This window comes from Melanostigma gelatinosum (genome assembly GCF_949748355.1).
Source record: "Melanostigma gelatinosum genome assembly, chromosome: 16".
NCBI classification, from domain to species: Eukaryota; Metazoa; Chordata; class Actinopteri; order Perciformes; family Zoarcidae; genus Melanostigma; species Melanostigma gelatinosum.
In genome coordinates this window covers 7,064,595-7,208,773 of record NC_136649.1, presented here as the reverse complement: position 1 = coordinate 7,208,773, position 144,179 = coordinate 7,064,595, and the positions used below count along the sequence as shown (strand labels likewise).

Genomic DNA, 144,179 nt, shown 5'->3' with positions numbered 1-144,179 from the left:
ATGTGATAAAGTGCCTTATATGGTGCACATCCAGTGGAGAAAGCGTGATGAAAACAATATTACTCATCTCTCAAATTATATTCTTATCCTCATCATATCATACACAGCCATCACTGCTAAACCCGTGCATGTTCGCCCGGTCTGAAGCATGTGTGAGGTGTGCTCATTCTCACGGCACACTCTTCTTTCATAAATAATAATAATACATTTAATATGCACCATTTCTACATGTAGCCCCAGGAATTCATGAGACTGCAACCTTGTCATGTAGCATGTGTGTAGATTATATCTGTAGGAATTTATTTCCCCAGGAGATCGAGGTCTTCTGGAGCGAAGAGATGAATCCATTTGTCGGTAATCTTTCACACCGTGCGTCGTGTAACGCGCATCACTTGTTGCCGTAACTCTCTTCTGTTAAGCTTCACGTTAAACTGTCGAGAGTACTTCAAATGTGCTCACAGATGCTAGGTCACCTGCTGCGCTTTTGATTTTGAAGTGCCAAAACAAGAGAGTTATATGATATCATCTTATGCCTTCTAACAGCAGGCAAAAACAGCATCTAAAAGCACTGACTTGCATTCATGTCTGTCAAGTGTAATGTGCCTGAACGTTTGCAGCACACGCTTGATTGAAAACAAAGCACTAATATGTTAGTGTATTTATTACATTACATTAGTCATTTAGCAGACGCTTTTATCATCGGTATTCAAGAGAACTACTAGTCACCAGAAGTCATAAGTGCATCTCCTTTTTCAAACAAGCATCTAAGAGCATAAACCAGAGCAAAAGTACAGTGCAGAAACAAACTAGTACAAATACAATCAGTGCTGAGTAAGTGCTAAGTGGAAGGCTCAGGGTAGGCCTTCTTGAAGAGGTGAGTTTTCAGCCTGCGCCCGAAAGATGGGCAGCGACTCTGCTGTCCTGACGTCAGTGGGGAGTTCATTCCACCGCTGTTGGGCCAGGACAGAAAACAGCCGCGACCGGGTCGATCGGCCGCAGGGGCCTCTGAGCGACGGGGCAGCCAATCGCCCCGAGGTATAGACAATGCCTTGGCGGTGTAAGAGTGATTATAAAGTCGGCAAAAGCTTCTTCACGGGCGCAAAGTGAGACGGATAGACACTGAGCAGCTCAGGGTTCACTGGAGCAGCAGCAGTACATATTATGGAGACCTTCCCCTGCTAGTCTGTATTAGTTTATACAACAAGAGGCAAACTGACAGAGATGTTCTGCTTACGGTCTTGTCTTTCAGTGCGCGTGTGTGTGTGTCCCGCATTAACTCAGTGCAAATGCCAACAGCATCAGTCAAACTGAAGGTCAGACTTTTACACTGAACTTTAGACCCTCGTCAACATCTGTGTCTGCCTCCAGAACTCTGTTCCTCCTGACTTATTTTCTCTCACTCTTGTCTCAATCTCTGCTTTCCCTCTCTTTCACCCTTGCTCTTTTTATGTCTCATTTAGCGATTCTATTCAAATGATAGAAAAAAAAGGTTTCAAGCAAAAACGCATGCATAGATTTGTAGTTGAGGCAGATTAAAAGGAGAATATGCTGTGTTGTAAAAATCATTCAATTGGCATGAGCAATCCATTTACTCGTTTTCTTGCAGAGAGCTCATTGAGAAAACTAATTACACATCTGTACGATAAATGAGGGCACTTACCAGAGGCTAATTAGCTTAGCATAAAGACTTGAAACAGGGGGAAACAGCTAGCCTGGCTTTTTTGGATAGGTAACAAAATCCACCTCTGGCATCTCGAAAACTAAAATCTCTAAAAATGTCTGATTTTACCCAAAGGACTGTTCGTTAAGTGTTAGCAGTAACTTATTGAAGTATCTGCTGGTTGCCAGTGACAACCTTATTTTGTTTTTTACCTCCACAGAGACAGGCTCGCTGTTCCCCCCCCCCCCCCCCTCTTTCCAACCTTCATGCTAAGCTAAGCTACTTACCATAGCTTCATGTTTAGAGGTTGTATTGATCTCTTGACCAAAGTCTCGGCAAGAAAGTGAATAAGTGTACGTTCCAAAATGTCAAAGTATTCCTTCCAACAATCACTTCACACTTCTGAGTTTGCAAATTGCCCTCCAGCTTTGTACAATGATTCCACGTCTGCATCTGACTCGTCCCTCCCTTGTCATTGATTCAGACTGTTTGGTCTGACAGCTCCAGATAGACAGATAGTTGATATGGATGAGACGTGGATGTATTCCTCCCAGACAGAGCGGTCTATAAGGTCAAGTATTTCTTGGAAGAAGACCCAACAAAGAGCGGACAGGATGTCGGCAAATCCCATTTTACACAAACCTCATCGATCAGACGAACCAGCAGCTTAGGTTTCCACCTTTCTTTGCATGCTCTCTGTTTCACTTCATTGCTCTCTGCATACTTGCTCATCTTTCTTCAGTTTGCGTCTCCGTCTCTATTCTGTCTCGACTTCTCTCTGCGCCAAAGTGAATTTCATTACATTTAACTGAACTTGTGTAGAAATATACACATTTGCACACTGAATGTCATACATTGAAGTACTTTGAAACTGTACAAGTTATCTCATCTCTCTCTTTTGAAATGAAGCTTAACTTAATGTGCTGAATCAGCTTTGATTCTTTTTAATGGCATAAAGTCCAATATTTAAAGTGAAGCAAAAGCACCAAGACATTCAAAAGTTGAGACGGAACCCAACGTCATTTTAACATTTCATAAATTGAGTTACAAATTTAAAAAAATCACTAATGAATTCAGTCATAAAACCAAATCCCATTTTTTTACACTTTTGTTTGACATTGTTTCATCAATAGAAATACAATCTACGTCCTGTAATTACCTCTCTGTATGGTAGTTTTCATTGTTAGTGGCAGGGTCCGCCATTGCAGCAACTCCCTTCATCACCACCCCTCTATTATCCTACTTTAGGATGGAGTTCCAATCGCCAAAGATTTTGCACTATTGAAATGTTATGCATGTATAACAAAATATTGTTAAATTCTAATTAAGTCTTTCATGATTGAAATGTGCTTACTGCTGGTAACAGCAATTGTGATTCATAATAAGAGCTACCCTGGGTTTCACTCGTTGAATGCTTTTTGTTTGCGAAGCAGCAGCGGTAGAATGAAATGTAAATTAAACTCTGACACAGCATTAGCAGTGTTGCCAGTAAACAGTTAAGCTTCTATTAAATGTCAAATACATTTACAAAACTGTAATGCTTAGGTAGGTTATTTGCATCCTGCACAGGAGTGGCGGACCCCACCACGGACAATGAAAGCTGCCATGTGGAGAGATAATTACTGAATGTAAATACATTGAACTTTAAACTCACCATCTCTCACTCATATTTACAGAATACAGTATGTTTTCTATGTTGTCCTTTAATACAATGTCAAAAACAGCTACTTGCCGTACGACTGTTATGTAATTGACGACTGCAGAGCGAGAGAGCGAGAGCAATGGCAGAGATGATAAGGGTGGAAAGAAATGGAGGGGGAGAGAGAGACGCGTGGGAGAGAAGATGAGAGAAGATGTGCTGTATACTGTACTCCCTCAAGAATCCCTGTATTGAAATGAAGACTCCCTGAATTAGAAAATAGACAAGTCATATCCAGACCCGGGGAACACAGCCTGACAGGAACACAGCGCATTATGCAGACGAAAAAGAAGGGAAATAATTATGCAACAGGCAAAATGTCATATACTCAAGAGCTGACCTTTTCCCATATAAACAAGTGCAAGCAGAAATAGAGCAGACGTGCTGCAGCTCAGGCTGTAACCTGGTTCTGTGCATCGTCACTGGTAAGTAAACTATGTAAGATTTACCAGGTGCAAAGACAATCTCTCACCTCTCACCATAATATATATTGGTCACACTCTGCTGTTCTTTTACTGCCGAGGTGAACATGTAGATTTGGGGGCATCTCAGTGTTAATGAGGTCCCTCTCACTGATCTGTAACTTTCAATACTTTAACTTCTGCTCTTCTCCTCATTGACCCAATGACCCAACTGCAAGATCTATGCTGTACCGGGTGTAAAAACAGCTTATACATGCAACAACTCTGCTTTTTGTTTAACGGTACCTTGTGTAGCTCAGTGGTGGCGTTTCACGGGGAAATACGCAGGGTAATATTGCACTTTACCAGCTAATCCAACATCTCACTTCACAGTCAGACAGGACACAGCGGGCTCTCTTATGATGACTGAGCCGGTTGCTCTGGCAAAGTGATGTTTATCGTCCGGCGAACAGAAGGGTTTTTCCGTCCCGTGTTTCAGCTTGTCTGCTCTTTGGTGGCTCACAGGGAAGGTGTTTAATTGGGAGGTGAGGTGCAGTAGGGACTAGATCTGGGAGGACTTGTGTTTACATGACCAACAACATAAAAAATGTAATTATTACTGGTGATGATCGGTCAATGGATCATCATCAAGCTTCATCCTCTGGGCCCCATGGATGTCTCTACAGAATGGCATGTAAATCCATGTAATAGTTACATGAAAAAGTTTCTATTTGTGCATTTGAAAAAATGCAGATTGTTAATGTTCTTTCAAAGACTTATTGAAAAGCATTTGAGGCAGATGCTGATCGGTCCAGGTGAGCAAGTAATGTAACAAACAGCGACAACAATGAAAACACCGGCTCCAAGTCAACAATCGCGTTTAGTTCTCATTGTTTTATTTGGCTTAAGTATTGCCAATTGTGCGCCAATGTAGATCAGACGTAGTCACGTCGTGCTGTAGCAATTTCAAGTAGAATCTTTCTTCTTGGTACTTGTTCTATAACATTTATGATACCTGAGCCATGACTGACCTTAAACCTGAGATGACCTAAAATCTACAAAAGGACGTGAAGGAGCTCTCTGCTCGGGCCTCACCCTGGAGGCTCAATGTCCTCCAAACCCTGTGAAAGTTGCCCGACTGTGTATTTACAGTTTCACCTCTGCAAGTAGAGCTCCCCGAAGCTTTCATTGTTGTCTGATCGCTAAGGGTCACATGGGAGTAAAAGTTTCCCATCCTGCCTGGTCCCCATTTAATTCCTCCAGGTCCTGTCACTTTGTGCTGCCAGTCCTGCCTTGATCCTTTTCATTTCATTCCCACCACTGATCACTCTTGAGGATTTATGTCCCATGTAGAGAACCGTGGTACGTCATACATATCATCTTTGTACCTAATTTGTATTTCCAAGCTGTGGTTGCACATCCAAATAGGACCTCCATTTATGTTAAGTTATATGCATTTATGCTGAAAATAAACGTCATGATCCTGTAGTGTAACAGCTGCCGCATACAAAACCTTTGTTAGTTTTACCTCCTGTCCATCCATATTTGTTTTTCCGGGTTCCATTTAAAATCGGTACCGTAGGAAAGGAAATCTGAATCAGGAGCAGCATATGCTAAATGGTATGAATCTGATTTTTCATCGGAATGTTATAAAGCATTTTCCTCCTCATTTTTAGAAAAATATTGATATTCAGATAACTTTCGTTCAAGCAAAATCATTTCATTCCAGTTATGTGTTTACAGTTTGTTTCTCATGTGAGAAGATCGATATCACTCTCAGAGTTTGCCCAAGTTCAGAGTTTGGAGCTGGAGACAGGAAGTAGAAAGTTCATGTAGTTAGATAGAAATGTGTCAACAAACACCTCTAACGCTCAGTGACTGAACGTTATCGGTTTGGTTTAATCCACTCATGAGCGTTAGAGCGTCATTGGTGTAACTATTTCTTGTCAAACAACAGCCGGGTGCAGTAACTTCGGATACGGTGAGGTTGCCAGGTTTGGTACCATCGCTTATACCTGGACCAAAACCGATCGTTTGTGTTGGTTAAACTAACAAGACAAGAGATCCAGCCAGTCTAGCTGTTACCCCTTGTATTTCAGTCTTCATGCTAAGCTAGACTAACCATGCCCTGACACGTGCTTTTGCATTGACCATTTGTGGTGTGATGTGGGCGTGTAGAGGGTGGATATGACGCTAATCCACATGAGTGCACATTTCCAAGTTGATGTGAAATTGAGAAAGTTGATGAGGAAATGGTGTACTGGCTGGTACGCAAGGTTTTATGAATATGATTTATTTTGGCGTTCGTACATAACCTCATTTTGAACGTACTCAAACATTTAGTGTGGATACTACGCACTGTTTTATAAGTAAGACCCTTGGTAAGGAAACAGCCAATGTCCTTTTAAGATTTCTGTACAATCACAGCGCATTACTAACAAATACCTCGGCTCATATTACCGGACTGTTAATCAGACTCCTACAACGGACCAGTCAGATGAAAGAAATCCATCTCCTTTTTCTTTCTTCTTGCATTCAAAATGACTGAGTCAGTGCTGTGTCAGCCTCTGTGTATGAAGGTATTGTAATTCTGTTCTTTCTCTTGCAATCCCATCTCTCATGAATACACAACTGGCATAGCAAGGACACACTGATAATGTCCTCCATCCATTATGCATGCGTTTGTGAGTCTGCATCCACGACTGCTTGCTTTATGTTTAGTGTACATATTGAAACACATACAGGTTGGTGGTGTATCTTTCATGGTAATAGCTCTATTCCCTGCCTGTCAGACATTGAATATCTTATTAGACAGTTTCCCTCTGGAAAAATAAGTTACTTTTATAGACTTGTTTTCACATTCTAGCAGTAAGTTCCCCAGCCCTGCTGCATGGTCACTACTTGGAACTTAACATTCTATATGAGAAGGAGATGGTCAAATTAGCAGTTATATGTTAACCATGTTCGTCATCATAATTCCATGACTTAGCAAGATTTAATTCAGTCGGGGAGCAAAATCTTGCATTTACTCTATACTGGAAAAACAGAAAAATCAAGACATCACCAAAGCCCTCAGGATTCATCCCCTGGGGACCATGAATACATCTTCTAAAATGCATGTCCCTCCGTCCAATAGATATTTCAGGCTGGACCAAAGTGGTGGATTGTCTGACTGACCGACAGACATTCTCACTCCATAGAGACAAGTCGCTAGCGTGGCTAAAAACACAAGTGTAACGATTGGCTCCATCTCATTCAAGTGTCCTCGTAAACCATGACAGTGTGACAGTCAGACAGCATGCAGAATATCAGGACCCTCAGGCCTTAAAAAGGCCTTGCAGGCATAGTTGCAGTGATGTGAAGACAGGAATTTCTGTTTTTGGTTGCTGTCGCTCATCCTAAACACCTGTTTTACATATGTATGTGAAAACATCATCGCAAAAGACACTTCAATTATTTTGTACAAAATTGCATTGGAAGAAATTGCACGTCTTATTGCCACACACACACACATCTGAATTCTCACTTTCCATCCTGTCCTTTCCCTCTCATCCTCTTCCTCCACCTCCACCCCTCTCTGAGCTGCTTTCTTTCATTGGGATTCCTCTTGATTTATGACTAGTGGCCATGCTCATATGCTCATGTTGTCTTGAGGCGGAAAGAAGGAATAGTATTTCATCTGCAGGCTTGGAGGTTATTCACACACACACATTACTGAAGTACACCGACAAAATTGAACACACATATTGCTCACAAGCATCCTGCTGCTACAAATACACACATAAAGCATGCACATGAATGTTACTATCATAAAACCACAGACACATAAGATGCTTATATCTATATATCTATATCTATATCTATATCTATATATATATATATCTCCTTTGCCTGTCAATATGGTTTGTATGTATTTCATTGAGATTCTGAATTCTTATTGAGCAACATCAAATGAACGCTGCACACATAACCAGAGGTGGGTTCAATTATAAACGGCTGCCAAACAGGGCTATTTGTGACGGTATTTTGACACCGGAGCTGATCTCCGCTTTGCTTTGCTCCGAGTCTATTTCGACCAAGATGCTTCACAGTGTCTCCTCTGAAAACAGGCTACTTCTCTCTCCACCCCCTACTCTGTATTTTTTTAACGAGGAAAAACAATGTTCTCCTCCTTCTAACAGGGACTTTATGTGAAATCTAGATAGATCCATGTCGTTCATAGCTGGACTTCTTCTCTTACACACATAGGCTATTTGTAAATACCAGTACATTTTGTGAAACAAACTTTTTTTTATTTAAATATTTCACTGAGAGTTATAACATGTATTTTATTTATTTGTGTTAAATTCATGATTTCCGAGGATTCAAAATCATTATTTTATTTCATGGACTTGTTACCCTGGAATTTTGTGCCATCAAAAAATGACAACCTGAGTAACCAATGGCCTTGTCCCTAAAATTATGACATTCCAGGTCTGGCTCTGATTTTCAACTATTTCTTTCCCCAACAGAAACAGCCACGCATTCATTCCAATCAGTTGTATGATATATTCTTCCCTCTGGTTTGTATCCCACCTTTCCTGACATGTCTGCCCGTACAGCGCTACGCCTATTTGAACAGAAATAGCACATACCGGTACCTCCCCACTGATCTTACTCAGTGCTACCTACTGCAGCGCCTTGCATCGCTGAGATGCAACCAATGTTTCTACCTCGTCCTCCGTTTCGCACACTTTTTTTTTTGTCATTGAGCATTGCTGGATTTCCTCCCACAGAAATGAACTTTGTTATCATGCATGCGTGTGTGTGTGTGTGTGTGTGTGCACTGCAGGTGTACTGCGAGCCTGGGAGAGCAGATTGCTTGATTTGACATGTGACTGACGGATAAAATAGTTTTTAAACAACTGCTCTAAAAGTAGCAAGGAGGTCCGTGGTCCTTAGACGTGATCTGCCAGCGAGAGTGTGTCCCTCCTGCGCTGTGTGGGTGAAGTTCATCATAAAGTTTGTCTTTTTTTTTTTTTTTTTCTTTTTTTTTTACAAACAGCAGCACACATTAAGCTTCCTGCTGCAACACATCTGCAAATGTCATGTTGGGAAAATGCCAACAGGATTTGAAACAGCATGACAGCGTTCCAGGATGTGGCAACTTTATAACCATCACCAGTGGCGGCTGGTGGAACATGTTCTAGGTAGGGCCATCCTATCAATTTCAGCAAACATCCCAGTATGATTTAATGCAAACAAATGTAAGTATCAAACACGGATTATTACTTTGCAGTTAAATATTTCACATTTATTCCAACACGGAAAAAAGCAGTAAATAACACTTATATAATATAACATAACATGTTCATTTATTGAGATGCCCCTATGGACCTTGTTATAGGAGATAAAGATCAGGAGAACATATATTTTGCGCAGATATCATATTTTACACATATTACTGGGTACATTCCACAGTTCAAAAACACAAATATTGACAATTTGTATAATTTATGATTATTATAATTCTTTTATTTTTTTTTGTGTGGCTCAAGGTGGGGCCAGGCCCCATGGCCCTCTATTGACCAGCCGCCACTGACCATCACCCTGTTGAAGAGAACATCAGTGTGCTCTTTTCTTTTCACTGTGTGTTACGAGGAGTTATTTTGCGAGTTAGTGTGACAGAATGTCACACGTCCCACTATGACTTGCCTCTGCAAACTGTCCTAACTGTATCTAGGTGACTCTTTATTAACACACTGCTCCGTTAGACACGATTCGATATGGGAAGGGAAACAGAAGAGAATTGTGAATGCAAAATCCTCAAAATGCCGAAAAGACTTTCTGCGGTTAGACTGCTTCTGCGGTTAGACTGCAGCAAGAAACTTGATTACATTAAAAGACATTTAAGAGTAACCCATAGTTTGTTTAGTTTTATTTGTTCGAGAGGGACAATGTACATTGATGACTTTAAATTAAAATGTAAATGCACCCAATTACAGCTGCAAGGCTGATTTCCAGTCTGTGTCCTAAAGGAAAAGGTCATGCCAAAGTGCAATAGTAATGAACTAAAATCAATTACAGTCTGTAGCTGACAATACACAACAGTTCGATCATAAAAAGTTAACAATGGATAAAAAATGAATCGCATATATATATATAAAAGAAACTAGAAAAAATATCAGTGTAAGGAAGACATTTCATATTCATCATATTGCACACAGATATATTGCACATAAGGGCATTAATTAATTTGCACATTTAAGGTTTCATTCATTCATATAACATTAGTACATCACATATCCATTACACTAATACTGCTAACCCAGGTTAAACTATCTATGTGCACAAGTTTTAGTGACTGCAATCTTGAAAATATTCTCTTTTATGCAGCTTTTCATACAGTTTCCAATGTGCGTATGACATCAATAAGATGCAGAAAGGACAGTTTACAGTCACAAACCCAAAGAATGAAATTGTACAATTGATGTTTCTCAAATGTTGAGAGGTTTTCTAAACTCAACATGAAGGGTGCTTTTTGGCCAGTGTCCTGGAGCGTTTTATGGGATCGTCCATTTGGTTTGGTGAGGAAACCCTCATGGAAATATGGTCACATAGCACAGTAGCTTGTGGTCACAGACAAAAATTAGCGACAGAATGATGACAATGGGGTTCAGTTGCATTGATAATGAATGTTGTGTAAAAACAAAAAGGTGGTAGGCCCATTTGTTTCTCTCAGATATTCTGTCCAATAGACGAGCAGCCGTTTCAACGGTCGCCTGGTAAATGTTTGAGGCGCTTGACAAAGTCAACGCTATCTGAACCAAATGAAAAATGCAACAATGTTGCCACTTCCCCCCTTGATTCGCTTCAAGTCTACCAAACTATAGCGGTTAAAGTGCCAATAAGTCAGAATAATACCGCATATGATTATGTTAATAAAAAAGACCACAGATGGCATTAAGAGCAGTTTAGCAGCAGGTTTAGGGCCACATTAGGGCCCTGGTGGATCACCTGTTGGACTTAATTGATTTCTTTTTAACAAGCTGGTGTCAATTGTGTGGTTGGCAGGCAGCTCGTTAAACACCGGGCACAGCTGACAGCTTTCTGAGGGCGGAATCGTGTCACATGGGAGCAACTGTCACAACAACTTGACAGCTCAAAGCGACAAAGTCAAAGTGCTCAATACGGCGCTGTCATGGTGCCTTTTGGTGATCATTTTAGCTTGTTCCCAAACATACATTACGGTGGCACTGTTGAGTACAAAAGAAGATCAGGAAGTCGTTTTCATTTCACAATCACTTATGTGAAAAACCTGGTTTCAGTGGGAGTCTGTAACACCACGTTGTAGTAGGATGAACTACTTCAAATCGACATAAACAACAAGTTATCCTTGTTGTGTCCACTTAGAACTTAATCTTAACTGTCTTGTAGCAAGAAGCCGGCTGGTCCACTACCCAGCCGGCTTCCGGCCCGTCGCAGGAAAGTGGAACGGATGAAATAGGAGTTGGCGGTTCCAAAGGGGGAGTTGAGACGTGGCAGCTGCCACCTTTAAAAATGCCACGCCACCCCAGTTTAGCCTCTGTCTTCTGTCTTTTGTTATTATTTATCACGTGTGTGTTAAGACCCTTCCTATGTGGTCTTCATTTTAAAACATGAAATAGTCTGAGGTGGAGCTTTAAGACAGTAACTCAGAGTTGGTGTTAATTAGTTGGCTAAAGTTGATGAAATCTGCTCGTGATAGTTGTCATTCAAAAGGTATGAGAAGCCTGCTGTTTATTTCTGTCTGAAATAAAGGACATGGTTTGAAGAATTAACCAATTTGAAGGCATGAGAGAAACAATTATTTGTTATTTTATGTAATTATTCTCGTAATACAGCTTCCCCTGAATACTCTTTTACCAACTTTCTTCAGTGTGAGGGAGTTACGAAACACCAACAATTGTCACAAAGTTCTTTTTGTGAAAGGAAGACTCGTATTTATGAGTTTGCAGCCACAGTTAAAGAGCCGTGTGTTGTGTTTTTTTGTAGACTGACCTAGACTCAGGAGTTGATGACCGTAAAAGGGATTTATTGCGAGTGGGAATGGAGATAGAACGAGGAGGGGAGGTGGCTCACAAAGGCAGAGTGCAGGGAGCGACGAGCCGGTGGCTGGAGAAGCTGGGATGAGTGTGATCCTGGAGCACGAGATAAACCCAGAATGAAATACACTCCATCTTTTTGTTGTTGTTGTTTTAGCACACTGTCAAAGTGGCCTGAAACGTAGACCACCACTGTTGCTGACTGAACAACCTCGCGATGAGTGGATGAAGGATGGCAGATATTCTGCATTGTGATGAGCTTGATGGGAGGCAGGTGTGAGTAATCAGTAGCGACAGGGAACCTCGGGTGCATCCCCAAGTCTCCTAATAGCATCCAAGCTTCACTCACTTGCGTCTTGGTCAATCCCACCAGGGAAACCAGCTGGATCAGCTGTCAGTCGGCTTTGACAGCCCCAGAGACGTCTGATGGCGTTTGTTTCTGCCCACATACACTGGGCTAATACTAATGAAGTTATTCCCTGCCAGAGCACCGGGTGTTACCTGTTTCACAAACACCTGTACATGAATGACGACCTGCATTCTGTATTCATACTGTCCTGCTCAGAGGCAGGGGAACCATCTCGACTGGCAGAATGCGTTTGTTAGTTATTCATTATTTGCATCTGTATGTATTGATGTACTGATTGTGAAATCATTATTTAATAACCCAGAATATGATTGTGGTGTTTTTTGAAAACTGGAAATTAGGCTTTATGTCTCGGGGACAGATTATGAAACCCGATGCTCGGGTATCATCGGCCTCTTGTGTCTGAATGGAAATGTGGACAAGTGACTTTAATTGCAATCATAATAAAAGTTAATGAAAGAAATGAAATCAAGATTATCAAAAAATCTTTCTGATAAATGAAGAAAGTTGTTTGTGGACCTTTCGTTGTTCAGACCTGATGGTGAATCTGGAGAAAAAAATAGAATTTAAAACTCGAGAGTGATACACTTGAGATGATCAGTGACCTGTCCTCACTCTGCTGTGAAACTTCGGTGACGTTGTTGATGTATCAGATCAGCTTCAGCATCCAATCAAATAACAGATATCCAACATCAGCACATGTCGCCCGTTAAAAGACTTCGGTGACTGCTGCGCTCGTGTATCCTCGCTCATGGCTCCTTGGAGGTCCCTCCTCCTCCTTGGGACTGCCTTCAAGATGGCGGACGAGAACATCTACCGATTCGAGCGAGGAAATATCAAACGAGACTTGAGATGTGCCCATAGACACAGGAAGACAGACAGGAAGACACAAGAGATAACGAGGAGGGACTAAAAATGGCGCGATCATGACCTGCGCGTCGAAGCTCTGCAAAATTCGGAGGTGCTTGGTCTTGCATATTGGTATAAACTAGGCTTGATTCACAGCCGTGACTGTGACGTGTGGCAAGTACACAACTCTGTGATGAGATGTAGCCCTACTCTGTCTCAATGCAGTGGGAGCCGCTCGAATGTAAAACACTGGTGCTAACCGTTCCGACAGCACTTCCTCTACTCTATTGATCGCTCTCTTTCTCTGCATCGTTACACGAGCAGGAGAAGCCAAACACTGCCGTTTCTGCATAAGCATCAGGCCGTCTCATGCATGATCAAACATTTCATTAAAAACATTTTTGCTCCAAGCACATTTCGAAATTCTGCAGGAAATTCATTTCTCTGTGTGTGTGTGTGTGTGTGTACCCAGTTCAATGCAAAAAAGATCATTCCTGCATTTACACCAGTCTGTGGACGTGCTAATGTGACTAATTCCCAATGTGTCTGTGTGTGTATTTGTGTACACACTCGGAGCCTGATTATCTGATAGCGGCACCTCATTATTTCTACATGGTAACTGCTGCTGTGAAGCACAATTATCCACTAAATGAGAAGGAAATTAATGTATTTTTAAGTAGCTAACCGCCAACTAGAGACTGTGTGTGTGTGTGTGTGTGTCAATATTTATTCATAGTCTTTCAGCAGTGGTGGATCACTACGGCAACAACTCTATGACCATTGACAAGAGAGAAAATGGGAAAGTAACAAATCAGCATAATGTATACGAATGCCCTTCAGAACGCAAAGAAGCATCGTTCCCTCGGCTTCAGTGTTGAAATGCAGAGCAGGAATTAGTTGTATTCCTGCAGTCTGCTCTTCCTCCTAAACATAAAGCAATGGCAGGACAGGCCAAAGAAGCCCCTCGAGGCAGGGGGAGCGATTAAAAGCGTCTTCCATCACTGGACAGGTCTCATGGCTGGAGGTGGTGCTCAGCTCAGGAGATGTTATGTTACATTTGTAGTTGGAACATTATCGTGACCTACTTTAGTATTTTTTTCGAATGAAGTCTGACTTCTTCTAGTTGTGAGGGAAATTACCACCGAATGCAGTACTTGTCAGAGAGTGGAAGTGAAACCGGAACTTCTTCTACAAGTATTGCATGTTTTATAGCAACCTTAGTTCAGACAGAGGACTGAACGCTGTACAGCTGTTAGAGGGGGTCAGTTTCCACTCGTTTACATGCGTTGGGTCTTTTCAAATTAAAGTTACATCTTGACAGAATTTTAGGTTTCGACAACCAAACCACTTTGTTAGGTTGAGTAAAAGAGTGACGAGCTACCCACCTGACTAGCAAGTGAAGTGACAAATTGTCAATGTTTACTTAAGATTTCTTACGGGACACGAACATTGGTCTCCTGGACGTAACTCACGCCTTACCCGAGTGGGCTATCTCGCTCTTCATTATCATGTCAATTGCTCTGACCGTCTAGGTCTAGGGGCACCTACCAACCATGCATTTGGGAATATATAAAACATGCATGCACAAAACGACTCAATTGCAAACACCAGTACAAAATGTTCATCTGATGAGAAGCAATTATCTTCAAAAGCAACATATCATCACCATCTGTCAGACGGACGGATACCCACACCTCTTCTGATTAAAAGAGATTTCCTGCGGTGCAGATACTGCAGGTGCTTCAGGTGCTTGCTTCCCTGCCGTGTCAAACCCTGATATGCACTGTGTGTGTGTGTGTGTGTGTGTGTGAGAGAGAGAGAGAGAGAGAGAGAGAAGTGGTTCTTTACTATTTTTCTAGCTGAATGCTTCAATCAGACCAACTCCAGCTGGAAGCGCTGTTACTGACTTTCAGCTGGAAGCAAGACAGCTGGATGTGTGTGTCCGTGGCACAGAGAGCCTGCTGACGCATGTCGATCTGTAGGCGATTCCCACATGTGTGATTGAAGGAAGGCGGTATTAAATTTAGATTCCTCCGCTTCCTACCGATGAAACGGTGAGCGAAGAAAAGCATTGGGTTGCAAACGCTCACCTATGTAGACCTCACCACGAGCTGGTGTAATGAATGATGTATCATTATCCACACACAGCAAACACCAGGTTGAACAAGCAAGACACTGGCAGACTTAGTTTCACTGATGCAGGCGTATTTTCTATAGAATCTCAGGTTAGGTTTAGGTAACAAAGCCACTTGGTTAAGTTTAGGAAAAGAGCATAACATTATTTGTTCGGTTTAACCAACAAAACTACTTAAGTTTAGGAAAAGATCATTGTTTGGGTTGAAATACTGAAGGAACAGTTGTCTCCTGGCTGTAAGATCGCTGTTTGTTTGACCCATCAACCGCCCGTCCCTCCCACCTGGTGTGTGGTTAATGAAGCGCTCGTTATACTTCCTTGTTCATGGCTATGCAGGTAACATACAAAATCATTTTGTGGCATATCTACGATTTACAAATGATATTATTTTCCGTTGGTATGGCGCCGAATGCTGGATGAGACCAGCCTGCACAAGTAGCATTCTTTTTGAAGGTAGACTGATTCATTTTACACTTGCCACGCAAAGATGCTAATTTAAATTTAGGGTTTACTTCGTCACCCATTTTCAGGGCAAAACAAGAGAGGACAGAGAAACATCTACGCCGCTATGACGCTGACAAGGTTTTTATTGTCCCTGCAGGAAAGAAAAATTCTGTCTTAACTTTCAACAGATTCTTTTTCCTATGCTAACAATTACTAGTCTAAACATTTTCATCAGACCATCATCAGTGGTTTATTATCTCACATGAGAGGCATCACAGCCCCTCAGCATGCCGCCACGTCACACGCTGAGCTTCATCTCAACCAGATCGCAATCAGGGGCTATGTCCACATTTCATATCAGCACCTGTCGTGTTACAATGTCAAGAGACAAAAAACATCCGGAATCCCTCCTCTCAAGGCAAAGTTAAAGGCATTCTATTTTGCCTTTAGCTTTGGAAGTCTTCCTAGAGCCATCTCCTCATGTCACAAAGACTAAAGACCTGGGTGCCTTCTTACGGTCATTAGAAAGAAAACGTCACTCAGCACATGCCGTCACACCCCAGTGGGTTCTCTTTCATGCTGCAATCTCTGGGAATTCAAATGTCGAAATCGTTTTTGCTTAAATATCCCTGAAATGATTGTTTAACAGCCCAGTCGTTATTTCTGCAAGATACATTGAATGTGAACGTGTTTGCATTCGGCCAGAGCAAGTGTCGTAGTATATCGAGCCACCGTTATTGAAAGTTACGTGGAATTATAACGAGTATAACAAGCAAGAAGGCCCACCAAGGGAGACTGGGATAGACCGGTTAAACACAGGACTTTGTACCTTCACCAAATACTTTTTTTTACCCAGAACTAACCAATCGTTTCTCAAGGTTAACAACGTGGCATTGTACATTTCTTCAAGGCTGCTTTGTTCAGAAACACATCAGGAACGTTCATCTTTTCAGGTCTTGCACAATGATCATGAAAACCTTGGTCCTCACCTCAATGTGTTGACATAAGAGTCTTTTTGGACTCTTACAATAGCAATGTGAAGACATTTTGTTTTCATCTATTCCTGTTTGATAGATGCATCACAAGGATCTCCATACCGCATTGTGCCAAACGGAGCATGTGGGGAGGTCTATATATGTTTTACGTGTCCAGTGTTTCTCAATCCTCCTGTAAAATCAAATCCTTTAGCCCTCCCCTGTTCCACTGCAGAGTAGTACGGTTGGGCCGTACAGATAAACTCTAATGTTTCTCAACATGCTCTCATACCGCTGTGAGCACGAGTAGTTCAATCAGGAGAGACAAGTCAGGGAAAGAAAAGATAATTGTTTATTGTAAACAGATGATATGAGATGATAAAGTCTTCACAGTCTTTGACGCTTGGACTCTACAGGGAGATTTGTAATGGAGGGCCGTCTGCCCTGAGCAGCAGCAACATGAATCCCTCCGTGGAGTCCAGACACTGGTGGTGGTGGTGGTGGTGATGGCTGATGAGGTAGAATGATGAGTTGATGAAGATGATGAAGACTGGGCGGAGATGGGGAGGTGGAGGGGTGCGTAACAGCAGCATCAACGTACTGAAGGTAGAGAGACAATCATATTTAAGAGAGACAGCAGCAACATGATAGGCCAACGATGTCATTGTTTCATGTGCTATTGGATAGAAGAGACCAGCTGATCAGAACAGCTGATGGCATGATTGACAGCAAGGAAACAATGAGCGAGCATGCGGGCGGAGTGATTGGTGGATGTATGAGAAATAAACTATGGGTTTAGGCATGCAAGAGTATAGTCTTCCTGACTGAACTCACGCTGGAGCTTAATTTTGTGAAGATGCTTATGTTGGAATATGAGGAACTGTCTCTGGATCCAGCAGCTTCATCTCGAAAGCAACATTGATGCTGATACAAGGTGAAACCTCAGCCAGAGAGAACTGTGGAACATTTAACTCCAGTTGTATGAGCACAGAAAATTGAGTGTGTTTGAAGGAAGCAGTCGACAGTGACTGGATGATAAAGCATGGAGTGACTGGCCTAATTATATCAACATATAACATGTGGTGCAGTTCATGGGGCCATCCATCTCTGCATCTCGCTCACCGTGGTTAGCCCCTTCAGAGAGTTCTTCACTGGGCATAAATATTCAAGAGAGTGCCGGAGTCCTATTGGGAACCAGCTCATATAGGATGCCTGCAGCTGTCAGAAAACACAGCTTTACGATATATAAAAAATTACATCAAGAGCCTCTCGTACTTTCAGTCACAAACACTGAGGCAGGGTGTTGTTGGCGGAAGCGATCAACTCCTATCCTGTTTATGACACAGAAGGGTTGTTCAAATGTGTTGCTGACTGGCCGACATCACCATCTCCTTACAGACATCAAGAAGTACTTATTTTTTCCCTTTTAGAACCTCTGCAGAATGATGTAGCAACAGAATAACTCTGATGGTTTCAGGATTAAACAAGACTCGGCTACAATGAGAACAGAGGCTTGTTTCATTATCTCTCTATTATCCAGCCTGTGTGTGTGTGTGTGTGTGTGTGTGTGTGTGTGTGTGTGTGTGTGTGTGTGTGTGTGTGTGTGTGTGTGTGTGTGTGTGTGTGTGTGTGTGTGTGTGTGTATATGATTCTCCCCGGATGAAGTCGACACAGTGGAGAAATTGATGTGAAGATAATTGCTATTTCTGCTCAAATAGCTTGGCTCTTTGTTTATATTACAAAATGGGGTGGCACCAGTTTCTATACGAGTGTGTCACTGGGAGAGAAGAATAGATGGTGAATGAGTGCGTAGTTGAGTATGGCTACAGGGCCGGCACAGATCAATCTAACACATGGCAGGAAAAGGACTCTCTGTGGGACAGCTGATTGGCCCCATGATGGGTGATAAGGTCTGCCATCAAATCACATAAACACTTTCACATCAGAATCACTCCAATAGCAGCAACATCGAGACTGTAGAAACAAAGAAAAACAAACATGATAACAAAAAGTCAACAGATATCCTGTGATGTCTCATCAATTAATTACATATATATATATATATATATATATATATATATATATATATATATATATATATATATATATATATATATATATATATATATATATATATATATATATAGTAATGTATCTGTTGGACACCACTCAGCAATCACTGTTACCTTGGGGTTATTTTGAAATCATTACGAAAAGTCACATGTTTTCATTTTCACGAAATATTCTCCTTCAATCAATGTTTGTTGGCGTTTAGCCACCCCTAGTGGACTTTCTTAGGTGACGGTTCGCAACAAACAAAGTCAATGTTTCACAGGACAACAACAGAGGTTCCTTGGGTGAAAATCCGGTTTTTGTTTGAGCAATGGTCGCCCGATATACTACGGTCAGTTGCTCTTGACCGAATGCAAAAACTTCGACGTTCCACGTATCCGTGGTTTGCAGAAATGCCTAAATATTTTTCTTAGTATCTGGCGTGGAATATCTCCACAAGGAGGCATCCTCATCGGAGGCCCACACCACCTCAACTGGCCCCTTTCAACACAAAGGAGCCACAGCAACATCCTGCCAGATGCCTGAGTCCAATAACTCAACAACACCATGGCTGTGTTTGGTGTGCATTGTCCCTGCAAAATAAACAAATAAATAAATGTGATATCTCAGAACAATACACTATTTGTATTGTCCATATGTGTTTCCTTTATACTGTTTGGCTATATCGCCTACAACATGTTCCGACATGTTCACTGATCCCTCTTCGATATTAAATCGTTATTTCCTGTATATCCATGTTCGGTTGAACCTTTGAATAGATGTTGTTCAGCTCGATCCTTTGAGACATGGTGGTGACGATGAGCTCCGTATAATAAACACCTCCATATAGCAATCCCAGCTGATTGCGATACATGCAAGACAGCATCAGCGCCTGTGATTGCAGAACGTGTGTGTGTATGTATATATGTGTATATATATATATATATATATATATATATATATATATATATATATATATATATATATATTTAAAGAAAAAACAACTCTCACATTACGGATGAGATGACAGGAAGATGGCATGTTGCGACACGTCTATATCGGGAAAAAAAAACATTTTTTCAATTACTGTGGTTTCAGCACCTACCGTATTTATTTCCAACAACATCATACAGAGCTGTCATCATCCTGCATTATCTACTGGTCACATTTTAACCCAATTAATTAGCTGACTCGTTTGTGGACGGTAGAGGCGTCTGGTGTACAGGAGTATTCATTTGTCAAGCAATAAATCTTTGGCCTTTTTCATCTAATCTCTCTCAAACAGGCTTTGATCTGAAACTCGGGAGAGAAGAGAGCAATAGAGCTCCAGTGGAATCACAGGGTGCACTTGCATACCTAAGGGCTTCTTGTTAAATAATGGCATAAGAACTGAGTGAAATGTGTACTCGACACAGAATAGACTGTCCTTGCATGTAAACTGCCTGCAGTGGGTAGTAACTGCTTTTATGTACTTAAGTTACCCTCTTTGGTACTGATTGGAGTATAGTTTTAATGCTGCATACTCTGACTTGAGTGGATTACTTTTACTCATTTACATTTAGATATGTCCATTGCACTACTTTTATTCATGCATTTATGCACAAGGTTTCAAGAGACAGTTTGTCAGCTGATCCCAGGTCTGCTGGCGCTCTCTTAGGCTACTGCAGCTGTGGCCCTTCATGACTGTTTAAGCTACAGCAGGAGATCTTTGGCCTCACTTTTTTTCCTTTTAAGAGGAAGAGAAGAGAACCATGCCAACACTGAACTGACTGATGGGAGTAAGTGTGTCTGTTGTGTTAATGACACTAATAACTTTTTTTTTTTTTTAATGTTTAAATGTTTTTAGCGGCTTTTAACACCGTGCCCAGGGACAACGGTTGAAAATTAGCTTTTTTAGCTAACACTGTCACATTTACAGTCATGTTTTTATTAATGTGTGCTGTCGATTAATGTGAACTGTCCCTGTACAAATAAAATCTTAATAATAAAACTGTGCAGTATATCATGCTTCAACTGCTGCAAAGAGTGTGCGTCTTTGTGACTATATAAACCGTTAACTAGTGATGGACATTCATGCAGCGTGACGTACAGAGTCAGAAAAGTAGAGCAAATTCTGCACGTGAAACAAAAGACAGAGACTAGTTTTCACAATAAAAGGTGTTTTCATGTTGTCCCTTCATCCGTCCAACACATTTTCCTCACATACTGACGCTTGGTCAGTCCCCTTGGCATCACTTTCTAATGCTCTGGCGCTTCAAAATATGGCGCTCCACTACGGTCGCAAAAAACACGTGGTCAACGCCGTGTTAAAAAAACACTTGCTTAGGGTTACGCAAAAAAAGCGCTGAGTTAGGTTTATGAAAAACATCATGGTAACATAAACATGTAGCTTCAAAATAACTCTGGGGACATGAACACCGGTCTCCTTGTTGAAAGTTGTTTGTTTGACCCACCCGCCTTGTGCGGCTTTTTCCCCCTCTTTATACTGCGTTATAACAAGCCCTGAGCATTTTGAGTGTCGAATAATGACACGGCTGGGTTTACATAGTAACTTGAAACCCCGGTGCAGCTCATACAGCAGCTAAATGGTGGGCTTGTGCGTCGGTATCAGACTAAGCACCGGTGTTTGACGCACTGGCAGTGAGAGCGGGGTGGACAGTCTGTACCAGTCTCGTGAGCCAGATATCTCATGAACACCTGGAGGGAACTTCCTCAAATTTGGCACAAAGTCCACTTGGACTCAAGGCTGAACTGATCGTCAAAGGTCACTGTGACGGTTACAAAACATGTTTTGGGCCATAACTAAAGAATTCATTTCAATTTCACACAAATGTCTATAAAGTTGATATGGTAAAATGATGGGGAGACATGGATGTAAGCTGCACTACTAGCCAGCGGAGGCGGTAATTATAACTGTTATAACACCTTTATTTAATGGCCAAATTCATAATGAAATGTCCCACCATTATCTCCTCATTCGCCTGAATGAGTCATCTGTTGTTAAATATTTCAGTACGATTAGAGTCTGATTTGGCCGCTTCTCTGATCTTATTTTCTTCATTTGGTTTGAGATGTGTTAGGCTCTCTGCTGCTCTGTCTGTGATGTGAACTGGGACATCTACACTGAATTGAAGTTCAAGCACACTCTAACATGTTGATACTCTTTATATTTATTTCTTGACATCATACACATGGTCCATGGTTATTTTTCAAATCATAATACAATGTACGAGACAACTAGAAAATAATGATTTGAAAACAGTCTCTACCTACTGATGTACTTAGAGTATAATATGAAGGCATTACTTTGTGATGACACTTGAGAGATACAGGCTGGTGCATATGAGGCAGATGATCTAACAGGACACGGTGACGTGAGCAGAAACAGGCTTGTTCACTTCTTTACCTTTTGGGGGGGACCATCTGTGGTCTAAGTGGTGATATCCACATAAAACAAAATTCAGAGTTCAGAGTTTTTTTTATTAATATATTTCTTGGGCATTCCGGATTTCATTTTAGTACAGTATATAAAATATCAAATTTTCTAAAATAAAAAATTGCCAAGAATATAGTTATATTACCCGACTATTTAAATTGATGGGCAAAGCCTACGGTAGCTTCATCGTTTAATATTTGTAATATATTTTTTGTAGTGCACTGGTGGGACTCTGGACCTATGAAGATAAATTAGCTCCAGCAGAGCAGGAGCTAAAGGGTCGTTTGGGAGCTCACTGTAGACTCCTTGATCATTATTGAGCCCACACAGTTGGACTATGAAATCCAATTTTCACCTCCCATCTGAAGCACCAACTCTTGCAGCCAGGATTTCGGATACTTTAACTTTAGTTGGCACTTGTGTAAAGACTATTCATTTTGTTGATCTTACGTACTGTTGATGAGGTAGAAGGTTAGCACTCCTGGTGCTATCGATTATAACGCGTATCAGTTAGGTTGCTTTTCTATTTGACCTTTACTCATCAAGAGTGGGTTTGTTTTGCAGATGGAACAAACTGCGCTACAGACTCGCGTGTTTACACCAGTGCAAGCCTGGAGGCTCTCTCGTATAAAGCGAGCATCCTTTCAGATGTAATCTCTGGTGTTGTCTCCAATTCGGACTCATGATTGAATAAAGAAAAGCTCAAACCAAACTATAAAAAAGAACTAAAGACCAAATAGATAATTTTCATATTGTTCAAGAGACATGGAAAAAAATGATATCAGCACAACAGTTAATGGATCAAGGGTCTTCTTTTTAAATTGAACACAGCCACACAAAATCTGGCAGTTCTGTAAATACTGATCGACACGTCGTTCATTGCAAGAGACATTGAGAAGGCGGAGCAGACGGTCCGGCATTTTAATAAGCGTACAGTTGTGCCTTGCTTTGGAGAAGCACTTCCACTTATTGTGAGTGGCTTTGGACGAAAGCATCTGCCGAATGAATCGACTGCAATGCGAGCTATCGGCGCCAGTGATTCACAGCATCTCTTCAATCTTGTGCTCCACTGACCTTCAAGTCTGCGGGTTGTCAATCCAACAAAACGCTACAGCGGCTGATGTCACTGATTAGTTCCTCTTCTCTGACTCACGGTGTGCTAATCAGCTGTCGTTAACAGCTCGTTACTTGAATAACATATTCCGAGAGCGCAAGTTGGATTATGTGACAGTCCCGTGAATTTATGGCACGGTGAAATCACAGACCGACTGAGATGGACGTTCAAACTCGGCAGTGTTATCGTGAAGATACTAGGTTTATCTTGCATATTGCATAAATGCAATATTTCCGGCTGCTTGATTGGACTGAAAACCTTCCAGACCCTTGGATCGCTCTCACGCATGATTGAAAACCATGTTCTTGAAAAATTAATTTTGCCGTTTTCGAACAGGATTGATTTCCTGTCGGCATGGACCCTCCCGCACCAAGATCAGTGGGTCACACATCTCACCAGCAGCGTGGTAACATGGTTGTGATTGGCCCCACTGCAAATCTTTTTCCTTGCCCCCAAAATGAAGCGCTTTGTCCCCATCCAACTTCCATCCTGCAAATCAGCCTCGGCTCAGAAACCACGGACAGCATCCAAAGTGCCCGTTTGATCAACGCTAACCTTACCGCACTGGACTCCAACCACATTTATAGCTTTCAGCATCATTGTTTATTCGTTACCCAGAAGATTCTGCAAAACCGTTGATGCAGAAGAGAGCCCGGCCACATTAATAAAGCTGCAAGAAAATGTGTCGTCCTTAATGGGCCCCTGTGCAACTGCGCCGGATGAACCGCTGTTATTGACGCCGTCGCCATCTTGCCTACCAGCTACTAGTAGTGTCACACTGCGGACTGTCTTTGTGTCTTTGTATGCCCTTAGCTGCCATCCGGGGGCTATGGATCCCTTCAACACACCCACTGATTCTCTCCTGATCCCTGTTATTTCTTATGTATGCTGCTTGCTTGTGTTACAAACCGGGGAAATCTCAATTGAATTTAGGGGGCAAGGGGGTGACTGTTAAGTGGAGAGCAGTGCCGTCCTTCAATCAGAGGGTCGGCGGTTCGATCCCCGGCTCCGGCTCTGCTAGTCGCATGTCGATGTGACACTTGACCCCAAAATTGCTCCCGCAGTTGTGGAGAATCTAAATTGTAAGTTGCTTTGGATAAAAGTGTCTGCTAAATGACTGTAATGTAAAATGTAATGTAATGTAGATTGAATAAAAAAATACCAGGACTGATAAGAATGAAAGGGTGTCTGAGAAGGGAAAATACCTGATACCCTGCTACACTAAGAATGAAATGACATGACAGTGAAATATCTGAAATCAGATATATATTGTAAAGACACAATGAGAGGATCACCATCGGTGTTAATTCAAAGGCTGTGGGGCCCCGACAGGCTAAGTGGATTTGGGCCAGGCTAATGTCTCAAATAATAAGTGAGGAAAATATACATTTTCTATTTCAATATTTCAGTCATTTATGTCTGTGAGTCTTTTAAATATCTGCAGCAATACTGTCGCAGCAGAACCGATAAGGGCTCCTCCCTGTTAAGAGAGAGGTTTTTCACATTTACGCACGAGAAACGGCGTAACGTCATTGTTTGAATATTTCTTTATTCTTGTATTTTCATAACTGACATGTAGGGGAGCTTTATTCATTCATCCTGTCAAGACATTAATGAGTTTCAGCGCACACGCCTCTAAAAAACGAATGCACTTTGGTTCGCGCCAACTCTCTGATGTTAAAAATGTCACTAACTGCAGGTGGCTATTAGTGCTGAGAATTGGTTGTGAATTGGTTTATGCAGGACGATTTTGCACCAAATGTGTGCATATTACGTGGAAATATCAGGTACTTTGATAGAAGTTCCCTGATGTGTCTGCACATGCAAAATAAACACACCTTATAACACCTACTTGTTCGAATGTGTGTCTGGTGAGAGTCACTTTAAATCCAGAGGAAGACATCTTGAAAAAAGAGACATGTACCAGAGGAAGTGTGTGTGTGTGTGTGTGAGAGAGAGAGGTTTGTGACATTATGACCCTCACCTCATCATTGTGTGTGTGTGTGTGTGTGTGTGTGTGTGTGTGTGTGTGTGTGTGTGTGTGTGTGTGTGTGTGTGTGTGTGTGTGTGTGTGTGTGTGTGTGTGTGTGTGTGTGTGTCCCTCATCTCATCAGAGTGCTGATAGCTTTCTGATCCTCCTATTTCCTCCTGCAACGGTCTCCTCCCCCCCCCCCCCCACACACTCATACACATACACACACACTGCACAGGATGTACTGGCCATAACAATGCAAGACTGATTCATTCTTCAGTTCTAATCACATATTCATTCTCTACGGATATCAGGCTTAGAGGGAGGGAGAGCGAGGGAAATAAAGGAGGAACACATCACCGGTATGCACTGTGCATAAACTCCATGCGCTCGGATTGAAATAGAAGATATTACAAATTATCAGACATGTGATCCCTTGTCAAGGCTCTTGTTATGTTATGATGCTATCCTAATGGTTTCCTCATTACCGCTGCTGCAGGTGCCCTTTAGCAAGGCCCCTCACCCCCCATCACATTAAACTGTGGTCATACCAGGCTATGTGCAAACGTGTAGTCAGTGAACTGCATCACCGTGCATACAGTTAATCAGCGGTTATATCCGTGCACATTGTCATGCACCAGAGGAAATTGATAAATCTGAGTCTGTGTGTATTGAAATAAGAATTTGCACAGGGCGGTCCTCTGCCACTCCTTTTGTACCTGTGTAAATTGTATGTGTTATGGTTCTGTGTCCTGCTGTGAGTGTGTGTGCTTGGGTGTGTTCTGTGTCTTTTGAGTTCTAGGTGCAGCTCCCTGACGGGTGATTGAGGGCACCTGGATGAGGATGTGGGTTACCTACATAAGCGCCTCCTTGCTCCGCCCTCACTCTCTCTCATCTGCCTGGCACCAGACCCTGGTCTGCAGTGAGATTTGCACACTACAGTTTACTTGCGTGAAAATGTCAATCAAGAACTCTTCGGAACCATCAACCATTTATATATATATATATATATATATATATATATATATATATATATATATATATATATATCTCATCATTGTACGAATCAACTGTATACAAACATAGCTGAATGCCAACTACATGATGTGCAATTAGGTGATGATAATGTGCAAATTCAGGCTACTGATTTAAGTGCCAACAAAAGAGACCGATATGGCCTGGACCTTCCTTAGCAACGGCCTATAGTGGCGGTCGGAGACACATTGGAGACACACGCACAGTGACACATTGCATGTCACTGTGGTGGCCACTTTGACAAGCCGGCCAAGCCTCGTCCTGTTGGCCAGACTCAGGTTCCCAAACCACACAACAATACAGAAGGAATTCAACTTCTCTAGACCAGAGTCATTACTGTAGTGCGCACATTAAAAGATGTCAAACACGGTACTCAAATACTTTCCCACCAGGTGAACATCAGGAACAGACTTCTTCCACCGTGAGACAGTCGTCACCTGCTGGCCATGACCTCGCTTGTTATCACAGAATCATCTGCAAACTTTTTGAATCCGTCTATTCTGGTAGTTACTTTTCCATCTGCATGTGTGAAGAACATAAAAGAGAGAGGGGAGACGGAACACATCCTCGAATGTGAACCAGTGAATGAGTGATGTGGCTCTGGCTGCAGATCTGTGTTCACATTGTGCATGCTCTGCAACACCCAGACAACAGTATGACTTCCTGGAGAAGCACATTATTCATTTGTTGAGCTGTTGTTGCGTGATTAAAATAAAAGCGCCAACATCCTCGCTGGCGGCTCGTTCGGGCTGTGCTTCGGCACAGTGGTGCTTTGAGATGAATGCTGATGCCAGCATGTTTAAAACAAAGTTCACAATGAGAAAATGCTGATGTGTTTATCACTTTCACCATCTTAGTTTTAGTTATAAACCAAAGTATTAGGTCGTTAAAGACAGATGAAAAGTGAGGGAATCATCATCGACGCCTTCTGTGGTGAACTCAATAGTAGTTTTAGATATTTCAGTCTGACCAGCATTCCCATCCGTAGAGCCACGGGAATAATAGCTTGAAGCCACACCTGGTTCGCTCAGGTTGGAGGGTGGTGCTTAGTTGTGCCTCGGCCATTTTCAACATGGTGGCGAGGTCACAAACTTTGGCCAAATCCATTGTCCTCACACTGGGCTTTTTGGGCTGTCCCCCCTATCAAATCGGCGAGTGCTTGAGGTCTCTCTCATTGTGAGCCCTTCGTGCAAACTTTCAATGAGTCCGCTTTTTCTGCAGATCCCACAAATCACAACACTGCGATGTGAAACATGGGGGTTTCCAGGGGATGCCTGGACAACTTCAAATACAACCCCACAATAGTACGTAACATGTCACGACAGGGTAACGTGATGTGTCGAGGCAAAGCGCTACAAGCCTCTCGCACTCAACCAGGTGACGCCAGTCAAGTCCCCGAGGGTTGAGAGTTTGCATCCCAAGGAAATTACAGTGGTGTGCTTCTAGTAATGTTAATTTAATTCCAACAGTCAGAACAGTGTTGTACTCTTTTCAGTTTTGCCATAATTGGAATCAGGTCAGGGTTTTATTGCCTGCAGAAATCTGCCGTGTCTGTGTGTGTCCAGAGTGAGGACTATTGATTTTAGAAGTTAGTCAAAAGGAGGAAAAAAACAGCAAGATTGAGCTTGCGGTGGCCTGCTGCCTTGGTAATAAGGTGAGTCTGGGTTGTGAGATAACCAAATTTCCCACACAAGATGACCACACACACTATTTTTGCATATTGCTTGGAGAGGGAGCCCAAAGCCTATACATACATAACAATTCAAACAACTCAAAACAAATACCATCAGAAGGAGAAAGAAGAGGACTTCATACAGTTTCCTCATATTGTGAAATAAAGAAAAATCCAAGCACAAGGAAGGGTTCAGAAACTCCCAAAGACATCCATTTAGGGCCCTAAAGTAGTCGTCATAACCACAAACATAAAATACTTGAGTGCTATAGAACACCACATATTGAAACATAATAGTGCACTTAACCTTTTTACAATCTATGCATTATTATTAGGAAATGTCTACGCTCCCACGGAATATTACTCCAGCACGAATGCATTTGAAAAAGCTCATGCAACTGAACCCATGCGCTTCCCATTGAGCACAAAGGCTGTAATGTAACATTAAGCACGTTCAGTCCCTGAAACTCAATCTACTGTCGACAACAACAAAAAACTTAATTTATTGTGTTGCCCCATGTCTTATAATATAATCAGTAACCAGAATAATTGTTATAATTCGGCAAATTACTGGAAGAAAAGATTGCATTGTTCCGGCCTTTTTTCGAGGAAAACATTACATGAAATGGTAAAAGGTTATTTTTTTAGGGGACCCGGAACAGGCTGATGGATGTGTGCTAAAGGTTCCTAAGTGCCGTGGAATAATTGTATTCACTCGACAACTTTAATAATATTAGTCAGAGAGAGAGAGAGCAGGGAAGTCATTCAGGACAGAGAGAGTGGCATTTCCAGCTCTGTGTGTTTCTGCCTCTTTGTGTGGGTATCGATTCACGGCACATTGATTTACTTTAAGTGCAATACGTCACGCGGCTAACATCAATCACTGACACGATGGGTGATCCCGTACGCGGCGTATTAAACACTGTACATGCTGGTCCAGTGTGCGCCGCTGATTCCGGCAGGATCCCGTGGAGTTAAGTGGTTTTGACAAAGTGTTTACTTGTTGACACAGTGGGTTGTGCTCAAGTCGGTGAGGCTGACATTCACAATACAGTAAGCGGCGAGCTGTTACGGAAAGCGGCGAGCTGTTATATAAGCTTTGTCTGGCTTTTTTACAATTGCCTCATACGCAACCCTTCATACACATCTTTTCGCAAAGACAGCATGGTCCTGCTGTGTCTTTGCATCTCTTTGTAATTGTTTTGCATCTCTTTGTGGTCATTGCGTGTCTCTAAATGCAATTTTTAATAATTTTAGCCTTGTTCAGACTGCCAGCGCATATCTCTCATTGGCATATCCAGATTGTTTGGAAATTGCAGCGCGCTATGGAAGACAACATGGATTACAACCACAGCCTGTGGACAGAAGCGTAAGTTGTCTGCCGGCACTTTCACTGTCACTCTGCATTTACAATTCTACTGCGTCCCCCTTTAAATGTATCCCTGAAGAGCTCTGCCTCACAACTCAACAGAGCTTTTGCTTCCAGGGCGAAGGCTTCCACGTCACCAGCGTTGATAGCTACCTATCATTCTGGGTCTCTTTTAGGTTTCTTTTGTGGTTGCTTTGTGTGTCTTTGTGATGATTTTGTGTCTCTGTAGTCGTTTTGTGTCTATTTGCAGTTGCTTCTTGTCTCTAGAGGTAAGTTGATATCTCTTTGGAGTTGATTTGTGTCTGTTTGCGGTTGTTTTGTGTCTCTTTGGGATATTTTTGTTTCTCTGTAGTCATTTAGTGTGTCTTTGCAGTTGCGTCTTGTCTGTTTGAGGTACGTTTGTATATCTTTGTAGTTGCTTCATGTCTCTTTGTGGTTGATTTGTCTTTCTCTGGGCTGATTTTGTGTCTCTTTGTAGTTCTGTGTCTTTTTGCCATATCTTCAACTTGTAAAGTTACTTTGAACATAGGTTCTGGCCCCTCCATGTGTAGATGTGCAGATATACCGTGAATTCATCGTAAATACTTTGGAAGAATGTTTCTTAGTTAAGATTCAGCACTGCATTCTTTCCTTCACATTTCATTTTAGAGGAAGCTGAAACCTATCCTAGAATTACCAGATCAACTCAAATGCAGGAAGCACAAAGGTGAATAATCAAAGTGTCAGGTACAGACAGAAATTGGAAAAACTAAGAGGAGAGAAGGAGATTTGTTTGAGTCTGAGCTAGCAGAGTGATGATAGCAGTGAGCTTCTTGGGTGAAGTTCTCGGTGGGTTAGAATAACACAGAATTCGGGTGAGTTTTTTTGAAAAGCACTGCTCTCTACCACTACAAAGCAAGCTTATTATTAACCTCTGAATCCTGTGATGAATCCTGTGATGAAATGTATGTCTACCTTTTTTGCTTCATTGGGCCTTAAGCAAGAACATTTTCCTCTTCTTATCCTAAACCTCTCTTCCTTTTTATCTCTGGGGTATGCTGCTACTTCTTTTCCAAGTCGGATGTGCCTTGAACTATTGAACTCGCCGTAGTAAAATATACCAATACAGGCATTAACAAGTCACGATAAGGATGATGATTATGATGAGGAAGTTATGTCAGAATATTCCCTTTTTAATTTAGTTTATTGTTTTTTTAAACTTATTTAAACTCCATATTGATTCAGTTTTAAATATCTTTTCAAACTGTCTTTTGCATTTTTGTCACATCCCGGTGTGTAAAGGCAGACAATCCTTACCTGAGTCATGCAGAAAGGCCGGACCATTCATGAATTGAATTAATAGAATGAAGAGAAAGCCTCAAGTTGTCTTAATTAAGACAAATGGAGGAAACTATACTTTAAATTAACAGAATCAGCCCCGTTTATAACTCTCTCCCTCTGAAACTCTGTCCCTCCAAACTCATGTGACCCTTGTGTGTATCAAAACGTTACATGCATCAAAGACATCATGTGCACCATAAGAAAGACACAAAAAAGTCAGTTTCAAACGCTGTTGTTGTGGCCAAGATAAGTGTGTGTTCGCTATTTCCGTGCAGCCATAGGAGTGATCAGTTGGACATCCCATGCATATTTCATTTTGTGTGTGCATCATTATTGCATGCGTTGCACTGGTTGTCAAGACACTGACTCAGCCGGAGCATCAGCCACCGCAGGGGGGATGTTTTCAGGAAGAACAAGAACAAGAGAGGTCCATTTGGTGCAGTTTGTAATGCTCTTATTGTGTGATGGGCAGACGCTGAGTCAGCTGAAGCAGCAAGGGACGCCAGGGGAAGCTTTCATTAGCCCCGGTCACATTTCAAATAATAATTTGTTATTATGCATTTCTGGTGATTTTGACATTGTTGTATCTATTTTCTCGTCCATGGTTATTAGACACTGAGTCAGCCAAATGTCAGAGGGTCCATTCACGGAAATGTATCTCAAGAGCAGTATATATATATATATATTGTGTGTATATCAAAGTATCTGTTCTCAGTGAGAATGGCACTTAACTTAATCATCTCGAGCATCAGTGACACCCGGGGAAGCATTGTAGAAGAAGAGTGGTCTGTTTGAATAATAAAACAGGGCTGAAGCTGGCCGGCACCGAGCTACATTCATCCTCTGAATGAATAGTTCTGCTCTGAACGAAACAAATGTTCACCAAGGCACAGCCATGTCCAGTGTGACGATGTGCCTTCACAGTGATACGTTCCTTAAGTTTACAATGAGCTGTGGGAGGTGGTGGGTTCACTGCGATCACGTCCAAATATTTTGCGAGAGGAACGTCGCCGATTTCGAAACATGTAAGATGACAGAGATTTTCAGAAAGTCATTCCAGTTTAACAGCCCATGAAATGGAATAAGCTTGCCAGAAATCACTTTGGTATTCAGTTGAAGCAGCTAATCATCGTGGAGGTGGAGTTGGCTGTCGGACAATGGAGGTAAAAACTATGTGGAAAGATTCTATCCAGGCGGAAAGACTTAACTTTCTTCTTACAGTGCAGTTATGCACTCAGTAGTATTATCAGTGTTCCTACCAATGCAAAGCTGAAGGTGTATACTTTGATTGAGCATGAAAAGATCATTTTAAGAGGCAGTGTTGCATATAAAGTCAGTGAGAACCACAAATTGAGGGAAAGACACAGCTGTTGAAAATGTGTGTTTGCTTCGACTCTCAAACGTACAGAGATAAGCAGTGCAGGTTTGTAATACGTTTGTATAAGTATGCATGTGGATGACAAAGACCAACGAGAAAGTACCAGTGTGGCTGTGTGAGAGGAGAGGCAATTACACACAGCGACACATCTGCCTATTAAAGAAAAACAGACGTCCGAGAGCACTTCTAGTTAAAATAAGGTCGGGGCATGTAAATGCTTTCTCCAATTACCTGATTTCTCTGAGTAATCTGGTTCCTGCAGTGCATGTAAACAAACTGAAGGAGAAGAAGGAGAAGTGATTGGAGGAAAACAACAAACAACGGGAGCTCATGGTGAGTGCTGAGATCGCACACAGACACACACACACCTGGTCGGCGTTTGTGTCGCCGCGTTATCTCACAGCCAAAAGAAATCTAATTTGCACAAAACATTGCTTTGCTTTTAGGTGTAACACACCTTAAGAGAGAGGTGTCAGCTCCTGGAGTTGGAAATAAACACAGAGGAAGAAGTCAGACGTGTAGAAAATCATGATTTTGAATTGGCTGCAACAAAAGCTTTTTCGAAAGCAGACTCACTTAGCCGGGATCAAAATCAGCACCATGGACAGCGGCAATCAGCAAGCAGTATCATGGGTCTCCAACTGTGGCTACGGTGCTACATTTCTATATGTAGTATCAAAGCATGTCCCTTTGTGTTGATCTACTTGTTTTAATGATGTCCAGCTACAGATGTACATAAAGTCGACGTGGATGTGGATACAAGAGATTAATGCTGAGATCCCCACACAGACCTGTGTATCATTTATCTTTCCATACATCAAAACTAGCTCGTTGAATTTGTCAAGATTGGAGCTACAAAAACATCATTTCATATCTGTGTCGTAAAGAAAGAGGACCGCTCTCTCATTGGCTTGCCTGACAAACGCATGTTCCATGTTTTTGGGGAAACATGCAGTGTCAGCCTGGCCAAGTGAGGCCTAGCTCTGCCATTTCGCTTCCATTATTATGAGTGTAAATCTGACAGAGCTGCCTTGATGTTTCAGAGCTGTCACGTCGCTGCTGTTGTCTTGAGTCTGACGCGTCTGTGTCTCACTTGAATCTAAGATGTACTTGTTATTCAGCTTTGTGCTCTTGTGGGGGTTTTTGTCAGACTGAACAAAGGAGCATCGAGGTAAACTCCAGGTTCCTCACTGCCACCCCAGAGGAGGCGCAATAGTATTCTTTGTACGGTACTCTACTAGTCCTAGCTTTTCTCACGAAGAAGTTTCCGCTTGTTAAAGGAATGCATTCTCTTCTTTAAAATAAGCTTTCAATATAGTGTTTCTTAAGTTTTACTTGGAGAGGCTAGACAACTAAACTCCTTGGTTAGGTTCAGGAAAATATTGTGTTTTGGGTTAAAATAAGTATGTTTGTAGCGTTACTGCCGTAAGTGAAGTACGGAAGTTGCATAACAAAACTAAGTTCGAATAAGTCTGTTGATTTCACATGTGACACAAACTGCTCCCCTCCAACCTTCTCGTATAACGTATATCAGTCTAACTGACGCAAATGGGTTTACATTGGAGTTAGTGATCACCATCCCATTCAGCATGCCTACAAACATACTGCAGGTCAAGTTACCACAAAAAGCACAGCTGACTCACCGACCATGTTTCTGCGTCGAACAAGCAGAACTGTAGACGTTTCTACTCTTGAATTGTTTTCTTAGTCGGTGTTCACAGGCAAGCAACTGTAAAGACAGACGGCGGGGGGAGGGAACAGCGTTGTTAGTCCAGCGGCCAAAACGGACACCCTGATTAACAGTTAACCTTTCGCACCGAAGCAAAGTCAAACTGCAGAATATCGTGCTCGGGCGCCAGACAGCTCTGAAAACATCCAGCTTCCATTTAAACTTCCGAGCCAGGTTGAGGCGGAAAGGTCACCGCACACACGGAGACGCAGGTACACGCACTGTTGCGCGTGCAACTGTGTAACATTGTGGGCGAAAAAGGGTTTGAGCAGTGAGAGGGCAGTAATTGTGCTGCTTTTTAGAAAACGGTGGTTTTAAAAAGGTCGTGTCGACAAAGTCGTGCTGTGCATGTGTCTGCTTAAATGGCATTGGTGTTAGTGAGAAAGAAGGACGCTTTATACAGTATATATGTCAATGTCTTAGACTCTTTATATACTGGATGTGGAAGCGTATCCTTCCAGGCCCTCAAAGCTGCAGTTAAGTGCTGGCAAACACCCTGGTGATGATGTGATTTTATTATGTTCTCGTAACCAGATGGAGACGCAGCTGGCTCCTGGACACAGCAGCCTCATTAAACACATTTTATAACTCTTGCTTCGCCAGTGATGAAACATCTCATTCGCTAAAATATCAATGCATGGGTCGTAATATCACGTGTACACGGGACATATTCTGGCACATGCTCGTCTGCAGATCTGCCGCTGTTCTCATGCCACAGCACACGCTCAAGAAATGTACTGAGAGTAAGACCGGGTGAAAACGACACATGAAACTGAAAATTGACAACACTGAGGAAACATTTGGTTATCACAACTTTCTATTTTCCGGCGCAAACAAACTCAGTCCAGGGATGCATGAACATAGCAAGCTAACCATTAGGTAACCAACCAATAACCAGAATGCATTGGTCCAATGGGGATTTCCAGATGTTGTCTTCAATTCTCTACCACTGTATGGCTCTATACATAATAACAGACTAAAATGTGATAGAGTCGGTCTGAATGGTTGTTATTCTGTTGTGTTCCTGAAGGATGTTGAGCAATATGTGAGACAGCTTTCCAATTCAACAAACAAAAAGGCATCAAAAGACTTAAAATGGTTTGGTCTCGTGTGATGCAGCATTAGTCAGGTGCACGTGAAATATAATCGGGTGACGTTGAGCGGCACGTCTTCTTAAAGCGAGCGGTAGCGGTGAAGGTGATAAACGTCACTGGTGAATTCATCTCAGCAACCTACTTTCTCTCTGCTGATTAGGAAACACCTTCATATTTCACACTTCAAATATGTATCTCATCACTTCCTAATTTCCCCGCAGTGAACAGCGCGTCCTCAAAAATAACATTCTCGGAGATCTACTGCGTCTGTAATAGCGAAGCACACTATCTGTGCTGCAGCCAACGATGTGATTTACTGTAGCCTGACTCTCCTCATGTTTCCCCTCTGGCTCTCCTTCTGACTCCATTTCTTCTGCTTGCTCTCTCTTTGTTTGACAAGTGAACACTCCAAAGTGACACTGACGTTTCAGTTCAGTGAAATCTGCGGTTTATAATGCACACACACACACATTCGGGTTCTGGTGGCCACTGACCATTTCACACCAGGGACTCAGGTTTGGTTTGACTGAGAGGTGTGACTGATAGAATCCCTGGTGGGGCCGCTATAAGTGGCTGAGGCACAGAGCGAGAGAAAACATTGTGGTGCAGTCCAGTCACTCTCTGCTCTCTACAGAAATGAATCCATCCAACACTGTGATCCTGCATCATAAGGCCGACTTTGTGCATCACGGTGGCAATAACATCAGACAATTACATGTTGCACACAACGGAAAAAGTTACTCCTGTATGCATGTACGATGATACATCCATACAGTCTTTTCAAAATAAACTTCTCTCTACACAGAAAAAGTTGGGTTGAGAAGAGGAGCGTGAAATAGTTCGTCAGGGTTCGGCAACACATTGACTTTGTCAGGATTAGATCGTGATATATTAAATTAGGTTTAGTGCCCCAAACAGTTACCTGACAAATAAATCAACATCGAATTCTCGTTTCACGTCAGGAAAGAACTGCGGTCTACGAGCTGATAGATCGCTAGTTGTCGGACCCATCTGCCCGCCACCTCGTTCATGATTACGTGGATAACATAGGAAATAGTTTCGTGGAATATCTACGAATTACGGGGCATATTTTTTTTTGTCGGTAACGAGACCAGCCTGATTGCAGGACGAAGACTGTATTGGTGTTTTATGGATTGATCACTGTAAGAGCCATTTTGTCGTTTTTGTTTTTGTACAACCTCCCACCACATGGGGGCGTAGTGCCGGTGCAGAGCACAGGTAATATAATCAGTGGGGTCATTGGACACAGGTTGGTGCTAATATGCAGAAGCAGACAATTTTTGACCGTGCATATTTAACGAATGTAAATGTTATGATTTATTGGTTTATGGAGAAAATGGATAACTGAAGAGAAAGTGGTGGAACTCTGATTATGTGAGAAATAAAATGCCTATATTGGAAACTGGACTTCGTTATTTATGGCACGCGTAAGAACAAACATTTCAGCAACCGTAGTGACTTTTATTGGGAAGCAACGGTCACGACAATCACGTTGGCTTAAAGTAGGGTTTGATTTGTAACAGTGGTCAAGTTTCCATCCAAATGGAGCGCAACATTTTACCAAATGAAGGTACGTTTCCATCCACTAACGTTATGCAAATACTATGAGGTGGCTCATTAAGATAAACGCTTGGTGGCGCTAATAATTCAAGTGAGGTGCCAAGAAACCAATTTGTTTGATTGAAACAGACTTTTCCAAGCCAGATGAAGCATTGCAATTTTTTTGACGTGCGTTAAAACCAGTTGTTGGAAACACACTTATCAACGTTTCTTTCACAGAAATTTGCATTCTGACATGGATGCATTTTGAGGCTCACATTTGTAACTTTGTAACATTGTTCCGCTGAAGTCCAGAACAGATGGTAGATTAGTTGTGAATAGTTTTATGGAAACCTGCAAAACTTTTTGCTTCACTGTTAACTGCTACATGGAAACCTGTAGAGTAAGTAATGCCTTCAAATTGCTAGAAGTACACACTGTGTCTTAATCAGCATATACAACAATACTTTTCGACCCCCACAGATCCAAAACTGGGACAAAATGAAGAGCTGAATGCAACACAACGCTCACCAGGATCGCCTAATTTCTATTAAAAACGAATTGTGGCACAATCTCGTAAAAAAAGAAAGACATAAGGGCTTTAAAAATCAAAATGAATGAGGCCAGATGCGCAAAAATCTCCTGCTCAGTGGAAAGCTGGATTCCACACACAAAAAGGCACCGCTTGTCAGGATCCAGGATCCCTGTCTGACCTGACGTTCCATGGCCACACCCTTGAGTGTGCACAGCTGAGGACACTCCAGCTGATCACCTCCTGCTGCCTGACACACCAGACTCAGGGCCCACTAATGAGTCTCCTGGCACTACATAAGCTCTGGCCCGGCAGTCTGGGGTTGTCAGGTCATACCGTCTTTCACCCGCGTCAACCCCGTGGCGTCCTCTGCCCTCCTTGTGTGTACGGATTACACTCCGCCGCTCTGCCCTCCTTGTGTGACACGGACTACTCTCGCCGTCAAGCTGCCAGCCCTCCGGTGTCGAGCCACGGGCCTCACACCGTCGCTCTGCCACTCTGGTGTCGGACCACGGGCTCCACACCTTCACACATTTGAAATAAAACCTGTTCATAGTAACTTCGGTCTCCTGTGGTCTTGCGTTTGGGTCCTACCTGCGAACTCCCGCATAACACCGCTGGATGCATCAGCAGCTGCTGGCTTTACACATCTGCATCAGCACCACCATAAACACTTAGGTGGTGGTAGGTTTCCAAGGCACTACTGACACTGACAGAATACACACAGGAAAGCAGAAAGATGTGTGTTATCTACAAATGAACAATGTGCCACGACTAAAAACATAACACCAGTGGTCATATCATATTTTCCTTTAAATACAATCATGCCCATTAACTTAGTGAGTGAAGATAGACAAAAGAAAAAGGCAATGACCTTCACATTTCTTGAAATTGAAATTCTAATTAAAACCTGCACCGCATGACAAATATTGTGGATTTATGTCACCAGTTACGACATCCAGATGATAGAATAGCCTCCGATGTGCCAGTACACGCATGCATGCACCCACACACGCGTGTAGTAATGTAGGTCAGCGACTCCCTAACCTGCTGCCCGTGTGTGTGTGGATGTGTGTTTGTCTGTTCTTGTATAGCAATCTTTGTAAGGACCACTGTGATTTTTAGACCGTCTGAGTGAGGACATTTTTGGAAAGTGAGGACATTTTGGCCGGTCCTCACTTTGGGGTCTGTCTGAGGGTTCGGATTTTGTTTTAAGGTTAGAATTAAGTTACGGTTTGGATTAGGGTCAGGCATTTAGTTGTGATGGTTAAGGTTAGGTTAAGGGGCTAAGCAACGTGTTCGGTCAATGAGTTTACCAATCCAACAGTGGACTTTGTGGTCATTACACATTGATCGTTTGAATTTGAGTATTGTGAAACGGTTGCGTTTTTTTGTTACGTAATGTCAGTGAAAATAGCTCAACTTTTGGTTTCACAGGTGACACAAACTCCAATCCTCGGTACTATTCATGTCCCTCTGTCCTACATACAGTTCCATTGCAGGCTATGCATGGCCCCTTTTTGACAGGTTGACATCGGCCAAGGTTACATGTCCCTTCATTTTGAACAAGAAATTTAAAAAGGCATTCTTGCACTTATATTGTATTAGGATTTTTTGGGAGTTTCTTTTTTTTTAAATGGCTAGAGATAGTGGTCCACACTTAGTTTGGACCACTATCATGGTGCTCTCATGGTAATGTAGGAATGTATGTGTGTCTGTGAGAGAGCGAGAGTAAGTGAGTGGATGGGAGAGAGAGAGAGATTGAATGTATGGTTAATTCAGTGTTGATAAACGCACACACATAGTAACAAGGTGTTTAGAGACCATCTGTTGCCTTTTACAAAACTGGTACATTTGTAGTTGTGGATCATGGCGAACACACACACACACATGCATACATGCATACACAGTGAACTGACTAGAACCAACTTTTTTGAAAAAAAATCTGTGAATTATTTTCTTTTTTACAAGTTGACTGAACAACAGTTTGTAGGTTTGGCTTTGTGAGTGCAACTAAATGTGATCCATGCACACTCTACAGACAGCGTGACAGTGTCAGCGGCTTTGTATGGTGGGATTACTACTATTCCTCGGACATGTCGGCCTCCTTTTCAGGGTCTGTGCTCGCTGGAACACCGACGCGAGTCTGACTCCCCTATGTGTCCCAGTGCTCCTCTATATAAGGTTACAATATTGAAACCCTAGTTCTATAAGCACAGGCGGAGCCCTCTGCCAAGGGCATCCAGATGCTCCTACGCCGCTCGCTGAAGAGGGCGTAGGATGTCAAGCATATACTGTGGGGTTTGAACGTATTTGGGTAGACACGTCCTGGTTGGTCGGCTACGTTGTTGCAAATTTCATTTGCGAACACGTGCTCGTGATTGGAGGAGAATATTACCTGTCGATTAGAGTAAAGGGCTCCGCCTCTGCTCATAGAACTAGGGTTACAAAGGCGTAACTTCAGTTATCCTCTAGTCTGGGGCCAGCATTAGAGATGCATGATTGAGGAACAGTGTTTGTGTGATTATTCTGATACTCAAGGATAAAACTCCAAAGGGTAAGATGAACATGTTCCATAGCATGAGTTCTATCAAATGTTTGACTGGGTGAAACGTGGGTGTCATTACACAGTCAGTTTTCGTAGGATGCTATCAGAGGTCGCACATTAAACCATCATGTTTACGGGTTTTCGATTCTCACTGGTGGGATAAGAGAGAAAAGGAAGTGAAGTGAGAGAAAGAAGAGAGGAGCAGAGGGTATATGAATTCACAAAGAGGGAAGATGGCTGACAGGGAAATGGTGAGCTTAAACGATGTGGTTCTTGCCATCACACTTCACAGACCTCGTCTGCTGCTACACCACACTAACTTTATGATACTTTCCATTTTCACACTCAGTCAAACACTTTTTCCACAATCCATATTTATTGCCACACTCAGGCGCAGACGCACTGAAAAATACCCAAACTACGTGGCATTGATCAAGAGCAGAGATGTAAAATCTGATTCCGTTTGAAACTAATGAAAACGTGTGCTGGTTGAATGGGATAATCTCATTTGTCTCCGAGGCAGAGTCATTTGTATTGGGAATTGTTTTGTTGAATTTACCATCATTTCCCCCATGCTAGCACAGTGATTTTAATCTGTCATTTGGTTGAAAGGTGCCGCCTTCTCTTTTCACTCGGCCTATTTTTTTTTCTTTGTCAGCAGGATGAGTTATTCCCTCTCTCCAACTCCATTTCTTTCTCTTTTCTTCTTGCCCTTTTGCATCTTTATTCTACAATAAGGGTGTTGATCAGTATGTAAAAAGAGGTAAATTGAAATGTCATTTTGCATTCGTCACCACAGAGGGTGGTGGTGTGTGTGTCTGCACGTGTTACTGTGTCTATCCGTGTTGGTGTGTGTTCACTATGCACATTTGCAAACGTGTTTGTGTTTTTGGTGGGTGTGTTCCTTCCTGTATCTCAAATGAGGGCTGACAGCATAAGCTCCTTTTTGAGGATTTTTCTCATTTTCTGAAAAAGATTTATTTTATTACAGAAATCGTGTGGACAAGAAATTGTATTTGAAAGCAATGGCAACATAAAAACATCATGCGCACTTGTGTTTCAGTCAAATGAAATTACAGAATAAACCTTTGTTTATTTTGCTTTATGTAATATATTCCCATATCAGGACACTTCTTGGTTTATCACTAACTTAACCAAGAAGCTGCTTTTGCATTAATGTATTACGTCTGCTGACCAATGTTTCTGGTAAACAATCTGAATGGCTGCATATATCAGTTACAAGTGACTGCTTACAGACAATTTAATCCCCCTTCCAAGAAAGAGGCATGGAGAAAAAGCCAATTTGAAGGCTGAATATTGGACTTTATTACAGAGTGATGATTGTTTTGCACTTAAGTTCTTTATTAAATGAGAAAATACTCCGATTGAATGCTATTTAATCCAGTCTCTGGCTCACACCTTGAAGGTCAGCCGGTCAGTTTAACCACTGAGAGCATAATGAGAAATCAGCACAGAAACAAATCATGGCTGCTCCCACCCTGCCAGCCTCATTATGAGTGTTCGTGTGCCTCGGTGTGAAAGTGTGGGAGAGGCACGGCGACCATACGGTGACCTCGAGTTGTTTGATTAGTTGCGCTGCAGCTGGACCATGTGTGGGTCCCTGTGTAGGTGGTTCCCAACATGGAAACAGGCCACTACTGATTGGTCTACGGTGAACGATGGTTCAGCAATGACGTATTTGATCATTTACAATACATATAGTACTTTTCTGGATTTCATAGCCTACACATGTTTTACAGAAAATATCTAAATTTGTCCAAAACCAACTGTGATGTAATGAGAATGTTGTGAGGCTTCGTCGTCATTTATTGGACAAACCTGTCCAATTTCTATAAACTGCACAATTTCTTTCTGTACAAAGCTTGGGGTGCTTTGGAGGATCAAAACTTTACAACTGGTCACAGAACAGACGCCCGGCTCACTTTTGCCCCCGTGGGCCTCATAGCAGACGAATGCCGCCATGGTTAATGATTCATTACACAGCACAGCTTGAGAACAAAAGACTGAAGACATCCTCACCAGTCAGCTAGCAGACCCTCTGCTTTGGTTCATGCTAACTCGCACACCATCAACCGGCCAACAGGCGACAGCATGCGCAGACAGCATGCTATAACAACTTCAAAAAAAGAACATAAATCACCGTCATAATATCAATGGCTCCACGGCGAGGCGTCAACTGCCAGACAAACACAGAGAGTTACAGAGAGATAGAGGGAGTGTCCGACGCACGTTAGTGGGTATTGAAGTCCATTCTCTTTTCATGGAGAAAATTAGATGAACTCTCCCCGGTGCTTCCTTTGAGTGGTGTTTTCACAGCAGACTCTTTGAATTGTGCAATGGAAAATGTCTACTTCGTATATATTTCTACTTAGTATATTGTGTAAATGCCTGAGCACTTGTACTTTTGCTCTGAACTCAATAGATCTTCATCCTTTGTGTTAGCGTACATGCTCAAATGTATCTCACTGTTTCATGGAAATTTGGTATTTTATATTCTTTTAAGTAGAACTGTTTTGTGACTTGTTTTCCAACAAACTATCATAAGTTTGCATCATGTAACTTGTGATCCATGCAGCTGACTGCCTGCACACATATCCTCTTCTTCTCTAGGATGGAAACCAAGTACTCATTGTATTCACATGTTCTACGCCTTAAGGATGAAACGTATGCATCTGTGTGTCTGTTGTTACACAGATAAAGCACTTTTTCGTTCTATGACATGGCAGTGATCGCAGTTGCATGTTTGATACTGAACCTTCGATTAACTGTACCTGCGATTTCCCTTCAGTGAACTCCACGCAGTGCCTCCACGGTAAGGCTGTAATGTCTCTGTGGGGCCTTTTCACAGCAGCCATTTTGACGTATCCTAACAGGGTAAACAGGGGAAATTGATCAAATGAGTTATGGTCCCATTCTTTTTAGTATGTCAGTCATTCCAGTGAGTCAGCCTGCATAACACCAGGGTCCCGCAATGCAACAGGGCCATAATGAATGTTATTATTTACACCTGTGTTTACCCTGCAGTGACATGTCAAAGTGGCTGCAGTGTAAAGGCTCTCTCGCTGGCTAACATTTAGAAGCCGTTACAACCAGCCGGCAATCTCCTGTTCTGCCGAGTGAAGCCGACGCGAAAGTGCCTTAAAACTTGCATTCTCTCTACTGACCAGCAGGGGGCGACTCCTCCGGATAAGTCATGTAGATATACAATCTGACATATTGTCGTCCATGAGAAAATTACCCTACTTCTCACTTGATATATTATCTATGTGAACATGAATTTATGGTCTCAATCGCTAGTTTCAAGTCTTCTTTAATACAGCATGATGTTAATTTAGTAAATTATGGTCCAATTTCGAGTCAAATACACCATAAAGCGGAGTATGTTTTAGGGCGGGGCTTACTGTGATTGACAGGTTGCTGCCGCTACCAAAGCCGAATCCGGCGTCACTAAGTCACTCCTCCGCATTCCAATATATTACTTCCGTTCATCGGTTGCGCAAAAAAACAGCATGGCGACCGCCGTATTCCAAGATGGCGACGCCAAATTTCGCCGTACTCGAGGCTTCATAATGGCAGTCCACAAACCAACGGGTGACGTCACGATGACCACGTCCACTTCTTGTATACAGTCTTTGGTTAAGAGCCAGAGGGGACGCCGTTTCAATCAGTTGAGAAAACAGTGAAAGAGATCAAGAGATGGCTGTGACAACAAAATAAGAAGACAACTTCTTGACAAAGAAATGATAAACAATCATTGAATAGAGCAAATGAAAATTAATCTTTTTTTTGCCACGCTGCAGTTTTCAGATAACAAAGAGTGATCTGACCTGAGGCAGGCTGGATTAATGTCGAGCCATCAGGCAGTCAGGTGACTAAATCGTGTGATACGGTAACACTGGAGCCTGCACAATCTGTAAAACACACTGTTTTCTTGTTTCCTCTCTCTGTCATTCTCACTCTCATACACACAAACATTTCCCCTCCACACTTGGTTTTCCAGTCACTGCCCTTGTTACAGAGTCATTAATAGAAATAATAATTGCTCCCTGGTTTAATCCCAGCATTCCACTGGGATTACTGGTTTTAATTCAGGCTGCCTTCCCAATCTTTGGTTTACTAATTGAGAGATTGCGTGAATTAACGAGATATGGTGTCAGCCATTATATCTTAGTTATTTAAACCTCATATGGGTTAACAGTCTGAGAGTGTGACAACATACACAATGGCTGTTTGTGCGTTTTAATGAGATAAAGGAACCCATAGCGCAACCAACAAAATGTTTTAATTAGCATGGTCTCTTAAGGGATTAATCACTGTAATTTACACTGTACTAACATGTCACAATGTCATATTTATCCATAGCAATGGGAATCACACTTTAGGCTTGATTGACAGCTTTTCTTTTCTGCACAAAACTGAGAGGAAAATATATACATATATTCAATTACTTTTCCCATCAATGTACCAACGGGGAAACTTTAGTATAAACTATCGGATACGGATCTGAGAATATTTCATCACCTTCTATATTTTGAAGCATTCCAAAAGATGATCTCAGATACAGTTCCTCATTAATGGTTGCTGCCGTCTTTCACTTAGTCTCTCACGAAACGGTACAGCTATGACACACAATCCTTTCTCTTGGTGGTGTAATTAGATATTAATACCATTTAGTGTCCCGACTGTTCACAGGAGAGGATCTAATGGCTAATGTGGGCCTTACTTCATAAGAAATGTCGCTGGGTGGTGAATACAGGGTTGGGGAGTAGTGAACTACATATTATAGAAATAGTAGTTTCACTACATTTTGCAGTAGCGTGCTGGTAGTTCAACTACATCCATATTAGCATAGCGATTCAAGTAGTCAAAGTACTTTTTTTCAAATGTCAACGAGCACTAGGTAGAGGGAAAATTTGCCATCGAGTAGTTTGCACACTGGCTACCATGGTACTAATAAGCAGCATTGACTGAAGGTGGAAGACTTCTAACAATGACTGAACCCCTACTTCAGTGCTACTTTAGAGCTGCAAACTCCATTCCCCCTGAATCATTTTCGACATCAGTTCTTCTCCCTCTGTATCAAAGCCAACAATGGCAGTTTAATTAGTCCCAGGGCTGCCCAACTCTCCCCATCACTATCGGTCTGTATCCTTTCTTCCCTCCATCCCTCTCTCTGTCTCTTTCTCCCCTGTATCTTCGTCCGTCTCATCCATCCTGTTACGATACAATAAGCCTGTGAAAACTTGGCCGTCCAATCCACTTTTATGCTGATTTCATCATGCAGTCGCTCGCTCTGCTGCCACATATCAGCTCAGAGCGGGAGAGCGCGGCCACAGAGAGACCAATGGTGAGGGCAACCTATTCTAGCACCGAGACAAATTAACTGCCATTGTTGGCTGTGATACTGAGGAGAAGGGAAATTACGTTGAAAAGGATTCGGGTGGAATGGAGGCTGAAATGTGAAAAGCACAGGAAGAGACAGGAGGAGAGGGAGATGGACAGACGGCTTCTCAGGAAATGCAACTATTTATCTGCCTTGCTAGGGTATGATCTACTCTGCTCTTTATTATGATCCAAATGGTGTTTACACCTTCTTCCAGGACATATAATAGCAGCACAACCTTTTTAGATGTCACCCTTTGCTCACATTTGTTTAAGAAAGTACGGTATGTTCTTCGGTGACTATTTTGTATTCAATGTATTTCCAGGAAAACTTCCATTAAATTGATACAACTTTATGCCAATATAAAATATATAATATATAAAAACTTTATTAAGTCAGAAACCCTTCACTAAACCTCCAAGCTGGGAGAGAAGCACCATCAGTTTGCCATTAGACATTGGGTGGGAGGTTTAAAGACAGTGTGGCAACTTAAAGACTTGGCCCCCCCCCCCCCCTCCGTGAGACAACAGAAATTTGGTACCCTCATTGATATAAATGGTGTGGAAAACACATTAGAAACACCGGTCAGTATCAGGTAATATAATTCAACAGCACCACAAACTGCAGCATCTAGAAAGTCCATACAGTGGAACTCCTCAAAAACCGAAAGTCACATCTTAACTGGACGCCAGAGCTTTGTAGGCAGTCTGAAGAATGACATCATCTGTTTTCATTGCAAGCTATTTTCTGGATGGTTTATAACCATCTGAGGAACCATTATTGGAAATTGTTAGGAAAAGGGCTGGCTCTTTGAAAAAAATTCATGGCAGGTGATTGGATGAATCCTCTGTCGATCAAACTCTTCCCGAAGCTCCTTCTGAGTCGTAAGAAGAGCAAAAACATATTTTCCATTGAGAAAAGCCCTCAGTGACATTCGTTGCAATGAAGAAATACTTAATTTGTAACACAACTACATCTACGCTGACCTCTTAAGGAGACGCCATTGTTGTTTTGAAAGAACAGTCACCTCTCCGTATCGTCACACACACACACCTAACCCATGCCCATAGCTCCCAGTCGCGCTACACAGGACTCTGATTGGTCAAAATCAGTAAGTTCGGACTTACAGTATTACTTAAAGCCTGACAAGATGGATTTTCTTGCAATATTGTGATCCCGCACTTTTTTTTTTTGTTGAAAATTTACTTTTTTATTTCTACGTTAACATATTTTCGTCATACTTAACTAGAAAGTGCAACCGGCATTGTTTTGTGTAATTTTTTGATGAGAATGCACAATATGACAAACAATCAAAGAACAAGTATTTCAATTAGTTGTGTACGTCTTAATCAGTTTACGAATCCAGCTGCCGTGCAAGGTAGTAGCCATTTAGGTACAGCCGTGAAAAATAGCAACAAAACAATGGCCACAAAAACAAGCGTGGGTAAAATGTACGCAACTTAGTGACAGGCGAACAGACATGTGAAAGAATTGGGCAAAAATGTTTAAAACTGGTTGTAGCCGTGACAGACATGGTGGTACCACATTAATGGCAGAATAGGCCAATGATACCTTCCATGAAGCTTACAGTTAAATGCCTTGGTTTTCTGACAGCCCAATAGACCAGAGTAGTATTGGTAGTAAATCAAGCTGCCCATCAGACAGAAACTCATTCATTGAAAGGTCCTTGTGGTTTAGCACTTTGACAGTGAAGGGCAAAGATTATTGAATAACCTGGAGTTCATGGTTTCTGTTAAGGTGGAGAAGACATACAGCTTCAAATAACTAGCTTTAGCTTCTGGTTTCTCATCTACCACACCAAGTCACCTCTACAGCTTCCATCAAGGTTTGATGGGAAACTCTATTATCACTGACAAAGCAACGGTTGGATAATATTGCAGTCGTCAGACGAAATGGAGCTTTCATATGATGTCTATTAGCAGTAGAGGTGTTCACATGTCTTTTATGGAGCAGATATGAAATCTATTGCTGTTGGTGGAAGCAAATATAAATCAGGCTTCATAGTTAAGGTCCGATAGAAATGTCTAAATTCCGAAAATACACAGAAAACTCTAAAATGACCTCGAGTCAGTGATGCATTTGTGCGCCAATTGTGAATACTTGGCAGCCACATCCACTTTTATCTTTCTGAATTCAAGTCAGTGGTTCAATACCTGGTTGAAGGCCATATTGACAAATTCATTATTTCCTCTGTGCCACCACAGGTCAACTTTTTTTCTTGTGTTAACTGAAGACTAAATATCTCAGCGCGAACCGTGTGCCTCTGTGTGATGTCTAAACAACCAACTTGTGATATAGAGATGGAAAACCTTTACTTGAAGTGTGACAGTGCGTATCCTGGCAGTTAAGTTAGAATGTTGGCATTTTGGCTGTTTAGCATTGAATACTTTGCAATGCCCTGATCCCCAGCATCGATATATTCTTTATTGAAGAGCACTTGGCTGAAGTTTTCTTGTATCTCTTTTTTTCCATCTTCATCTACGATGCCCTGACAGTGGAGAAAATGTGATGAAGTGTTAGGCCTAGGGTGCCCTTTCAGTGGGACAAACACGATGACACTGCCTAGGGTGTCTTCCAGTGGAGTAAGCGCTGTGCCATATACAGCATATTTATATACAGCTCTTTATGCTAGAAAACTCTCTACAAGCTGGTGCCCACCACATGCTGCCGGTGCCCTTTGAGGTCCAGCCTACAGGTAAAGTTTGGACTTTACCATTTTAAGAAAGGCCCACTCATTTACTGCGAACATGTCTTCAACATTAAGTGATTGTCTATGTTTGTATGAGGAAGCAGAGTGTCCACACTCAACCCAAAACTCCCTATAACCACTCTGCCACCAACACTGGGTCTCATCCCTGACGTGCGAGCAGGACAAATGTGTGGAAAATGGTATTCAAGGACAATATGAAGACGTCAATACATTTTTTTGAAGTTTAATATCGGTCCAAAAAAACGTATTTTGCCTGATTTAAACATGAATATTAAGTGGACAGCATATCATCAGGACGGCAATATAATAAGGAAATTACATGATGTTATTTAATTTATTGTTCAACATTTCTTCATTTCTTTTAACTCTATGATCAGATTGTGAAGAGTTCCCAATGATAAAACATTTTCAACTACAGAAATTCAGCCGAATAATGGCCTCACCCTACATGGGGCTTCACCCATATGGGAGCACAGAGCACTCTTCTGTGAACAGCTGCAAACATGGCGAGGAGAAAAGAAAGAGGAGAGATGTTGGCGCTAGGTGGGAACGGATCCAAAGTCTAGTCTGGAAGGAAATAAGAGCGTTCACCTGCTTTGTGTCAGCTTTGAGTGAGGCTGAAGTGCCATTGTTTCCTTGACAGAATTGTTCTTATAAATGTCTGCATCCCTGCAACAGTGACACTTTGGCCCAGACGATGACGAAGGTGAGTGATGATCTCCATTGAGCAACATGGCATTTCTGAGCTGGTGCTATAATGTTAATTTGAGATGAAAATGGGTTTCATCAACATTCACGTGGATGGCTCTGAATGTTTGAGTCCTTTTCATTTTATCTATTTGAATGTATTATAAACAATATATGAACATCCAACATCTGTTGTCATATAACCTTTGAGATTGGAGACTTCTGAAGCGCAGATGCAGGTTCTTTATTTTATTGACTTGCTTCTCAATGACTGACTAGGTAGATGTAGGTTATGATAATCATATGGAGATGGTATGGAAATGAGCAAAGTGTTTCCTAACTATATCAGAGAGTACTGTGGATTGAATACTACAATGCCCTCTCTCTGACCTTATTTTAACAGGCTATTTTCTATTGGCTGTGTTTTAGTTGCTGCACCGTCGCTGGTGCCTGGAGCCACTGAGGGGCGAGACGTGATGACCGTAAATTTGATCCCATAAATGAGTCCAAACAACGCTGTCAGTTTTATGGAAACCCAACAGTAGGATGACTGATTAGGTCAAATTTAGGTGGAATAAATCCACAGTGAGTGCAATTTGCATTACTGCTGCATTACTACCTGTCATCTGTATAGAGGGCTGGGTTACTGAGATCATGAGTCTTTTACAGTTTTTGATAGTGTTATGATGATTAAGGGTTTGAACAGCAGACTGCTGTGGAATTTGATGTTATTATTGGCCTACATGTTAAAATGCCAATATTTCATTCACATGGCTTTAAATCTCCAACAAGATTCTCATCCTAACTTGTCATATTTTGCAGTTTGGGCAGAAGCCCCCATTGCTATTATAGTGACATCTGGCCTTTAGTGTAATATCTAGAATATTGACACTGAAGGTCTTTGCATGCACGTGCAACATTGTAAGGTGTGGTTAACGTCGTGAAACGGTTTAGGCAACAAAACCACTTCAAATGGGGTTAGAAAAAACATCACGGTTTGGCTTAAAATAAGTAAGCTTGTAACGTAATTTAACCCGGGACGTAACGGGACTCAGTGGCGTCATATAATGTCGTCAGGAAAAATCATTCAACTTTTGGTTTCACACGGGACAGGGACGCCGGTCACCTCAGTAAAAGTCCTTTGTTCGTTTGGCCAACCTGCCCTTAAAGGGACCCGTCGCTCTTGATTCTTCATGCGTTGCACTGAGCGTCTAATAATATCAGATGTGTATACATCCCGGGGTGTATCAAAAAAGACACTAAAGGGTACCTTGTGCGTTTGTATTACGATGTTGCCGGCCACTGCCCCGAGTGTCAGTATTCAACGCTATGAGAGACCAGGTTGAAGTCTTTGCACCTGTTTTAATAGAGAGTTGGTCGTAGTTGTGGCATTATTTTGCCAACATGAGACACCTGAATCCAGAAATCCGGAGAGCTTCCCCCAACATTGCAGTCGGGGAGGGGACTGCCGATCAATCGTTGTATATTACGTTGTCTTGGAGGCCACTAAATAGAATTTGATGTAATATCAGGGAATCATGCGTATCGCCGTTTAATTACAGCATTCTTTGATTCACACTACGGCTTTTGTTTACCAACTGGCCCAAAGACAGACTGCATCATTAGGGGTTGACATTTATACGCAGTTGCAGTGATTCACTTCAGTGATTACCATTTTGCATTCGCTCTGTTGCTCGAGATTGCCAGAGTGAACTATAAAACTGGTAGCTTATTTGCAGAAAACTAGGACTGTAGAATGAAGATAAGGGGCAGTTCTGCACCACCTGTGACATGGCGTTTTGTGCAGAGTCTGTGTCCATTGCATCCCCACAAATCAGCGTCCATGCTTCTGTACTTTCCCTTCTAACAGTGAATGAGGCAAGTCACAGTGAATCATGTTAGGAGCAGTTTCAGAGCTCCCTGCTGTTCTAGAAAACTCAACTTGATTCATTGTCTCTCCTTGTTAGACTTCTCTAAATCCTCCCTTTACACTCCTTTATCACATATATGAACTAAGGGAAGGAAGATGTCCTCACCGTCTGTCTTGTTTCAATTTCAACATAGTAACTGCAACACAGGCTGCATCAGAGGGAGCTAATGTCTCATCCCAGTGTTGTACCTGATTGGGCATTGACAAACTGATCTAACAGCTCAGTGTCTGATGGCTTTCAAAAAGACAGAGGAGGTAAAAAACGAAATAGCTGTGCGACACAGTCAGGTGATATTTTGTGTTCTAATGATGTGATTACGTTTGGACTGGAAGTTGTATCTTGCATCTTCAAGAATACAATTAAAAAGTTTAAAGCTAGGGTTGGTAATCTTGTTGCCATCTCTCTGCCTAGTGACAGTCGCTCGCGGCACAAGCTCCAAAAGTTGCTAAATCTAATGAGAAAGTCGCCAAGTCAGCAGCACTAACGGCCTGTCTAAGGCCTCGCTCCAAAGCCCCTCCCCCAAATTTAGCCTTATGTATGTACTAGCAGTTTGTGTAAGAGTCTAGTGAGAGAGGCAGGGAAGTTGGGAGACAACAGGTAGAACCATTCAGCTGAAGGAAATGATTGGAAGGGCTTATTACAGTCCTGCAAAAGCCACAGTACCCGATTGTTTTCCTTTTTTTGTCACAGCATATGATTTATTAATTGCTGTCAGAATATAATCAGAATTTCAACATATATAGCTCAAACTGTTGAAGAAGATAACTAACCTTTTAAGGAGATTGGGTGCAGAAGTGTAGCTTAAAATGCTGCTGTTGCTCCTCTGGGCCAATGTTACCTCAGTGTCTTTGATGTGTTTAGGCCTGCATTTTGTCATATACAATTTTTTTGTTTGCAAACCATGTACTGTCCCATGCTCAACAGGTAATACCAGTTGAAACAGTGAGGCTCTGCGGACAGAACATAGACCACAGTGCTGCTGATATTGAGATTGACAGTTTAAAGACAAACACACTGAGTTCAAAATGATTCAGGGATTAAAGTTAATTTGAAGTTGATGTAGTTGAATAAGGAGACTTTACCAATCCCAAAAAACAATTAGAGTGGTAGTGGGTACAGATCTTTGACACTTAAACATCATACGAGGCATTAACGTGCGTCTTGGGTGATCCAATCACAAGTGAACAGCTCTAAGTACGTCATTCACATCTGGCATTAAATCTTCACATGCGGCATGGGCTCACTTCACCGCTCCATGTGAAGATGAAGATGTACATCATTTCCGTTTGCAAAGACCAAATGCATTGTTGTTTTTAACCAGCAATGCACTTCCTGGTCTGGTCTTGGATGGGCTAGCGGTGTTCACGATGCAAGAGCGCTACGAAACTCCACACGTGAGAGTGACAACCTTTTCTCAGCGGCAAGGCATTGGCTTGTAATGTTTTAACTTCTCATCCGCTTGTCCGGCATTGATTGCATGGAAATCGAATTAATTGATTTTCACTGGGATGTCATGTCTTGTGTCGGTGAAAGAAAACAGACAAATGTATAGAAGTATTATGATAAGTCAACAAGGGGAAAACATTTTTTCACAGGAAACAGAACTACCTCAACTGCCATCACAGGGTTCTCATCCACCGAATTCAGCAAGCTGGAAAGCTGGTAATGGGGATTGGCAGAAACATGTTGATTCTCCCTCAAATGAAAGTACCCGTGTCATTTTTCCTTCTTCTTTTGCAGGTGTAAAAATTGAAGATGACAGGTACAAGGATGGAGAATGATTTGAAAGTGACAGAAATAGACATGCAGAACATAAAAAGTCGTTTTCCCCGAAGTGAAGGATGTATTCCGAGGAGAGGAACATGTGGGGAAATAAAGAGACGCTTGTTTATCCCATTATTTGTGAGGAGAAAGAATGAGAAAAGAAATAGACGCACAGACTTTTTAACATTTAATCATATGACCGCTGCAGTCCTTCTCCCGCCGAGTTTAAAATTAAATAATTTGGTACGAGTCTCTCGTTAATTCACATTTCCAAAACCTCATCATATACCTGTGATTCACAGCGACCTCCTTATTATGAGAACAAAACCACTCCAGCAGACTTCAACGGCAGTCATTCAGAGTGATTATCGCTCTCGAATAATTCTTCCTCCTCAATTCCTCTTACAGTCGTGGACGTCTCCCTCTCTCACACACACACACACACACACACACATTACATTCATTTGCATTACTGAGAGAGCCCTTCAGTGTGCGGGGAGAGAAAAACTCTTTAAACGGCGATGGCTTTTCAAGTGTCAATCAGCAGAAATAAGAAGGAGGAGGTAGGGGAGGAAGGATGCAAAAAAAGAGAAAAAAACATGGAGGATATAAGTGAGCTTTTTTTGTGTAAATCACCAGAAATGAAGGAAACTGCGAGGATGAGGAGGAGAAAAGACAACATGATGAATCCCCGAGAGAGGCGTTATCCGGCGTCAACCAACACAAGATGAAAAAGTGGAAGCGGAAGAAGCCGAGTGTTTAGAGTTCTCAGTCATTTAAAAGTGCACTGGGTGAAAACCTTCCTGCTGTTTAAGTGATTGGAAGAGAGGAGGGGGGAGGAGGAGAGACCGGGGGCCAGGGATGAGGAGAAAAATGGCGCCATTAGAGGGAAAATGGGATTTGTGGCCACTGGAGAATCTCACAGCAGAATTTGTATTCACTAGAGAAGAAAACATGCTCTAAATATCACTGTTACCACACATGCTATAATGTTATGCAGGAATGCTGTTCACCATCACCGTATTAGTTTAGCATTTCAGAATGTGCAATTAGCCTTGTTGCTGCGAGGGGTAAAAAATTGATTCACCTGCCTTGAATGTGTTTACACATTAAAGTAGTCGCACAGTCAGTGTGTCTTCATATATTCTCTCCCTGTTCTTATGAATGCATCATCTATAAGGGTATGAGCTGCATATTCATTATCAGAAACACACGCACAGAGCCTCTCAGTCCTCGTCTTGTCTCAGTCCAAAAGTCAAAATGTGTTAAAAAAAAAAAAAGATACATGGAATTTTTTTTATCTAACGATGTTCTGCTTCAATCCATATTTGTTGCCGTTTAGCCTCACAAAAACAACATTATCACGGCAGTTAAAAACCCGTCTGCTCTCCCACTTGCCGCACACACTAAGGGAAGCTCACACCTGTGGTCTATTAATAGACATTCGAAGCTTCATTCAAAAACCCCAATGGTAGCTTTGAATGGGAAACAAAAAGACGTCCGGTACAGCACTCGTGGTTCGGTCCGAGCCTTTGTTTGTTACCCACTGACAGAGTCTGGACTGTGTGTAAACACAGTGATTGATGGCAAGAACAAAGAAATAGTGGATCCAGGACAAGTATTTGGGAACTTTGCCAGACGATAAAGGGACATTTGGCACAGGAAAAAGCCAACAGCATCTCGAGTCTGCGCTCACTTTCCCTTTCATCTGCTGCCATCAATCTCTCAAGGTCTAACACAAACATGGACTTAATAAAGGTGGTCAATGTCTGCAGCAGAAATAACTGGCACTGCACGGGAAACTCTGCAGGATCTTTAAAACAAGCAATGACATCAGAAGGATGGCAGTTTCTATCTGGGACCCTCCTCAGACTTACACAACACCAATCAATTCAAACACTCCTTTATACCCTCCGCCATCTCCCATTTAAACTCGAGGAGGAAAAGGTAGTTGAACTTATTGTTTTTTTTATCTATTGAATTGAGTTTTTTACTGTGTATTTGTTTTGTACTTGTTGTATTCATGCCCCCTGTGTAAAATGTGTGCATCCCAGGTATCTACTGAATTTGAAGAAAGAAAAGAGGATTGGATTAGAATCATAGACTTTAAATATGCCTGTGTCACATTATCATTCAAATAAAAAATGACTTGAAATAACATGTTATGACGGAGAGAGTTATTCCCAAAGAATGGGTCGGGACCCACAGGTGGGCTGCAGGACATTTCATTTGGGTCGCTAAATAACTTCAACGTTTTTTTCAATAGTCTCGTATTTAACATTGATATCTGCAGAACACCCTTGATCCACATGAGGGAGTCTGAATGTTTGTATTGTTCTGATAATTGTAGTCTACGTGTAACATTGAATTTAATATGAAAGGCTAGCGTGTAAGTATTGGGGGGAAAAGAGTTTACGTATATAACATTAGTATACGTTTTCAAAAACACTTGCGTAAAACTAAGTTGTGATTTATCAAAACGTACATCTCTTCAAAATGGGTGCTTTACCTATTCAAGTTAAGATATCCCACTAGAATATACAGATGGAGGGTCTATACATTGTAAATGTACCCGTTAAAAATGAATATTCAGCACTTCACTGCCAGTGACACAGAGTACGCCATTGGCATGTATGATTAAACTGCAGGGGTCAAACTGAAAAGAAGCCTCAGGAACTTAACCTTTAAGGAGAGTCTGCTTTATCCCCTGCTTATAGAATATACGTGGAATAATGGAAGTTAGTTATGAGGCAAGACTCTCTCGAGGAAATCTGTGTTCAGGGAAGAAATGACTTATGCTCTTCAAGCAGCCGCTATTATTGTGGTCCACAGGAATAGGAAATTAACTTCTAGTCGTTCTTGTATTAGATGTGAATGTATTTAACTTTCTCTGGCCGTGTGTCCGCTGGCTGCAGGCCTCTGGGGAAAGGCTGCTCTGTGGTCCGAGTCAGCTAAGGGTTAAAGCAGGAAGAAGACGTGGGTTTGGGGATCTATATTTATGGAAATGAGCTGAATTTTTCAACCTCAACTTCTCCACTGCATGAATGACTTTCAACATGTATTTGGATGTTGGGACTTTTTTTGTGTCTCTTAAACCAGACAGATCGTCCATCTGTTAACAGATTTTTGTTTTTTTGGTTTAAACGCTCCTCTGGGCTTTATTTTTTTATGTGGGCTTTATGAGTGAGGACATTCTTGGAAAGTTCATCCTCACTTCTTTAAATGTCTATTTGAGGGTTCAGACTTGGTTTTAAGGTTAATGTTTGAATGAGATTTAGGTTGACGTAAAGCTTGGGTTCAGGCATTAAGCTGTGATGGTCAAAGTTAAGGGTAAAGGATTAGGGAACGCAATATGTCAACGAGTGTCCTCACAAATATAAGTGTACAGGGATGTGTGTGTGTGTAAGGCAAGGCAAGGCAAGTTTATTTGTATAGCACATTTCAACAACAAGGTAATTCAAAGTGCTTCACATAAAACCATTAAAAGCATCAAAACATAAGGCAAAAGAAAAGGAGATTTAAAAACAATTAAGAACATTCATTAAAACATTAAAAAACAGTACAAGAAATAAAATGCAGTAGTAAAATGCAGAAATGCAGGAAATTGATTAATATATGAATTGAATGTGGTTCAATTAAAGGCAGCAGCAAACAGAAAAGTCTTCAATCTTGATTTAAATGAGCTGAGGGTCTCAGCAGACCTGCAGCTTTCTTTTTAGGTGTGTGTGTGTGTGTGTGTGTGTGTGTGTGTGTGTGTGTGTGTGTGTGTGTGTGTGTGTGTGTGTGTGTGTGTGTGTCATTATTCACATCTAAATCAGGTCCACATCTGTTTCGGCCTCCTTAAAAGAACATTCAGGCTCTCTGGCGATTCATGAATACACTTTGTCATAACTACAAACTCTATCAAACCCCACACACACAAACACATCAACGCGATGACAACCGCTATCCCATTTTGTGTGTGAGCTAAAGTAATTGACTTGCAGCGTGTTACTTTAAACAAAAAAATAAATATATATATTTATTGAGGTTGTAGCTAAATAAATCCATGAGAGAAGTTAATTCCGTGCTGGTTACTTCAGCAGCACACAATGCCTGCCCCTCAGCTAGCAAAGGTCTAAATACAAAAAAAGATTAATCATTTCTGCAGTTGTTTACTTTTGGGGGAAATAAATGTTTATCTTACTTGGTTAGAAAAGCAGTTAGTCTGAGGCAAATCCCTCGGCTTGTATGACTAATACAAGCTAACAAGCTACAAGCTACAAACTAATATGATTACTGCTCTCAAGTCGCTGTCCAAAGTCCACGTCTGATTCATTATTTCAACATGAAAATGGTTATTGCCGTGCTCTTGGAAATGTGTCGTCCCAAATGAATCAAATCCAAGCAGCGAGCGTGAAAGTTGAATTCAAAGGAAAATGAAGGTTAAATCGATGCCATGTGTCTGTCCGTCCCTCCGGCTGCCAGTGTTTCACAATGAACTGTCAACCCATTGGCGAGTTTGATGCCTGTATCGATTCCGATTGGCTTTCATCCCCATGGGTTTGCTTTACAGTAAGAGCTCCTTCTGAATCTCTCTCCCTCTCTCTTTGTCATCCGATCGGCCTGTCTCGCCTCGACGCTGCAGGCCGATTGGTCATTTTGACAGACAGCGGCCTTTGATGTTACGGGAAGTCTTCAGTGCACACACTGGATGACAAATGTGTGTTGTTTTACCCAGGTCTCTAGATCATACACACACACAAAGGTCCATTTCCATTCTTCATACCCGAGTCATCCCTGAGCCCCCTAATGTGGTGAAGTTAACCCCAGACGTAGTTCAACTGCCTCCTGGGGTTTTCTTTGGCACACCAATACAAAGTGATATATGAACATACACACAGTAAAAAAAAAAGAAGTTTCCTATTTACACATCCAGCAGATTAGAAGTTAAATTCAAGCGGCAACCTCTGGTTCTGAAAAGTGAAGCCAATGTAGAACTGCCTGAAATGTCCATCAGGGGGCGACTCCTCTGGTTGTATAGAAGTCTATGAGAAAATGACTACTTCTCTCTTGATTTATTAACTCAGTAAACATTGTGAACATGAGTTTATGGTCTCAATCTCTAGTTTCAAGTCTTCTTCAACACAGCATGATGTTCATTTAGTACATTATGGTCCATTTAGAGTCAAATAGACCATAAAGTAGGGTATTCTTTAGGGTGGGGCTACCTTGTGATTGACAGGTCGCTTACCTGAGGCGTATATGCCATCTCTCTGTCACTCCTGCGCAGTCCAAATATTGTCACTTCCACTCACTGGTTGCAAAAACCAAGATGGTAATGGCGGTCAGCAAACCAGTAGGTGACCTCACGACGACTACGTCCACTTCTTATATACAGTCTATGGTTAAAATCCTAAATATTCCCTTTTTATAGGGCAATATACTAAATCGACAACATAATCCAATTTACCACGATGGAAATAGAATAGCAACATTTAGGACCGTATGAGATTAATGAAAGAGGCTATAATACCAGAAGTGTTAACCTGTGCACCACTACATACAAATATGTGCCCAGTCCAGAATTTTACAGGAATACATAATACCCTATTCATAATTTAGCATAAGAACACATTGCTGCTAGAGTAAAACAAATTTAAACCTCAAACCAACATCACACAATAGCTTTGAACTTGTAAAATGTACTACTTACTTGTACGCTAATGTAAAATAAATAAAATACCCAATTAAAATATGCCCCAAATAGTAATAAGTACATAGCATACAACTATGTAATAATAAAGAATGAACAGATGATCCATAAGAAAAGTATGTCTCTCCTCGTCTTATCCACTTTTAGCTAGGCTCCAAGGGAAGGGAATGTCTGTTCAAGGTTTCCCTCACATGGATTCCTCTTGCATACCTTCCACTGACGGGGTTGAACCAGCTGCACAGCACAGCGCTTCAGGGGAAAGTGATGTTGACCCACATAACAATGTAGCAGTCATGCTCCCTCTGGCGTTGAATATATGATCCAGAAGAACACAGGGGAAAGCCAGCAGATGTGCGGCATTAGAGAGGCTAAGGGTGGCATAGCGGGAGAAGAGTTCATGGTGGCTGATGGCAGCACATTTCAACATTCCTTCCATGCTGGGGAGGGACCACGGGTTTCAGTTCAAATATTTCCCTTTAAAATAAAGCACAACTTCATTAGATATCATCAACCTGTCTTTAGTAACAGGTCATGTACCACAGTCCTTTAAAGTAGCTGTGATTAAACCTCTTCTTAAGAAGCCCACTCTGGATCCAGAGGTGTTGGCCAACTATAGACCGATCTCTAACCTTCCCTTCCTCTCTAAGATCCTTGAGAAAGCAGTTGCAAATCAGTTGTTTGACTTTCTGTGTAACAATAGTTTATTTGAGGATTTTCAGTCAGGATTTAGAAAGCATCATAGCACAGAGACAGCTCTGGTAAAAATAACTAATGACCTTCTAATCGCATCAGACAAAGGACTCGTCTCTGTTCTTGTCCTGTTAGACCTTAGTGCTGCGTTCGACACTGTAGACCACTACATCCTGTTGCAGAGACTGGAACATTATATTGGCATCAAAGGAACCGCACTGAACTGGTTTGGATCCTATCTATCGGATCGATCTCAGTTTGTTTATGTAAATGATGAAGCCTCGATGAAGACCAACGTCAGTTATGGAGTTCCACAAGGTTCTGTGCTTGGACCAATCTTGTTCACCTTATATATGCTTCCTTTAGGCAATATTATCAGAAAATACTCTATAACCTTTCATTGTTATGCAGATGATACTCAATTATATATACCGATCAAACCAGACGAAACCAACCAGCTTGCTAAACTGCAAGCGTGTCTTAAGGACATAAAAACCTGGATGACCTGCAACTTCCTGATGTTAAACTCAGACAAAACTGAAGTTATTCTACTAGGCCCAGAACACCTCCGAAATCAGTTATCTAATGATATAGTTTCTCTAGATGGCATTGCGCTGGCATCCAGCAGCACCGTTAAGAATCTTGGAGTTACCTTTGATCAGGATTTGTCTTTCAACTCTCAGATAAAACTTATTTCTAGGACTGCCTTTTTTCACCTACGTAATATTTCAAAAATCAGGCACATCCTATCTCAAAGCGATGCAGAGAAATTAGTTCATGCATTTGTTACCTCTAGACTAGATTACTGCAATTCCTTATTTTCAGGCTGCTCTAATAAGTCTCTTAAATCTCTCCAGTTGATCCAGAATGCTGTAGCTTGTGTACTAACAAGAACTAAGAGGAGAGATCATATTACTCCTGTATTAGCTTCTCTGCACTGGCTCCCTGTAAAATCTAGAATAGAATTTAAAATCCTTTTACTTACCTACAAAGCCCGAATTGGTCAGGCTCCATCATATCTTAAAGAGCTTATAGTACCATACTGCCCTACGAGAGAGCTGCGATCCATTAATTCAGGGTTACTTGTGGTTCCTAGAGTCTTAAAAAGTAGGACGGGAGCCAGAGCCTTCAGTTATCAAGCTCCTCTTCTGTGGAACCAGCTTCCCGTTTCAGTCCGGGGGGCAGACACACTCACCACATTTAAGAGTAGGCTTAAGACTTTCCTCTTTGATAGTGCTTATAGTTAGGGCTGGCTCTGGCTTGCCTTGGACCGGCCCATGGACAAACTGGTATAAGCAAAAACTACAGGGGGACTTCCTACACTGAGCACCTCTCGCCTCTTCTTCACCTCCGTCTGTATGCATTGATTTCCCATTAATGCTCATTACTAACTTTACTTCTTCCCTGGAGTATTTGTGCTTTCTCGCCTCACAGGATGACCGCAGTTTTATCTGGACACTGGTTCTTCAACCAGCCATGGCCCTGCTGACACCTACTACGATCTTCATTGTTAACATTGTTAATCCTATTACCGATACCATTAATGCACAGTACTGATTTTGTCTCTTCCCCGGTGTATTTGTGCTTCCTCTCCTCACAGGTTTCCATGGAGCATGGTTTCATCTGGACCCTGGTCCTTCCTCCTACCATGGCCCTGCTGACTCCAACTGCTAATATCACTTTTATTATTACTCACATTACTATTTCATATTACCGATACCAATAATGCACATTATTGACCTGCTTCTTCACCAGAGTCTCTGTGCTTTCTCGCCTCACAGGTTCCTGTGTATCCGGGTTTACCTGGACCAGGTGTTGCCTCCTGTCGTGGTTGTGTCATACATTGAATGTGCTGTAATTACATTGAATGTGTTGTAATTCACTATCCTGTTCTACACATGACATCATTGCACTTCTGTCCATCCTGGGAGAGGGATCCCTCCTCTATTGCTCTCCCACAGGTTTCTTCCTCTTTCCTCCCCGTTAAAGGGTTTTTTTGGGGAGTTTTTCCTGTTCTGATGTGAAGGTTCCGGGACAAGAGGATGTCAAATGTGTACATATTGGAAAGCCCTCTGAGGCAAATTTGTAATTTGTGATTTTGGGCTATACAAAAATAAATTGAATTGAATTGAATTAAAAAGATGTCAGTTCATTCCGTGAATGAAAGACGCATTCCTACAAATTTACACAAAGTCAAAGTTCACTCGTCATGAGAAATACTGGTAATTACTAATTAACCTGTTGAATGCATACTAGACATGGAAGGTCTAAGAAATGATGCAATCATTTTGCATAATGTCAAATGTAGTATCCAGTCCTTTTGAAGCTTCACCCATACTCAGGACCCCAACTTAATGGACCACTGGTGTATCCCTTTTGATGTTAAGATACTACAAATCACTGATGCATCAAACATGTTTTTCCCGACATTCACAAAAGACATGAATACAGCCTGATTTGACATGCATTATTTGTATCATGGTTAAATCTGCACTGTCCACTTCTTTTTCACAGTTGTAAATGAAACATTTATTTCCTGTTCCAGTGTGTGTGAATGACATCAGCTGACAGGAAGTAAACATGGACCCAAAGGCAAAAAACATGTATTTTGATCTACATCCTCATCTTGAATTAATCTCGTCTGAATTCCTCAGAGAAGATTCATTTAGTTGGTTATGGTCATGGGGACAATTGCTTCCATTGGCTTTTGCAAAACTAGAATGAGCATGTGGTTCAGTTAAGTGAGGTAAAGTTTGTCTTCTACTGTCTTTACACAGTATTTGACAGTACTACTAATACATAACAAAGACTTGGGGTTCATCCCAAGCCTCTTAATTGCATCCCTGTTTCCCTTGGAAAGGAAACCATGCAAGGAGAGAGGAAACGAGGAAAGATCTTTGAAGAGAAATGAGACGTCCTTTCCTCTGAAGCGCCACGTGAAGCACCGTTTCAAACCATGATCTTTTTCTTCACCTAACCAAGTTGGTTCGTTGCCTTAACCCAAGGACATTTCGAGCAAAAAAAGCCTGAATAGCCCACCGCTACAGCTACTAGTAATTACATTTCCATGATTTATTGCAGACCGAAATGAAGTCCATCAATGAAGAGTTCACAAACAAAGCCATCCTTCAAATGATTAAACCAACCCCAGTTTGATTCATATCGACGTAAGTCAGCAATTAAAAAAACATGATTTCAGAAACAAAAGTGAGTATGTTAACTACCCGAGACCACATTGATTACTAATCCTTGCATTGCACACAATAAACTCTTTAGGAATATCCTCGCCAACAGAGATTTGTTTATGCAAATTAACTCTTCAAATTCAATACAGTTCACTCACTGCCATTCAGCAGCTGAATGTAGGACATAATTAGGTGTGTTGCTAAACTACCAGCTGTAACTCATTAAGTTAATGAAAGAAAAAGGTGCCAGGCCTATTTCAGTGTCGTGCTGTGTTCTTTGATGGTCAGAAATACCTCATGGCTGACTACAGGCTGGGGCGACAGTCCATGGAGGCCCCTTGTGAGGATTCTGCCATCATAAAACACAAGGCTGGTCACATGAGGAGCATTTATTGATTGATATTTACTGGTTGGCTCAGGGTTTATCGTACAATGTTGTGTCTCGAGCCTTTACTGTTTCCAAGTCTACAGCCTGCAGACTAGTGCACATGTGGAGTGGAGAAAATTGCAGCCGTTCGTCTGGAGGTCATCAAACTGCCCACCGCTGGAGCACTGGATGAGGCTGGCCACACGTTTTCCCAGCTAGCCAACATCCCAGTATTCTCCAGGTGTGTGGCTGCCATACACACCTGGAGTTGAGGATGGAATAAACGTAAACACAGTTTGTACAGAGTGTACAGAGTTATATTTCAAAGCATATAGTGACATCAAATAACCGGCACTTACATTTGTGCTGTTTTTCCACCATCTCATTCAAGTGTGCCAGATGTCGATTGGAGGCGGAGGCAGCGGACTAAGTCGCCTTTTTATGCTCCACGACTTCCTTGAAGCCTGCTCTCAAGTAATCTCGCTCATGGCTCCTCATAGATCCCTCCTCCTCCTCCCTCCTCGGAGCAGAAATAAAAGCTTTGGGACGGACGTCAAGATGGCAGAGCGGAAACAACTTCAAGGCTCAAGCGAGGAAAGGAACAAATATGGGACTTGGGATGTACCTTTGGTCAACAACAGAAACACAGGCGTCATTAGATGCACATCTTCTCTTTGCTCCACAACTTCCTCTTCCTCTGAGATGTACTTCCTGTAGCTCTTCTCGCTTCATGTTGGTCCATTATTTTAAAGTATGAACTCAACCGGAGCTCTTTTTATTCATCCTGTGTGGCGTGCAAATAATTCTGCTTATTAGTGTTAGCACTTTGAGAGTTGTGTGTTAATTGAGTTCAGGTAGTCGCTGCTCGTTAATTACAGCGAACAGCAGCGTTTTCCTAAGAGTGCTTAGGTTTAGCTCAGAGTGCAACCTTAGTGTTACACTAAAGGGTTGCGGATGGATCCAAAGACAGTTTAATGTTGAGACTGAAGCAGAGAAAAAAGGAGGTTAAAGGTGGACAAGAAGGATGGGGAAGAAGAGAGCAAGAGAAAAAAAGGAAGACGAATATCAGCATGGCACAGCACCAAACGCCATTGTGGAACAACGTAGCTAATACACATGATGCAAGACCGGGTTGACGGCATCCATGCGTAAATCTGTGTATGTTTGTGTGGATGGGCGTGTATTGCAGATATTGTGAGCACATAAATCTTTAAAAGCTGTCACATTGTGGGGACAAGATGCAAGTCCCCACAACGTAAGTTAATTAAGCTTAGGTTAAGGTTACGATAAGGATTAGTTTTAGGCAAAAAGTAGAAAGTCATCCCTGTGACATTGTGTCTGGTAAGTGCAAAAGAGAAAGAGACGGACACAGTGTGTGTGTGTGTGTGTGTGTGTGTGTGAGTGAGCACGTGCAGAGCTCAAAATGTCAAAAGCATGGCATGAGGGCGCAGACACTGAAAGCCGTTTCTCTAATGCCAGCGGGATGGTGCAAAGCCACAGGCTGAGCAAGCGTGTTTAAGAGTTCGAGCAGCTGTTTGAAAGGTCAGAATATCCACAGAGGGAGCGGCTACAAAGAGGGGAGCGGATGGATGGATGATGGGTGGAGGGATGGAGCGGGGCAGATAAAGAGAGGGAGGGACACTTGTGAAGAAGAGTCGCTAAAGATGAAGAGTTAATGATGAGAAAGCTTTTCTTTAAGTGTTTCTAAAACAATGTACAAAACGGTGTCTCAAATTACTGGAGTTCTTAAAGAGCTTCCATCAAACTACTAAGCATGGATATAACGCATCCATTTTTTTTCCCGCAGATTCTGAAATGTGGGCCGACGTGGCATAACTTCATCCCAAGTAGCTTTGTAACCCCCCCCGAGTTTGTCACCTCGGGTGTCCTCTGCCCTTTCTTAATCCCTCTGAAGGCGGATTACCATTTTGGACTAAACAGCACGACGCACGGCCACAATCGAATGAACCCGAAAGTGCGGATCCCCGAAAAGTCGGCATTTGCTTTCACCTAAAATTCACGTGTGTGAAGGTTGTATATTTTGGGGCATGTACAACGTGTGCGTGGAGGTGTGTTTGCTTGGTGCCTCCTTAAGAAAAAAAAAAAAAAAAGTCCAAATAGGATTTCTCATTCTAAACTGGGCCATTTTGCGGTGTGGTTTCATTCAATAAGGTGAGGCCCTGTGATCCCTCCCTGGCCTCCACAGCTGAGGTGAACTCCACGACTCTAATGCCACCCAGCAGTGTGCAGCGTGTCTGTTCACACCCGCGCATATCCAGAGAGTTTGTGTGTTCTCCTGCACGGCTAAACTCTAATCCCCGACGTCCCCCATGTGCCGCTGCACATAATGTTAACAGCAGGTGCTCTTAATTATATTTTCCGTGATTACAGGCCCATTTGCAAAACTCTGTCTTGCTCGAGCGTATTAGATAAATTGCCCCATGAAACATTAATGAGAGTAATGGCATGACATGAGCAGCTCCACTGTGGTCTCCGTGACATAATGAACACGGTGCGGCACAAAAAGTCGTCATTTATCAGCAGAGGCTGGTAAGTGTTAGAATGCGTGCACTGTTTTCATCACCTTGTTAGAGTTCCAGACAGCTTTTAACATAGTCAGCAGCAGAATTAATCTCAAGCCGGTGGAATGGGGGTTAAGTAATACAAGTCGTTTTGCAGTTTGAAATGTTCATATTAGTATTGTAGTTATACAATAACATCAATAGTCAATTGAAATGAATGGTGATAATATTATATCCAGGCTATATGAATACATTTTGAATTATATTATGATTCGAGTAGCATAATTATGAAGTGAAATTGATATTGGTTTTTCAAAATTGAATTGAATAATAGCAAACGTCTCCTACAACAAGTCTGGATCACTCGTAAACAGTGTTTGTACTGAAGGACAAAATTCAAAATCCGAGAAAGTTGATGAATGCGACACATTCTCCCAAATCCCTCGTACAAGCCACTTAAGAACCGATGTGTCAGTACGAGTTGTTCTTGCATGAGCCCCATCGTTTCTTAATAATTAACAAGGAAAGGTATGTTATTTAGTGAGCGTTTAGAAGGTGCTGGTATGCAGATACTTGAGCTTTGGGAAACAGCCAGGCTAGCTGCTTTCCCTTGCTTCTAGTCTTTATGCTAAGCTAAGCTAAGGGCCCGCTGGCTCTAGCTCCGTGTCTCACACGAGACATGAGAGTGGTGTCGATATTTTTCATCTAACTCTCGCCAAGAAAGCAAGTAAGAGCATATATGCTAAAATGTCAAGAAGTGTTCCCAAACACCACGGGTGATAAAACACGAGACGCTGGTGCGCGGAGGACAAATACAGCAACTTGAAGTGTGTGAAGAAGAAAAATAATAGAATATACTCCAAATGTCAAGGTATCCCTTTAGGGGAATGTTACTTTACGATCATTTCAACGTCTCATTAATCATAGAACTTGTGGCTATCAGCCCCCATTGTTTTGAGTGAGGAAATGCTAACCAGCCAGCGTAGAAACCTTTTTTCCCAAACAATGTGACGAGTAGCCGGTGAAGAAATCAAGCAGAGTGAAATGAAAAATGTCAATTGTCCCTCTCAGGAAAAAAAAGAAGCTGCTCTGGACTTATTTGATGAACCCATAACTCACATAGTGACATTCTGTGGAGCTGTACAGTTCCACGTATATCCTTTATGGCATTTACAGTCAATCTGGTGACATTTAGGATTTGAGCTTTTCCAAAAGTCTAAATGCTCCTCTCTTGCCCTATGTCACAGTAAAATGACTTACGGTACCTGTCTACAGGGACGCTTTGGTTACCAGGAACCTGGAACAACATGGCGGCTCGTTTGGAAGCTTTTTTTCTCTTATATCACGTAAATAGTTCCCTGAAATGTGTTTGTGAAAACATTTGAGGCGCATGTCCTTTTTCTTACATTCCTCAAGACCTTCCTAGAAATCAGCACTGACCTCACAGCCTCTCGACATCGTTGGGTTCCTGTGTTGCGTGGCTGATAATCTCTATAAAGGGTTATGTGCGTTGGAATGCAGAATCTACAGGCAACAAGACAAGATTTTTGGTGTTGGAAGTATTAACCAATCACGTTTGAGCAGGCTTTGGTTGTGTGGAGAGGAAAAGAGGTGGAACACAAGTATAACTGAGGTATATGTGTGTCTTTATGTCAATGTCACATTTCCACGCCATCTACTGCCAGCAACACGCTCTGCTCAGCCATGCTTTTCGTCTTGGTCGGTTCCTTCCCTCCTTACTGTAGCCTTTTGAAGAATATTGCGTCACTGAACAAGGAAAGTCCTTCATTTTGATGTTGATGTTGAAATACCACACGTTGGACCTTTCCAGCGGCCCGAAGACGCTGCAGCTGAATCCATGTGGCCTCTTGATCCGCGGATCATAGCAAGCGAGTGTGAATAATCCTTTACACCGAGGACCGCCGGGGCCCTGCAGTCTGCTCTCCCATCACATCAGAGAGCTCTGAATGCTCAGACGACATCGGACCGACAAGTGTTGCCGCGGCGCTTGACGTCTGACTCGATGTTTCTTGTCACATCTGAGACGGAGCGGTTCAGAGGTGCCTCATCAAAATGCAGCAGTCACCTGAGGTAAGAAGGCCTTCCGTCGCTTACAGTGGCCGTAAATGCCACCGAACGCGGGATGTTAAACGTGTGTGTGTGTGTGTGTGTGTGTGTGTGGGGGGGGGGGGGGACTTGTATTGAAGCATTTGTGGAACGTCTGGTGCTAATCTCCGTGTTGATTTGTTTCTTGACGTATCCATGGATAGAGTCTCACTGATTTCCACAAGCCATCACGTTAACACCCAGAGACAATAGGTGTCTCCCGGTTGCCATGGCAACAGACGGGTGATAATACATATATAAAGGTTATCGCCTTTCCTCCTCTCCTTCTACCTCATTCATTGTCATTCCCTTTCATCTCTCGCGTCATCTTCTTTAATCTCAGACTCCCGCTTTCTTCTTTATCATCTTATTAACTCTTCGATGTCGCCCTCCTTTGCTCTCGTCTTCTTTTCTTCCTCCCTCTTCTCATTTCCTTATCCTCTACTTCTACTCATCTTCTTTCGCCCCCTACTTTGTCCCCCTTGTAATTATCATCTTCCTCTCCCCGCACCATATCCTTTTGTTTCCCTCGTCCTCTCCTCCTCTCGGTGTATCAGCATTTACCCAGAGTTTTACCCATTCCACATCCTGTCACCTCACATTTACCTCAGAGTTTCTACCGGGCGTCCCTGTGGGTTATTTATGTGCACTCGTCTCTATATGTGTTTGCTCTCTCCTCCTGCCACCACATGCTCAAGTATAGCAGCAAAGGGGCTCGGGCATTAATATTCGGGCCCTCCGGCCATTTGGTGCCGGAGCTATTAGAGTATTGTTTTTTAAATTTCTTTTCTATCTGTATTTGTTTATTCTTTCGGTGATGGGATTGAACAGAAATTCATCCAGCGGTAATATTTACGCCCCGAGGTGTTTTTTTTAAGTCCAGATATTGGTGGGATATTATGCTCTCTTCTCTTTGTTTGGGACATTGCTCATCTGGCATCCTGCCCTCTGGCCCTTGTATGATCAAATAACGGGCGACAGCAAATATAGCCTGTCTTGTAGGCAGTTGCTGCTGCTTCACTAGCCTTCACTGTGTTCACTGTTTTGCACAACTTGGGTTTGTGTTGTTGATTTTCGCTGCTGTCATTATGCAGTTATGTGTGGTCCTGTGGATGGATACTGGACTTTTCAGACACATATTATCCACTCAGTGTCACCCACCTCTGATATGACGACGGCTTGTAGCTATATTTGATGTCAGATGATCCAGTGTGGAGTGGGAGTGAAGACTCAGAAAGTCTGAAATACCTCAAATGAAAGCCAATGAGCATGACTCAGGCTGTTTGTTTTTTTACGTTCACAGACACTTATAACTGTCATGTACATACATGAAATTTGAAGTTTGGCTATGGGGGCAATGAAAATGAGAAATGAGATTCCTAGACTTTACTCTTGTTGCCAGAGAAGCGAGACGGTTTGAAATAACGTCCTGTTCGTTTGTCCTCACAGTGTCTCATCGATTTTGATTACACTTGTGTCTGTGTGTGGGAGGGTGTATGGTAATTCTCTTATCGCTCCGCAACATGATGTCGTTTTATTTGTGGGGTTTGGCATCTGTAAAGCTGGGCTTTGTGATTTTGCTCGGTGGAGAAATTAGTGTTTGTATTCATTGATATCTGGCGTTGACATTGATCATTTTTCTTCGTCTGTATGTGAGGACATTTTGTTTCGGAGCTAAGTTTATTTCGTGTCAAGCCCCGACTCTTTTTTGTTATGTTTGGAAACGTGCAATGTTTCATGGCATGGTGCGCGATATACAACACAACCATGTGCATAGGGACTCCAAAGGCAGGAGGGGCAAGATGGATAATGATGTCGCATCCCTGAGAGAGGATGACAAAGAAACGAAGAAAGAACTATTTGCGGCTCCGGCCCTCCCCAGAAGAGCATCCGACTTCTCCCTTTTCAACTAATTTGATCAAAATCAATCATCTATTTCACATCCGCCAGCAGCCCAATTCCCACTCCGGATTATTCATCTGCCTGTGGCCTGTGTTCGCCGCCCACTTGTCGTCACCTTCCAAGCTCCGCTGGCGGATCCCGTTATTGCCTCTCCAGCGGTTCCAGCTCGCGATCACGTTCCTGCCAATTGTGGGTGGCCCCGATGTTATCTCTGCAGCTGCTGAGAAAGAGCTACTGAGGACAAACCCGGCATTAAACCTTCAACGGAGGGGAGAGCACACTTCACCAATTCAATTTAATGTTGTGCTGCTCGCTCTCTCGGTCCTATTTCATTTGAATCATTGGCACGCGCGCTGATTCATTGACTATGTCACGTATCCCGCAGTCATGTTTCAGTCAAATGTTGACTCTGTAATAGTGAAGCTTGGCTAGTTATGGCCTGATTGAAACCTAATGAAATATTTCAATGAGCACCCTCTGGAGGGCGACTCTGAACTGTGTGTGTGTGTGTGTGTGTGTGTGTGTGTGTGTGTGTGTGTGTGTGTGTGTGTGTCGTTATATGGGCATCCAGTTTTTTCTAAAACTGTCACCGAGACCTGGAAGTCAGTGCCGGGAGAACGCGACACGCCCGAGACAGGATTAGCTCAACTTCAAGCGGCGAACAAGCCCAGAATAATTACAATGTGACTTCTTCCCTCTCCTCTCACTCCTCTGCTTATCATGCAGCTCTCGTCTAAAACATTTTCCTCTCCTTCTCTCATCCCCCCCCCCAACCCTCTGTCCTGCTTCCCTGCATGTAATTTTAGTTTTTTAAAATCTTTTCTCTGTCTCCTCTTCCCTGTGGAGAGCAAGAGCACATAAGTAAGTAAAGCAGCTCTTATCCTCGCGCCGACGAGTAGATAAGAATAGGAATTACAGAGGCATTCACCAGAGAGAGAGAGAGATGGAGGGAGTGGCAGGAGAGGGATTTAGTGACCCAGACGGAGGAGAGGAGGAGTGGGGGTGTGTGTTAGAAAAGAAGGAGGAGGAGAGGAAAGGGGGGAGAAGGCGAGAGGAGAGGGAGAACGACGGAGGAGGAAACACAGAGCTGCACACAAAAAAAGGGACACGCCAGCTGTGCTGTGCCTCTTTGGGCTTGATGGTGACTTTACTATGGGGGGGGGGGGGGGGGGCATTCGGGACGCTTGAAGTTTACGGAAGCGTGTCTGACAACAGGGAACTTCTTAGATGGTTCATGCGAGGTCGGGGCCAATCCTTTCTCTCTCAAGGCCTATCTAGACACACAGGATGGGATCCCTCGCGCAATAACAAGGAACTGTTTCTGCCAAGCTACTCTCCAAAGGCAAGATGTTACAAATTACTAGTTACTTTCATTTGATTGTTACTTCACATTATCACTGTATGCGTAGATTAATGCGTATCTGATTACACATCTTGTCCGTTACTTTGACTAAAATAACCAAAGAAGTACGGCCAGGCATAGAGTACGTTTGGCGGTCAGCATTTCAAGTCAGTGTACGGCTGAAGTTGCAGTTTGGGCAGAAATAAATGCTGCAGCTCCTCCAGACCAACAGAGGTTTCCCCGTGTCTTGTTTTCCGGCAGCTGAGTGGAGGGAGATCGACTCGGGTCCTGGAGACCAAACCAATGGTGTGTCCTCTGGGCTTTCCAACCAAGCAGGAAAAGTGAACATCAAGTTCATTGCAGTTCATTACAGTTCCAGTAGTGGTTGATCCTGTAAAGGGGCCGTGTGCACATGTAACGTTTGGAAGCCTTGGGTTCGTCATTTTGTCCGTGGCCGTCTTGGTTTTTGCTACTAAGCTAGTTGTAACCCGAACACTGAATCAAATATTTCTAGTTCTAAGACGAAAACGCAGAAAACTCCCAGACTGGACTAAGCCATGGTAGCAACCTATCAATCACAAGGTAGCCGCGCACTGAAGCAGACTCTGCTTTACTCCAAATGGACCATCATTTACTAAATGAGCATCCTGCTGTATTGAAGACTTAAGACCAGCAATTGAGAAGTAGGGTAATTTTCTCGTAGACTGTTATTCAATCAGACTTCTTTTTGCAACCAGAGGAGTCTCTCTTCTCCCCCCCCCCCCCCCCCCCCCCCCCGGGCATTAACTATTGGATGGTTATAAAGCAGGGAATGGTGCACTTGGAGAGCAAGCTCGTGTGTCTTGTAAATATTTAATGTGTGCTGGGGCTGAGCATGGCGAGCCAACTGTATGACTGACCATTATATATAAGCTGTTCCTATCCAGACAATGAATGGCAGCACAGAAATAGAAGCAAGCCTCCCATCCATCAATCATCCACACAACTCAACACAAAATGCTTTAACCAGCCAGTTACAGGGGTGTATGCTTCATGACAGCTACACTATGGGATACCATTGGGATGACTAGCACTGCAATAAAAAACACAGGCCAGTTTAAATAACATATAATCCTTGAGTTTGTCTGTAGATCTCCGCCAGGTGAGTCTGCAGCGACCACTGCTGTAATGTTTGATCGAATGAATGCAAACCGCAATTGTCGAAACCCCATCTAGACCACAACGTTAGCACGTCGTCTCACACAACAGATACACTGTGGCTTTAATAGATGGATGGATGGATGGATGGATGGATGGATGGATGGATGGATGGATGATAGATAGATAGATAGATAGATAGATAGATAGATAGATAGATAGATAGATAGATGGATGGATGGATGGATGGATGGATGGATGGATGGATGGATGGATATGTACTTTATTCATCCCCAGGGGGAAATTTGTATGTTACAGCAGCAAGACACACCAAAAAGCAAAGTAACAGAGTAACCAAACTATTAAGTGTTAAAAAATGCACAATATATACAATAGAATAACAGAGTATGACAAATTAAATATCAGAATATAGAATATGTAAGATAAAACGCACAGTATATACAATGAAATAGAGTAGTGTTAAATTATCTGCCGAGGTGAAAAACAGTCGTGCAAAAATGAAAAATCAACCCCAGCAAACAACAGTGAAGCAGTGTGTAGTTATGTGGAGGATGATCTGGCCAGAGGTGTTTTATTGTAAAGTCGTATTGCAGTGGGCAGGAATGTTCTCCTGTATCTTTCTGTATCTATCTCCTCATCTGCAGATGTCTGCAACGATGCACACAAACTGGGGTCAGTAGAGTAAACGGAGCGTACGAACACCTGCAACTGTAAAACCAAGTCTCTGATGTAAGTGCCGTTTAATGTCACGTAAATACCCTCGCTATTGATATCTCCACATGTCCCATTCTTTATCTCTGAGCACTAAGGAAACCAGATAACACACACACACACAAGTGAATCTGTATTGTTCCATGGGTTCAGTAAGCCGGCAGATTGTTGATTAGACCCGTTTTATGTTGCTCTTGGAGATGGTGTGTAGATTGCAGCCTAATGCCCGGGGCTATCTGAGCTGATCTGCCGCGCTGATCTGAGCTGATCTACCGCTGGAGGAGACAATCCCAGGTCACATAACTGATGCGCTGCTCAACAGATTACATCTATCGTGACCCGGGTGCAGCAGCCTGCATGCTTAGACGAGGCCATGTGCCACTGTCTGATGACCCGAATGAACACTGGCTGATCTGGAGTCCGCCGGTGCGGGAGAAGAGTTTTTAGAGCTAGAAAGACAAAGATAGAGTTAGTGTCTATTTCCTGTCCTTGCAGTGCCTTCTACAAACAGATATAGCTGTAATATAGAGCTGTACTCGGTCTCAGCCACACTGGTATTAAACGTTAAGCGTGTGTGTGTGTGTGTGTGTGTGTGTGTGTGTGTGTGTGAGTGACTCGACTTCTCCGCAGCAATAAAAAATAGAGTAGAGTTCTCTGCCGAGCGCCTCAATATTGTATCCGCTATGTTATCATCCATCTCCCTTTTCTCTGTTCTTCTCCCCACTGTCCCACTGTTGATATTGATGTTGTTGATGCTGAGGACCGTATTAGAGGCAATGTCAACACCAATCTCACACACAGCAATCTCAAAGTGTCTCAGCTCAACTGTGCTGTGAAAGAGACTCGAGATGTGTGTTCTGCATTTTGCCAGTCAAGAGAGCAAACTACATCAGTTAAGTGTCCTACTCACCGTCCCACATTGTAAAACCTCATGTTCATAAGCCGTGTGTGTGTGTGTGTGTGTGGAGTTCGTGCTGTCTAGTGTATGCTTTCAGTACAAACAGGGAATCAAATGTCAAGCTGCATACCGCTGCGCTACAGAGCTGTGAGTGTGATGATGTAGCTCTTGCATACGCTGTCTGTGTGTATTAATGCATCGGAATAATACACACACTCTCGAAATGTAGGTAAACTGTATTTGCTCCCTGCCGGATTTTACTTGTGAATGAATCAAATGGGCGCAATGAGCTGATGTGATAGCCTAAGGAACATAGGCCTCCTGCACACACACACACACACACACTCGCAGACACACATGTACCAGCATCAAATCCTGTAAACGTCAACAAGGTGCTGCAGCACTCTAGCAGAAAACAAAAAAAGATCTATACCCTATACCCTATACCCCTTGGGCTGTGTTGGTGTGGCCCAACCGTGTGACTGAAGAGTGAACCAGGGTCGACCCGAATCCATAACTTACTGGAAACGATGGACAGGAACACAAGGAAGCTGCTGGATGTCAAATATGGGCACGCAACACAAATCAAAGGAGGACACATTTTGGTGAATATCGTCAGCATATAACCTTCTCCTCCATATCAAGTGGTAAGAAGAAGATTAGCACAACGCCACAAGGTACCGGTTCTGGCACACATTCCATTGGGCAGTGTAGTCCAGTGCCAGGAACGATGACTACACTGCAGCGACATTTGAGGCAAGTTCAACTTTTTTTTTTTTTTTGCAGGATGAACCTGCATTTTTATTTATTTTTTGTTGCCAGATCCCTCTGCAGTGGCAACTATGCTGCACCAACACACAATGACATGAGGAGATTTGTTTTACTGCAATGCTGTTTTCGGGTTCGGATGTGATGCTGAAGGGCCCCGAAAGTGTATTTGAATGAGAAATCACTAAAAACAATGGAAGAGTTACAAGAACACTGTGTTAATGCACCACCCCTCAGCAGTCCCACTCGCTAACTGACTTCTAATTCGTGCATGATTTCCACCAAGTCGCGGTGGTTACGCAAAACAAAACCGCGGTGTATGTATGAGTTCCATCTCACGAGGACATCTGTGGTGTATTGAATTATTCAAAAGTCTGTTATTTTTGTCTATTTGTGTTTTAGTATTAAATCATTTATTTTGTCTAAATGTATTCATGTTATTGGGTTTTTCAATGTTGCTCTATGGATTCTTTATGTTTCTACTTTGGTTGCCAGTAATGTTGGCCCCGACTTTGCACCTGCTGTGAAAATCAATACAGTACACTTGGTCAGAGTGTGTGCTGCTGTCACTGGGAAGATGGAGAACCAGCAGAGTATCGGGCGGTGGAGCAGACACACAGAATGAGCCGAGGCCTCAGGCGATGTTTGAGTTTGCGTCTCTCGGGTCTGTTTCCTGTCTCCCCGCTGCCCACTTCCTGCCTGTCCATCACAGAGTGGCTGGGATTGGCTATGACACATGGCCTCCACGTAGACCCGGAGGGGTCACAATCACTGGGACTTTCGCTCTGTGTTTGCGGGACACATTTTGAGCCTGGAGGCCCGCGTGTTATCCATCAAACAGCGCTTTACTGTGTCATCGGCGAAGTGCGCAGACCTCCACCCTTCACCTCCTCTGGTACGAGCATCTGCTGGACCAGTTGCTCCTCCTGCTGTGCTGGCCTTCATTTCCTCAGAGGTTGATTAATGACCCCTACCACACTCATTTCAGGAGAAATTACCGCCCCAAATAATTTGCAATCAGCCACTGTCTGTACGTTTTCCTGCAGATTGCGAGTGTGAAAGGTAGAAAATAGCTACATGTGTTTCTGGCTCAGAAAGTTTAGACCTAAAAAAAAACAGTCTCCCCTCAAGGAGCTATTCATCTCATGTCCTGCAGCTAGCCACCATACCACATGGGCTTCATCAAACGTTTCATTATCAGGACATCTTAACCATGTTGATTTCAAAATTGAGCTTGACTGTTAATTCTTGACTTTAAATCAGGGGAAGGAACCTATTTTTAGTCTGGGGGTTTTGACGTCACCGCGAGTTTGCCAGGCAACCAGTAGGTTACTGCAAACAGGTCATAAAATGTTTATTAGTCAGATTTAGAGGTGAATTTTGGTAACTTGGGATTTAGTCGGGCGAGCTGTTTCTACCCCTTTCCAGTTGGTGCTAAATACCAGGATGCTAACTGGCTCACCATATCCAGAGCCAAGAGTGGTGTCAATGTTCTCACGTAACTCTTGGCAATACGTGTTGGACTATTCATTTCAGCCACAATGAAAGCATCCACGTTGTAATAAAATTGACGTCTTCTCACTTTTCCCATGAGGGTTAACTTCTGGTCATGTTTCATATTTGTTTAAATACTCATTGCCACGTGTGAGTCTGATCAATATGTCCAGTATTTAGTATATATTAATGAGTTATTGTTACTGTTGTTGAGAACCCTGCATGACTTCATGCTGTTGTTGTGTTACCGTTTGGTCGCCGATGGAGAAATGGCCGTCTTGAGTAGTAAAGGCTTGAATCATTGTTATAACAACAGATCCGCTGTTTCGGAGCCGGTGCTGAAAAGCACAGTAGCGTTGGGATTGTAATGGACCTGGACTACGGCGCTGAAGTGCTTTGACTAAGTGCTCCATCTATCTCACTGTATCTAACACAGGTATAACTGTGCTGCCCGAAATAGAACCAAAGAACAAACGGACATTGGCAGATGCTCTCAAACTCTCATCTCTCCCTCCACACAGACACTGATGCATCTACTGATGAAGACAGCGGAAAAGGCAATCGCTGTAAATGTGCTCTAACTGCAGATCAATCGACCCGCAGTACAGTGAGAAATGCGCTGCAATCAAAAAGCCCGTATATGAAACTGGATTTTAAGGGGGATTGTGAAGGTAAACATTCATTTGAGATTCAGCTCGTCAGCCACTTAATGTGGCCGTTGTGTGCTATAACAGCTCATGTTTTGTCAAATTGAGAAACTACTGAGTGTGAGTGCCAAAACGAATTACCGGCTTCAATCCAAAAAATGTCAGTGTCGGCATTTTCTTTGGCAAGACAGAGGGAGAGAACTGGAAGATTACGTGCTATTTCATGTTTTGGGAAAGTCTTGGGGAAAGCGCCCTGTCACCCAACAGCCCCTTGCGAGCTTTAGACTTGTTTTATTCAAGTGGTTTTGTTAAAGCACTGTCTGCTACTTCCACAGGTAGTCATTCGTAAAGTTATCTGGCAGCAGTGATTCATCTCACAGCACACTACAGTCTTTTATTTCACCACCAAAATGGAAAATTAGAGGGGGCATCATTTTCAGGTTCAAATGTGTATTTTGGGGTTTCTACCAGAACATGTCCACATCATTTAATGTTCAAAAAACACCAAAAAAGGTCCAGTATCCGGATACAACCGGTGTGCATTTCACCATCGACTGAGCGTTTTGATACTTTCACAGTATTTGTACAGCAGCTAGACCTGCTTCATAACAGACATTATCACCAGATTCATTTTGAATCTATAAGTCGCTGTTATTTGACTGAAGAAACACTCCAGGTCATTAAACTACTGCAATCAGACTATCCGATGTAACAGCCTCAGACCTTCCTGTGCACAGAAATGTTTTTTCTCCAGCGTGGTGTCACAAACTGCTGTGGCATTTATCAGACAGCCCTCCTGCACACTTCACGGTGATGTCACAGGTGATCGAATACCGTCCGTGAGGGGTCAGTGCTCATGGCCCAGCGGGGACATTGGAACTGGTCCATAGAGCTTATTGCCAGCAATGCACGCAACCTGGGAGGAAGCTCTGCCGCCTTATGTGACCGATCGGGTAAACAATAGCTGCGCTCCAGTCGTTTATTGTCTGTATTAGACATAAGCAGCGTGATGTCAACTAACCTTTATGAACACGAATCGGGGAGGGATACAGTGACTGGATGAAATCCCATTTCTGGCTGACATTTAAAGGACATGATCGCTCAGAAGCAACAGGTCATATTTTAGGGTGCACCTTGAAAATGTTGACGCCGTATGACGTAGGTATAGAACTTGACTGATGAGAGAGAGCGAGAGAGCGAGAGAGAGAGCGAGAGAGAGAGAGAGAGAGAGAGCGAGAGAGAGAGAGAGAGAGAGAGAGAGAGCGAGAGAGAGAGAGAGCGAGAGAGAGAGAGAGAGAGAGAGAGAGAGAGAGCGAGAGAGAGAGAGAGAGAGAGAGACATGGTTTTGTGCAGAACAACAGTGCCCCCTGTGTGTAAATCACAGAATTGTATCTTCAGAAATATCTATCTGTCTGTCTATTGTTCTGGTTGATGTTCTAAAGTCTGCCTGCTAATGAAGCTGTCGTTAGCTGTTTGTAACAGCACTCAGCGGCCTCACAGGACGTGTGCAGGGGGAGCGAAGGGAAAGAACACAAGCGGAGGCACACGGGGAGACGGGTTTCACCGCCACACTGACGAAGACATCAGTCTGTCCTCTGAGGGGAGTTTGATATCACATTTGAGCCCCAGCAGCAGCACCCAAGAGACACCGGCGGAGGATGCGGAGAAGGAGTGTGAGGGGAACAGGGAGCGCTTTTCACTTTGCATTGCTATGGATGGATAGCCAACTTACGTGCACACAAACACGTTCCTTTTGAACCATTACTCTGGCTGTATCGGGATTAATGTCAGTCCTGTCAGCTGTTGGGTTCTTCCAGGACTCTACCTTTGACTTCAAAGCTCACTTCATCTGACCCTTCACCTGGCACCAATCTGTCATGCATGGGGAGACAAATGTTGAATCACATGTTCTCTGCAGCCCACAAAATAAACTGACTGGGTCGTCTTATTTCACAGTTTGGGGGGTTGTTAGGCACTCCAGTTACCCAACTGTCTGTGCACAAGCACTGAAAACGTCTCTCATGATATGTCCCCTGTAAATGGACATAAAGCCGACACCACAGTAAGGTGGTTGGTCTTGGAAGGGTGCCGGTTGAGGTAGTTTGAGCATCTGAGCAGAATGCCTCCTGGACACCTCCCTGGGACGTTTAACTGCAGCTGAGCCCAGACTTTTAATGCCACTAGAACACTACTGTCGCCTGCTCAAGGGGCTAAAACGGAGAGATGGACGCAGGACATGAGCTGCATCTGTGCGTCTGTAGCTCACTTATATACACACACACACACACACACACACACACAGATGTATATATATACACGAGTCATAAGAGATGCTGTCTCTCAGAGAAATGGCACCATTAATCACATGATTGGCTTGACACCTCGGATTAATTCAAATTTAATAGCGCATTGACCTCCTTGTGTGTGTGTGTGTGTGTGTGTGTGTGTGTGTAAAGTCAATTTAGGTTATTTAGCAGTTAATCCATGACTGATATACTGTAAGTCTCCATTCTGTGGAACTCACTCTCTCTCTCACACACACACACACACACACACACACACACACACACACACACACACACACACACACACACACACACACACACACACACACACACTGTCTTCATAGTGTTCTTGTATTTGGACTAAATTAATCACCAAAGCTCTAATCCAAACCCTCCGTCCAAGCTCTAAATGTATCCTCATCCCCAAATCTAGCGGCTTCGTTCAATGCAGAGGTCAGTCTATAGTTAAATCCATCAGTGAAGTGAGACTAATGGTGTGAATATTTCACTCTTCACTCAGTGAGTTCTGCGTGCGTGTGTGTGTGTGTGTGTGTGTGTGTGTGTGTGTGTGTGTGTGTGTGTGTGGCAGTTAAACCAAACCCGTCTTACAAAGAGACGCAGCGATTTCTTAATGAGAGTGTTGAAACTGTTGTGACCTTTACAAGTGAGACAGTGTGAGGAGGAGAAAGACGAGGGAGCAGTTAATGTACCGGTAGTGTAGTTTCATGTGGTGAGATGAGTCCCTCTGGGTTTGAAGCGCTGAAAGACGTTTTGGAAATGTTGGCCGTAATGCGTCTGGATGAGATATTTTCATAACCTTGGTCGTTGAAATCTAAACGTGTATTCTTGGGATTTCACCAAATACACGATTTAGATGTAAACAGATATTACTTTAATTTAATAAAATTTAATAAAATCTTGTTTTGGCCGACCTAAAGTGGTTTATTTAACCTCTCTCCTTGCCGTAGTGATGCAGAAGTGTACTCAAAGGTGTGTCAGTGCACCGTGACATCACTGCTGGGTGTAGTTAGTGAGAGGAAAGTAACAGTCTGCGTACCCTTTACTGGAATTAATTCAACTTCTGTCTCTGAATTATAGTTTCACAATCTCTTTTAGAAATCAATATTTCTGAATATCAAGAAAAACACATGCAAATAGACAAAACAAAACAAAATAAATACAACATCTTCACTAACATGACAATACATAATGCAGCATTTAGCCTACCAAAAGCAAAAAAAAAAACACACCGGCAAATTGAGTCGTCCTCCTTTTCAAAATGTATGTTTTTGTGATTATACGATTCAGATAGTATTGCAGATTTCCCCCAGCATTTCTCACACTCGGCACTGTACCTGAACGCATCCTCTGTAGCCGCAGACGGAGCACCGGAGCTGCTGCTCACACACTCTGCGCCTCCTGTGTGATGCGCTGTTAGCTTCCTAATTTAACTTGACAAATTACAGACAATTTAGAAGCCAGCGTGAGGTACAGGCTTTGTAAGGGAAGTATAGCGAGAAAACAAAGTCTGTATCACTAAATTGTTTATTGCTTGCAGAAGTTCAGTTTTTGCTTAATTCTATACATTTTGTATGCTTTTTGATTGAAAGTGATGACAATCTATCAAGCCTTGGTTTTAGTTTATAAATCTGGTTTACTAAGTGCACAAAGTGTTTGCACTTTGAGTCGTAGTTTGACTGCTGCTTTGTATTGCTTGGTGTCAGCTGATTAGACACACACGACCAACGGCATTGCCAACACAAACACACTGTTGTCTGAGCAGTGTTGTTTGACGGCGATGTGTTTGAAATGAAAGCCGTAGGGACGAGGGTGCTTCTTGGAAGGCTGCAGACAGCTTGTTAGATCTGAGTTTATGAAACTACTGCTGCTGAAACAAACTCATGTCTGCAGGGAACACAAGTCAACTCGGAACCTAAAAACCCCCACAAAATAAAAAAAATAAAACGTTTCCTGTTCTCTCAGTTCTGCAGGAAATAAATAGACATCATGCTACTAGTACTGTGAAACAAACCACAAGTTACTTTTTTCATGTTCTGTCTCTCAATAAATTACTTTTGTTCAGAATTAAAGAGGAAATGACTGGTTTGATCGAGTATCAAAGAGCTACTTTGTGCTCTTTGCTGCAGAACATGGAGGAGAAAATCTGCATCACGTCATAGATTTTGTTCATTAATTTTGTTTCTAATGAAAATGTTTTCACCACTTCAATGGAAGTGGTGAAAATTGAGTGCTTGGTTGGAACAAATCAATAAGCCACGTACAAAGCTATTACAGAGCACATTGACAGGCTTTGACACTCATGCAGGATCATTAACACAGTTCAAGGTTTTCCTGAGGCAGCATTGCAAGCTTGAAATTAGTTATTTGCATGTTGGACACAAGTGTGTCACTGTGTTCTAATTACATACACCCTATTGATTCGCACAAACCAAGCAATTCATCAATTTTCACCCCGCGCACTGAAGCAGCTTCCAACGCTTTAGCTCAATTTATTCCGCACTGTTCTCAGGTCGATAGTCAAATGTATCACCTGACAGTAACAAATGATGTGCTATGAGTTGCTTACTTATTCTTTGTCCATAAATATCACATCACCACAGTAGAAGGCGATCATATATTTTGCCAAAGTCAGGTTTAAATTTAACATTATTCAGCTGCTGCACTTATTTCGAGTCACTATGAATAACAGGGTGACATAAGGTCTCCTGCATGCAATGGAAATGCATCTTCACAGCTTCAGCTTTATAATTGAAGAGTCTACAGACATGCTAGTGTGTCTGTACGTAGGAACCAGCCCGGTGTCAGAAATACTCGAAATGGCCCCAACCTGCTGACAACGCATTATGTTTTGGCGGGCACAAAATTTGTTGAAACGACATGTCGTCAGCACGAAAACGATGCAAATGGAAAGTCAATTAGGATCCTTTTTTTGGTGGGCACACAACTTATTATGATTATTATGAAGGCATCCACGTGACTATGTGATTCTCCAGTCTGAGATCGCGATCATGTGTCATCAAACACATACAGGGGTGTTTTCCTGCTAAACTTTAATGATTTTTCATTATAAGCTGCTACTTATAAAGGAAACAGTTATAATGTGAGTGGAAAAGCAGATAGAAATTGTATAAATCAGAGCAGCTCAAATCGATGAATTGTTCCCTCATTGTTTCCAGGAGTTTACCGAGTCCAAAGAACCGCTACAATAATGCCATTTTGCCTTAATAAACAACACCAGACCTGACAGTGCTGCTCCATGACTTAAAAAGAGGACAACTGATTTCATTTTCCACTGACAGGAAAAGAAGATTCAATTTGTATGATAAGCATTGTACAGCTTGTTTAAAAGTGGGGCAGAGAAAATAATCACATTCGATGAATCCTGTTTCTTTTGTCTCATTCCACAGAATAGAATAGAGATTTCCAGTATGCCATGCCCAAGTACGTTATTCTCTTAGCAGCTATCATGTGAGGCAATAGTGTCTAAAAGTTGTTAGCTAAGCTCACAAATGGGATACTTAATTATGTATGAATCACTTTGGCTTTAATCGTTATGAGCCTCGACATTTATTTGACTGGACAATTATATCGATCTACTTTCTGAGACTCGAGGCAAGTTACTGATTGAACTTGGTGGAAAGTTACATTGTCACTGCAGGAGGCACTTGACTGAGTCAATATCGATACGTTTGTATTCCAGGTCCCTGCAGCTAAATGACGCAACACAATTGCAGTGGACTGCCGCTACATACAGCTCTTCATCAATACCTCCGCCACGGGTATTTTTCGGGGCGGTTCATTGGTCTGTTTTGTCAGGATTTGTGGAAAACTACTGACCCGATTGTCTTGAAACTTGGTGGAAGGGTGTAGCATGGGCCAAGGAAGATCTGCTGCAGGTTCTGTGGACTGCAGGTATATTGAGCTTTTAGTAATAGTTGTTTTGCAGGGATTTTTTTCATTCGACCTAAGTTCTTTAAAAGGCAAATGTGACATTTTTAATTGAAAGACAGACAAGTATGAAACAATCATCTTTAAAATCTAAAGAAAAAGTGGAATTATTCAGTTTTAAATTACAGCTTCAGCTTATTTAGAACTGCAACAGATGCCATCTAAACAATCGCTCTCTATATTCCTTCGTGTTTTGTCAAAGATGACGATCGTAAGAAAGACATATCGGAAATGTTAACGAAGGTTCCTTGAAGCGCAACCCTCAAATCAGACGAGGATCTCGTTTCCGGAGCTTGGATCTCCCGTGATTCACTGCACACTGAAAAATGGGGGCTGCACAAAGGAGTGTGAAGACCCCACCGACAATGATGGAGTTCCTTTGTTGTAACAACTTTATTTCAAAATAAATATTTAGTGTTGTATGGATTACTCTCAATCAAAATGTAATATTATCCACACCACCATAGTCATGGAAATATATTTGATTCCTGCAACGATGATCTGTGGTGTCCCACAGGGCTCACTTCTTAGCTCACTACTCTTCGTTTGTTTTCATATTCCTTCGCAGAAAACTAATGTATATCATATTGTACACATTAAATACAGGAGAGTCCTTTTCCTTATTGCCTCCCTAGTCCATCAGCTGAATTCAGATCAGACTTGATAGAATTTAAGTCAATAGTAAACCTTTGGGAACTGCTTTACCCAACAAGTGATGAAAGTAATTTTGTCCACTTTCCTCCAACTGAGAAATATCACAGCAATCAGACACTGATCTTTAGAACGTGATTTATTGCGTCATATTTCCTCACAACCTCTGTTCCAGCTAAGATTAAGAGTGTCAAATGAAATATTGCAAACAATTTTCAATATCAAAGGTCGTGGTGATTAAAGGTTGCGCACATGTAGTATCCTTACAAGGAGAGAAACAATGTGTGTGTGTGTGTGTTCCATGGGGAGCAGAGGGTAGTTGCAGCTGTTTCTAATAGGTTTCATTATTGCTCTCCAACCATTTTCCAGGTATTTGTAGCCTTTGCTCCACCTCACAACAAGGAAAATGGCAGAGCGAAACACACAGAGGACAAAAAAAGAGACAGATGGAGGGGGAGAGAGCGAGGGCCAGAAACAGATCTCTGGAGAGGGAGGGCTTGACTCTGTGGGCCTCCAGCTGAAACGCTCCATCAGGGGTTGGCAACTGCTGGGAAACCCATTTTTATAAACAACCTTCTATGGAATAGCTGTGGTAGACAGATGGATGGGGGGGGGGGATGCAGGGAGGGATAGATGTTGCACTTTTGGACTGGATCAAAGCCATGAAACTCAGATCCTCAAAAGAAGAGTTAGAGTGACTCAGTGTCACATGCTATTCACATTATGATGAACCAAATGCACTGACGGGTACACATGCATGTTGTTTTTGTTGAGGACTGAAACCCCCTGGACAGCAGTAACATCCTCATGTATGAACCTTCTGCTGGCTACCACCAAAACATACCAGACACTAGACATGTCAGATGCCTTGTGTTAGTGCTGCCTGCCATCAGTCTTCTGTGGGCGTGACATGGAAGGATGAGGACGGTTGTTCAAAGTAATTGCAGCAGAAATCACTTAAAAAGCTTCTAAAATTCAGCTTTTTCTCCCAAATCATGTTCTTTCTTTCAGCCATAGCAAATGTTCTGTTGCCTGTTGAACTCATCTGCTTGCACCGTGTTTGGAAATCAGTGCCCTGGCTTGTTACCATGAATACGTAAACAGCTGTATTGAAACTTTAGGGTTTGGATATAGAAATAGACTGACCTCATTGGTGTGAAACAAGGAAAATCAGGCATGTTTGCTCTGCTGCATCGCATCAGTTTCACACACGCACATTGGAACAGTTTAGAATTATCATGTTGTTAAAAGGATTTGCAGAGTCATCATTGCAAACAAGAGTTTCCCTGGTGTCTCTCCGCTTCATGCCTGGGGACAACCAGGCTTTTAATGTCGTAATGCTTTGTTTTGAATTTGCAAAAACCATTGAAGCACCCGGGAGCAATAATACAAAGCCAAGCCAGCTGATTATCTAATGTATTTATTAAACACACGGGAAATTGGGTCATTAGAAAATAAAACACAAATGAATCAGCTCAGTGTTTTTCTCCTGGAGTACGCAGAAGTCAATTTCCTGGTTCATAGCAATGTGCTTAAGAGAAACAATACTGATCCAGATCACTGAGTTATAGTGAATTCAAAGCAGATTAGCTAAATCAAAGGATAGGCAGAATTTGTTCAAAGTAACCAAATCAATGTTTGTGTTTTTCATTTTTATTTCTTTTTACAAAAGGTGTTAATATTGTCTTGTCTACCCACGCTCCCTCATCCACGCAGGGATTTTCTATTTCCAATTGTTTCTTTTTTATTGAATTCAATCACTAATGTCTGTCACTTTCTCATTCTGTATACTCTTTGTAAGTGCTAAATACAGGGCTACAGAGACGAGTTATTTTTGTAGGCCAACCCTGGAAGTTAACGTCTCCCTGGTTCCCTGGACAAAAAGACAATTGCACCTTTCTTCAGCAGATGGGGTTGCCACATTTGATCTTATAGTTAGATTGATTTGTTAGTTTTCCAACTACTGTTTCCAACTACAGCTTTTCATTCTTAACTTGTAGGCCAGCATGAGTGAGAAGTCCCTAAAGTGCCCATAACAGATTTCATTTGAATGTCTGTTCCCTAATCAGCCGAGGTGGCACAAACAAAAGCTCCAGAACAGGTTCTGCATTGAGGATAGAGTGTCAACGACTTCAAGGTCAAGAATAAACTCTGTTGTTATATGTACAGAAATATTTAAACTGTACAAAAACATTTGCGGAATGTGCAGTGAAATGTTAATCTGATGTATTGTAGTGAGAACATGAGGACAGATGAAGATTGCATCAGTTGAGCATGCTGCATGTCCTGTCAAAGCCTGACCTGTTCTGGCGGCAACCTCTGGGTCTGAAAAGTGAAGCCAATGAGGAAGTGCCTTAAACTTGCATTCTAATGCTGCGTTCACACCGGTCGCGTTGATTTTTTGACGCACTGCAAAAAAGCGTCCAACGCACTGCAAAAAAGCGTCCAACGCGCCGCCGGTCGTGTTCACACCGGTCGCCGCAAAATCTCGTAGCGCCGGAGAGGGGGCGTGGTTTATCGTCCTGGAAGCCTCGATCTGGCCGCCATTGTTTTCCGCCGTCAACCATGACAGGAATAAGGACAATTGCTGCTTTGTACGTGTTGTGGAAGTCCCTCAAACATCGGAATGCCAAACGCCGTCATGTCTGGTTCATAATATTGTTCAGAGGAGCTCCGTGGATTGTATCGAGCTGTATTCACTGTGTCTAGCAAGCCACCGGTCGCTGTTTACTACAGCTGTAGGAACACAAAATAAACTGATTTGGCTGTGATTCAACGGCAATAAACCGACAAAAAGGGACTCCGAAATAACTACGTAATGATGCCGATTTGTACTTGTCTTCTCCGACAAAAAGGGACTCCGAAATAACTACGTAATGATACCGATTTGTAGGTTACTGGTCTTCTCAATGGAGCTCTGATGGATCGGTGCTAGGCTATGCTAACATCGTAGCAGCTCCACCAGCACTCAATAACGTCACGTAGACGTAAATACGGCAGCGTCTATTTATTGTTTGTACCGTATGGTTTACACACACACATGCATACACATAGTTTGGTCCGGTCTCTATTGATATGAGGTATCGTAGCGCTCTGGGTGACCACAGACGGCGACAGGATTTATTTCCTGATTCAACAACGGCAGGAAGCCAGTGACGACAGGGGGAGCAACTCAACGCTGATAGGCTATCGCGCCACAGCGTCACGCGATTATGTCGCTGAAGTTGAAAAATTTCAACTCGCGCGTTGGCGATTTTGCGGCGTCCAACGCCTCCACCGCGTCCACCGCACTGCAATAACGCGTCCAACGTGCAGCGCCATCGCAAAATCGCGGCGAGCCAGTCTCATCGCGTCTGTGCATAGACTTTGTATGTAATCTCGACGCGCGTCAAAAAATCAACGCGACCGGTGTGAACGCAGCATAACTAATGGCCATCAGAGGGCGACTCTTCTGGTTGCAAAATGAAGCCTGATTGTATCGAAGTCACTTGATTTATTCCCTCAGTAAACATTGTAAACATGAGTTTATGGTTTCAATCTCTAGTTTCAAGTCTTCTTCAAAACATCATGATGTTCATTTAGTAAATTATGGTCCATTTCAAGAAAATAGACCATAAAGGAGAGTATGCTTTAGGGCGCGGCTACCGTGTGATTGACAGGTCGCTACCACGATGTTGTCCACTTTGTTGTCCCTTTCAGTGTTTCAGCTCATGATGGATAATTTTGGTCGCCTAAAAGTGTCTTACTCAGCCTTCGGTTGTACTCACGACAGAGCAGATGAGTCACCTACTCCGGCACTGGTGATGAAGGAGAGTTGCAACACCATCATCTCTCAGGTAGAATAGCAGTTTTCACACACTCTATGTTTTTTTTTCTTCACTTTCTGTTGGGCTCACTCCTTCCCCTGAGTCTGATGTTTCCCAAAAATTCCCATTTTTGGGAATCAGGAGAAAGTTGAGGTCTGAGTAGGGTGCTCTGTGCCTCCACTCTGGGCCTCAGGGTGCCTGTTATCATTCATCCTCAAGAGCCTCTTAGACAACACTTTAGCTGACACTCACACAGTCTGCTGAAAATCATCACAAATCCTGTGCTGGCGGCAGCAGAGAAATTCCACCTTAAAGAGGATCAAAACTTCAACACTGATTGAATGCACTGGGCCTGCTCTCCACCGCAAAACAGCTGATTTAGCATCTGCTGGGCTGCCAAAAAGTGAGGTTTGCCCACAGGAAGAACAGTTGTCTATTTCCTCTTCATCTAACTTTCAGCATTGGTGAGTTAAAGTGTCATTTTGTCATCCTGCCTCTCTGTTAAGTGCATCGTCCATGCTTTATTAGGTTCCTGCCCTGGACCGATCACTGGAAGTCACTTAATGATCTTGTTTTTGAGTGTTAAATTAATCTGGTGGCTTATTTAAAACATGTTTTTGGAGTTGTATGCAGTGGTGCTGAACTTGTTCCCTTGCGGACCCACTGGTTCATTTGTTCTGCGCTCAGTTGTGACGTTCGCATGGAACACTGCTCACAGGTCGAAAGTACTGGAGTGCTTTTTCTCTGGGTTTTTTTACCCGCCTCGTGCTCTCTTCCTATATTCTATTTGATGTGTGAGATGCGGGCTGTTGTTCGTTGCCATGGAATCTATCATTATACTGCGTCTGCATTTCCCAGTAGTAGCACAAAATATCACGAGTACAGGAGGTTCAGTGTGGAAACACAAACAATAACCGAATTATCCACAAAGTGTGGACTTCATCAGAAACAAGAGAGATTGTATGGTGCTATATTAGATTCAAGAACATGTTTTACATGTGTTTTTACAAGGTATACTTGTCTTAAGAGCATAATTACATCGCTTGGACAGTGGATCATGGTTGACAGGGTGGGTCCACAGTTGATGTCACTCCATGTGCCTTTGAGAAAGGACAGCCAACCCACATTAACACCGTACTGTGTTTAGTGTAATGTACTTAACGGAAACAGTATTCCGATAAAAAATACGAAATTTCGAAATACGTCATTAGTCTTCTAAAACCCATATGAGCATTTTCTGAGGACAACATTATTTGTCAATGGTTTCCAAGTGACTGTTACAAATTGGACTCATATGACAATTTGCTGACATCCTGAAGCAACGAGGCAGACAGGAGTGGTGATGGAATGACATGCAAGAACAGAGCCTGGAAGTCAAAACGAGGGAAAATGTCACACCAATGTCACGAGTTAAAAGTAAGTACATTTACTTAAGTACTGTAAGTATAATTTTAAGGTACTTGTATTTTTTGTGTATTTCCATTTTATGATAATATGCACTTTTTATTCAACTACATTTCTTTGACTGGTGTTATTAGGAGTTACTTTTCAGATTAAGATTTCACACAATAAACATGCCATCAGTCGAAAGGAACATACAGGTGCATCTCAATGAATTAGAATATCATCGAAAAGTTTATTTATTTCAGTAATTCAATTCAAAAAGTGAGACTCATATATTATATAGATTCATTACACACAAGGTGATATATTTCAAGCGTTTTTCTTTTAATTTTGATGATTATGGCTTACAGCTAATGAAAACCCCAAATTCAGTGTCACGGAAAATTAATATTACATAAGACCATTTTTAATACAGAAATATTGGCCGACTGAAAAGTATGTCCACTGGTGTCTCTCATCTTCCTCTTGACAATACCCCATAGATTCTCTCTGTCCTACTCAACTGTAGCAGGACAGCGCAGAAGGCCCAGGTATAAAATGCACGACCCGCCACTGGTGTCAGGTTGCAATGCCATGTACATTTTATGCACTGTCACAGCAACACAAGGTTACCTGACCTTCTCATGGCTCATGGACTGCATGGACAGCACGAATTCATTTGTGTTAACGTTAACTGACGAGAAGCTGCCCTTGTGAAAGAAACCCCCCACGCACATGCACATGTCTTTTCTCCGTTGAGTGAAAACATCTGTTATTTTACTGCCAATTCTTTAATTCTTTCCCACAACCGCTCCTCATATAGATTGATTTTATTGGGCTGCCAATTTGACTACATATAACGCTCAGGAGAACTTCAAAATAAAACTCATCTTGCCACACGCAGTCAAAATTATCTTAAAAATGAATTAAATAGAAGTATTTTGTGTGTGTGTTAGTTCAGAGTTTTCAGGCGTTAATAATTTTCCATAATTAGATTCAGTCTTTACTGGAACACATAAATTGTTATGCCTCCTTTAATATATATGTATTTCTTTTTAGCTTACCCTCGGATTCAACATTTTCAGAAGAATGCGTATTCACTTTCTTGCCGAGAGTTAGATGAGAAGATTGATGTCACTCTCATATCTGTACATGAAATACAAAGCTACAGAAAGCAGCTATTTAGGAGCTATTACTAAGCTACATTTATATTCATGCACAGATCAAACAAACAAATGTTTTAGTGGTGCTCATCTTTGGAATGAGACAAGCTAGCGGTTTCCCTAACTATGGTAAGCTGGCTCCAGCCTAATATTTAGCATAGTGGTATCAATCAAGCAATTTTCCAAAAATAATTCAACTTATCAATAATAACTTTATTTGTAGAGCACCTTTAATAAACATCGAACAAAAAGTTCGGAAATTAGTGTTTGGTAGATTATTTCTCTGTTGTAACTATATGCTTCTTGGCAATAAATTGTATACCGTTGGAAAGCCTCTTTATTTACCTTTCAAACGGTGCCCCATTTGTAAGGAACATGCATTTGTGGGATGAGCAGCACAGCTGAATATGAATGAATGAATGAATGAATGAATGAATGAATTTTATTTATATAGCGCTTTTCACAGACAGTACTATCACAAAGTGCTTAACAGAGCAGACATTTAAAAGCATAAAAAACACAATGTGACCCTAGGGTCAATAAATTACATACACAGAGTGAATAAAAAATGTTAAAGAATAAAATTAAAATAAAATTAAAATGTAAAACAAATGTTAAGAGCAGGTCTAGGACATGGGTTTACTTTTACACAAACGCCAGCCTAAACAGGTGGGTTTTTAGCTGGCTTTTAAAAGTATCCACAGTATCTGCGAGGCGTAGAGTTGCAGGCAGAGCATTCCAGAGCCTCGGGGCCACTGCCTCAAAGGCTCGGTCACCACGGGTCTTAAATCGTGTGCGTGGGACTGACAGACCTAGAGCGTTTGACCTGAGAGTGCGGGCGGGTGAATAGGGGCGAAGTAGATCAGCTACATAAGTCGGAGCCTGACCGTGAAGTGCTCTGTAAGTGATGGTGAGAATTTTGAAGTGTATCCGAGATGCTACAGGAAGCCAGTGGAGAGATCGGAGTACGGGGGTGATGTGAGACCGTCGGTTTGTCCTGGTGAGTAATCTGGCGGCAGCATTTTGGATGACCTGCAGACGGTTAAGAGCAGATACACTGAGTCATGTGAAAAGTGAGTTGCAGTAGTCAATGCGAGAGGAGATAAATGTGTGTATGATCATTTCTAATTCAGGCGTTGATAATACAGATCTCAGTTTACTGATATTTCTTAGATGGAAGAAACATGACCTGGACAGCTGCTTAACATGAGGGTCAAATGACATGGAGCGATCAAAGAAAATCCCAAGATTGCGCAGGTTGCAATGGGAAGCAGAGGAGAGAGGACTAATAATCTGCCTGATCATGGGGACAAACTCCTCTGGAGCAATAACTAGGACCTCCGTCTTAGAGTCGTTGAGTTGCAGGCAGTTTTCTGCCGTCCAGTCTCTGATGGCATTGACACAGTCCAGGAGCCTAGTTAATGTGAATGCCTCGCTGGGTTTGAATGACAGATGAAGTTGGATGTCGTCTGCATATAAGTGATAGGACACATTATAGCTTGTTATGATCGGTCCCAAAGGTAACAGATAAAGGGAAAATAACAGAGGCCCCAGAACCGAGCCCTGCGGTACACCACAAGACAGTGGAGAGGTAACAGACACAAAAGCACCCACAGAGACATTGAAACTTCTGTCACTGAGGTAAGATGTAAACCAGTCTAACGCTATGCCAGTTATGCCCACCCAATCACGTAGCCTCTTAATCAGGATGTGGGTTGCGGCCATGAAAAATTTGCCAAACAGCTTATTCTGCTGTTGCTATTGACTCTTTTCTATTGACCCCCCCACGCAGCTATGGATGTGTAGCCTCCACAACCAACTCCATTATGGAACTATCATCACAGGAACTGGAGTCACATGATGAGGAAGCCAACACAGTGACACACGCTTGGACTCTCAACTACGTGCGGTCAACCAGACTGGCTCCCATCAGGACCAGCAGCCTACAAACCGCTGTCCAGACCCAACTGAATCCAACTCCGGCAGCTACAGCCAGACACCTACGATACGCCGACCCACCAAACATCTCACCATCTCCCGAAGATCGCAAGATTGGAGCCTGAGTGTGGGCAGAAAATGGTTGATTATAGGAGATTCTAACACAACCAGAATCCCACCATACACCATCCCAAACCTACAGATTGATGCTTTTCCGGGGGCCAACTTCAGGAACGCTGAAATCCTGCTGGAAAAAGCCACATCCACGGTGACAGTGGAAAGAAATCATCTCGTTCTTTGGCCGAAACAACCGGGTCCAAAAGACAAACGAGACATTGAACAGCTACAGAGAACTTTGAAAATAGCTAAACCTGAAGTCAACTTATCCCCGAACCTAACCAGGTGTCATTATGGACCGAGAACAATATTGATGGGATGGTTACAGACCCAACAATCCCAAATATTACTCCAACTTGACTAAACCTATTTACCCGGAAACCATTCCAATTGTGAATAAAATGATCCAAACTTCATGAGAGAAACATTCATGAATACAAAACAAAAATGTTATTTGTTGAGCAGCTCTAAAAATCCACGAGGACCCTATTAAGTGGAGCAAACAACACAAAATCCCTCCAGGTAGACCGGCTGTGTCTGACTGTAGCAGTCAAACATGTTACACTGCTGAATACCTGGACTTCTTACTCAATCCTCTCTCGACCACACACCCCAGTTACATCAAGGACCCCTATCATTTTGTCAACATAGTGAAAGAACTTCTCAATCCTATTCACTATTGATATAGACAGTCACCACACTACTATTGACATCAAAGAGGGCATACAAGCTGTACAAAATATGTTTCAGAAACATCCAAACAAAAAGGATTTGCTCCTGCATATGCTAATATCTTCATGGCTGACTGGGAAACCTCAGCCCTAGCATCATGTCCAAAGAAACCCTTTATATTACAGGTTTCTAGATGACATCTGGGGGGGGGGGGAGTGTGGCCACACTCGAGAGAGGATGTTTCTAAGCACGCTGAACAATCACAACACCTCACTTAAACTCAAATCCACCAGCAGTCTGACCTCTGTGGACTTTCTGGACACCACCACTTCCATGAAAGTCCCACACTGGATGTAAACGTGTTATTTAAAGAGACAGACACTCACGGTCTGCTCTAAAAGACGAGATTCCATCCGAATCACACTTGTGCAGGCTTAGTCAGCTCACAACTGTACCAAACGGGATGATTTTAATTGTGCTGTCAAGATGCTATTCCTAGCTTTGGCCAGCAGAGGGTACTCTAGGACCTTCTTTAGAAAACATCAGAGAACATTTCAACAGACCTAACCAATAGTGGTGACCTCTGACCTCCCCAATCGTACTATAGGACCATAGCATCATTGCAGTGTACAGGAGAAATAAAAATGTACAAGATCTCCTGGTGAGAGCTAAATTACAACTCCTTCCTAACCCTAAATTCAGAGGACAGGGTGAATATTTTCAACACTGCAACTGGTTTAGTAATCGGTACACGAAGGAGGTCTTCCAAACCATGACGTGGCGGTCCTAAATCTAAAATCTGCATATATTTGATGACATGAAAATAATGTTTAGTTTTACTTTTCTCATCTCTTATTTTCCTTTATTCGCTCTCCTATTATTTATCGCTTAGAAATTGTATGTGCCTGTATATTATATTTTTATCTTGATAGTTTTACTTTTTTTATCCTTTGGATTATTTTATGGTCCTTTTTTTTGATTTAAAAATATTTACCTTTATTCATTTATTTTTTTACCCCCCTCTTTTTTTTATCTTTTCTTATTTCTTTGACCGTATTTGTGTATTTGGACGCTTGTGTCTAAACCCTGACCTCAACCACCAATGTTAATAGTAAACCAGGTTTTATTCATTTAATTCTATTATAAAAAATTGTTTTAATTATTACTTTTATTTTTTTGATTTGTACTGTATATCTCTCTCGGATATCCTAACATCAACCCCAACCCACCCCCCTTGTTTTAAACCTAAACCCAACCAGGTATTTTTCTCATTCCACTTTGTAGAGGAAGCTTTCCCAAACCTCTTCCTAACCTTTTAGCTTTTAAAACGCCCCATTTTACCCGTTTACATTCATTCAGTTGTTTGTACTCTGCTATTAATAAGAGCCCCTCTCCTTTCCTGCACCTTTCTTCTCTATCTTTTACCTTCACTTGTTTTACCATTGTACAACAAAGAATTGCACAAGAAAACTTGTTCTCTTTTAACCCTTGTATCCCCTCTAAACCTTTTTTACTTCCTCTACAGAAGTTTCTTCAATTGTTTTAATCGTTTTATTTTGGATCTCTCCAGCGGCTCAACGCACCTTTTTAATTTTGTTGCTGGATGTTTCACCCCGGCTCCGTGTTGGAGGCAGAAAAGATTCAAACTTCTCTGTGGAAAGCATCTATAATTCAGCCGGGACTAACACTCCTCGTACTCGTTTCATTCTTCGTTGTAGCTTCTCCAGTTCCACAGCAATCCCAACATGACGATAACCCTCAAGAACAGATTCTCACCACTGACTTCTCCCCCTGGGGAGGAAATGCCACGGGGCAGAATCGACAGCCTTCAAACCTGCACAATACACCTCCAGACACTCACTCACAAACAAGACACACTCCAAGCTATCCATCACTCATAACTTCTCAATAACACATTTAACAACAGCACATGATGAGAAAGGTAAACAGACTCACTTCCTTCATCAAGCCCTCATCACCTAATGAAACACAGTTAAAGGTTCAACCAAACACAGCCACTTGGATGCACACAAACACGATCCTACAAGAGAACATCACGACACAGTGATTGCTGTGGGACTGGAGACCATCCCTGCTTCTTGAGGAAGCTCACCTCCTCCTCCACCAACACAGTGCGGGACATCACTTTCCTCCGCTCCCAGAACCAGCCGACCCATCCTTCTAACAATCTCACCCTCCTCAATCTTCCCCCTCCCCTCCCACCACCTCGCACTCCCTCCTCTCCTCCACCTGTCACTTCCCCCGAACCCCCCCCCCCCCCTTCCCCTACTTTCAGAAACAAGTGGACCGTCTGCTGGCAGCACGTGGTGGTTCCTCCGTCGGCTCCCCCGTGCCCCCCTCCTCCTCACACACAGATGGTGCACATACAGAGCACGCACACCCACACTCAGTAATGTTGCTCTCCCATTGTAGTAACTCTCCATCTACAGTTACATCAAACCAGCAGCAGAGGGAGCCAGAGCTGTGTGCCGTCGAGCCCGCTGACACGAAAACTATCGCTGAGGTGGATAATGAAACCATGATGATGATGATGATGAAGGGAGGAATGAAAAGCGTTACGCTGACTTCACCCCCAACACCCGAGTTATCCACCTCAAACGCCAGCAGGGGCTCGGCGGGACCACCTGGCTCCCCAGGATGCCCGGAACCACACCCTCGCACATTCAGACAATTGGAACCTCTCCCGTATCCCAACATTCAGACACCCACACATTCAGATAGACGGTTACCCCGGAGCCACCTTTCATCACATTACTGCAATACTTAAGAAAGTCCCTCCCAGTCTAGAACCTCTACACATCATACTTTCAGTAGATCAGAACATACACCCACCACTCATCAGCCACGTCACCTTTCCTAACTCCACCATTTACATCCCAATCATAAACTTCTCAAACACACTGGATGAGAGGAAACAAATATTGCTTCCTCGACACCACTATTTCTGCCAAATATAACTTCTAACCAGAGATGAACCCGCCTCTCTTTCAGGTCAACCCCAAAGACTCCATCCACTGGACTACAAGGACCACAAGGGAAACAACAACGAAACATGTAACTGGGGCGGAATGTAATCATACAGATCCCCACACCTCCAACATAACAACCTCTGCTCCACCTTCTCCCTCACACCCGCACAGCTGGAGATACTGGGAAAATGACTCACCTTTATCCCCACACCTAAACTCGATCAAGTGACTGTGCGGACAGACAAGGACCCAGTACTTTCTCAGGTAAGGTAATTGGTACAGAGAAGCTGGTTATCAGAACTAACATGGGTGGAATATGCCCCTTATGTAGTGAGGAAACATAACTCGGTATCTAGAATGGAAACCTCTGCACCCTACCATGCCTCCAGCAAGCAGAGAGAATGCTGCAAGCCTGTAAAAGAATGATGGACAACAGCTCTATCCCCAGCAGAGCCGCTTCTCGGGAGGAAGTGGTTGCACCTAAACATGAAGGTTCAGGAAAAATAAGGAAGACAAATGAGAGATCATGATAAAACGGCAAAGGGACGCTGGTTCAAACCAGGAGACTCGGTACTGACCCTGAACTTTAGTCTTGGTCCCAAGTGGATCCTGGGAATCATGGAGTTAAGTGACAGGACAAAGGGATGTTCGGTGATGGGAGAGTAGTTTGGAGTCAGGCCTCCACAAAGGCTGAGGCATGGCTGGGCCTTGAGTCTCTGGTGCTGGTGACCAGTAATATCCCAGACAGATCAAGGAGCAGTGGCAAATGCAAGTCCAGTGAGGAGGCAGTCAAAGACGGAAACTAAGTTGCTCAGTTACTTTAAAGACTTCCAGCAGGGGAGGAATGTTTATGGGATGCTATGCCACGTGGCCACTAGGTGGCACTGTGGGATTGTTAATGTTGCTAGTTTCTTCACTTCGGATAGGAAACAGTTCATGCTGTGTAGATTAGAGTTTAAATAAAAAATATAAAGGTCACAATAATGGCTTTTTCAAATAGTTTTTGCAGTTTGTATCACCTGACACTTGTATGATTATTAAAGCGTAAGATTATTCATCCTCCTGCACTCTAGTCAATCAGATCTGAGGACAACATTTTAAGTTTTTTAATTGTTTATGGTTCTTGTAAGATTAGATGATCTGGAATTGTGTGCCTCTAACAGTACTCACAGTATACAGAGCAGTTAAATAGTATGCACAATATGAATGAAAAACATTCATATTGTGTATGTACTCCATGAAAACTAAGAATTAAGAACCGTGGATTGAGTTTGATGTCTATGATAATAGTCCTGTGACAGAGATAACGTAAGCTGCAGGGACTACTGTAAACATGACATGAATGGTTCAAAAAAAGCTCAGACACAACTGTATTTCTGAAGGAACCTTTATAGAAGGCATAATTCCTGTGCCAAGTTCTTGAAAACTTTTACAGAGGAGCAATTGCCCAGGACAGGAGGGCTGGAGGATGAATAAACATCGTTGGTACCCATCTACCGAGCCTCAGTGATGAGATGCGGTGCTGCACTGAGCCCTCACGATACTAAGAGACAGTGCTGCCATACCACCAGATGGCCTATGGCTTCATCAGCCCTTTCAAATAGTTGGTCTTATGATGGGGACTGGCCAAAAGCTATTCATATTTCTCATCCTGTTGTAAACATGTCAATTAAAATAGGTGTTCACTCCAAATGATGTCTAATTGAAATATCTTAACTGTACAACTCATAATACACTGACATTACACATACTGCACATATTTTGTGTGTATAGTAGTTTCGGTGTACATATATTTTTTTCTTCTTTTTTTCGGAAAGACTTGTGCAACATAAAGTAAAGTCATAACATGATGGTGTCAGTGGGAGTCAGAAGCAGTCAGACTGTGTCAACTAATTCCTTAGATTACAGCCATCCAATGGTTTTCTATACAAATAAAGTATCATCCTGTCACTGCTTTCTGTTTTTGTTCCTCTGCAAAGCACTTTGTGCTCACTGAGAAGTGTTTCATTCACCAAATTGATCATTATGATTATAAACATATAGCCTAGACAGGTTTAGCCGACTGGAAGAGTTCTTTATGAAGCTCTGGTGGTGCAGCCGTGTTTATTGTCAGGGTCCAGGTAGAAGCTGCAGTGTCCTTCACATGTCTCCTTAGCTCTTTCAACAATATGTTTCCAGGAGTGGCAGAAGACTGTGAGGAAGCATTGCATTGTAATTGTAATTGTGACAATGTGAAGAAATGAAAAGATCATGATAATCCTGATCGGTTCTCTAATTCTGCTGCCAATGTGTGACAGGTTAAATGCAGAGTAGTTATCCATTCCCATCACGCCCTGCGGTCCAGAGAGAAGCCATCTTGGGTCCCATGCAGCATATCTTATCTCGTCTCTTCACAGTTAGTCGTGCGTTGCATTCTTTTTTGTTATGCAATGCTTGGGATTTAAAAAAGAGAATAATGAAGTTGCTGTGCAGCTCTTGACGCGAAATGACCGGTGGAGCGCCGAAAATGCGCAGCTCCTCAGACGTGCTGGTGTTGCATGACGGCTCTCGCTCTCTCTTTCTCTCTCTCTCTCGCTCTCTCCCCCCTCTCCCTCCCTCCCTCGCTACCGGCGTGCTAAAGGTGACCGGGGAGCCGCGCGCTCACTGCTCATTATTTAATGTGTTCACATTGCGCGGCAGCGGGAGGCGGATGGAAAGCTTTGCCGCAGATCTGCTCCGGACCCTTCCGCGTCTTCTGGAGGAGGCTGGTCTGTGTATCAACGTCTAGCACGCGCTCAGGATGTATGTGCCGCCGCACACACCAGCATCCCCTCTCACAGACACAGTGAGCTCCCCGCACCTATAGGCTGCTTCTTTTCTTTTTTTTTCACCGCAACGCTACATTTTCATCCACATTTTTCGTTTTGTCTCACCTTTGCCAGTGACGCTTGGACGTTTATTAAAAAAAGACGCGCATGCGTTTGCACATGGAATAAGTCTGCAGCCTAAGTTGCGTCCCGGAGACCTTGTGTCAAAGTCGTCGGCAGGTTCAGAGTTAGTGATGTGGACTACTCTGGAGCGCGGATGCTGGGGGCTCTTCTGCCTGTCCCTGTGGGCGTCCGTAGTCCGTGGGGCGCAAAGGTGAGATCTGATTATACTGTCATGTGTCGGCTCATTATGTCAGGCGGGCCCCCGTAACATTGCCTTATTTCTGTCACCAGAGCCAACGAGCCTAGCAACATGTCATTTGTGAAAGCCACGGTGGACAAGCTGCTGAAGGGCTATGACATCCGTCTGCGGCCTGATTTTGGAGGTAACAGCCCCCCCCGTGTCCTCTGCGTTCATGTGGCTATAACGTTCCGCTGTGGAGCCCCGTGCTTACACTCTGCTGTCATGTTCTCAATAGGCGCCCCTGTGGATGTTGGCATGAGGATAGACATCGCCAGCATCGACATGGTTTCCGAAGTCAACATGGTGAGTTCCCCTCATGGTGCGTTCTCCCCGCAGTATGAGACCGGCACCCACGTGACACGTGTCGGCCGGCTTTCTATCTGCCGCAAACAGAGAGAGACGCTCAAGTCCGGTTCGCCTCTGTAGGCTACTCAGTGCAGCGGCACACACACACACACACACACACACACAAACACACGCACACTTTTCCGCAATGTGTCAAAGCCAATTCGTATGCATCAAGTACTTACCCGCGGTGTCACAACCGAGAGAGAGACGGAGACAGACACAGAGCGAGAGAGAGAGAGAGAGGGAGAGAGAGACAGACAGAGTGGGAGAGAGAGAGACGGAGACAGAGTGGGAGAGAGAGAGAGAGAGAGAGAGAGAGACAGACACAGAGTGGGATAGAGAGAGAGAGGGAGACAGAGTGGGAGAGAGAGACAGAGAGAGAGGGAGAGAGCGAGAGAGTCGGAGACAGACAGAGTGGGAGAGAGAGAGACGGAGACAGACACAGAGCGGGAGAGAGAGAGAGAGACGGAGACAGACACAGAGCGGGATAGAGAGAAAGAGGGAGACAGAGTGGGAGAGAGAGAGAGAGACAGACACAGAGCGGGATAGAGAGAGAGAGTCGGAGACAGACACAGAGTGGGAGAGAGAGAGAGAGTGGGAGAGAGAGACAGAGAGAGGGAGAGAGAGAGACGGAGACAGACACAGAGCGGGAGAGAGAGACAGAGAGAGAGAGGGAGACAGACAGAGTGGGAGAGAGAGAGACGGAGACAGACACAGAGTGGGAGAGAGAGAGGGAGACAGAGTGGGAGAGAGAGAGAGAGGGAGAGACAGAGTGGGAGAGAGAGAGAGAGACGGAGACAGACACAGAGCGGGATAGAGAGAGAGAGGGAGACAGAGTGGGAGAGAGACAGAGATAGAGGGAGAGAGAGAGAGAGTCGGAGACAGACACAGAGTGGGAGAGAGAGAGACGGAGACAGACACAGAGCGGGAGAGAGACAGAGAGAGAGAGAGGGAGACAGAGAGAGAGAGAGGGAGACAGAGTGGGAGAGAGAGAGAGACGGAGACAGACACAGAGCAGGAGAGAGAGAGAGAGACAGACACAGCGGGAGAGAGAGAGAGAGACAGAGAGAGGGAGACAGAGCAGGATAGAGAGAGACAGAGACAAAGACACAAGGCTTTAAACTTGAAACAAGTTAGCCGTCTGTGTGCACATTCGGTCCGTTTCTTGGCCTCAGTGCAGTGATTATATAACGGCTGTCAGTGAGTCAACAGGAGGCACAGAAAAGCAGTGTCGGCAAAATATGATTTGACCCCTTAATACAGGGTACACTGCAGCGCCCAGTGTTATACAGCAGAACCAAGTGAGAGGTCCATGAGACTGTGTGTGCTGCAGGGATTAAGATATTGACACGTCGCATACTGATAATATAGATTTCTTACTTTTGAAAAAATTCTCATTGTTTTACTAAAACAGCTGGGCAGCCACCAAGTGTAGTTTTGCAAAGTTTGAAAGGTTTTGGTTGAACATTCTCCCCATTTTTCTTCTAAATATCTACATGAATTTAAAAAAAGGCATTTTCACCCTTTTAGATTAGGTCCTCTGTCATATTGTGCATGTATAACAATAGGTAGCTCCGTATGGGCGACATTCTGAGCCCGCCAATATAGCAATCCAATCAAAGACCAAGGAACTGATTTTAAATCCCTCTTCCAACTGTACACCATTCAGTGATTGCATTTCAAAGTACACAAGCTAAAAGACGCTCTAACTTCCGTTTCACCGGGACTTAAAAGTCAGTTGTCCCATGCAGACGCAGCAGAACGGTGGTCACTGTAGTAGTATTTGTTGTTGTCGTCCATGACAAATGTGTGTCGCATCTGCAAGACCAGAGGCTACCATGCAAGGTAACACCTGCTCATCAGAACTAACTAACATTCATACCCATTCATATAGAAGCAATTTGGGATTAAGTGTCTTGCCCAAGGACACATCGACATGGACTAGTGGAGCCGGGGATTGAAATGCCGATCATCTGATTGAAGGACGACCCTGTTCTACCACTGAGCCGCAGTCTCCCCGACCTGTGACTCAAAACCGTGCACAATCCGAACTTTGACTTTTGTGAACCGTTTTACCCCGAGCATTCATGGTACTTCTGATGTGATTCAGTAAAAGTTAGTATTGATTGAAGATACATTATAATGTTATCATGATGTGTTCAAATGTAAGAGATGTGAGAAAGTTAATAACTTTTTAAAACAGTTGTTTGGAGAAGATGTTTTCACGGCAATGTAAAATATATGTTAGAGAGGGAATTATGACCTGTTTAACGTCCACTGCTGCATTTACAGGCTAGCCAGTGGTGCCATCACAGACCTCATAGCTGGCTCTGTCCTTTCCACATTGGCCTGTCCAGCCTCCAGTTTACGGAGGGTCTGGCTGCAGAGAGGGCCGAGACAGGATATCATGGTTTGATAGCTGCTGTGCCATAGAACAGTTTTACAGGAAGTGGTGATGCATATGCGCATTAACATACACGGTGAACATGACAATAAGACTGGATCCTCTCCAGTTATGCAGCATCCCTCCCCCGTGCATGGGGTCTAGGAGGTGGATACATTTTCAGCAGAGCTCCGGGACCTGTTATTGAAACTGTAACTGCTGTGTCAACTTTGCATTGTTGATTGTTGTTGATTGTTGTTAAATATTACGCTCCTCCCGTCATGTCAAATTCCTTGTATGTTCAACATACAATGGCAATAAACGGTTTCTGATTCTGATTCTGAACTATGTCTGTTGTCCCCACTCACGACAGAAAGGGATGGTTTTACTATGTGTACTTCCTAGTTCCCAAGATGACGGGATACTTCAGACACATTTTGGATCTCCGCGCATTGCCCGCAAGTCGATAGGTATGCTGACCATCAGGCAGTTACTGGAGCTGGTTCAGCCAGGTGATCGGTTCACTACCATCGGGTGCTCTAGGAGGGCTCTAAAACACAGAAAATACATGTGTGTCGTCTTCCAGGGAGAGTATCTACAAGTACAATAAATTGTCATTCGGCTATTCCCTGGCCCCCTGCACCTCCAGCAGAAGAGCAGCCCCCTACCACTCCAACAAGTGGAGTATCTGCAGGATGCTGGCCACTCAGTTAGAACTCAGTTGGCAAACTGCCGTGGGGTGTGACGGTGACAGTGTTGACCGCCATGCTGACGTTCATGGCAGCTGCATATGTGGTTACTGTACAGGTGGTCTGCCAGCCTCCGCTTGGATGACATGAAGCACAAGCGATACATTCCTGCATCGGTAGAGAATTACTTACACTTCTTGGGATCCCCAAAACACCTGTTGGGATGAGTGTCCTCCATTGCAATTTACATCTGCTTTACCAAGTTTATCGTTGACATGTTCTATTTAACGCCAACCCCCAACAGGCACACTGTAGAGCTGTTGTGCCTCTAGGTTGACATGGTCCGTAAAGCACTTTCCAAGAAACACTTGGCAGGGTTGCATTGTGAGTGCATCTCCCAAACCAATTGGCAGGCAGGAAAAGCTCCTCCCACTGTGGTCTGCTCACACTCTACCTGCAGCATGACAGTGTACGCGTCCCTGTTCGGTGGGGTAAGCGTGGAGGACATGTATGGCGGCATCGTGATCAATGCCTTGTCCATTTATACGGTTCTACTTCAAAGACATGTTGGGCTCTTTTTCAGGGTCTGTGCTCACTGGAAAGAGACAGGACTGGTGAAAAGGCAGGGTGTGAGTCGGTTGTATTGCACTTGACCCACCTCTGGGCATTTTGTGTTCCTTGTTGAACTGGGCAATGTGGTGTGCAGGGTAACTACTGCTTATCTTTTGACCCCTGCAAGCATGGCTCTACCCAGTTCTGTTAGGTACTACCTGGGTTTGCTGGGCCCCCTACTTCTCTGCTTTGGCGACCTAGGTTTGACAGAAGTAGGTGGGCTGCGGTGACTAACGTATAGTTGGTTAGGATTACTGTGGTCGGTTCGATGTTATATCACGGCGTGGGCATTCATTGAGCTTCACCCACTGAACCCATAGAGTCCAGAAGAGGGCAGAGCCTGTGTAAGATTGAACAAAAGTTACGGTATTGCAACCCTAGTTCTATAAGCACAAGCAGAGCCCTCCACCAAAGGGGGAGGGAAGGCAGACATAGGTGTGTGCTACCTTATATACTGTGGGGTTCGGCAGCTTTTCTATGCTACGCTTATGTTCAACTTTTCAGTGAAAAGCAAACTCATGATTTGAGGAGTGTATTACTCATAGGTTCCAGTTTAGGGCTCTGCCTGTGTTCAATTATGAGGTTACAATAACGTAAACTTTGTTTTTGAAGGAAGGTGCCAAATATTGACATGGGGATGTGCAAAAGTTCATGGTGTGAAGTATAAAGTACAAAGAATATGTGCATGCAGGACAATTCGGTGATTGTAACATCTGGAGATGGACATATTTCACAGTGGATTATTACAAATTGTTTGCTTTGAATAGTATTCTATGGTAGCCATGTTTTTGACCAGTAAAGTTTGGGTTTTATTTCCTGTTGCAATTTGTGGTTCATCAGCTGCACAGAGCTGACAAAATCTTGTCTATCTCACTTTAAGTAGCTGTCCTAATTGAATACATTAAAGGTACAGTGTGTAAGTTTAGGAGGATATATTGGCAGCATTGGAATATAGCATTAATTACAATGTTTTCTTCGTGTATAATAACCTTAAATTAAGAATAGCTGTGTTACTTTAGAATGAGCCAATATTTTTACATAAGCTGGTCTACTTCGTGTAGACCAGAATGGATAAACCAAAAACTGGCTTTATGCCAACCATGTGCCAAGTGTGTAGGAGAACTACCTCCTTCACACTTGGCAGACAGGAGAAGTTTCCGATTGTGGCAATCTTGATGCTGCCAAATCCTACACACTAACCCCTAATCCGAACCATTAGAACTCCTTTTGAATAAAAACACAAAACACAGGTCAAGTACACTAGTTTTTTTTATGATGGTTAAGCTGTACATATTTTAGCAATAGCAGAACATATGTTTTCCAATGATTTTGAATGATTTTAGATATGACATATATGTACAAACTAACTAACTGTACTAAACTAAGACATGACATTTATTTGACACTTCAACATGAAGGAGAATTCAGGAACCCTATTTTATTCTTTAGTTTGCATGGTGCTAGAGAGAAAAATGTCACTCCACCCTTGTGACTTTGGCATTCTCCGCAACATAATGATCTCAGTGTACTGGATATTAGTCTCTTGCTTTCTGCAGCTCCACATAGCTCGCATCCAGACTTTGGACGGTTTGTAGCTGAACTCTAGCAGAACAGTTTGTTTTGTTTCTGATGAGGAAAAGTAGATTTGTTACCATAACCACAATAAATTGGTCTGACTAAGTGTCACAATGTACTTTGTTGAGATGTTTAAGCATGTCTTTGCATGAACTCTATCAGTGTTGTGTGTTTTAATGACAACTCTTCTGCTAGAGAACACCGCCCTGAGGCTCTAGAAAGCATGCTGCTGCCAAAATCAATCAATAGCATCAGCACACAAGCAATAAGCAGCTTATCGGCCGTTAATGAAAATGCTTGCCTTCAGTCCCATCAACATCTATCTACATTAAACTGACATCCAACTAATAAGATTACATAGTAGTAATGGATCTGATAGTTTTGTCTATTAGTAGTCATTTAATCCATCTTAATAACAGCCAGTGTCTAGCCAGTGAATGATTTGGAGTGTTTTTAACTCAAACAACCTGGTATTAGTGCTCTCTAATTCAGATTTATTTCATACTGGCTGATATGTGACCAAGACTGAAAACATATAATCCTGCAGTATACTTGCAGGTTTAAGCAACATATATGATAACCTAATTTACAGATTCTGCTGACGTGATTGCTGACCCTCCCGCAGGACTGATTGTTTTAGAGAGCGTTGTGTTGTCTGTGTGTGTCCTCAGGGGTGTGTCCAGTGGCCTGGGGTGTCAGGTACCACCCCTTGAATTCCATTGGTCATCATGACCACCCCATTATGATTGGATATCTGCCCAGCCTAAGGCGGGACTTGGTTTAAGGGTTTGTCTGTCTGACCATTAAAACAAACCTTTGTTTATAGATGCAATTCAGTATAAAGCTCAGCGGCAGTAAGAGTAGTGGCTAGCCAGAGTAGCCTGCCAAAAGCCGCAGGAGAATGAGAATAAGATCTTGCTTTGATTTGGAGCTGTCAAACACACATGTTACGTCTCTGGGGATTCTGGGCTGAATGTGTTACAGTGCAGTTTACTAATGTAAGTGCAATTTGTAAACATCTATACTGTTTAGCTCTAGTCAGCTTTCCTATTCGAGCCTGGTCTCATTCCCTGGTCAGAGAAACTACCGGCCGTCCATTCACTCCGTACATATAGGGATGAGGCCGGGTTAGGCGGATGAGTTTAATAGGGCTGTACCAAATAGTTCGAAGCTTCGAAGCTATGGTTGAAAGATTCATGGTTGCCCATAGATGTTTGATTTAAATGTGCATTGATATAATGCAGTGGCGAGCCATGTATTTTATACCTGGGCCTTCAGTGCTGTCCTACTACAGTTGATCTACCTCCTAATAACCTCATTATGATGCCACAGCTACAGGTTATTATTTGTTTTGTGTGAAAAAACGCATATTCACATAACACTGCAACATTTGACGAATTAAATAAGATGTTATATGAAGCTCAACACCTATGAGGGCTACAAATACACTAACTGCAGAGTGCAGATACATGAATACACACAAAACTATAAAAGATGCAGGTCTATCACTATGACGCAGCATGACGGGATGCTTCGTCATTAACGGGCAATGCATACAGTCAAAATCAATGTAATTAACACAATGACAAGAATAAACTCAAAAGTATATATACAGATATATATTTATATGACAACAAAGCAGGTAGAATAACATAAAACCCAAATAACACGATTCAACAGGCCTCTGCACATTCCAGCAACACTGCGGCACTAAAGCACGCATTCCGCCACACTCAAGAGTAGCGTTGGGTATCGTTTGGGTTTTTTCCGATACCGGTGCTAAAACGATACCTTTAAAACGATACCAGTGCCTAAACGGTGCCTGAACCGATACTTTTTTCTTCAAATTGAACAACATATTAACTGTTAAAGTATACTATTGTTGGGGTCTGACCATATGGCTTCAACATGTGCTGTGAACAAAGAGAATCAGGCCTTCACTTTTTCAAGCAAAGGTTTCATCCTGATTTGTAGTTTGATGAGAGCAAACCTCCTCGGAAGGAATTTCACACTAGGGTGTGAATTCCCCCCCCCCCCCCCCCAAAAAAAAACTATGGTTCCTGAAGTCACCTGAATGCACCGCTGCAATCTCATTGGCCGAAGGCCAAGAGACCCCAGGACCCCTGTGGTTCAACCACTGTTCCACAAAACCGCCTGCAGTACACACCTCAATGCTTTTTCCCTTCGACCTCCGTCGAACAGGGAGCACACAACGCTCTCACAAGCCATTTCACTGGTCGAAACGACAGTATTCCACGCTGAGCAGGCCCACTCAGCCTGCGTAACGAATCCGCATCCGCGATCCGTTCTCCGCTTTTTGCTTTTCCCCCCTTTTTTTTGTGCACAAACCGGCACAGAGGAGCCCGACGAAGCCTCGCTCCTCTCGTGACCGATGATTCCCGGTAAGACGCTGTCAAGAAGAGTTGAGCCCACAGGGCTGCCTCGGTGTAACATGCTGGCACATTCAAGGGAGAGTCAGGATATAAAAGCACAAAGCATATACTCAGAATAAAGTGTAATCAAAAGATAAAGTGTATGAAGTATATAACGAAATGTTTAATCAATATGTAACGAATGTGTAAATGCATAGAGTGATTTAACAAATGTAATAAGTGTTTAACAAATGTCTTGTGTAACCGGAGCTGCGATAAAAGTGCTAGTCAGGATGACTTGCAGAAAATAGGAACAGACTGTTGCAAGAGATGAGTCATAGAGGCATGATACAGGATGAAGCCTGGACATGTCCGGACATGTTCGAACCCAACGCCCTCTCCAGAGGGTGGGGGGATGAGATCATGTATTGAACAGGAGGGGGCTGACAGCCCAAAAGTGTTATAAAAGAAGTGACTTGCAAACGGCAAACTGGGATTTCAACACGGGTGCCGTCCAAGAGCACCGATGAGGAGATACGGACGATTGCAACTGATGTATTGAGGACTTCGTCTCTGTTCACGGGAAGAAGACCGCTGTTCGTGGACAATAAGATTTAAAGACGGAGGTTTCCTCTCCCCACTGCTCGATTCTTAACAACTGGACAACGGAGAAGACGCAGCAGCCCTAGAAAGACTTTGTACTGAGTTTTGAGGACTGTTGAACGGACTTCGCTGCGAGAGCAGGAGGACCGAGGGTCTGGCCAGACCTTCGCTCCTAACAACTCCAAAAGAACCTTTTCATCGCACCATTGAACATCCAGCTCCAACCGAGCCTTCTCGGCATCTAAAATGAATGAGTGTAATCGAAGAAGAAAATTAACGTAACGAATCAAGTGTAGTGATATTTTATGTGAGCTGTAGCTTTAACCCTTGCAAACTAACTAAATATAACCTGCAATAAATATCTAATCTGCATTTAAAGTAAATTTCTCAAGTGCATTAATTTGCTCAAGTAGTAAAAAGTTCCTCGTGGCAGTAAAAGGTTAAAGTAATTGTATGTCTAACAACTGAGTTCTGAAAGGTTATCCTAGAGACCGAATCCACTTAACAACCCCTTACGGTTTTAGAAAGAAGTAATCCTAGCCGTTAAAACCTAACCTGGCATTTACCAAGAGCACGGATCCATAAGAGGGAAGCTGCCATAACCGACGCGACTGGTGGGAGCGCCCGGGGCCAGGACTGGTCTCTCGGCCGAGCGCGCTCTGACCGGAGGAAGCAGGGTAGACGACGGGAGTAACGGCAGTTAGCGGAGCCAGGCGAGTTCCCTCGCAAGAACACCAGCTCGACAATCTTTTAATAGAGAGCTGAGTCAGTAAGTAGCCCCGTATCGGGCCAGAAGTATCCCAGGATCTAACAACGCGCAGACACGCCGTCTCATCCGAAGTTAGCTGTCCTCCCTGCAGCGAGTACAGATCGGACCTGCGTTTGCTCCAGAGCCACGCCAACGGACCGAAACAGCGCCGGCAAAGCCGCGTTGCAAGCAAGCTCCCCCTGCCCCTTCCTGACGAGGAAAACGGACAACTTCCCCACGAACACTTCAACGTTGCAACGAAGCATCGACAAGTAAGGTTCATTGCATCTGGGCATAGCTTAGCTTAAATTAACTTAAGTTTAATTCAGGCCATTCATTTATATGTTGATATTCCCGTGTTTTTGTGTGTTTAAGTTACTGTCGCGTGATATTGAGATATTGCGCAACTCCTTACGGAGCAGAGAAGCTCCGTTGCATTGTGTATTAACTGCTATGACTGTTTGCTTGGGATTTATTTTGAGTTATTTCATTTCGTTCGGTTTATTTCTCTCTTCATTAACTCGACTCTGTGAGTGAGCTGAGGTGCGTGGCTTATCACAGCATAAGTTACCGGCAGTTCAAAGAAGACAGCGGTATACTTATGCATGATAGAACCAGCAAACTCAGGCTCCCTACAACATCGCACGCCGAAGTGTGATGCACGTCGAGTTCTCACTCCTTTTTCCCTTTCTTCCTCCTCTCACGTAACACGCACACACACAGCTCCTATCTCTGCCCCTGGGGAAACCCCGTTCAAACGACGGCCTCACACACTCACGTGCTGCCCAGAACACACGTGATTACATACAGCAGTCTCACCGCCACTTGGTCCGAGTCACTCGACTCCGCCATCTGGTGGTAGTTTAGCTGTAGTATCTTAAGGCCCCTCCCATTTTTTCCGCGTCACTCGACGCCGCCATCTTTGTAGTCTTTAGCCGTAGCTTAAAGACTCCCCTTTACACACGCGCACACACACACACAGACATACACCCTCATCTATTTTATTCATTCTTTAGTTTAGGCATATAAAATTGTATGATAATGTTTGTTGGTTGCAATATTAATTGATTTGATCATTTATTATTTTGATTTAATAAACTCTGTTATACTTTAAGGAGCAGTCGTCTGTGATTACTTGTGCATATGTATTTGATAAGACTGTATGTAGTAGCCTGTGCTCGAACTTAAAAACCTTCACTGTCACTGAATGTATAGTCATACGCAGACTATTGACATTATGAGTGACTACTAATTATGAGACTTAGTTTTATCGTTTGGTTATTGGTCCCTGTTCGCAGGATGGTGCCCCGTTGTTATTAATAATCATTAATAATTGTTACACACATTAATAATTCTATTGATGTCAAGAATTCAGTTTCTTAAATGCTGATAACCCAAACACGCTCCTTTACGTTCCCAACACTATGAATATAAATTAATACAAAACACTTGGCTTCAAACTACAGCTTCAAACTGTTTAACTATGAACAATATGTTAACTGTTAACAGTTTACAGTATACTTAAATACATATAAATAAATACAAAACACACACACTCTGTACACACACTACAGCTTCAAACTTCAGCAATTATTTTGCAGCAATATGAGCATATTTTCCTTCTCTGGCAAAATACGACACGTCTCATGACTTGTTTTATTTTACCAGTTGGTGGCGGTAATGCGCCAATCCGTCGTTTGCCAACCGCCAGTACACCTCAAAGGAGGAGAAGAAGAAGCTTCCGCGTGCCTGTGTTGTGCTTATGAGCGACAGCGCTAAGTACCCTGTTGTAATAATACTATGATTGAGGAGCGGAGGACAGAGTCCTGCTGCCAGGACAGAGTCATCAGAGTCGTGACAAAAAAGTATTTCAATCGGCGCAGGCACCAAAAGGAAGCACCGAAATCTGCGTTACGTTTCGGTCCGGTATAGGAACCGGTTCCATACCGGCACCGTTTTTCGGTACCCAACCCTACTCAAGAGCACGGGCCATTCAAATATTATTCACATCAGAGGGAACAATAGTCTGAGTATTGTGATAACATATATTGCGATTTATTACTTTTTTCAACTTCAAATTATGTCCCCAAAGGAAAACTGTGTCAACAACATGTTTTATCTGAGTTCTTTCTCTGATGTCTCCATCTTTGTTTCGACCAACTTCCTACCAATCATGCACGCAGACCCGGCACCTCTGCTAACCTCACCAGAAAACAACTCAGCACCATCTAGTGGACTGAAAAAGCAATTGATTTTATTTATTAAAAATTTTTTTTTTTTAAATACTTTATAGAATAAAAGATCGATACTTGGCATCCGTGTATCGATATATAATATCGCCACACAAAATATCGCGATACTATGCTGTATAGATTTTTCCCCCCACCCCTAGTACTTGTAGGCCAGCTAGAAGGCTCTGTCACGTCAAAGAATACGCCCAACATGTCAAACTAAAAATCTGATTGGTTGAAGACTATGACAATCAACAATATCGTCCCCATTTACTTAAACTGCAAAGGGATTCACTCATCAATCGCCGCCGTTGGAAGCACTCCCATTTTGATCACATCCTGGCTTGTTTCAACCAGCTCTACGTGCCGAGTCTGCAAGCTCACATGAAGTGGCAGACCACACCAGATGGCATGACAGAGAACTGTGCGGTGATGATCACTGATCCACATCTTTCCAGGGCCCTATGGATCCTTGGAAGGGTGTCCCAGCCCTGACAGGCAGATCAGGTCTGCTGACGTGAAAGCAAAGGAGAAAGTCTTCATCCGCCAGTTGCCAGGCTGGTTGCCCTCCCTACACTTCCTTCTGGGCAGTCCAACTGCATTCCAACCTTTGAACTTTGCTGCAGTATATGTAGTACATACATCGGGGCGACTGTGGCTCAGTGGTAGAGCAGTTTGTTCTTCAATCAGATGATAGACGGTCCGATCCCCAGCTCTGCTAGTCCATGTCGATGTGTCCTTGGATGTGAATGGGTGAATGATGGCATGTAGTGTTAAAGCTCTCTGAGTGGTCGAGACTAATATAAGTACATTTACCATCAGTATTGTTAAGATAAATAAACTCTCTTATAGTTTCAACAGCAGTTTCTGTGATTAATTTGTGCATGTGTGTTGTTAATAGCTGGTTGTTATAGTCAGTGTTCGGAGTCAAACCTTCACTGTTCACTCAATTAATGTGGACTAGTACTCTAACTATTGACATTTTTAGTGAACACCACTTTTGAGACTTCAGTTTTGTTATTGGTCCCTGATCCCAGGGTAGTGCCCTGTTATTATTAATCTATGTTAATAATCATATTAATCTTAATACTTATAAATATTCATAATTATTTTGTATACTTGCTAATAACCAAACTGCCAGATCCCAACACTGTGATTATCCTAGGGTTAAAATATCACAACCTTAGTTCAATCAGGAGAGACTTGATTAGAATTGAACAATGATTTATGATACATGCATAACATATGAATAGTGCAACGTCTTTGGCTATTGGACTCCATCCTGAAGTAATATAACCCAGGGGTAGGGATACTGTGGTCCGATAAGGCCTAATCCCCCCCTGGAGTCCAGACACTGGTGGTGATGAAGATGATGATGAGGAGCATGACTGGAGGTGACTGGGGTGGAGGAGGGTCGCATCTGCTTAGAGCTGAAATGACAACTGACAGCAGCAGAGAGGAGAACACTTTTTAAAGTGTGACAGCTACGATGTGATTGGCTTCAAGGAAACTGTGCAGAATCGGGTTGGTTAACTTAAAGTGAACGCCCACAATCAGCTGATAGAGTAATCACAGGGAGAGAGAGAGATCACAATAACATGTGTGTAATCATACACTTCAGTGTGTGTAATGAGAACGATTTGTGCTTCTCTTAGTTAGTTATTTAAATGAAAACATTCTAAGAGTGGTCAGATGTAATTAAACAATCAGGGGAGAAGGTTTGGAAGATGTTCAGGTTAAAGTTGTGAGGTAAGGCACACACAAGATACCTGGTACCCATGAAAGCAGCACCAGTCCCCTCTGTTAGGAACAACAGATGCACTGTGTGCAAAGACATGCTGCAGCTATTCATTTTCTATTTACATCATGTTCATGGATGGTAGGCAGACAGAACAGCGCAAGGACGGCAAGCACGATAGCACCGATGACAGCCGAAAGCCGCTCCGAGCCCTCCAATAGAGCCTGGCAGCTTCAGCAACATTAAGGTCACAGAGAAGAAGAAACGCCACAGAGAGCCGCAGCAGAAACCAGCAGCTTTGTCGACAGTGAGACCACAGTGAAAGAAAATGTGGCAGAGAAAGCTAACAATGACAGTAGATGTAGTTTGAAGGTTCCCTGTCCAAATAATCCATGATCTTGCATGTTCATGTGAAAATGTGTGGGAAATTGACTGTTCCTCTCATTTGAAAGCAGATGATCTTGGTTGAATGAAGTATGGGGATGTGTAAATTGTTGCTCTTTGTTTATTCGCATGGCCTTGGTGGAATGAAGTTTGGGGTTGTGTCTGCTCTTCTGGGGGAAGTTTTCAGACAACTGGATGTTCCCATCACAGTCTACCTGTGCAGACATCCCGTCACTCACTCATGGCCTGACTTGAGGGCGTGTTTATCAACCTAGGCAGCAACCTCTGGGGTCTGAATAGTGAAGCCAATGTGGAAGATCCTTAAACTTGCACTCTTTCTAATGGGCAGCAGGGGGAAACTCCTCTGGGTGCAAAAAGAAGTCAGATTGTATGGAAGTCTATGAGAAAATGACTCTACTTCTCTCTTGATTTATTCCCTCAGTAAACATTGTAAACATGAGTTCAAGGTCTCAATCTCTAGTTTTAAGTCTTCTTCAATACAGCATGATGTTCATTTAGTAAATGATGGTCCATTTAGAGTCAGACCATAGAGCAGGGTATGCTTTAGGGCGGGGCTACACGGTGATTGACAGGTAGCTAACAGCGTTATTTTCGGTCTGGGAGATGTCCGTGGTTTTATCTCAGAACTTTAATCATTTAACAGTGAGTTTTCAGTGCATAATAATACTCCAAAACGTTGTGTGTGTGTGTCTATTTAAGTCTAGAAGGCCCACAGCAGCAGCAGCAGCATAACAAATCGGTTTCTCTTTCACAGAAGGTGAAGTAACTAAGGACAGAACGGTAGAGTGTGTCGTCCTCTAATCAGAAGATTGGCGGCTCGATCCCTAGCTCCTCCTCCAGCCCATATGTGGAAGTGTCCTTAGGCAAGATACTGTATCCAAATTGCTTCTGAAGGCTGTGCCGTCAGTGTGTGAATGTGTGTGAATGTTTAGATCAAGATGGCACCTTGTAGGCGGCCTCTGTCATGCGTCTGTGAATGGGAGAATGTTGACATGTAGTGAACAGCGTTTTGAGTAGTCGGAAGACTATAAAGGAGCTTTATAAACACGAGTCCATTTACCATCCATTACCAAAAATCCAAGCAGGGTTTGTATTAAATCCATGTAGTCTATCTGTATTTCTGTTTTTCTAATTTAATACAAGCTTGTGAATACCAAGTTACATACGATACGCCTGCAACTAGAGTTACCCGATGCATTGGCGGGAGAGGAAGACGAGTTTGTCTGGGAGATTGAGGTGCACTGCAGAGAAGAGGACGAGAACAGGACAAGAACAGAGACGAGTCCTTTGTCTGATGCGATTAGAAGGTCATTAGTTATTTTTACCAGAGCTGTCTCTGTGCTATGATGCTTTCTAAATCCTGACTGAAAATCCTCAAATAAACTATTGTTACACAGAAAGTCACACAACTGATTTGCAACTGCTTTCTCAAGGATCTTAGAGAGGAAGGGAAGGTTAGAGATCGGTCTGTAGTTGGCCAACACCTCTGGATCCAGAGTGGGCTTCTTAAGAAGAGGTTTAATCACAGCTACTTTAAAGGACTGTGGTACATGACCAGTTACTAAAGACAGGTTGATGATATCTAATAAAGTTGTGCTAATTAATGGTAGCACTTCTTTAAGCAGCCTAGTCGGTATCGGGTCTAAGAGACAGGTGGACGGTTTAGACGTAAAAATTGTTGAAGTCAGTTTGTCAAGGTCAATGGGTGTAAAGCCATCTAAACATATATCAGGGTTTACAGCTGTTTCTAAGGTTACTCTATTTGTGGATGTTGATATCAGTGCTCTTACCCAGCTTGTAAGGGTGTCATTGTTAAAAGAAAGTGGTGATTATCACATAATAACTTTGGCATTGATCTGGTTGTCATAATCGGTCTTTTATGGCGAACATCTATCAGTTGGTAACATGTCGCCTACTGGAATCATACAGTCCAGTGATGCTAGTGATAATGATCTTCATCATAATGATACTCCTAACCCTGTTGAAGGTTGGTGTGTTGTAAGACAATATGCCGTATGGGTCTAATATAAAATATGATTCGATTAACATGAGGCGGTGCACTGAACAACTATACATTACTCTGTTCACTGGAAAGGAGGGTGACGTGATTAGCTGCTGAAGCTGCATGTGGTGTCGAATCTTGAGGTGTTGATGATGATAAATCGACCTGCAATCAGATCGCTGCGGTAGACAATAATGTCGTCCGTGGACGAGATGGGGCGCTTAAATCAATAGGGGGCAGATTCCTCCTTTGGCAGAGGTGATATAAGTCATATACACATCAGATACGTGCCAGCTCTTGATGATTCTCTTAGTGTCTTGATTTAACGAGACAACAATCTTGATCATCTTGAACAGGCTGTCTGCTGTAGTGAGCATAGCTAATCCTGTTTGTCCCTGCTGTGTGCTGTTGAGTCCGGAGCTGTTGGGGATGATGTATTGACCTGCAATCAGAATGCCACGGTAGACAATAATCCCAGCCACGGTCAGTGTGGTGAGTGAATCCGTAAAGGGGCTCTGATTCATCCTCGACATGTAAGAGACCTGCCAGGTTTTAATGCTTTCTGAGCTGTGTCAGCATCTTGATTTTACAGAAAATAATCTTTTAATCTCCGGCACCTATCAGTGATAGGTGCCGTCTTGGTGTAATTGAGCAACGCTTTAGAGGATTCACCATCAGGTTGTGTTTTGAATGTTGTGTTGAGAAGACAATGTGGCAGCAGTTTATTGAAAAATTGCAACGTGAAAATATGCAATATGCTAAACAATTGCCCAGAGCGGTTAGTTTCAAACACATGCATGAAGTATTCACTAAATTTGAGAAATACTTGGATGCAAAATGTCTTTCATCAATCGTAAACGCCTGCAGTGTTTCCAAAGACATGATGCCCCACAGCAGCATATCCTCTGCTGCTATTAGCAGTAGTAGAAGTCATATTTATTTTATTCTTCATGTTATTACTCATAGTATTGTTATTGGCATTCTATTATACTTACAGCTACTATTATTATTTGTATCAGTCCCTTTTCTATTATTATTATAGCTGTTGCGCTAGTATTGTTGTTGCTGTCTCTCTCGCTCTCTCTTTCTATATATATATATATATATATATATATATATATATATATATATATATTTATATATATATATATGTCTCTCTCTCTTTTCAACCCAACCGGTTGAGGCCGATGGCCGCCCACCCAAAGCCAGGTCTTGCCCAGGAATGTTGGGTCTCTGTAAACTGCAGGGATTGGTTTAGACCTGCTCTATAGTGTCCTGTGATCACTTCTGTTATGATTTGACACTATAAAATAAATTGGAAATTAAATGAAAATTGGTTATACCTACACATTGAGCACTATTATTTGATTCAAAACCAAAGAGTGCAAAATATATCTGTTATTATTTCTACCACGCTTGTGAAACTCTGTTATGCCACAATTTTAAGCAACAATGCAACGTTTTGTTTTCACAGTGTGTCATAGCCACCTTAAGCAAAAGTCTAAAATACACCGACTGTAAACACATCTCCAAACCTAAATTCTGTTTTAAGCAACCCAAACCACAAGACGCCATACCTTGTAACACACTGAAATACTGCGAGGCGTGTGAAGAAACATCTGCATAAGTGTGCACCCACTCGCACTGCGGAGAGCAGAGATTGGAAAACAAAGTGCCGCATGAATATTTGATTCCGTCAAGGGAAAAAAGAAAAACAAACGCGGAGAAAGTACATCATGTTTGAATTGGAGACTCTGCATCATAATGAAGAGCATGAGGCAAAATTTGCGTGCTTCAATAAATCAAAAATGTGTGGACACTTTTGTGAAATGCTACAGACTGCCAAACTACCTCAGTTAAAAAAAAGCACATAATGCACCCAGATTAGACAACTCTATCGTGTTGAAATACTTTGTGAGAGATGGGATCACACCGCTGGTGACGATGAGAGGGTAGCAGGGTCATTCTAATGTATGACAAAGCATCCGACAGTGCTGGATGGAATCATTCAGTTTGCTACCCATGCGTCTCTCAAAAACACCTGCTGCCTCAGGGTTTGAGGATGTGGAGAAAGGTTATTTTCCCATCAAGTTCAACACGAGTATGACGAGATGAGTGACAGCAAGAAAAAGGCTTTCATGAAGTTTTATGATACAGTCCGAGGAAAATCCTTTTGTTTTCAATCAGAGATTCGGCGCTGCTGCGTAATGATGTGGAAGTGTTGCGCATGACTTCATTGATTTATCGTGAGACGTTTCTTGTGCGCACACAGCGAGATCAGGTTGCATTCACCATTCTGACATCTAGCTTGATGGGGCTATTCAAAACACTATTTTTTACCTAAAAGACACTGTGGCTCTCACACGTGAAGGCACATACGCCACACAGGAAATATTCAGATGCGTCTATACTGTAGCTTTTAACATGTAGCGCAGGGATTCCCAAAGTGGGGTGTGCGCACCCCTGGGGGTGCGCGAGCTGCCTCTAGGGGGTGCGCGAGAGGAAAAGTGTAATGGCGGTGCAGTCCTGTCTCCTAAAAATTACGTTCCCCCAAAACTAAAATGCATTCTCAATTACGTTTTACCATGAACGTATTTTCTCCCTGATTACGTTTGTGTTTGACGTACAAATACGCTTCTCATCAACATATCTTTGTCATACTCTAGTCTTTATTATTTTTCTGTAATCTGCCTCGCCTCTACCCCGCCACCCACAAGTTATTGACCCGCGGCCTGTTCCGAGGGCTGACAGACCTGACGATCGGGCGCCTCACGGCGGGGACGGCTGGAGACCTCGCGTCCCGGCGCAAATGAGTGAGCGCCCGCCACTCGGAACCATAAAACCAAGTCCCGGATTTCACCCGGGGGACATTCTGGAGGTATTGTGACCGGGTGATGTGCCTCGTTGCTGGGGAGGTATGAGCCGAGAGTGGCGGGGTGTTATGGAGGTATATATTACTACTCGGTGTTGTTCCCGTGCGTGGATGAGCGCATTTCTGCCGGAGACAGGCGGCGTGTTGTGGTGGTATTCTGACCGCGTAATAGGGAGAAGGTAGAGGCGGTGGTGGAGAGGGAAAAATGTTAAAGAGATGGTGGAATGTATGATTGGAGAGAGAGAAGCGAAAAAGTTGGACGTGATCCCGGTGTCCAACAACACTGTCGCGCGCATCGATGCTTTGTCCGAAGACATCCTGGCTACATTGGTCGGTCGCGTGAAGAAGAGTGAGTTTTACTCTCTGCAAGTAGACGAGCCTACAGATGTGGCCAATCTGGCCAATCGTCCGTTACCTTCGTAACGTTACGTCCGTTACCTTTTGGAAGGCACGGTGCAGGAAGAGTTTTTGTGTTTTTTATCTTGTAAACAAACGCCACGAGCGAGCAAACTGTTCTCTCATTCGTCCGATTTTTATGCGGCTCTGTTGCTTTTTTTTTTTTTAAGGTGTGTGTGTGGGGGGGGGGGGGGGGGGGGTTGGGGGTGCGTGAACCCGGTCGGGATGTAGAAGGGGGTGCGTGGCCTAAAAAGTTTGGGAACCGCTGATGTAGCGCATACAGAAAACATTGAGATCAAACGTGTATTCAGTCATCATGGGGAACAGCTGTTCACAGCACACTATGTGGGCGGGTATGATGCAGCTACAAACACCTGCGTTAAGTGTCAAATGCCATGTGCAGTCTTATTTAATCCTGACACCAAAGTCTCTTACGGGAAGCTATATTAAAATAGTAGACGCCTTGGAAACACAACATGGGCGTCAGGTGGTAGTGTTGTGGGAGTGTGAATGGACACCATTAACAATATCAAATCTTGGGGGCCAGTTACAAAACAATGGATAGCCTTGACCTTATGGTCTCTTTGGTGGTCATACCAATGCCATGAAGCTTTATCACAAGGTTGAAAATGATGAACAACCAGACTTCGTTGGGCATCTTCACGAGGAGCCCGTTGGCCCACCGCACATTATCAACAGGGATCTTTATTCTCATGATTATTTTGGGTTTGTGAAATGTACTGTGCTCCAACCAAAAGGCTGGTTCCACCCTATGAATTCCTCCGGAAGGCTGTGCCATCGTTGTGTGATTGGGTGTGAATGTTAGATAAGAGTCCTGATGGGCAGATGGCACCTTGCATGCGGTAGCCCCTGCCATCAGTGTATGAATGGGTGTGAATGATGACATGTAGTGTTAAAGAGCTTTGAGTGGATGAACGATACAAGTACAGTCCATTGACAGCTGTCAGGCGTGTGGGGATATAATGTAATAAATAAGTAAGTATCTTTTACATGACACTTTCAATATTGTTTCCTTTGCACTATTTGTGCTTTTAGCAATTTACAGAAACACTTAACTTGTATTTAGCAATTGTTTAGCAATATTGTTGGTCGGTGTTACATTTTATATATATTTACATATACAAACCTATTTTTCCAATTATTTGTGTGTACATAAAAGTACTATATTTATGCTGTGTCTATTTGTATCTTCGTGTAAATTGTGTGTTAGTATATTGAGAGTGTTTTTGGCCACTTGGGGAAAGCACAACAAGCTGTAAACTACAATAGTAACACCTCATCACATCCAGCAGACACAGAGCAACGTTAGCATTCATCTGGAGTCGTGTTTGCGTCTACCCGATGAATGAAATTCTAATATTCACTGTTCTTTTAGCACTGGGTTGGTCTCCACCAACTCCTGGGAAAAAAACTATTCCGTCTCAATGTCCGTCTGCAGTTTGATGCTTGGCAGGAAGTGTGCGATGGATTTATTGGAGCTTTCTTCATGAAAACAGCTGCCTGCTGCCGCTGGAAATGAGGTTGACGCTATGCACCATAAAACCAAAACAAAAAGCTAAAAGGGGCTCAAAAGCTCTCTGGAGCTGAGGGGAACTGCAGAGTTGGTGGGTTTGTCACAAGTGAGGCCTTTCCCATTACACACAGTCATTTCATCCACATGCCACCCCACCGCCGGACCCACCCCCCTTTCTTTTGATGTCTGCGGGCTGCACCGAGAGCTGTGGGTAGAAGAAGAAGTAGGTCAAACAGGAGCATACTGCAGTGGTTTGCGTGCCATAGGAGCCCATGTTCTGCTGCTCTGCTTGTTTTTGTGCTGCAGAAAAAAATATATGGACAGAGAGGTAGATATATATATATATATGTAGACATGTAGAGAAAGAAAGAGCACAAGGAAAATACAGCAGAACAGAAGAGATCGCCTTTCGTCCGTCAGCGCAGAGTATCAGAGAGAGGGGAAAAAAAGAAAAGAAACCAAGGGCATTTGCTGGTCCTGTTCTCCTGTCCGCCTGGAGCTCGGTGCGGTGCGATGCTGCAGCAGTGGTGGAGCTCCGCCTCCCAACTCGATGAGGAAGCAGTTTCTCACTGCTGCCTCATGAGCAGTGATGTCATCTTTAGGTTATTATTTGCTACTAACGGTTCCATCGGCGGGCTAAATGACTAATCCGTCTGTTTTTATTGCTCAGTGGCTTTGCTGCTGTGCAACACAGAGCATGACGCTTGTTTCTTTTCTTCTGTTGCCGTACACAGATATTGGATATTGAGGCCTGACACTGCTTTTGTGAAAGGAAGTCTCAATTCTCAATATTATAGAGATTCCCAGGTGAATTAAACAAGACTTGGTGGATATTTACGATGCATATTGCAAACTACTGTCAGGGTCACTGCAATGTTTCATTTGTTGGGTATTTACTAAGATTACAGAAAAAGATAAGATGAGTTTATTTGAATAAAGTGCCACTGAAAATGACCTGGTACTCGACTGTTTAAGTCACAGATTCATACCTGGAAAACAGTTTGATGACAAATTGACTGTTTTTGCAGCAGAGCCTGGAATATTGGAGTACTACAATCATGCAGTCTTTAACCCTGCAAGGAAGTTTAGCCTATGTTGTCGGGGCAGTCATGATCAAAAAAAAAAAAACTGTATTTCTTTCATTTGAAGGTCCTTGTAAGAAGCGTGCCTTGCCTTTTTTTCAGAAAGTTAGCATTTCCTCCCAGCTTGTTGGGAAATGCATGCCTAAGCATCTTTGCAAAATGCAACGAATGCTGGAAAGCCAGAGAGCTGTGAGTGGAATCTTAACTGCAGCTCTGCACCTCCGATTAGCTTGATAGAAGAGGAGTGATGCAACGTTCTCCTGCCAGCTGCCCCCAAGTTAACGACAGTCAACTGAAGCGGTCGAGGCTTTTAGGAGCTTAGATACACTTACATAAATGAAGCCGTTGATTTGCTTGTCTCTGATTGCTTCATAACTAGCTCTTGTCATGTATTTCCTCAGTCACCTTGATATTTTGACGACCAGCAGCCATCCTGTTAGCCAATGATCAGCTTTGTTTTTCTTACTATGTACCTGCAACCCTGTAGAGACGGTGTCTGCTCAACAGCCACCACAAAATAGAGTTAAATGGACTCATCTAAAGCTGTACTAGTAAATCATTTAACACCAGATAATCATATAGATTTTATTTTGTCTTACTTAAACCTGGATTTGTCATGAAGAATATGTCAGCCTGAATGAATCCCCCCCCCCCCCCCCCCCGGTCGTATTAATGCTCACATTCCGCGATGCACCGGCAGAGGAGGTGGAGTAGCAGCCATCTTCGACTCGAGTCTATTAATAAACATTACAATAAACAACCAAACAAAGGTATTGTTAGATATACTTACACATTGCCATGGCCTCCGGTACCACCGTACGGAATCCTGGAGTTATCTCTAAACAGGATGTGTCCTTTAGCTCCCACATGAAACACACTTCAAGGACTGCCTTGTATTAAATACATAACATTACAAAAATCAGACACATCCAAAAGAATGTGGAGAACTAGTCCACGCATTTGTTACTTCTAGGCTGGGAAACATAATTCCATATGATCAAGCTACCCCAATAAGTCTCTCAGCCTCGTCAGCTGATCCACAATGATCCACAATGATCCACAATGATCCACAATGATACATGGTGAATGGACTGTACTTGTATATCTCAAAGTGCTTTAACACTACATGGCATCATTCACCCATTCATACACTGATGGCAGGGGCATGGTTATATAATATTCATACACCACAGGAACAGCCTGCTGGAGCTAATTGGGGTTATGTGTCTTGCCCAAGGACACATCGACATGGACTAGCGAGCCAACCGCCGATCCTCTGGTCCTGCTCTACCGCTGAGCCACAGAACGCTGCCGGCACGTGTACTGACGAGGAAAATAGATCCTATTCCTCCCATATCACTGATGCTTCTCTGCAGTGGCTCCCTTGAGTACCCTATTACCCCACGAGATCAACGTTCTACCAGAATGCCGGGTTTGCGATTTCTAAAGTCAGAGCCTAAATGGGAGCCTAAATGGGAGCCAGAGCCTTCAGCTCGTCATGCTTCTCTCCTGTGGAACCAGGTAGGAGTTTGGGTACCAGAGGCGTTATACACCCTCTCCACATGTGGGAGTGGCCTCGAGACCGTGGAGATGTTGTGCTTTCTCGTCTTGCAGGTTGCCACGGATCCCGGTCCGTCTGGATCGTGGCTGCTCTTGTTGCCGTGGTTCTGCTTGACACCCACTGCTGCCATAATTATTATGAGTCATATTACTGTCATAGTGTTGCTGATGTCGTTGCTATCGTTGTTGCGGTGTCTCTGTGTCTTTCTCTCAATTTCAATATATGCTGAATTGGCATGAATTGGATGAACACGGGCAATATTATGTGGAATTGATCACATAGTAATTGGTATTTGTGTGTAGATTGTAACACAAATTTGTCAACACCCTAAATTACACACAAATAGCAATTTGAACACGTGTAAACCAGTTTCACAACTGCACACATTAGATTATTACTTTATACAATGTTCACAATGATCCCATTTTAAGGCAAATCAACTTCAATACATTTAGCTGTAGGTCAAACACTTTGCCTATCGAACACCGTCCACATTTCAAAACATTAACAACAGCATGAAGTCTGACAGCCTGGTGGAAGTTCCACAAAATAACAAACACCACGTTTTGCAACATCTTATTTTACGCCCATCAGGAACCATCCGGATTCTTTGAATGCAAAGAGAAACCACTGAATTGCCGCACACAGAACAACAAAGGCATCACACATCCAGAAGTGCGGCATCAGGAGAAAACCAAATCTTCAACTTTAATCATACGTTCAATAAAAATGTAACATATAACCACCAAACTAGATCTTCCTCCCTCAACCTCAGAATGAATTAACATCCCCTCCTCAAAAAAAACGAAATCATTTTCAAATCCGTCAAAACTTCTAATTGTTATCCCTTTTTTTAATATTCATCTCTAATGGTTATTTGCATAAAACAAATATAGGAAATATAAATTGTATTTTTATTGATAAGCATTAAAACTACATTTTACAAGATTACTATTGCACACGTCATGATGATGACTAATGTTTGCTGACCAGCGCATGAAGCATCATAATGTTACTGAATGGACCCTCTGTCCGGAGCCAATGTGTCTCTGAGATTTGTAGTTCCCTCTGTAGGATTATCAGAGACTAGCAACTACAAAGGGACTAGCAACTACAAAGATGGCAATCTCCCGATCGCATATTCTTACTGAACATGGGCCGATAACAATCAGCAGTAAAAATGTATTGAACTCTAAGATGGTTCAACTGTGTGTTTCACATGCGTAGTTCACGGATCAACTGGTCCATTACACCTCCAGTGAACAGCAGATGTTGTTGCTGCCTTGGCATTTAAGGTGTCACTGCCAGCTTGAGAGACTCATTTAAGTATATATTCCTTTAGATCTGCATTCTATCAATCTACACTTTTCATACTATTTATGGCAGGGATTATTCTGGCATTATTACATTTTGTAATTACTTCCCCATATATATATATATATATATATATATATATAGTTTACTTATCCCAAGGGAAATTACTGTGCAGCAGATGCAATACAAAATGGAAAGAGTGCAAATACAAAGAGTATTATATAAAGATATATTTGATTGCATTTCAGAGTCTAGGCTACAACAAACTGTCCGGAGCCAATGTGCTGGTGTCAGCAAAAACATGCTCCTGTACTCATATCATCTGCAATCCTGCAGCATGTCAGTCTCCCTGCCTGTGAATGTAAACTACATGCTCTCCTCCACATTACCCATTGTCCGCTTGGATTGTTTGGTTGCTACATTGTTACAGGAAACAAAGTTTTGAATTGGAGTTATTGCAAACTGCAGTACATTGTGGGCTAACTGGACGCCTTGTAATCCAAAGAGAAACAGGCCGTCACGATCCATACTCCTGGAGGAGAGGATGTTCTTGTATCTGGAAAAACGACAGTTTAGTTGTTGTAAATGTGACGGTTACAAAGTGTAAGTGGCAAGAGAGTGCCATCATTATGTAACACTGGATAACAGCAGTAATGGTTATTGAATAATGTGACAACAGACAATAACAAGTTTTTGCATGTTCTGTGACGGCACCACCTGCTCATCATCTTCCAACGTGTACGCCAAGCAGACCTGAGAGCTGGCAGCCTACGCTGGAATGCCCCATGTACATGACACCCAGCGCCCCCCCCCCCCTTGTCTTTAATACACCACACTCGCGCTCACTTCACTTCAAGAAAAAGGATCTGCCGCAAAACATCTGCAGCAAAAATAATAAAGCAGTGAAAACACTGCGAAAGCAACTCCTTCTGTGTTTGATATATACTCTAAACGGCAATATAACAGGTTTATATTTGCACTCTTTGTATTTGCAGTCTTCCCACATAGCCTAAGTGCTGTACAGCGAGTTTTATCAGGGAAAATAAAGTTTTATTGTATCTTATCCCAACCTGCGAGAGGCAGGAATGTGCCACAAGGCATCAAGTCTGCCAGTAATGTTAAAGAAGAAGAACTTCTTTTGGCCCTGTACTGAAACACAGTACGTCCAATAAGCAAAAAGGAATAATCGTCCATTACGAATGAATGTCTTGTATTTTCTCTTTTGCTATTGTGTTTTATGAAAGGTTATGTTTTCTGAACTGTCATTGAGTTTTGACTCTCAGGGCCACTGAACATCAAATCACGTGACTAGCTTTTCAAGTGAGTCATGTCACTAACAACACTAACGATTCACAACTGACGTTACAAAATGTCCTTGTTTAGTTTTGTGTTTTGCACGGTACACAAACAGTGGTCTCCTGGGTGAAAGTCCTGGGATTGTTTCACCCATCCACCAGCCTTTCAACCGACCCTTTAGCGTGTGTCGCAAACACTCCGTGAGTCAGTGTCGGATGCCGACGAGTACTGATCAAACTGCGATATCTGACGCAGTGAGAACAGCAGTCGAAGAAATCAAAAAATAAAGGAAATTGCGCAGGGCAGGAGCGATCCATGAGCCGTTGACCCATTCATGTTGATGTGCTAACATCCTCCTTTCTTTTTCCCACAGGACTACACCATCACCATGTACTTCCAGCAGTCCTGGCGAGACAAGCGCCTCTCCTACACAGGCATTCCTCTCAATCTCACTCTGGATAACCGGGTGGCAGACCAGCTCTGGGTCCCTGACACCTACTTCATTAATGACAAGAAGTCCTTCGTACATGGGGTGACAGTCAAGAACCGGATGATTCGACTGCACCCTGATGGAACTGTGCTCTACGGTCTCAGGTGAGAGCTGTTTCTACTCTTCGCTCGGGCCCGCAAAAGTCCGTTGGCGGCCCAAAGTAGTGTTCAGCGCGTCAAACTACTTTTTGCTCTGCTCCACTGCTTGACTTTTTGATTTTCTCATAATCTTTTTTCATCTTTTTATGTTTTTTCCTTTTATTGTTGAACCCGTTGTTGTATTCTGCAACAATACGTTCCTCCTTGTATTATTCCAAAGGAACTCCATATTAAATTTCAGAGGTTATGTGCAATAGCATTGTGTGGCGTCGTGTCTGTTTCGCCGCTCCCCTTTTTTCACAAATTGACAGTTTTATCCACATTTTACGCTAAACTTTTTAGATCCTTGTTTTAATCCATATCTTTTAAACTCGGAGTACGATGTCAGCCAACACGTACTAGATCTCTTCAGTTTAACGTTCCCGAGACCGGACAGCCTGCCGGGGCTACTACCGGCTTGTTTTCAGCTTTGTAACGCTACGGAGACCACAGATACTGAGTGTCTACGATCGGGCAAACGGAAAAAAAGGACCCTCTGTGAATCAGCTTTCACCTTTGCTATGTTCATGCGCCGCCGTTGCCATAGCGAATAATAAGCACATCTTGCGGCAACCTTTTCCCATCCTCAGAGCACGCTGTTTGGTTACCACTGCAGAAGGGAGTCCTGTCACTGATTATAGTGCCTGTCAGCCAGTCACACTGCAAAGTTGGAACCAAGTGTTGTGTAATGATCGGTAAATAAGGGAAAAAAGTGTTTCTTTCAAGCAATAAGTCGAACAACTTTTTTTATGATTAATGATTACCGTACTTTCCGGGCTATAGAGCGCACCGGTATATAGGCCGCACCAGCTGACTGTTAAAAGAAAAAAGAATCGGTACATAGGTAAGCCGCACCGGTCTATAAGCCGCAGGTGTCCCCGTTGAACAGCAAGATGCTTTTAACAGCACTAAAGTTGTCTTCTTATCTGAACATCATAACATGTCGCTAGCTTCTAAGCTAATTTTAACATTACGGCCAATGGGGAAATGCTAACCGCGATTAGCATTAGCGAATATATAATATATCTTTGTACATCTTTTCATGCAGCGGGTAAATCATTTATGAAGCCTCTTCTGGTGCAGTGTACATAGGGCCGTGCCCTCTGCAGCACAGCACAGTTGCAATGAAGTGAGCTGTGTGGAGGTAACGGAGGGAACGGGCATTTAGGAGTGGGGACAAGGACATGTTTAAAGAGTCAAAATACAGGTTTAGCAAGGCAGTGAGAGACGCTAAACGACTGTACTCTGAAACTGCAACACCAGCTAACCCTGTGTCGCCATAGTATTCTGAAAAAAGAAACTAAGATGAGCATCCATCAGTGATAAGGCAGTGAACGACAGTGATCTTTTTGGTAAAGATGCAACAACAGCATTAAATATCATAAAGTATCAGGGCTCTTAATGAAACAAAATGTAATTTTAAGTAAAATGGCTTTTTAAATAATGCAGCCATTTATGTAGAAAATGTGATTCTTTGATTTTCATATTAAAGAAAACTTCACATGACATGTGATCTCATTCATAATCTTTTCTTTCCTACAAGGATATGAATGTATATAATTGTAACATTATATACAGAAATATAAATAGCATCACATATACATAAGATGTATATAAATAAGAATTATATATAGCATAACAGCATTACCATATAAGTAATAATGTTAACAAGCATTCATGTATTAGATCTTGCTTCAGACACGGAATGGCTGAAATATTTGTTTAAAACAGGATATAGCACATACCGGTAGTTTTCTTCTCGTTTGATCATTTTATGTCTTCATAAAACAGTTGCTAATTTTACTTCTTATGCTTTGGTGGCTATTGTGAAAAATAATAAGATATTAAAGCTGCAAGCAGCAACGATCGGGCCGTTTGCACCTTTGCGCACGTCAGGTGTACAGGATGGAAGGCGATTGGCTCAGCCGAGCATTTCCATGACCATTGGACGCTGCATAATAAGACATTGTTTCCACTGTGGAGTCTGTGGCACTTGAATTGACATGCTGCACATTTGCACACTTCCTGTGTCCATTGTGTGGTGCTTGAGAACATGCGCTAAACATTTTTGTTCTGTTTGAGACATATTTCTACAATTCAAATACACAATGACGTAAACTCAACACAAAGATCAATTGAAGGGGGTGTATTCATTGTACGTAAATTGGCAGGAGAACGAGGAGTCATAGAGAACGTGAGAGGCAGTAAATAGTGTGAATTTACTTTTAATTAAACGCTAGCATTTCAAGTTACAGTTGAGCGACGCCATCTTGTTGTTTAATGGCGAGTCATGTAAAATGGCCGCCACACCAAGGCAACACCGTTCCTTGAAACCTCAATCTTTTAATAACTTTTCATCGGTCAAAGGTCTTTAGATTGTACAGACCAAAATTGAGGGTTTATCTGATGAATTATTTAGTCTGTGTAAGTGGCGAATGGCAAATGGCCCACTTCCTGTTGGGTTTTAGAGCATGCTCCAAGAGACCTTTTGAAGTGTACATGTGATTCATTTGCTTTTCAAATTCCATCCTTTTAAAAACTCAGTATTTTGATGATTTTTCATGATCAAGTTCTTGAGATAGCACTGATCATGTTCATGTACAAAATGTCTGCAGCACTGAGCTCTGCACAGCCATGATGAGCAGAAATCCAAACCACTGCCACGTTCAGCAACAGGATGGACTCTTTATCAGAGATGCACACGATGCAGATAAATGTCAAGTTCATTTCCAACCTGTATATGTCAAGTACAAAAAAAACCTTCCACTGAACCTTCATCCACTCATTCAAAGAGGTGTTATGCCTCTGGGTTGGATGTGTAGTACGTTACCTCTCTGTGTGCTGCAGTAGTTAAATACTTTAACTGTGAGTGTTGAAGTACATTCTTGATCTTGGAATTAATCTTCTCTTAACTCTTAAAAGATTTGAGTTTGAAATGTACGATTGAATTTTCTGCATCGAGTCATAATCGTTGAGAGAATCGCGATGCATCTAAGAATCGATTTTTCCACCACCCCCCCCCCCCCCCCACATGGCACCCCCTTATTTAACTGCAACGGATGATTACTTTCACTGTCAGTTCGATGAATCAGTTATTTTCTCGCAAAATCAATTAGTTGTTTGGTCTCTAAAATGTCAGAAAAAGGAAGCTGAGATGTAAACATTTTAACAAACATTGTTAACAAGTTATCTGACAATCCATCTTCCTTGCAGTTTTTGGTGTTAAAACGTCAGCAAAAATATCCATTCAACTCTCAACAATTATCCAACAGATTAACATGTTGTTTAGTTCCAGCCCAGACGTGCCTATTCCACAGAACATTCTATATCCCAATCAATGAGCATCTGGACCTTCGTTGAGAGTCTGCAAGCATCCAGTTGAAGGAAGAGCTTCTGAAGGACTTCCAAGAAGGCTTTCCAGTTTCTTGACGATAACTTAAGAGCATATATTAAACCCATTAAGAGTGCACATGCAGAGGCAATGTCTCCCAAATCATGCAGAACTTGTACCGTCTTGATCGCTATCCCATCGTCGGCTGGAGGAGAGCGGGCACGGCCCTCTGAGGCTTTGCTAGCTAAGCTGCGAAAGCAACATGCTCAGAAGATGTTGGTTCTCTGTGGATCGACCTCCATACATGAACAAACGTTCTCACTGACGATCACCTGTCAGCTGTCCTTCACATCTCACCTCACACATTCAGCCTGACTTCAGTGCACTCGTTCAAGCCCAACACAGACTCCAGTTCTCACACTGAACTGACAAACAGAAAATGAGGTCATTGGACAACAAACAATAGTAATAAAAGTACGAATTGATCAGAAACATGATCCCTGTCAGTGTTTCACTATTACATATAGATATTACATGTGTATATATGTTTGATCATTGTTCCTGTATAAATACACTGTTGTTCAGTTTGGGTATCGCAAGGGTTTGAAAAATTGTAATGTAACTTGTAACTAAAGCTGCCAGACAAATGTAAATGTAGTGGAGTAAAAAGTACAATATTTCCCTCTGAGATGTAGTGGAGTGGAAGTACAAAGTTGAATAAAATGGAAATACTCACGTAAAGTACCTTGAATTTGTACATAAGTACAGTACTTAAGCAAATATACTTATTTGTTTGTTATATTCCACCACTGATCATAATATTTACTCTTACCACTCACAGCTCATCAAAACTATACAATTCACTGCTTTTTATAAAGAGGTGGAATAACATAGAGCAGGATTGAGTTCAGTCTATTGTCCCCGGGGGCCCCATGACTATACATGTCCACTTACCTCTTAAAAGTCTTACAACCAAGACCAACAGCAACTTGTTGGCCAAAATGAACTCAAGTTATGGAGGGAATCTAAAGCATCTTGATCTTCTTCTTCTTTGGGGTGTTACGGCAGCTGGTGTTGCATTACTGCCACCATCTGGATGTAAGAAGTATCTCAGTCCTAATTCACTTAAAGGGAATGTTTTATGTTTAGACAACACATATATTTAGTCCAGAAAACAAGAGACAAAATTAGGTAGACTTTTTAACTTAACAAAGGCATGTAAGTAAACCAAACATCAATCCCCCTGATTCATTTTTTGGAGTGAGCAGGCAATGGACTCGTTCTCTTATGAAGTCCAGGGTTTTCCCCAGGCATTAGGAAATTCAAGTTTATTCTCTCATGAAAGTTGAATGCTGGATGTGTAAAGTGTGGACTGAATTGCCCATTTGTGCTTCTACTCAGTGAGGATTCCTACTTGTGGAGGTACTGTAGTGTAAGGGCAGTGTGTTATTGCTCACGATGGATTTTTCTTCAGATATCAGTATATGACTGGAAATCTTTTCTTTTTTTTCTTTCAGGATCACCACGACAGCTGCCTGCATGATGGACCTGCGCCGATACCCACTAGATGAGCAGAACTGCACCTTGGAGATTGAGAGCTGTAAGTGGCAAGTTTGTTGTGTGTGTGTGTGTGTGTGTGTGCATGAATGGTCATAGAGATGCAGCCACCTAGATGTTCCTCTCCCAGCCAGCTGGTTCCCAGGCAGTTCCTAGCCAACTTACAGTTTTGTGTGTAGAGTTCACGATAAACATGCCCATTCATTAAATTGCAGTGTGTCACCATGAGATGACGCTTCTTTCACAAAATGCATAAACCAACTGAAGTACACAAAGGATTTGACTTCTTTGTTTGAGGCCATGGTTTTCACTCTGTTTCTTAGACTTGCAGTATTTACTGGAACGTACATTTGGTTTGTCTCCCTTTAGTTTATCAATTGTTGTACCTTTAATATGTTTACTAGAATAAACCCTGATTTTCAGTGGTGTAATGTGGCTAAGTGCATTTACTCAATACTGTACCTGAGTACAATTTTGACGTCCTAGTACTGTACTCAGTAGTATCTCCATTTTATGCTACTTTATACTTCTACTCCACCAAATCGCAGAGGCAAATATTGTAATTTGTTTTCCACTGCAAATAACAATACATATAACATATTACCAAGCTTTAGTTACGAGTTACTTAGTTTATTTATATTTTGTATGAATATATACTATATTATTATAGGTTAAGCCACCCAGCAGTATACTGTATAAAGTAGTTATTTAACCTTTACCAGACGCAACATGTAAGTGATAAACACATAAATGCATCAATATGAAATGGGCCATTGTCCATAATGAATAATTACTACTTGCTTTTTGTACTTTAGGTATATTTTAATGCTCATATTTTTCTAATTTTACTGAAGTAAGATTTTGAACTGCATTAAACAGGTTTGGTGTGAAAGCACCTAAATGTTGGAATTGTGCAGACGTTAACAGGTTTAAGGTTTATGGTCACTGCAACCCGAGGCTCAAAGTGGGCCGGTACTCACCAGTACGTAGTACCCTCCTCTGCCCTCTACTGACCCGGTTCTCTGGTTGATTCATAACGACGCAGCAGCTCATAAGCCGTATGGACACAAAAGCAATGTGCAGACGAGGAGGAATGGTGGGAACGAGGGTACCGTCATTTATTCATTCATTCATTTAAAATCTGCTCTGTTGATTTACGGAACAATAGCGAGTCAATCTCCATAGCACCCCTATTTGATCGAATTCATCCCCCGTTGTTTAATTATCTATGTTCAAATAAAGTAAAAACAACAAAATGACTGGCCGAGATACATGTGATTATTGTTTAGCTGTTGTAATGCACGCTAAAGAGGCGAGGAATCAGAGGAACTCAGAGACCACAGTCTGTGGGAGAAGTCATCCACTCCTAATGGAGGGTTGTTGAGGGATGGACCTCCGCGAGACAATACGTCTGCAGCGAGCTACTGTAGTCCAGGGATTTACACCACTCTCATGGCAGAGGAAGTGCCTCTGTGACCACAGCAGCAGGCTCCAGGCTATTTTAAGCAGCAGGGCTGAGTGCACACCTTTCTGCTTGTCCTCGCATGACATGTTTGTTATCCGATGTTGCAGTACTCTTAGTGCCATGACTGACTCCAGACAGCCTTTGTGGTGGAATGGAGGATTCCCCAATTCCCTCACAACTTAAAACTGGCATCTCCCGTTCCAGAGGTGAACCCTGGCGATGGAAGACACAGGGTTTTTGTTTCCAGAATGTCAGGTGTGACTGCAGTTAGGGAAGGATGCTCAGCATTTGTGCCAAACTGGATTGAGACAGAGGCCTCAAAACCACCTCTGGATTGTTCTCTTTGTGGAGGAGTCCCAGGGGGGGCAAAGACATGGCTTGCAGACATTGTACCTAGCGCCGCTGACAGCGCCATCACCACTGTGTGGGTGCAAAGTATCCTGATTGTCTTCCGAGCTGCTGTCCGCCACCTTCAACACAAAGCACCGTAAAGCCCTCCTCTCTTAGCCACAGCTCCTCCATAAGCCAGCCAGCACAGAACTTGAACGCTGCATGTAGCATATCCGTCTGCCAGTACACCAACAGACACCGCTGGACCTCTTCATCGTCTTTAGTTTTTGACCACTTGACGCTGATGAAAAAATGGCAGAAGAACTACGATCGCACAGCTGTTATATGTTGCAAGTGCAGATGTAACTGGGGTGCAAAATGAATCTGCACAGCTGTGCATGCGTACGGTGATGGATCCAATAGTGACCCCTTTGAGAGGGCAAAGCCAATCGGATACAGAACCTCAACCCAGCCAACTCCACAGCAGGAGGAACGTGTTTCTCACTACATACCCAAAATAATAATAGAGCCATGTCATGGCATATTGGAATCTGTTTGTAAATAATATATCGGCTGTTAAAAGAAGCTCTGTGCACTTCCTCATGAATACGTAATGGTGAATAAGGTTATGAAACTGTCCTTTAAAGTTATTCATAAATATTACCTTTGCGTTCACTATGCGCAAAAAACAAAACATGAACGCAAACTGCTCTCTCTGGAATGTTTCTGTGGGAATAGTTATTGTACAGCGGATTTTAAAACACAAACCGACATCACAGCAGAACTGAACTGAGTATTTAAATCTTGCCGATGTGTAGGCATATGAATAAAAGTCATGCATTGATAATAATGAAACATGTCTGCAGCTAAACCATACCTAGGTCTAATGATTTTGTCCATTACAAGTATGACGTCATTTTAAAATAATCTTCTCACATCGCCTACATTAAGCAACAGTAATGACAGATGCAATATTTCTTCAAAATCTCTGTGCACGCTACGTTTTGTTGAATTCTGTCTCGCAAAATACATTCAAACCGTCAACAAGAAATGATAGTAACAGTGAAATGTTCCAGGTCCAAGAAAAAACAAATCAGTGAGACTGATGAAGCAGGAACTAGGCCTCTCCTTTTCTGTTCAGCTGCTGAACATATCCAAGCTTCCCATAGGCTGAACTGAAACAACAATAAAGTCTCTCTGCAGGCTGTGTTTACAGCCGGAAGCAGAGTGAAACAGAACCCCGCTGCCCTCTCAGTCATTGGAGCAATTGAATTGGGCGAGCTAGTCTCTCTCTCATGATTCTCCATCTGATCGAAAGGCAGCAGAAGGGTTGTAGGGAATTAGCTTTTCTTCTCATCCACTTAAGCCTCACTGACATGAAGCCCAGAATGTTTTCTGTATAACTGTAATTAAGCTCCTAAAATTTGACAGAAGGCATTTGGACGCTCGCCAAGCTATTTTCACTTCTGCACCCTATAGTGGTCACGGGATGACTGGTGTTCCAGAGATCCGACCTTCTTGGGTTGTGGCTGCTCTTCGACTCATGGCAGTCGTAAGCCACCAGCAATCTGATGGTGTTGGAGCCATATGGCTTCCTCCAGTTGCGTTTCCTGGGCCGGATACATTGTCTCCTTCCATTAACACGATGGCAGCAGTAGCAACTGCCCTGACAAGGGTACAAGGGCTGGGTGTCCTGTATCCTCCCAAGCCAGAGGGATGGGTACTCTGACCAGATACAGCTTGCATTGCCCCGTCTTACCTGGTCTAAATGACAGCTGTTTATACCACTGGTTCCTTTGGAATGAAGATGCTGACAAGCTGGTGTATAAGTGGTATCCTGTCCTCTGGCTTTGCCTCGATTGTATGGCGTTTTTTTTTGTGTGTGTGTGGGTTCTGTCGTGGCAGAAATGACGAGAAGAGTCGTGGTAGTGGGAGCACAACAAATCCGATGTGTTAGTTCTTACGTCTTACTCTTATAGTCTAAATTTAGCCCCTTATGTCACTTAACCACCAATCAAATCCCATCGATTGAACCACTAACAAAGCACATCTGGTCTCCTCGTTATGTCATGCTCTCTTGTCCTCGTCTGGGTCAAGATAACATTTTGGCAGGACAAATGATACTCATACAGGAAATGTTTTTCGTACATCAGCCCAATTATCTGGATTCTGTTGTGTCCTGTGTGGGAAATGGCGTTGCTGGCAGTCTCATTAATCCTCGTCTCTTCCGGCTTTCATGTGTTTGCCCACCGTTGCTCCTGTGGACAGGACTACCTGATGTGGTCCTACACTATATCATCATGTCAACCTATAATTTGGCAGGCAATTTTCCTTCTTCAACCTTGTTTAAGTCTTAAATACCAGTCAGTTAACAATACATCCATACAAAGAAACAGAATCTCTATTTCAAATTTCATTTCCTTCCTGTATTTTGACCAGTTTTTGTCAATTATTTACTATGTTAATCTAAATTTTTTAAGATATAGATCTGAAATAATTAGTCACCATCTGTGAAGTTACAGGAATTATGTATCTTTTCAATGATTAAAAACTGAATTTTAACAGTTTATCAATGCTTAAAGCTAATATACACTAATAAAACACATGTATTCAACGTTTTTGTTCCATAATTAAACACAATATCTGTCAACTAACACAGAAATCTAAAAAAAACTTTTCTGTTTGCATGAATATGTTTGTAATGTATTTACACTTGAATCCAACAGTTTTAACAATCTTTTTACGTTAAAAAACTAAATTTACTTTAAGAAAATAGAAATGTTGTGAAAAATCTGTAATCGTGACAAAACATGTTATTATACATTTGACATCTAAATTCACTGTCTACTTTTATATTCTCAGGATATTTTTATATATTTTTACAAAACAGGAAAAAGTTTGTTTGTAAAGACAAGGCCAACCAGACTACATTTAAACTTCTCCAACACGAACTCTGTCAGGTAGACCAGATATGTAAACAGCTGTGATAACAGCATTCTCACCTGTCCAGGTACCAAAGTGAGACAACGCTTCTGAATCCAAACTAAACACGGCTGGTGTCACGATGTCATTCCGTTCACTGCATTGTGCCTGAATCCCAATGTGCTTGTCCCCGTGTTTCAGTTGAGGTGTAACTTGTTGTATTCCCCTGCCTCTCCTAGATGGATACACCACTGACGACATTGAATTCTACTGGCAGGGAGGAAGCAACGCAGGCTCGGTCACTGGGGTGGAGAACATTGAACTGCCTCAGTTCTCCATCATGGACTACCAAACCCAGTCCACGAAAGCTGTGTTTGCCACAGGTAACAGAGTCTTATGGTATCAGCTCAACTCTTTTCACCGCTGCTTTTTAGTAAAAAAAGAATGAAATTTGTTGTACAATAATAATACCACTTTCTTTTCTTTCTTTTTGACATAATACTGTTTTCATTTACTAATTAAGTCCAATGCATTGACAGAATCGTTACAACTTTGTCTCCACTGTGTATAGCTTCAGTATTTTTACAGAGATCCAGGTTTATATGTTGACGGCTGAGACATTGAGTCAAGACAAAGCCAGTTACTCTGTGGACTCCAGCCCTCTAAACCTCTCTTTAGTCTCCTTCTGCTCTTTCTCATCCCGTGTTTTCATTCATCGAATTCACACAGTTTTCATTGACGTAGATTTAGCTGTTTCTCTGATGAAATAGTGATTGTTCATGGCTCATAACAATGCATGTCACCAGCAATCATCCCAAGCTGCCGCACTGGCCCGTCTGTCTGCTCCAAAAAGTGCAGGTTAATATCAACAGCTGTGTTTTATTTCAAGTGATTGATCCCGGAGACTGTTGTCTTTCTGACTCTACATCATATTTTATATTTCATTGATTTGCTGCACGACATTAACAACGTTCTTATGAATCTGAATACATATCTGTAACCCTGTGTGTAACAGGCTCTTATCCACGTCTGTCCCTGAGCTTTAAGCTGAAGAGGAACATCGGCTATTTCATCCTGCAAACCTATATGCCCTCCACCCTGATCACCATACTGTCCTGGGTCTCCTTCTGGATCAACTATGACGCGTCGGCTGCCAGAGTAGCCTTAGGTCAGTGACTTTTCAATTCTTTACATCAGCAATGATGTTTGCTGGTGTGAGTTTTAGTCATGTTAGTGGCATGACTCTTTGAGGCAATGTCTGTCTGTTGGCAGTCAGTTAGTCCACCTCATTGGTCCAGACTGTGTCACCACTATTCCATGGAATGCCATGACATTTTGTTTTACAGACATTCATGGTCCTCAGGCGATGAATCCAAATAACTTTGGTGATTCTCTGACTTTTCATCTCCGTTATCAGATCAGATCAGAATGACCGACAGACATGTGGCCTCTATTAATAGGGATTAGTCACCACAACAGTGTCAATATTAACTGCTAAATATCCATCTACACTTTTTATTTTCATACCAGATCTGCTAGTCATTCAGTATGCTCAGTAACTTTACTTTAAAAAAAGACTTAACAGTAGTGGCAAAGTAGATCAGGTCCGTTGTTCCACATAGTCTCAGTGTCAGCTTTGATTCCTGGCTCTCTCCTGTTTCACAAAAATTCTTTCAACATGATCACCGGGTGGTATTCATGCAGAAATTGTTTGCAGGATTGTAGACACTTGAGTTAGTACTCTTGAGACTTTATTTAGATGGATGGATGGATGGATGGACTGACGTTATTGTCCCCACAGGGGACCAAATGTGATAACTGTGACTTTAAGGATACAGGAAGGTTCCCTCATTGCTGTTAGATCACTAAAAGGTAATGCGCAATCCCAAAATATTCACACAGTCCACACAGAAACAACCTCATCCCCTCGGTTGAAACTGCTCAATTCTGTCTACTTGATGTTAGATCCCAGCCGGACAATGGTTAAGCCTGCTGATGTTTCCAGAGGCCTTTATTGTTGTTCAACCGTCATCCTTATGTTGATGAACATAAATTGACTTTACTTTCAGCTGAAAGACCTCCTTCTAACTGTCCCCTCCCTCCCCATCTGCTTGTCTGCAGGTATAACCACGGTGCTGACAATGACCACCATCAATACCCACCTTAGGGAGACTCTTCCCAAGATCCCCTACGTCAAGGCCATTGACATTTTCCTCATGGGATGTTTTGTGTTTGTCTTTCTGGCCTTGCTGGAGTATGCCTTTGTCAACTACATCTTCTTCGGTCGAGGTCCCCACCTGCAGAAGAAGGTGGCAGAAAGGGCTGCCAAGTCCAACAACGAGCATAAGAATAGAATGGAGAGCAACAAAGTGCAGGTGGGAAAGGGGCTTAACTGCTTTCATTAATGACATCATAGAGCCTGTTGTCTGACCATGCAAATAGGCAGAAGTGTTTGGTTCCCAGTCAAAAGTGGGATTAAAAGGCTGCCTCCCAATGGAAAAGAAGAGCAGAAATGTATGGCAGTCAAATGCGTTGCTCTAACAATAATGTTCTTCTGCATGCTACAAGTCTTGCTGGAGGGTTTAGCTCTCCAAATTTGACAGAAGTAGTTGTGTCGAGAATCAAATAGTGAGGTACAAACCCGGCCCACTGTAACACCTCCGTATGCCTGGCCCATTGCTGCATAATGTGGACGTGATAGTCGGTTTCAGAAAGTTGCAAAAAAGGTTGGATGCAAGTGTTTCAAATGCGCTTTTGTTCTACTTCCACCTATTTCCAGCTCCTAAAAGAAAACACTTCCTGCTTCCTTCAAAATCGTTTGAAAAACAGTATTGCCGAACAAAGGTTTTACCTGTATGGGACAGTCTGGAACGCAATGTTCAAATTCCCATGCGTTTCTCCTAAATATGATGCTGCCAATTGACTTTTCAATATAGTGTTTTGGTTACAAAATGAATTTAATGACATGTGATAACCTTCTTCCTCAGGTCGATGCTCATGGGAACATCCTCCTGACCAACCTAACCAGCGACATGAGTGGAGCAGACATGATGGGCGTTCTCAACGACCCTCGGGCTACCATGTTCTCGTATGACAGTGCCAGCATACAGTACCGCAAGCCCATGACAAGCCGAGACCTCTATGGGCGACCGCCCATGGACCGGCCAGTGAGCAACAAGAAGAGCCGCTTGCGGAGGAGGGCCTCGCAGCTCAAAGTCAAGATCCCCGACCTCACGGATGTCAACGCCATAGACAAGTGGTCTCGTGTCATCTTCCCAATCGCATTCACCTTCTTCAACCTGGTCTACTGGCTTTACTATGTCCATTAGGGTGGCAGTTAGTGAGCCTGTGTGGCAGCGCCACTGCTAAAGATTTGATAGAAAAGCTACCTAGGTCTTGTACAGCAATGGAAATGAAGGAGCGCTCAGTCCATTTGTACAAATCCTGTTTTGGAATGAGTAGTACTGGATGTCTTTACAATGTAAATAAAATTGAATATATAAATATATATATATATATATATATATGTGTATATATATAAAACAGAGTTATAATTTATTAAAAATCCTATCACTTTTCCTGTACTCATCTATAGAAAATAGATAGATAAGAATAATGGAATTTAAACATGCCGAAAAGACTTTGGTGACTCCAACATTACGGGCAATGATCTTTCAATTTGCTCGATCTCTTTTTCTTACCTTCTGTTATCTCACTTTTTTTTGCATGTGAATGGAACACGACTTTGTGTTAGCTTAGGTATAAAAAAAACAAAACAAGAGAAAAGGAAAACCAGAGCAAAACAAGTAGTACGGTAGTAACTAATGACATTGTAATGAGTTCGTCCTTATTTGGTTTAAACCCAGTGCTGTGACTGAGGTACATTTTGGAGGAGTTGGATATGTATCATTGTGTTGAAATCCTTCTCACACAGTCATGCTTGAGCTCACTAAACATGTCAGATTGCTTTTCATGAATGACGTGTTTTTTCTGAAAAGTTTATTTTCATTTCTGTAAAAAACAAAACAAAAAAAAAAGCTTCACATGGCTCTACTGAGCCACTCCGGCTCAGTATTGTATTATAGTCATTATACTGTATGCTTTCGAACAATCATTGCATTTAAGGTAAGTTCAGGACAAATGTTAATTCGGACTCCACTGATTTCTCAAAAAAAACAATGTTGTCAAATTTGTACCTCCTATATCCTCGCACTGTCTAGGGGGCATGTGCAATGTCACTTTCTTTAAAGGAAATCAGGTTCAGAATAAGCAATGATGTCGCCATAGGCTCAAAATCACACACAAATGTCAAGCCCTGATAAAAGTCGCTGCTGGTTTTTGAAATACGTAGCATTGCAGAATTTCATTGAACATTTTCGTCCGAAAACCTCAAATTATACTGTCCGTAATTGTTTGAATTGCATAGAGGTTCATCCGCCTCAATGCGTTCAGTAATTTAAACAGCAAGTACGAGGTCAAAGTTGCTTTTATTTGTCAGCGGATTACCTTTCAGGTTATTATCAAGGCTTCTGCGGTCAGGGCGAGGGATCAGTTGTTTGCTCCAGTCCTACAGTCGGGTTCAAAAGCATTGTTCAAGACAAACTAGTGGTGAGGACAGCAAGAGTATAGGTGTGGCCAATTCGCATCGCACTGTAGGTACCTGTAGTAAGTAGTTACAAGCATAGAAATTATATAGACAATGATGTAGATAATTGATCACCTCACAAATCCTGCTCAGTGCCAGGACGGAGCGTCTGCTCTGCAGTATGAAGTGAGGCGGAGAGTTAGTATAGGTCAGGGACATGATGGGCATATAGCAAGGCTGAGTTTCATGCAGGAGACTGGAGTGTGTGTTCTGTTGCAGACCTGCAATGAAGATTTGTCTTTTTTCTTTCCAATAATCTTTCCCCAAAAGTGTTTTAGTTGCCCAACTGTAACCCTCGGGCTCCAGGCAAACCGTCAGTATGTGAGTGTTGGCAAACACACCCTTCACAATTTAGTCATAACCAATATCTTGCCCTAACCTTAACATGGTTGCCATACACAGAAAATACATTGGCATTGAATGTAAAAAAAAAAAAAAAAACATTATCATTGAACGTAATCAAGGGTTTTTGCAGAATTGTCCATCATGTCCAATATCGTGTCACATGAAAGATGGGACGAGCGTTACAATCACAGGAAACCAAAGTGAAGCAAACCTCTTGTGTGCTGTGTCCCCTGCTGAGGCAGAGCGTATGTGCTGAAAACTAAAAGAAGAGAAAGGAGATGTGGACCTTTCTTTTTTTTTCTCTGCTGTACTCAGGTCTCTCTTGCAACAGAGATAATGAGATTACCTGATTAAATAAAGGTTGTACATAATGGCTGTTGACTTCACAATGGTACAAGCATTCTTTACTGAAACACTTCCCCCATGCCGGACAGAGTGTCCACTGATATATGACGTGGACATTGCTTTTACCTAAGGAACGAACATCTACACATGAGAACAAATGAGAAGAAACATCTGCACACGCAGTGTGTTCCTCCAGGATTCCCCAGAACAGCTTCTGCTGCGCTTGTCATTTTGTAGATACTCTCCTGTACAAACAGCGCTCCTCCAAAAGTCTGTTCCCTCGGTTGGTGTTCTGGTGATGGTTGGTGGATCTCCTAAAGGTGTTTACCTGGTTTTAGATCTTGTGACTGTGAAGGCCATTGGACATGATTCACATACATTATATTGGAAGTTTTCAATGAGCCATCATGATCTGAATGGAGACGTTACATTCTTGATGTTTGCCCACTCATTTATTCAGGTTTTTTGCTTGAATACATCTGTTGGGCACAAGCTTTGATTGTATAAGCTGAAGCAGGGTTATAAGCACAGAGTGTCTGCGTGGGACTTATGCGCTCAGTGACCAGAAAATTCGAAACCACTGTGAGTACGATGCTGGCACTGACAACAGCCACCACAACCCGTCTTATCCATGGCCCTGTAGTGTGCTGCTGAGACAGCCGACCTGGCCAACTCCACCACTCTACATTACCAAGATGGATGGATGGACCTGCGTTCTATGGATGCTGCGTTTGTGTTCATTCCAAAGGTCTTAGCAGGATTTATTGCACGACTTGACCAGCTGTGGCCAGGTCATTCCATCTGAATGTTCCTTGAACAGTTCCTGGACATTCTTTGACATGAAGTGCAGACATGAAGCATTATTGAAAGTGTCCATCGTGATGAATCCAGTTTTCTACTTCTACACCTTAAACCATACTGCTCGTATTGGTACTGAACTATTAGATTTAGATTGCGGTGTAGAAATTTGTCCAAGATTGGCATAATTTCTTGGGATGCTGAGCTGTTCTTAACCACGAAACACTTTCAACAGCGTGCCATTGACAGGAGAAGCACCCTGTGTAGTTGTCTGCTGTTACACCCCCGTGCAGGTGGAATGAGACACATCGTGTGTTTGTGTAATCCCTTATTCTGAGTCAGAGTCACCTGCTATCTCCCACATTTACAATCTTGGTAGACCAAACATTCATATTTCTTTATTCTAGTCCTTCCATTGTTTTACTTTGAAGAAGCTGCCTTTTAGAGCCCATAAACTCTACAGTCCTAGTGTTGGCTTTTGTAGAGACATTATGCAAATGGTAACCTTTCACTTTTTTTGGCTCAAGCAGGGTTTCTATTTTTCTGGTCACTGAGTGAGTTAGTCCACTGTGGGAATGATCAACAGCTGAGTTTTCTGAAAGGACAACCTGGGCCTTATTTTCATAGCTTTGGCCATTTTTTTCTGTCAGTAATGCAAACATTTTGCTCAGAAACTTACCAGCGGAGATCGCAGCAACAAACTCAGAGGGGTCAAGAAACCTGAGAAGTCAGACAGGTTGTAAACAATTACCTGTTATCCAGATGATCTGAACTACATATTTGGAGGTAAATAATAGGAAATATTGGTAATTATTGATGAAAAAAAATCAAGTGGTACGGTAACCTACCCTCTTTAGCTGTGTTCCCACTTTTCCATCTGGTATTACTGACATAAAATAGGGCCTTAACTATAAAAAATAGAGAAGAAGAAGAAGAAGACGTAATGAGATACAAAATTGAAGTGGTGTTCGGTAAAATGTTTTTTCTTCCTCAAAATTTCCCCAGTTGAGGACAAACTGTTGCAGCTGCAACCTCAACTTGATGGTGAGGAGAATGGTGGATTGCTGGTCTTATCAGGGCTTTAACACAAAAAAAAACCCCGATACGCAGATAGACTTCTACAGGACGCAGTGTGCTCTTTCCTGATGGCTGAATATTGTGCCTTTACCAAGAATCTTAATATTCCACAGAGTTTAACTTCTATCTAGTGAGTAGAATTCAAAACAAATCATTTACTTTTTTGGGGATTAAGAAGAAAGAGAAGCAAAAACAGGAGTTTTAAGATCTTTTCTGAGGTAAAGTACCGTACCATTATCTAAGTGTAGAGTGTAGGATTAAGACATTCCAGCATTACAAAACAATCTTTTGAATTCAATGCTGAAAAAGAATCTTGTGCGAGGCTGGTCTCCATGCTGCCAGCGCTGCTGTTTTTAGACTAAGTGGACGGAACAGAAGTGAAAGAAAACTTGTCTTTCTTCACCACAAAGGAATCTGAGCAGACGGACACGTTTTTCTGTGAACGGGCGAGCGAATGGAAGACCTGAACAAATGGTTTGCCTTCAGGCTGTGGAGAGGGAGGACATGTGCTGGACTCTTATTGTGTAATATTCCTGTTCAATGTTTCTCTCATGCTCTATATGTGCGCACACGTGGAATCGGGGGTCGGCGTGTTTGCTTGTGTGCGTCTTTCTGCTTGTTTACAGGCAAATACAGGACACTGTGCAGGAATGGTTTTGTCATTGTCCGTGTGAGTGTGTGTGCGTGTGTGTGTGTGTGTGTATAAGCATATGGAGTGTGAGAGGGAGAAAACACTCAATACAAATTCTCTGTATCAACTTACAGATACAATTTAAATAAAATTGCTGACATCTCTACCAACGACATGTTAAGTGTATTTTTGCTGGCTTATGAATTTGTCTGCAAGTGTTTTTGTCTGTCACTGGATTTAAACTTTTTTCTTTTCAAGATTTTAGCATGTCCATATGTGCTGAATCAGTTTAATACTGTCGGGCCATTCCCCCGGCCCAGCATTCCAAACAGTTTAACCCAATGAGGCTGTATTTATCCATGTGCAGACTGCTGCACGAGGTCAGATGTGATGGCGGATCTTGAAGGCGACTGTTGAGATAATAGTTGAAGCGAGCACTTGTAGGTGTCTCGTTAGCTGGGCAGTGTGAATTTGACGATTGAATGATTTTTTTTTCCAAACTGATGAACATTCCAGAAAAAGAACAAAATCTCAAAAAGAAGTGTGTGGCACATTTGTCGTTTATTTTATCTGATGTGAAAATTTTTTTATATGCACCTTATTTCCCCCGATAAATTTCTTCAGACTATTCCAAAGCTTGCTGTCGTGTTGTAGGTTAGTGAGGACTTCTTTCCAGTTGTTATGCAGATGATACTCAAGTATATCTATCGATCAAGACGAAACCAACCAGTTCGCTAAACTTCAAGCAGCCTTAAGGACATAAAAACCTGGATGACCTGCAACTTCCTGATGTTAAACTCAGACAAGAAGTTATTCTATGAGGCCCAGATCACCTCCGAAATCAATGATCTAATGAGATAGTTTCACTTGATGGCATTGCTCTGGCATCCAGCTGCACTGTAAAGAATCGCTGAGTCATCTTTGATCATGTTATGTCCTTTAACTCCCAGATAAAACAAACTTCAAGGACCTTTTTTCCCCTACATAGCATTTCATAAATCAGACACATGCAGAAAAATGAGTTCATGCATTTGTTACCTCTGGACTAGATTACTGCAATTCCTTATTATCAGGCTGCTCTAATACATCTCTTAAATCTCTCCAGCTGATTCAGAATGCTGCAGCACGTGTAACAAAAACTAAGAAAATAAATCAGATTACCCCTGTACTAGCTTCTTGCACTCTCCCTGTAAAATCTAGAATAGAATTTAAAATCCTTCTCCTCATCTATAAAGCCCTGATTGGTCAGACACCATCATTTATTAAGGAGCTTATAGTACCATATTACCCCACTTGAGAGCTGCGCTCTCTAAATTCAGGGTTACTTGTGGTTCCTAGAGTCTTAAAAAGTAGGACGGGAGCCAGAGCCTTCAGTTATCAAGCTTCTTCTGTGGATCCAGCTTCCAGTTTCAGCTGGCCGGCTCGGGTTTATAGTTCGGGCTGGTTGGTTCAGGTTTATAGTTAGGGCTGGTTCAGGTTTATAGTTAGGGCTGGTTCAGGTTTATAGTTAGGGCTGGCTCGGGTTTATAGTTTGTTAGATCCTGGGGTACTTCTGGCCCGATACGGGGCTACTTACTGACTCAGCTCTCTATTAAAAGATTGTCGAGCTGGTGTTCTTGCGAGGGAACTCGCCTGGCTCTGCTAACTGCCGTTACTCCCGACGTCTACCCTGCTTCCTCCGGTCTGAGTGCACTCGGCCGAGGGGCCAGCCTGGCCCCGGGCGCTCCTACCAGTCGCGTCGGTTATGGCAGCTTCCCTCTTATGGATCCGTGCTCTTGGTAAATGCCAGGTTAGGTTTTGACGGCTAGGATTACTTCTAAAACCGTAAGGGATTGTTAAGTGGATTCGGTCTCTAGGTTAACTTTACAGAACTCAGTTGTTAGACATACAATGGATTTAACTTTTTACTGCCACGAGGAACTGTTTACTACTTGAGCAAATAAATGCACTTGAGAAATTTACTTTAAATGCAGATTAGATATTTGTTGCAGGTTATATTTAGTTAGTTAGCAAGGGTTAAGCTACAGCTCACATAAAATGTCACTACACTTGAATCGTTACATTAATTTTCTTCTCAGGTTATACTCATTAGTTTTAGATGCAGAGACGGCTCGGTTGGAGCTGGATTTTCAATGGTGCGATGAAAAGGTTCTTTTGGAGTTGTTAGGAGTTGTCTGGCCAGACCCTCGGTCCTCCCGCTCTGCAGCGGAGTCCGTTCAACAGTCCTCAAGGCTCAGTACAAAGTCTTTCTAGGACTGCCGCGTTCCTCCGTTGTTCAGTTGTTAAAGTCGAGCAGTGGGGAGAGGAAAATCTCCATCTTTCAATCTTTGTCCACGAACAGCGGTCTTCTTTCCGTGAACAGAGACAAAGTCCTCCGACGCGGCTGTCGAACGAGGTCCAGTGTTTCTCCATGGATGGCTCGGTCGGCGTCCCATCGTGAATTCCCGTCTTGCTGTTTGCAAGTTACTTCTTTTATAACACTTTTGGACTGCCTCTCGCGTCTCTCCCCCCTCTTCCTCAACACGGGGTCCCTCAGCCCATGATTAACATGACATCATTGATTTGGTGCATGTGCTTCGAAAAGTACCTACATTTTGTGTGTGTGTGCATGACGAAATCACCCCAACTTCCCTGTCTGGGCGCTTACTTAATCAAGCTCTGCGCGTGTCTGGGTGTTCAACATCTGTTGCACTTCCCCTTTTCCTACACTCACACTTTTCTAACACAGATTAGTTATCATAATCACAGTTAGTTGTTAATCGCTTTATTCAGCACGCGCTTGCTTTTAAAACACTTATTCGATTTTTCTCTCCTTCT

At 42.6% G+C, this 144,179-nt stretch overlaps 1 protein-coding gene across 3 annotated transcripts; it reads left to right on the top strand.

Moving 5' to 3' along the window:
• Nucleotides 1–97,418: 97,418 nt before the first annotated feature.
• gabrb1 (gamma-aminobutyric acid type A receptor subunit beta1) lies at nucleotides 97,419–136,850 on the top strand (the record flags this gene model as incomplete). Of its 3 annotated transcripts, XM_079287060.1 has the most annotated exons (9): nucleotides 97,419–97,498; nucleotides 97,579–97,670; nucleotides 97,764–97,831; nucleotides 123,663–123,883; nucleotides 128,765–128,847; nucleotides 133,761–133,904; nucleotides 134,537–134,689; nucleotides 135,643–135,896; nucleotides 136,509–136,850. In XM_079287060.1, the coding sequence occupies 9 exons, from the start codon at nucleotides 97,419–97,421 to the stop codon at nucleotides 136,848–136,850; spliced, it is 1,437 nt and encodes a 478-aa protein (XP_079143186.1). The 3 variants fall into 3 exon arrangements, with proteins under 3 accessions (XP_079143186.1, XP_079143188.1, XP_079143187.1); XM_079287062.1 differs by lacking the exon at nucleotides 97,419–97,498 and having other exon boundaries at nucleotides 97,582–97,670; nucleotides 135,643–135,890; XM_079287061.1 differs by lacking the exon at nucleotides 97,419–97,498 and having other exon boundaries at nucleotides 97,582–97,670.
• Nucleotides 136,851–144,179: the final 7,329 nt, after the last annotated feature.